The sequence below is a fragment of the Archocentrus centrarchus genome, chromosome 16, assembly GCF_007364275.1.
Source record: "Archocentrus centrarchus isolate MPI-CPG fArcCen1 chromosome 16, fArcCen1, whole genome shotgun sequence".
In the NCBI taxonomy this organism is placed as follows: domain Eukaryota; kingdom Metazoa; phylum Chordata; class Actinopteri; order Cichliformes; family Cichlidae; genus Archocentrus; species Archocentrus centrarchus.
Window position 1 is genome coordinate 12,104,955 of NC_044361.1, and position 144,179 is coordinate 12,249,133.

Genomic DNA, 144,179 nt, shown 5'->3' on the forward strand with positions numbered 1-144,179 from the left:
CGGACTTTCAAACTGGAAACCAGTAAAATCACCATTTAGTGCGAGTTTCACCACACAGCATGGTTATTAGTGACTTCATTTTTTATAGTATGTGCCATCTTCCACTCTGTGCCGCGCCTCTTTACATGACTACAGCGTATGCAGGCTAAGTGTTATTTACAGCCATCAGCTTAGGATTCAATAAACAGGCTGATAAAAGACTAATGCATGATGGTTTATCACGTTTAATCTTTGGAGTGAAACAGTGTGATGGCTTTAATATCCGGAGGCATCAGTCTGCTCACAGATTGGCATATATAATAGAGCCTGATAAACATTAGCAGTATTCATTAAGTAGCCATAAATCTCTTGGGGGTTGCGTCAGAAAGGGTGTCCGGTGTAAAAATCTGCCAAATCAAACATGTGGAGCTACTCACTGTGGGGGACAAAAGTAGCTTCTTCTATTAAGCAGCCATAAATGAACTGCCATAAAAAAATGTTTCCTTCCAATTTACTCCTCAAAGCCAATCCCTATCTTGTTAAAACTCAGGCTCTCACCTGGTTTGGACCCATGATTACTACTCTGAGCTAACAAAGACGTTAAGTGCGTGACATGCTTCATACTATGGCTTGTGAATACTACAATGATACAAAAGCACATAAAAGCATGTTGTCATTCAAGTTTTTGGTTTTTTTTCCCACTGTTGCCCAATATCTGTTGCCCAATTCTGTGTGTAGGTTCCATCCAGCCTTCATTAAGACTCGGCTGATCTATTTCATAATATCACAGTTTTTCTAGTATTTTATGAGCTTACATGAACAAGGCAGCAGGAAATCTTATGCTTGCCATCCATTACAGTTGAATTCATCTGAACCAGAGATCCCTTTCCTGCTGTTCTGCTCTCCCTGCTGCTGTTCTTTCTGCACTCTGAGTGCATGTGCTTGTTTTTTTCCAGTCTGTGTGTCTTTAAGAGGAGGAGCCTGACATTTATATTAGTATTTCTAAGCCAGGCTATGGGAGGGTATGGAAGAGAAGGGGTGGAGGGGTGTGTGTGTGTGTATGTGTGTGTGTGTGTGAGTGTGTGACGCTGGCCTGTGGAATGAAGTTTCGAGCTGTGGAGGGTTCACACACAGCTGAGAGACCAGAGGACAGCACGGACTGTCTCACACACATCCAAACACTCAGAGAGCTGACCTGAAAGGAAAGAAGAGGAGAAGAAGAAGGAAGAGGGTGCCGGGATGGCCATGTATGAACCTGCATATCTGCCTCCCAACGCTGAGGAGCAGGACTTCATCCAGGCTTATGAAAACGTCAGGGAAAAGTATAAAGGTGGGAGCGTGCGCTCATAATATAGTGATGACAGCTGCCACATGTGTATAAGTGATCATGAAAGATGTGTCTTTGTGTTTGTGCCTGTAATTCATCTATTTTTGGTATTATTGACTCAGCACAGGTGGATACATGTGCCTATTTGCATGTGCACCTTGCTGTGCTTTAAAAATGTGCCGGCTGCCGCGCAGAGCAGTAGTCTTGCATGCTGCAACTCTTGACTGCTGAGTGTTATATTGATTGCCACACATGTTGGCTGTCGCTTCTCCCCACTACCTCTATGTGTGTGTGTGTGTGTGTGTGTGTGTGTGTGTGTGTGTGCATTGCAAGAGTCCAGTGGAATTAGAGGAGTGCTTCTCTCCATGTGGCTAACAAACAGCCTGCTCCGCTCACCTCTGACCTGGATGACAGTAAGAGAAGGGTTTATTTTAAAATCTCAGCACTTTGCCCATTGTAGCCTGTATCCAGCATAACAGAGGGCATTAACAGGTGCCGCTAAGCAACAGTGAAATTCATTAGCGCCCCGCGGGAAGCTCTTGCCTTTCTTCTCAAGTTTTCATCTGATTTTTATCCCGTTATCTCCCCAAGTGTGCAGCGTGGCATGCCTTCTCTGGATTATCTCATGTGATGTACTTTATTTGCACATCTTAATGCAGCACAAAGGTTAATCAGACAAAGATGGAGATGAGGAGGATGGAGTTAGCTGTTGCGGATGAAGCGAAATCCATCCACACGAGAGTCATCTATCACAACAGCACATCTCCACAACCACTTTCACTTTCTCCACATCAGCTGTCATTAGCATCCTCCAGCCGCTTTCACTTCAAGAGTTGTCCTCAAGAGGTATCGCGCTTCTCCGCGGCTCATATGTCGGTATTCTTTCACTTTTCCTTCCACTAAATTCCCGCTGCGTGTTTCATCTGTTCTCTTCCAAAGGATCATCAGGAAGAGCGAGAGCTACTCTATAAATATTGCCCCAGTTTTTTTTCCCTCTGCCTTATCTGTTGTGAGAATCTGGCAGCTGTGCTCGTGCTGAATCACCATCGCTTATTTTCTGTGTATCAGCATGTTCTTTGTGTACACTTTCTATATCTTTTTTTTTTTTTTTAAATGCTGCCAAACTTGGCAATGTTAACAACTGTAAACCATCACCATATTGATTTTAAATGTCTGTGTAATTTACTGTAAACAAACAGAATGACTGCAGAATACTTCGGTGATGACCAAATACTTTGGCAATGGCACATCCCACTGGCCTTTCCAGCGGGAATTGGTTGTGTTTAGCCGGAAATTCAGACAGGTTGACTTGTGACACAAAACTGCTGGTATGCTGTTATCAAGTCTCAACGTTTCATGGGTTTCGGCAGCGGTGTTGCTGAAATACAGACTGTTTATTCAAAGCATAGTGAACATGCCTTCGGATAGGAGACGCGCAGCAACTTTTTAGCTGTTCACTGCACTGGAAACATAAACGTTGGAACAGATTTGCTGCATTTGTGCGTGGTTCTGTGTGCTTCAGGGTGTGCGTGTCAGATCTCTGTGCTCGTAATGCTGCTTCTGTACCGGGAGGTAACGGGAAGCAGAAGCTGGCTCTGTGGCAGGTGTTTATGTTCGAGACGTTCCTCTGCGCTCCTTCCTCGACAGCGTCTGTGCTCCTCAGAGGTCCTGCTCTCCTTATTAAGGCACGCTGATGACACAGCCAATGAGAAACTGTCTGACTTTCCCATCTCTCTTTTTTTTTAGTATTATGTTACACGTGGATATTTTTCTAATGTAACTAACATTTGCAACTTTAATATACATTGTGCAAAGCTTATTGAAGGTACTGTGAATGAAAAAGGCTACATGTCATCATCTCCTGCATGCAGCACGGTTTCACTGGTTGCATGTGTGTTTATACCTCACAGAGCTTAATTATGGTAAAGATTAGGTTTGTAAAGCAGCACCCAGCAGTTTTAAATTCTCTTTTTTTTCTCACATGCTTATTTGTATCATTGCAGAACACAACCACACTGTCCTAAATACCTGTCCCTGTCCATATTGTCTGCATACCGACCCCATTCTATGTTTAAACACAGAGCAGCTAACAGATTTATTTATTGCAAGGCCTACACAGAAGATATTGTGGATATTTGTTCTAGGGTGTCTCGTGTATCTCTAATAGCTGGTGCATAAAAAAACTACAAACTCTTGACTGGGTTAATATTATGTAAAACATTTACTCAACATAGAAAGCTGCCTCATGGTATCTTTAATATGCTGCTATGCAAATAAATCATTTGCCTTTGTAATCACTGATATATTTGAGATACAGCACACAGTTTTCCAGGTGTGGATGTGTGCCTACCTGGGTGCAGTTAGCCTGTTCTTTGCTGTTGCTGAGCTGCCCTGGTCTCTTCATTTGGCATAACTGGTATTGTAGGAAGAAGGAAGGGCCGCTAACATTGTGCTAACACACTACACAAAGATGGCAAACATTATATTTGCTGACCATTAATATGTTAGTGCTTTCATTGTGAGTATGGCTTTAGCATTTAACACAAAGGTTCTGCTGGGTGTCAGCCAGCTGATTTCTGTGTGTTGTGCAGCCATAAAAATGCAAATACCAGCAAGTCGGATTCATGGGGGTATATATTCATGGAATTAAACAAATTCTTAGAGTGTGGTGGTGTAAAAACTCTGCAGACTGTTGTAGGATCGTTACCTTACAATATAAAGCACCTTGAGGCGACTGTTGTGATTTGGTGCCATATAAATACAACTGAATTGAACTGTTGATAAGACATGGTAAATATAATTATACAAGACTGTCCCACAGATTGTGACACTGGTGGCAAAATGCAGCCAGAAATTTTTAGAACATGGCAAGAACATTAAATAAAAAATAAAACAATTTCCTGGATTCCTTGAAAACTGAAAATGCCCATCTACTCGACCTAGATACAGCATCACAGAGGATTACCTTGCTTCATGTACTTTTTTTTTTTTTTACCTGCAGTGTTTACAGTAAACCCCTATGCCACCCATTCGTCTGCCATTCTAGCTGCATGTGTGCCCACTGCTGTGGTTCCTCTGTCTTTACATGCCGCCACATCTATTTTTGCCCGATTGGTGGCCGTCTCTGTAAGTGAACGTCACGCTTCTGGAGCTCATCCAGAATATGATGCAGCTTATCTCTGCAACTGCTGCACCACCAGTGCCGCCACAGAACCTTCGAATCCTCTCTCATTTCTTGATGATACTATAAATGTCTCCAGTGGTACTAATTTACAGAGAGTAAGGACTAGAGCATAAATATCACTTTGGATTTGATATCAAGCATATTTTCCAAATGGGTTAAAATGCAATTATAGTCAATTAGTCAGTCTGATCTTTCTAATGTTACTCACTGCGGTCTCCTTGCCTTTTCTGAATTGTGGCTGGTTGGATGGTAAAGGCCTGACTGTCATCCCACTGTCCTCTAATGCAATTTGCGGCAGCAGCTGATGCCAGTGTTACTGGGCTGTCTGAGTGGGGGATTGCCCTGTGCAAGTCGGGTGGACTTCTGAGGGTGCGCAGCCATGGCTGGCATGCATTTTTGCCCCAGTGGGTGTCCTACAAGGCCCTGTGGGACTTAAAATAAACCCTAAATATAGTCGCGGCAATGTTCAGTCAGCCAATTAAACTGTTATTTTTGGCCAGCTTGATTATCTGCTATGGGTAATTTAAATTGCAGTTTCTTCTTGGCTGAAAAACATCACACAGTTGTGAATAATTAAGTAGAGTCTAGCTTTGATGTGCAGAGGAGAAACTACAGCGTCTGACAAGAATAGAATCTATAAAGATTGATCTTTATTTTCGCCATACGTGCCATGATGAATGACTTTCTGAGTGCAGACGTGAAGCGTATATCTTTATGAATGACTGCAGCAGATTCTGTTTCCAGTATGCGTGATGTGAGAAGCAGTGTGGGAAGTGGTTTGTCACACACATTTGTGATGAATGAACTCTTTAAAAAGCCAAGTGACAAGTTAGCATGTGTATGAGTGTTTAGGTGTGTGTCTGTTTAAAGCCACCGAGGATATGTTAGTTATTCTTATCTGGCACACATTCACTAATAACGTGTCAGATCTTAAAAATTGGAAATGACAGTTTTCGTTATATTTTCTCTGCGTGTGTTGGCTGGTTGCCGTGGGTTGAGTGCCCTTGAGAAAAGCACTTAACCTAAAACAACTAGATGTGGATATAGTTGCTTAGAGATTGTGTGAGGCCAAGTGTCTGTACTTCAAATCAGGTTTCTGGAACAGGGTGTTATAAACACATATAGCAGTGCCTGAATTTGTCTTGTTCAAATGTGTAGTTTTTCCACAGCTAACAGTGGTTCTTAAATATATTTGTGACTCATTTAGTGAACCTGTGCTGTGGTTATCACACATTTCTGCTTACCTCTGGTTCATGCTTGAGTCCACTCACTGATTTTTCTAGATTTATTTTCATTACAAGCCTGATTTGAACCAGCAGTAAAGAGCAGGACAAAGGTGAGAGTCATCACCTCCTCATATTTAGCTTGTTTTGTGGCTATTCAGCTGCTGGTTCTAAGTTTGCCACAAGAGTAGACAGTGCTATCTCTGTTTCTTTTATGGTGGATTTGCATCGCCTTCAACTGCCAGGTATTATCTCTGTACTGTGTTTGCAACCACACCAACTGCTCTATGAGACTGTACTAATGCCAAGTTCAGGTCACGTTGGTTGGCTTGGAAAGGTTGGAAAGATTCTTTTGTAATTGAGTTTGGCTGAGTGAGCGTTAGGGTTAGGGGCGAATTAAAAATACTATCCACTGACAGCAGCATCGTATGATTATCTGAAACTTCTTTTTTTGTTTTAGAGTTTATTAGAGTTGGATAAACAAGTAAAAACAGTTTAACTTAAATTGATTCAGCGTATGGTATAGGTGTTAGCATGCGAACCTGCCACCAGTGCTTTTGTTTAGAAGGTATAATGTTTAACATGTTTTAGTTTACTGAGGTAGCTTGTTAGCATTTGCTAATTAGCACTAAATACAAAGAGCAGCTCAAGCGAGGGCTAAAATTAGGCAAATGTATTACTTGAGGGTGTTTCAAAAGCGAGTCAGTGTGCGTACACACCAGTGTTAAACCCTGGTACGTAAATCAAGCTAGCTAGCAAGCTAGTTTGGGTTGATGGCAACTACCCAAACTATGCAGTAAAAATGCCAAAGTTGATATGCAGCTCCTCACACTAGTCTACAGCCTACTGATGACACCTCCATGGCTACATCCATTTTTTATAGAGTACTGTCGATGTGCAACCGCAGGTTAAGTATTTACTTATTTTTTGCATTTTGGATTAACTTTATGAAAACTTACTGGCTCCAATAACCAGTAGTTTTTAATTCATTCATTTATTCATTCATTCATTCATAGAGAGAGGCACAACTTTGCCATCCCTAAAGTTAGAATGCTACCTTCTACCACACATGAGACCACTTTTAGAAACTTAAAATATAAGTTATATGGTCTTTATTACTGCCAGTAACATCAAATGCGGGCAATTTATTTTCCTTCTCCCACTGCAGTGAGCTGTCGTTTCACTGGAATCCGCTCTGGCTGCCACTTCTACAAACACAAAGTGCTGAATTCTTATTGAGGTCAGCCATACACAGATGTTAGTGCCAGGTGAAACGCTTGTGGAAAATAGACTGTTGGTAGAAAATCTCTGGCTCTGGTATTTGTGTGTGTGTCTATTTACAAAAGTATGACATTTTAGGACTTTCCCCTAGTAGTAGTGCAGCCAAATGGTGCCCTTTTAGAGCTTTCAGTTGCCTACCATGCAAACCGAAAGGGAAAATCTAGGTCATGGAACTTCACTGTTACTGTATTTCCATCAAATACACGGGAACAGAGCGCCACACTCGGCGCATACAGGGTGTGTCCCCATTTAGCACGAGGGTCACAAAGGGCCTTCAGCTACACTGCTGTGAGAGCTGCTACATTTGTGTGGGTTGTTCCCTTTCTTTTTTTAGTTATATTTTTTCATATGTGTCAGCATCCTGTTGCTTGGGATAGATCAGCAGTGACACACAACTCACATCAGAGGTTACTTTGGGGCAGAGCTTGATAAGAAAAACTCTGATGGCATCCCTTTAGGGCCTTTTAAGGGGAGAGAGCAGGAAGCTTCAGAGGGATGTTCCCCCAATCTGTCGGCCTCCCTGTCAAACAGTCAACAATTTTGCAGAACAGAAGCCGCTGTTCTTTTCTGCCCGAATCTCTGGTCTTTTATGCTCGTTGGCATGCGAGTGGAGTAATGCAGAAAGGAGAAGAAATAAAGGAAAGTATGTTAACAACAGGCAGGGAGTGAGATTGGATGCTGATGTGTCCCCGACTCAGTATATGCATCCTGAAACACCTAAAACAATTTGCACAATGATACAGCGTCACAGAACCTGTTTATTAATTCTTTACAGGATGAGTGTTTTGCTTTGTGGAAGCAAAAAAGTCATTTAGAAAGCTGACCTCTGTTTCATGAACTCTTGGTCATATTTTTGTGAGTTTGGTGATCGCTCCGGTGAGTAATCCCAATGCTCGACTCACCCAGTCTGAAAGAGAAGTCAGACTGTTATGAAACATGAAGAGAACCACACAGCATTTACACAAACCTCTTGTTTAGCTACATTTAACTGTAAGAGAGATAAGATGATAATAGTAAAATTAACTCTATCTATTGATTTGGTTTTTACCTCCAAATCAACTGGTTTGGATAATCAGACTACACTGTAGGTTTGTTTTCACACTATCTGAACATCTGACCGCTTTTATTACTTGGGAAAGAAAAGGGAAATGTCTGGCAAAACTAGTAACCTTGTAGCTTGAAATGCTGCATCAGTTTTGTAAATTTTGTGTCTCTCCGCCTCTCTTGAATGCATGTTTACAGCCTGGTACAAAAGCCAGTTCTGGTTTCTATACTTTATCATCTTCTTGGCAGCTGTATGTTTGTTTTTATATAACTACTGTGGATGTACTTTGCTAACCAAACTGGGTAGTTTGAGTGCTCTACCATTTCATCCAAATATGGTCACTTCCTGCTTAAAATGAGAAAGGGCACCCTCCATAGTGCTAAACCAGAAGGATGAGGTCACATAGATATAAGTGGCTTAGGGCTCAGGTGGCAGAGCAGGTCATCTGTTAATTGGAAGGTCAGGGAATCAATCTCCGACTCCTCCGGTCTGCATGTCAAAGTTTCCTCGGGCAAGATACTGAACCCTGAGCTACCCACCGAGTCATCATCAGAGTGTGAGTGTGTGTGTGTGAATGTTTGACAAAGCCCTTAGATATAGAATCACAGTGCTGTAAAAAGCTCAGGTAGAGCTAAACAGCACTGTGTGAGTTACCAGTCCATTAAAAAGTGGTGCATTATTGGGATTCTTTGAGCAACAGGTGGGTGTTAACAAGTATGCTAGTTAGTTTAGCCATGGTGCTAAACTTGAAACTTTTAGACTTTGGATGACCTTTATCTTCTAGCTTCCCAAATTAAAATGATGCCTCTGGATAAATGCATCACACATATTTAGTTATAACCCACTTAGATTCCACCTTTCAAAGTCATTCTCCTCTCTGAACGTGTGACATGCTGAGTCAGACAGATGTGGATCTGCTCAGTGCTGCACAGCAGTACAGCAGACGGCGATTTTTGGCTTTTAACTGTCCTGATGATCCTATTTAATCTGACATCTTGTTTGCTTTCAGACGACGTGAGATCTGCTTAACCAGCAGATTGAATGACATCTGTCAGCTAAGTCTCTCTTCTCACACATTGGAGCGCCAGACCGCTCAGCTTTGCCGGGCTTGGACAGCTCAGACGCCTTACTGCTGCTCTTTTTAAACAAATAAGGAGTCCTGTGGTCTTCAAGCATTTATAGCTTCCCCATGATTTTTACAAGGGTTTTGAAACACATGGCTTTGTGGCTTGAGAGGGAAAAAGGGAGTGTGGAAAACACATTTGTGTGGAAAATACTAACGTTCTAACACCTGGGTTGTGTCTGACACAAAGGGACTTTGTCTCCGCGGCTTTATAATGCAGGGCAGGGCTGTGAGGCTTTATTAAGTCCAGTATTAGTCTGGGACTGTAGCTTCAAGGCTCCAATGAGCTGTGAAAAACTTAATGGGGAGAACAAAACATCCTGGAGTACTGTGCTGCAGCTTAGCACGAACAGTGTAGTGCAAGCATACCATTGCTGCACCATACTGTACACATAGTGTAGATGGGAAAATATTTTTAAAAGCAGTGCCACCACTTCCAGAACAGGGAGAACAATCTCTCCCCCTCATTTCCCAGCCCTCCCCCTCTGAAAAGAAAAAAAAAAGGGGGGGGGGGTGCGCGTGCACAATTGTGCATTTTGAGTGACAGATTGATCTTAAGCACAAGTGTTTTGGCAGCATTTTTCCCTTTCTTTAAGCGGTTGCATTGACCTTGCTGCTAGTTTTGTTGTCTTAATTTTGGGATATTGTGACTCAGAGTACAGTTATATTCACTGCAGGGCCTGAATCCACCTTGTTACTGAAAGTAGATAAAAACAGAACCGAAAGCTGACAGCATAAACAGAAACTGAAGTCCCGTCTGCTTCACCGTGGCTGGAATGAACAGAAATCTCTGTGTCCACTGTGAAGGAGCACTCTGTTGAGAGAAGACAAGAACTGTTTGATAGCCAGTGTAATGGTATTCACACTGAACACTGTCCAGATTCTTTTTGAGTAAGTGGAAATAACGCCACTTTTAATTTTTGGCAAGCAGACTTCAGGCTTATAATGTTCAAAGTGAGTAAGGGTAAAAAATACTCCTTTAGCGTATGATCTGATGCCTGGTAATTCATATTACCAGGTAATGATGCTTGTGAGCAAGCATTCATGAGTGTGTATTATTTTCCATCATTTCCTGACACTGAAAGGCAATGAGTTTATTGCTGGTCAGTGGTATTCAGAGCAACTGGAGCCGTGCGGTATGACAGTCGACGCACGGGCCGGGAATGTCACTGCAGGTCACCCCGCACAGCTGACAGTGAGGGGAATGTGCCCCACGTGCGCGCACACTGACATTGCACATTAGGTTTCTCGCTGATCTTTCCACATGCACATGCTCCCCCTTTGGGACTGCAAACATACCACAAGGAATAACTTGTTTCATTCTCCTCTGTTAGTGGATCACTTAATCTCTTCTGGTCTAAGACACCAAAGATGGAGGAGTAAAGCTCGTTAGCAGCACCGAATGCCTTCCACAGCCAGATTCTCTGAGGCTTTGACAGAATATGCAGTTAGTTTAAGAAAAACTACCCTAAATGGCAATCTCAACTCCTGTGTTTCACCAAAAGGGGCTACACAAAACTGGCCTTACATAAAAGGCATGATTTGCTTCATAGATAAAGATGCTTCTCAGATGATGAACTGCTGTAAAATTAAACAGGGCCTCTCGTGCTTTCGTGTGTCTGCTGACCACCGGGTCTCTAAGGGGTGTGTCGGCCCTCCCTTAGGTCAAACGCCAACCCTGGAAAAAAAACCAAAAAAACTGCCTCTTTGTTTTCTTATCTGAAAGTTCAAATCACTGGCAATTCTGGGCTTCCTGCAGGGTTATGGCTGCACTTTGACACAGCTTTGAAGCTCCAGTCGCTCCAGAGCAACTTGAAGTCTGGTCAAGGCTGTTTGTGAAATGTTTAGAAAGTGCATTTGAAACCAACTCTGTGTGCAGTCATTTTGCCTTATCTCTGGCTACATTGTTACAGCTGTTGACATTGATAAAAGAAGGAATCCAGCTGATGCCGTGACCTCCTGTGTACATTATTTATGTTTGGCCTTTACATTCATACGATGAGTGTGTGGCCAGGAGAGATCGCCATTTACACAATGTGACAGTATATTTACATAGCCAACTGACCTACTGTATATAATATACTTCAATTTGTGCTACAGTTAATATTGTACCAATAAACGTCTGCTAAACTGATTTCAAACTGTAGAGTATCACATTTTGGCAATGGGCCATTTGTAGTAGCCGTGATTTCAAAGGGAAGACGACGTGAAATAACCAAAAGTATTAAAGGTGTTTTTAAAAGGAATTACACTCCACACACCATCAGAACCGATGTCCTGTATTACCATACACCTCTGATAAATCAAGTTTGAGCACACTCTGCTACAATGTGATATACAGCTGTGTTTCCCTGCTGTCTTTTCCTCCAGTCACGAGACAGAAGTCTGCTAAATTATACTTATGGTAAAATGTTGTTAGTGGCCAAACTACATGATTCTCTGTGGCTTCCAATAGGAGGCAGTAGGCTGCTGGCATCAGTCATGGAATAGAGACAGACTCCCTGGTGTCAATTTTAGGAGAGCTGAAAAGGTCTCTGGAAGAATCGATTTAAATCCGTCAGACACGCAGGAAAAGTCCCACCGTCCATCCTGGGGGGAAGGAACATTACAGACAGTAGCCAGAGAGACGCCTCAAGCAGAAACTCCCTGTCATGTGTGGTGGAGACAGAAAAAGATGATGAGGCACTTAGAGAGTGTGGGAGAGGAGCAGGACAGGAAGCAGAAAGAGAAAGTGCTGAAAGACAAACCGGTGTTTATAAGCAGACATTAAGAGGCAGATAAAGTGGTGGGTGAGGAGGACTGGATTCTAGCTCTCACTTGGCACTGATCAGGCATGTGGTTGAGTTCACGCTCAGCAGCGATTTGTTTAGATGAAGCGACGTGTAAGGTGAGACCTGTTGTTGCGGCGGGCCTCAGGTTTTATTTTTGGCCTTCAAAACTGCTGTTTCTGCCAATTCACTGACATGATGCATGAGCCAATTTATACTCATATTGTTCTCAGAGAAACATACGTGTCATGTATTAATATCTTAGAGCTAGTTGCTTTTCTCCTTGTCCTGGCTGACTGTATCATGACTTTATAGAGTAAGCACAGCCCCTAGTGGATCATTGTTCTCATAACATGATGATCAAAAAGCAGATGAAGAGACTTTTAAGGAAATCCCAGAGGAATTAAAAAGCTCCGAGTAGATTCCCAGGACAGCAGGAACGGTAGCTGAAATGGACGAGGTTTATATTGCACTTCAGAGAAGAGGTCAGCGTGTGGATTCCAAAATCATGTTTTTAATCAAAGTTTGGATTCATCTCTCCTCTCTCAGTAGCTGATGGTTGAGTTTAAAGAAAGCTAAAATGACAACATGGCTCCAGTTCCAGCAAACTGAATTTGAGTGGAAGCCAGTGAGTCAGAGCGTGGGCAGGGGACCCTCGGGGACCCATTTTGTTCCGTGTCCACTGCTCAGACTTCTTCATATAAATGACTCCCTCTTTTCCTCCTTTCTGCAAATAGAATGTGAGTCGGAGTTGAAGTTCTCGTGTTCGCCTCGCTATAAATCATTTTTCCAAATCTTGAAAAGGGGAAAGTCATAGAGGGAGCTACCTCACACGGGTTGAAGGACAACATGAGACCCGATCTGTGGTCTTTAGCCTGCCGTGTTTCTTTAGGCTGTGTTGTCTCAATTCTTAGAATTCCTCAGCAGTCTTGTGTGTAGCAGTATGATAGGAAAATCATCCTCCCTGAAGAGATTTGCAGGCTGCCTGCTGTTTGCCTGTCAACATTAATGATAAAACGAGTCTCTTTTGCCCCTTGTTTACACATTCTTCAGCTTCATATACATCAGCTGTAAAATCACAGAGAATAATGATGAGATGGTTTCAAATAAAATGAAACTAAAATAAAACAAAATCTAAAACAAAATCTGCTGAAACCACACTGGCATGGCTGACAGGCTCTGTTTTGTCATGTTCAGTCCATTGGCTTAACTATTTTATCACAGACTAACACGCAGACAGTCTCTCTTAATGGGAAGTCCGGGCTCCTGCTGACTGCTGCCTTGTGCTCTAAGCCGGTACATTGGGCTGGAGGTCTGAGTGGCGGGGTGAGCTCAGACAGAAGGAATGTTTTGTCCGGACGTCCACAGCGAGGGCTACTGCTCTGATGTCGATGGAGCAGCAGAGCTGAGTGCCAGCGGGACTATGAAACACGCTGAGGTGAAGAGTATCAAAATCAGGGTTGGTAAAGTTGTGCAGAACAATAAGAGACCACGGAGGGGAAAACAAAAAAGTCAAACTGGTATCACTGGAAAATGGCTGTCCATTTGTTGCTTTGTAGCCACACTGTTGCACCTGCTTTTGTTGCCAAGGAACAAGTGTTTGCTTACCCTGATCAGCAGTGAAATTTCAGCTGCTCCACTACAGGGCAGGGAAGCTGTCTGTTGTGTTTAGTAGTTTATTCCTCAAGGAGCAAGCACTATATTCTCTACCTATTGGAAACAGTTTTTTTTTGTTTTTTTTTTAGGAGTGTGTTTACGCAATGCTTTCATAATTGCGTAGTATGATAAATCAAATCTAAACCTAATAGTTTAGCAGAAATATTGTCCTTTAGTGGCCATTCAGACTGACCTTTGTCTGTATGACATACTCAGACTACCTATGGAATGACCATAGAATGTGTAGCTGCCAGGAATGCCACCGGAGAAAAGAAGCAATATTTATGGAGCCTTCAGATGGGATCATCTTTGTCATGTTCACGAGGACAGTACATATGAACGACCCTGTCTTGTGATATTTGTGACCACAGAAATGGAGTCACATTATTAAGCTAGTGGGCTTTTTAAACCAATGATGGCAAACTGTAAAAGTAACGTGCTCCAGTAAATTTAATCTAAATGACTTTGACCATAAATCTGTATCTGCTAAAGTAACTGTGGCTGCAGCTGTACATTGAGCCAACTATTTTGTGTTGTGTGATCCGTTTAATTTCTGTTGTTAGGGTTCGGGCGGGTTGGGTTGGGTTTGGTGGCAGAGGTGATCCAGTGTAGCACCAATGACTTACTGTCATTTATACAGCTTTTTAAGACCACCGTGACCAGCCTGTGTGATGGGGTATGACTTAATGTTTGACCAGTATCAGAGTCTCAGCTGTTACTTTATCATAATCTGTTTAAAAGTAGGTGTATTATTAATTACTATAATCTTAAGCATTTTAGTGAAAGCTAACCCCTTTGATCTTTGTCTCCAGCTCTTCTGAAAAAGGCAGTAAAGCGAAGGAAAAGTATTGAGACAGCAGAAGTAATCTAGCAGGCATTCTTTGCAGTGATGAACTCATCGTGGATGGACAGATAAAGAAAACAAGCGACTGACTCTTAGTGAAAGGTTAAAGGAAGATTCTCTTAGCAGGTCTTGGCAAATAAACCTTAGCAATTTACAGGCTGCCCTGCGGCTAATAAATGCTTGTGCAACTTGGCAGGATACTGCAATAAGCTGGAGCTGCACTTAGAAACTGAACAGGAGCTCAGCCTGGACATTACAAAAGCCCTGCTCCTCATAGCTCTCATTCTTCCTCAGAACCAGTTATGAAACACTGCTAGGGGCTGAAAGATTCATCCCTGTGTAACCTTGAACAGCTGACGAGTAGGTGTTTGACATTGTATCCTGTATTTGTTGTAGTATGTAACCACATGAGCCGCTGCAGGCCTTTGGTTTGTTTTACATCTCTGTAAAATATTTGAAAAGGATACCATAGGAAACTATCTGCATTATCCAAATATCAGGAACAAAATGCTAAACAGGAATTTAAGACGCGTGTTAACCTCTGAGCAGCATGCAGCCTCCTGAGCTGAGTAACTGTTCTGTTTAGTTAAAGCCCAAAGCAGGTATTCCTTAGACAACAGTTTTTTTTTAAGATACAATATGACAAAATCTTCAGCCTGACCACAAACCGACTTCAGGCTCATTTTTAATCATACCGGTAACACACAAACACATATTGCTCATTTCCTGGTTGGTTTCCTGTATTCTTGTATTAACCAAGATTATGCTCTGGCTTAAAATACTGTAGCTAAGCTTACAGTAAATACAGGTGGCATGGCATGGAGGTGTAGACAACACTCTGAGAAATATGCATTCATGATATCATCTCTTGGATTTTTAAGACAAATATACAGATGCTATGAATAGTTGGTTAGCTTAGTTTAGCACAAAGCTTGTCTGGCTCTGTCCCTGACATCTTCATTGTAATGGCGAGATTTCAGGCTAAGAAAAAAAAACTGCAAGTATGCTCATCTGTTTAGAAAAACACATTTTAATTCTGGCTAGTGCATCCCTCTCTCTTTTTCTCCCGTTTGTTCTAAGCTGACTGGCCTGTGGCTGTGTCTGTCACCAAGATTTTGGAAAACCGAACAAGCCAAATAAAAAAGTTATTGGAGGCATGGAGCACGGGCAAAGCAAGAACCCACAAAATGTTGGTGGGAATACCAATCACGTTGTTTACAGTTCTTAAAGAGTGCATTGGCTTTGATGGAAGGTGTGATCTTAGCATATCCTAACCTGAAAAAGCATAAGTGGAAGAAAATGGATGGCTTGCTGGATGGATGGACGGAAACCAACTACATCAAGGTAACATTGCTTTCAACAAGTTTCCAGGTTTTCACAGCTGTTTCACAGCTTGTTTGCATTTACTCATTTGAGTGCAGATGTGGATTCATTTAGTCCCTAATGCTACAGTCACACTGGGGAAAACACTGGCACGAGACAACCAAAATTATTGCGACCATTTGCCATGAACTTGGGATCTTGTTATGTTTGAAATGGCTGCTTCAAAGACTGGGACCAGGTCTGCGACCACTTGGAGTCAGTTGCCGTCTTCAGATCGACTTTGGTGTGTCAAGTCGGCGATAAAACAGCGATAGGACGGAGTCAGTCTGCTATCAGTTTTCAATTGAATGGAGTCAAGTTGGCATTTACATGCAGTCTGTTTGTGATTGCCTGTAAATCCATAATACAGTGATTAGCTGTGATTTAAAAAAGCAAAAATAATAAATCTGTAGCTATCTGCACACACAGAAATTCACATTCACTACTTACATTCAGATTCCTGTCAGAACCTCACTGTTCTCACTCGGCATCTCATTGAGGGTTTACCCCACCTTTTGCTGTGTCAGCTGGAATATGCTATGACCCACCCACAACCATAGGTTGTATAAGCAGTTAAGAAAAAAGATGGATGGATGGAAAGATGATGACCTGTAAGTATCTGTAGGATCTTTTCTATAAAAGTCCTTGTAAACATCCTTTAGTCCCAATACCTGGCTTTCCTTAAAGGAGCATCCCATAGTCACAAGAGATGACTGTGGAAAGAGTTTGATAGGCACAAATCCGGAGGGTTACGGACATCAGCCAAAGCAAGCAGCCACAACACTTAATACACAAGAAACACTCAGCTGCGTCCTTCCGTAAATTCACAAAACATGCTTGCATGCGTCTTTTTTTTTCCTTGTAAGTCTAGTATAGAAACAAGACCTCCTTCAAGTGCCTCTAAGAGCTGCACACTCTTCAAAACACTCTGAAGAAACACACACACACTCGCATACATGCACATGATTGAATTCTCCTTGACAGTAAAGAACAGCAAGACTTCCATTTTCCCTGCTGCCAAAAATATGTCAGTCATTTCCTCCAGACGTCCTTTATTATGTACAAGAGGCCATACAAGAGCTGAATTGAATAATAGCACTGCAACAAGGCCACCCGCTGTCTGAGCTGAGACAGAGGCTAACTGATTATTAGTGGGTGGATTGATTTGCCATCATTTATTTTGTTTGATTTTTCTTTGGTACACTCCAATTCATTTCCTGTGGCTTTAACCACAGCCCGTTCTACTGGGTATCAGCAGGGCTTCTTTAGTGAGGCTTGATCAGTGGATGTTAAAGCTTACAATATAAGTCAGTGCAAAGGATACAGTTTATTGACTAAGGATAGCTGTGGATTTATTCGCATGAGGCCCTGATTATTTAATGACTGAGCCAAGTTACTCTCATCAGGGCCGTATACATTTGATTTGGAGCACATCACTGGGAGTATCTTTAGTTTTTTTTTTGCTCAGTTTGGCAGACTAGCAGCTGTTTGTACATGCTCATTTTATAAAGAACAGGCTTAAAGCAGTAACATCTTCAAGCACTTGGGCTATTTCATCTTCATTCCGTGTTTCAGAAAGCAGGATTATCCACAGTGTGCTCATTGGCTGATGACTTGTGGTTGACAGGTCCTTTGCCAGTCACCAGTGTGTGACTTCCAGGAGTTATGTCTATGATGCAGATAGCTAGGTTATAAAGCAAATCACACCACTTAATGGGGAAACTATCAATAGAGGATAAAACAGTTTTTTGTGGCGGGCTGTAAATATGCTTTTTGATGCTGTGAAGTTGTGTCGTTTTAAAGTGGGAGTCTGTAGGGATTGAGTCTTTTTTTTTAAGCCAGCCTTTTGTGGCACCTAAAGTAGCTGCAGTCTTTACCACTTCCTGCAATGGCCTCATTTCTTAGCTCCAGAGGCAACAACTATTTTTTAACGAGACTTTTATTTTTTAACTGCCCCCCTGGTGGTTTAAAAAAAAAAGTTAATTCAGTTTTAAATTTGAATCAGTCCCAATCATTTAAGTAGTGTTTTTTTTTTTTTTTAAGTTTCTGTTCCATGTTTCTTTGTTCTGCTAAAATTGCACTACTTGTAAAATATTTTCCCATCTGTTTCTGAAGAATATCCCTTTGCACTCTAGATAAAAATGTATTGCTAGAGGATTCCAGTCACAGAAAAACCCTTGTTTCAGCTGCTAGACATGTACTGTAATTAGCAGATTTAGAGCGAGAGTTGTTATATCCCCTCATGTGTTTGGGGATGGTTTAAATGAGCACTGGCTCAACTTGGGAATTACTGCAGGGATCTGGGCGTGGCGCTGGGATTCTCTTTCACTACATGGATGCAACACACACACACACACACACACATACAGTACACATGCTATGCATTCACTTGCTTCTACCCTCTGCTGTTTTTCTGTATCATCTGTACAAACTACTTCCTAATGTCAACCCTGTGGAGCAGGTAGATTGATAGATAGTCAACTCTGTGTCTTGATCGGCTGGTTTGTGGCAAAGCAGTTAATTCACTCAGTTATTGGCTGAGTTTGCAGTTCTGTGAGCGCCAAAAGTTTTAGGTGAAAGAGAAGGTAGAGGAAGAAAAGGAGGGGCCAAGGGAGGAGTTTTGCACTAACAGATGCCGGCACAGACAGGATGTGTGCGTGTGTGTGTGAATGAGTGTGTGTGTGTGCACATGGTGTATCACAGGAACCAAAACAGAGGAGAGTCCCGGTCAGTAGACCTGCAGTGGCAGACAGTGGAGGAAAGTGATCAAAGAAAGGCAGAAAAGACTCAGCGCTACTCAGACTTCAGACACAGGAATCTGCTCAGACACACCATCAGTCCTGTCATCATTTGAGGGGAAGGAGTCCAAGCTTTTGAATCAGCATCAACATTTACAGCATCTGTTATCATCACTCTTCACATGGAGGCCAAGAAAATGACAATGGACAACCCCAGGTCTATCCAAAATGAGATTATGTCTCTAAAAGGTATTTAATATTCTGTTTTTGATTTACAGAAAAAGTGCGTATTGACAGGCTAACATACCAGACAGCAAAGAATGAGGGTCACATTTTATTGTGTTAGTCTGTCTATAGGAAGGGAGGGGTGTCCGACACAGTCATTGTTTGAAAAGCAGTGAAGCTCAGGCTGTCACCCAGCATTTTTAACCAGCCCTTCACAATTATGTTTTAAACTGAAAAATACCATCTTTGTGGATGGACGTAGGAGAGGAGCTGTTCTTACCTGTATTTGGCTGTTTTAATCTGCCTGCCACTGTTTGTATTTGATTTGTAAAGTGGGTTTGTATTTGATAGATATACACTCGGACCTCATATTTGCCATGCAAACCTTCTATGCAAAGCTAGAGTATTCATCCCTCTTAGCTTATCTAAAATAAGTGGTGAAATTGTGCTTAATGATTACACAGACTGTACTTTTTGTACAGTAACTCTGTGAAAAGGTGAAGGGAAATACAGCACAGCTTTCTCAGACTGTTGCATAAACCAGGGAATGACAGGAATGTTGTCCACCTTTTCTTTTGCCACGCTTATCTCCTTTTTGCGACAGTATTTGCTTCCTTTCTGTGCAGTGAATGGTTACACTTAGATCATTTCAGTATGCAACCTGTCAGGTTTTACCTTCCAGAGTTATTCACACATGCTGCTCGTGGTTTCTGTTGATGAATGACACATGCAGTTAGCATAAACTATGATCAGCTGGATGCTCTTCTACCCTGGTAATAACAACATTGAAGGAGACAATGACCAAACGGATGAGAGAGAAGAGTTTCGTTAAGCGTAACCTGAAATACAAGTGCATTTCTTGTCAGTCTTTAAACAGTTCTCTATGTATGTAAATGTCTCATTAGACAGCTAATAGCAGACAGATACAGAGGGGGGAATAATTATTTGATCCCCTGCTGAACTAGTAAGTTTGCTCACTTCCAAACAAATGAACAGTCTCTAATTTTTATGGTAGTTTTATTTTAATGGAGAGAGACAGAATATCAACCAAACATCCAGAGAAAAAAACACATTATATAAAATTTACAAATTGATTTGCATGTTATTGAGTGAAATAAGTATTTGATGCCCAAGTAAAACATGACCTGACAACCCTTGCTGGTAAGCGCAGCTGTAAGACGTTTCTTGTGGTCATCTCAGGAGGGATTTTGGCCCACTGCTCTTTACAGAAACTCTCTAAATACTTTAGGTTTCTTGGCTGCTGCTTGGGAACTCGAAGCTTCAGTTCCCTTCACAGATTTTCCGTAGGCTTGAGGTCTGGAGACTGGCTGGACCGCTCCATGACCTTAATGTGCTTCTTCTTTAGCAGCTTCTTTGTTGCCTTGGCGGTATGTTTTGGGTCATTGTCATCCCAGAAGACACATCCATGACCCATCTTCGGCGTTCATGTTTTCCTGTGAAATGTCTTCAAGCAGGCAGGACCAGAGGATCACACATGATTGCACTAAGCAAAATTCTGAGCTCTCAGGTCTTGTATTTTAATCCCATAATACATCCTTTTGTAAATTACTGCTGTGCCACTGTCTGGCACTTTGGTTCTTTCTGTAGACGTCATGTGTGAGCCTTCACACAGCCACACTAATGGGGAAACTGTCTCACTGCAGTGCAAAGAAGTGCGTCCACTCATGCAGGCAGAGTACTTCAGTGTGCGACGTTCATTCATCAGACTTTTTAATCTGCAGCGCTAAGACACTTGGAACCGTAATGTCACAGTACTGCACAGAAAACAGGCCTGTTCATGCACAGTGTGCCACCAGGAGAGATCAGTGCAAATGAGGCTACTATTCCAAGAAGCTGTCATAGGTACAGGGTGTGATTAATGTGATCTCAGCAGTAGGCTTTCTCTCTCTCTCTCTGCATGTCTGTGTCTCTCCATCTCATTTCAAGATTGATTTCAGTCTTAGTTTGCACTTCCTGAGGGAGATCTGCAGCCATAAAAGCCCCGGTTTTACCTCATGACACATAACCACAGACAGCTAGTGCGTGCATAAGGATGAGAGCCAATACCATCACGCTGTCTCCTACTATGACAAATTTTGTTTCAAATCTTGGCTGTTTTATTTTGGGTTGTGTTGTATTTCTTTTGGGCTCAAATCTTGCAAGCACAGGTAATGAACTGAATTTCATAAAACTAGAACACTGTGCATTTAATGTGTGTGCAGTCGCACTGATCTTTTTTTTATAAACGGATATGAGGTACCATATGAATGGGTAGTAGCGTGACTTTACAGGGTTGCCAACTTTCAAGTATCAGATAGTATGAGACTGGGTGGGTGGCATGGTTAACCTCAGCAACTAAACATACTGTCATTGTTACCAGGAAACATATTACCCTGTTGATTTAGTTGCTAAAACACAAGCAAACGCATATGGAAATACAGTATATAACTAATAAATACCAGCCTAAAGGGGCACCCACACAGGAAGTGATTCGCTTGTTGTGCATTGCTTTGTAGCCATCCCTATCACACTCCAGGCTCTGGTTGCCTAGGCAACCCTCTGATGTATTTAGGACCCTGTCATATGTTGCTATCCTTCAGATATTCATCTAGAAGCTGAAAGTTGAACTCAGGACACCCAGTTCACATTACCGGCAGTCATTTCTCCCGTTCAGTGAAGCTGATTTTCTGTGGTCTCTGCTCGCTTTCTGTGGCAATGCAAATTTAATGTCACATTTTTCATCGTTGGCATTATATTTTATTCACACTTTCGCATCTCTAAAGATCACTAAGTTAATATACTAATGATTATAGATGTCATGATATTCGAGGTAAACATGCACGCTCACAAAAGAGTCACTGCTATGAATACTGGTTATAAATTTAGGTGGGGGAACCACCTTCCACACAGCTCATACAAGCTCATTACAAATACTTCCCTCTTGCTGTCTACTGTTACCTTCTCCTCTCCTTATCTTCTCTCACATGCATAATCTTTGCAGATCTTTGGGGATCTGCCCAACTCACAAGCCACCACCAATACTCAGTGAGGCCTTCCCCAGCCCACAGCTTCTGGCCTAGGCTGTTGCATCTTTATCAATAAATAGTTGTCATTTGTATTTGGAGTTGAAAGGTGTTTTAACCGATCACTTTTTTTTTCATAAAGTACTGGCATTGATCTTTCTTCTTATTTGTCATGAAGTCTGTTCAATAAAAATGTTGCACAATATTTTGAATTTGAGCACCATTTTCCTAAATGTCCGCTATGCTCAATCTGTGACAACACAATACAATAACAAAGCCATTTAAGTATACTTATGCGAGATCGGCCTTGTTGCTCATCAAAAGCACAATTATGGTCAGCAAGTTCACAGTCAAGTCAACTGAGAACTTGTAAAAAGTGAGAAATGGGGTAAGGTATTTACATCCTGCAACCTCCTGTCCTCTGCTGTCTGAAGGAAATACCTTTTGTAATGCAGGAAATGTTCCTGGAATTGTAAATCTGTTTGCTTGTCCATTTGAGGAGAAAAGCAGTTAAGTCCGTTTTTATTTCAAGCTTTGTCTGCCAGCCGGCCTAAACGCTAGGAGAGGCCTAGGACAGTCTTTCAGAGATGATTTTTTACTTTGTTCCTGCCTGAAGTGACTGACTGAGAACAATAGGAATAAGCTTATAGAGGGATTGAGCAGATCCCCTCATTCTGCCTGTTCTAAAAACAATATAGTCTTTACAGTGTCTGGATGGGCCATGCGTCACACTCTACACATACTAATCAGTCAGAGGAAATTCCCTGACCTGTTTGTGGTATTTTGGGAATTACTTCTCAAGAATAAAATGCTTTTATTTCTTTAATTTCCTATGTTTGTGCCCCTGACCCTTCTGACAGATTGCATCCGCATTTCTGAACTGCAGAGAATGCTTACGTACACTCATTTTCCTTCTGTCCTACTCTGCAGTTTCTCTGTTTTGATGAGACAAAAACAGTGGCATAAGGTGACATTCAGCGCTCTTCGTCATGTCTGATATGAGGTAAAAAGAACAGACAGAGCAGCACGGGTGGGTTTCCACATTATAGTGTAATAAGTGGTAAACGTGAGCGTTGGGAGGTTCTCCAGGCTTCCAAAGGTTGTTTACCTCAAACCTCTGAGAGCTGAGAGTTGTGTCTTTTGTCACCCCTCTGTGATATTTCTTTGGATGTTTCCATGGATGTCTCACTTTCCAAAACACGTTGCACAAAGATGCGTAACATTTTGTGGGCGCTGTAGATCCCAAGATATAATTTTCCTGTAACTGCATGTTGTAGCGTCAGCATTTACAGGTCTGGGTGGACAGTCTTTGAAGCGTTTCTCTGTGCTGCACGAGAACGACAGAGTGACAGATATAAACTGGCCGGTCGCTCTCTCACCAGTTTGCTGATTACTGAGAACAATGTTTGCATTCAGGATAGTTTCAGGCCTGTCATGAGAAAGGCGCCACAGCGCGGGGCAGTGATGAATATATTCTCATTTAACGGCAGAGTGAGATGTAGTACATCCTCTGCATATGTTTGCCTTGGAGTGAAGTGCATTATAGTGAATGCCTGTCTGATGCATACTCCCAGTTCTGGATCTTCGTGCTTATATGTGTGTTTCTCATGTGAACCGTGCCCTTACTTTTGCTAACACTGCAGTGTTACTTTCATCAGGTTCTGTTTCTTGCCGTATGAGATCCACTCCAGTGGCGAGTATTGCAAGTGAATGCTTTTATTACTGTATCATACAGCTGGGAAATGAAGACAACTGGGTGTTACTAGTCAGATTGTTCTTGTGGTTAGGATGTTGGATACCAGAGAAATGGGAAGACCTGATCGACTTTAAAAGGGGCCATATCCTTGATTATGGCAATACCATATCTATAACACTATCTATACCATTTCTGTGTTATTGGCATATGAATGGGGTAGTTCATAGTTCATTCTGTGTTAAGATGCAAATGTTACACAAAGTAGACCGGCATGTCCTGGTTTTCTCTGAGGTAAAATCACTATTTAATCTTCTGTCTTATGTCAACTTAACTCCAGTACAACTTCTTCTCCCTGTACCTGCATGGTCCTCTCTCTTAGAGTCTGACTAATACAGGATTTTTAATCTAATACTATTTGGTGATTTGAAAACTTGATATACAAATTTTTTTTTTTTGAGGTAGACAAAACATAATCAGAAGCATAATTACCAATAACATTGGTTATTGTTAGTTATTTATGAATCCTTACTAAGAATATGACGATGCAATTTAAAAATAATCTCATTTTATTGTCACAACAAGTTGTGGATTACTCATTTAAGCTCTGCCTGATCAGATCAGCTGATTGTTGTGTTTGTGGCTTTCCAAGCATATATTACCAACAGGAAAGTGCCCCCACAGCCCTAATAGAGATAAGCATTAAGAAAATGAATGTATGATACTAATACTCAGCAGTAGCCGATACCTAGCAACAGTGGTCTGATGAAGGGGAAGTGGAGGAACATCTGATGGTAGCTGTTCCAACTGGCAGCTGGAACTTTATATTAAAGGATCTGTTATTATTATCTTGGTACCTGATACTACAGCACACCTTCAAAGCCCTTCCACCTTTCCTACTTGTGCAGTTAGAACTTTTTAGCAGGAGTCTGCACGTTCCCCCCGTGTCTGCGTGGGTTCTTTGTGAGGCCCCGTTTACGTGACAACATTTCCTGTGGAAACGGTTTTCATGCATTCCAGCCTCCCCTTTACACGAGAATGGACAAAAACTATACTTTTTGGAAATGGCCTCCAGAGTGGAGCATTTCTGAAACACTCCAGCCTCCATCTCTCTGTAAACGGACGAAAACGATGCTTTTTGGAAGTGGGGCCTGAGTTCTCTGGCTTCCTCTCACAGTCCAAAGATATACAGTTAATGGGGTTAGGTTAATTGGTGATTGTAAATTGCCCATAGGTGTGAATGTCAGTCTATGGTTGTTTGTCTCTCTGTGTTAGCTCTGTCTCTACCAGTTTAGTTAGTGTTGGAACGACACAGTCTCCAGATACTATTTTGAAATTTGATGTTTGGCTTTCTTTTCTTGTTTTAGTAGCAATTGTTTTTATAGGTGCTGTTGTACAGGATCAGTGTCTCATTTCTGGGAACTGTCCTGAAAGAACTGAAGAAATTGAGCACACAAAGACGGGAAGTAAAAATTTTCAGGAAACTGTAGCTGCTTTGAAGCGGACTGTTGATATAATGTCAAATCTGTGATTTTTCCTTTTTTAAAAAAACAAAACAAAAAAAAAAGAACAAAAACTTGTGCTGCTGTGCTTCTTTGTGTTGAAACTGATATGTTTGCTTTTTAAGTATTACAGTAGCCTGGATAAAATCAATGTAATCTATCTTGGCTGCAATTCTTAAGTCAGGAATGATGATACTTTGACCACAGACAACTGGTGTTTGATCAGAGATCACAGCTAGCTGCCAAAAAAGGCAACAAACTGTTTGACAAGAGCTCCATGTCAGAGGAATGGAATGACACTCATGTTAATTAAAGCTCTGAAAAGGAAACAAAAAAAGAACACAGTTTAGGATTTCCAGCAATTTGCCAGAGAACTTCTGTAGTCCTCACAGACTCTGGACTTAATGAAATGAGTAGCAGCAAGGCCCTTGAACGTGAAGTGTGAAGATATTCCAGCTCAGGTGTTTTTTCCCATCTGCATCCATGCAATCAAACCCGCGTTTCATTTTTCCACAGCTGATAACGACACTGACAGCTAAACAGCAGCTTCTTAAACTGTTTGTATAGTACAGAAAGGAAATGACTCATTCGTTACTTGGCAATCAGGGTTTTGTTTATTTGAATTTTTGTGTCACCAAAAGATGTCTGATCATGAAATGACTCATATGACTGTTTCTGACCACAAAAGAATGACTCATCTGTTGGGACTGCATGTTAACTGGCTGCGCGATATCTATGTGAATCCTCCTAATATGATAATAAACCTCCTGTAAGATTATATCAGTGATTGAAGCTGGTAAAGGAAACGTTTAGCTTCACTGTGTTGACTGTCCTTTCAGAGCTTTAATTTTGCTTTTTGATAGTGAAATAAAGAAAAAAATGACATGTTTATTGTGACTTATAATTGAAAAGAATGAATGAATACATCCAGTGGAACGCAACTGCTAAAGTACAGTTAATTGAAACTATCCTTTAAAATTTGTGCAAACAAAACTAAACAGAATCTGTTCACAATAAATAATAACAGGACCTTTTTCTCTTTATCAGTGAAACCGTACTTTTGCCACGCTGTAAATCAGGAGTGGTTGCATGTTTCAAACGTTGAGACTGCACAGTAAGTGTTGCAATAAAACTGACAAGTAAATTACACTTGAATAAAGTTTGCTTCATCAACCACTGCTGATCTCTTTCCACATCTCCCCAGTCTCCAACATTAAGAACGAGCCACAACAATGCAGATGCAAAGACAGGCAGATTTATTATCGCCGCCTTCTTATTGTAATGGGAGGATTCAGTGGCCTGACCTTAAACGTTTATAATGTTTCAGTCTGAGCCAAAACGCTGCTTGACGTGGGAGGATAGTCTGATTAGGATCCAACTGTGGAGGTGATGGTTTCTGTGTGGTCTGTACTATGTGGTCTGTTTTAGAAAATGTAGCAGGACAGTTGCTTTTATTGTTGACCTGTAGCCCTTCCATCCTTTCCTCCCATTTTTCCTTTTAAACGCCATATGGGAATTATCAAATTCCTCGACTGTTTATTGTGTGTCAGGCTTTGTGTGGCGTGTTCCAGCTGTTGTCCCAGCCCTCAGTTCAGAAGCACAAGCAGTATTTTCAGACACGCTTTATGCTGTTTGCAAACCTGCACTTCTGACATCTGACACATCTGCACTGTTCGGAAAAGGCACACTGTGGATCCCATTTCACACCCATGCCCTCCGTGCCTTTGCACACAATTCAAGACATTCCTGTGACATAGTTAATCCCGCTCCCCTGCAAGGAAATGCATCATGGGTAGTTTCCCTTCTCTGTTGTTGAACTATTTTTAGTGATGGGCTTTTAGGGCTAGGGGAAAGACCTTATAGTATAGTTAGTGAGATCAACAGCTGTGATTTGACTTAGTGTCTCCCTCATGGTAAACAAATAGAAGCCAGTGGAATTTAGCTGCTCAATTATAGTGTGAGCTGCAGAGCAGAGGTAGAAATTAAATGTTATGTAAGGCTGTGAACTTAGGAAAAGAAACACTGAAACATTAAGCACAAGCAGCTCAGGTAAAAAAAGAACTTAATTTATCCAAGAATGCAACAAATACACTAATTAAGCAAATTTATGCCTGATATTTACAGAAAATTGATCTGAGAGACTTTGAATGCAGATTTACTCAGCAGTTTCACAACTACACTATATTGCCAAAAGTATTCACTCACCCATCCAAATCATTGAATTCAGGTGTTCATTACTTCCATGTCCACAGGTGTATAAACCAAGCACCTAGGCATGCAGACTGCTTCTACAAAAGAATGGGTCGCTCTCAGGAGCTCAGTGAAGTCCAGCGTGGTACCGTGATAGGATGCCACCTGTGCAACAAGTCCAGTCGTGAAATTTCCTCATTACTAAATATTCCACAGTCAACTGTTAGTGATATTATAAAAAAGTGGAAGCAATTGGGAATGAAAGCAACTCAGCCACAAAGTGGTATCACAGAGTGGGGTCAGTGGATGCTGAGGCTCATGGTGCACAGAGGTCACCAACTTCATTTGCTACAGACCTCCAAACTGCATGTGGTGTGTAGAGAGCTTCATGGAATGTGTTTCCATGGCTGAGCAGCTGCATCCAAGCCTTACATCACCAAGTGCAATGCAAAGCGTTGGATGGATTAGTGTAAAGCACGCCACCACTTGACTGTAGAGCAGTGGAGACGTGTTCTCTGGAGTGATGAATCACACTTCTCTGTCTGGCAATCTGATGGATGAGTCTGGGTTTGTCATTTGTCAGGAGAACGGTACTTGTCTGACTGCATTTTGCTGAGTGTAAAGTTTGGTGGAGGGGGGATTATGGTGTGGGGTTGTTTTTCAGGAGTTGGGTCGGCCCCTTAGTTCCAGTGAAAGGAACTCTTAATGCTTCAGCATACCAAGACATTTTGGACAAGTTCATGATCCCAACTTTGTGGGAGCAGTTTGGGGATGGTCCCTTTCTGTTCCAACATGACTGCACACCAGTGCACAAAGCAGGTCCATAAAGACATGGATGAGTGAGTTTGATGTGGAAGAACTTGACTGGCCTGCACAGAGTCCTGACCTCAACCTGATAGAACACCTTTGGGATGAATTAAAGCAGAGAGTGTGAGCCAGGCTTTCTCATCCAACATCAGTGTCTGACCTCACAAATGTGCTTCTGGAAGAATGATCAAAAATTCCCATAAACACTCCTAAACCTTGTGAAAAACCTTCCCAGAAGAGTTGAAGCTCTTATAGCTTATATTAAACCCTATGGATTAAGAATGGGATGCCTCTCAAAGTCATATGCGTGTAAAGGCAGGTGAGCGAATTCTTTTGGCAATATAGTATAGCTGTGTAGCTCCATTTTCTGTCAAATAATAGAGTATGACTTATCTCTAAAATGTTACAGAAGTTGTTCATGCCAAAGTGAAGGCCGAGGAATCAAATTTAAAGATAATGGAAAAAAAAGTGAGGCTTCTCTCCTCATTCTGCTGCTTGCTGTTTGACAAGAGTTCTTTATTATCCAAATATCATCATCTTCTTATCAAAAATAACAATCATTTAAAAACCAAACATTCCAGTAACTTACAGCCAAAATTTCTTTTTTCTTTTCTTTGGCATTCATTCACATTTCTCCCCCTGGGCCTTCTTGATATCTTGAGTTTTGGTTAATGTGTGTGAGTCTGTGCTGTAATTCAGTGTTAATCATTAACCCTTTGGCTCCGAACACCTGCTTCACATGCAGGCTTTAACTGTAGATGCAGCTGCATCCATTTATTGGTATTTACACTGCATGCAGGATATAATTCATCATACATGTTGGACTTGTAGCAGCTTTGATGCTTCCACCTGTGCTAACGCCGTTATGAACCTTGATAAATTTTCGAAGACCTAGTTAAATGGCCCACTTGCTTACATATTCTATAAATAACGTTGACTTTCTTTCACCTCACGGACATCAAACCCCCTACTTTTACAGAATGCATATGCAGTACTCTCATGTCTCTGATTGTTCTGTGCTCAGTGTCTTTTTGTTTAGAAAAACTTGCTGTTTTTGTTCAGTTGTCAACCAGCATTTTTGTGTCTGCAAGTCAGCAGTTTAATAGACCTTTTACACCCTGTCCCAATGCATGCCTTTTATCCCACTCAAAGCTGCATGAAATGATTATATTTAACCCTCATGAATACTCTAATGTGAGGGTAAATGTTGAATTAAACATTTGTTCTGTGAATCCAGCGGGAACACAGAGCAGCAGTGCCTGATTTCATTTAATTGAACTCATATTCTGTTGTCTTTCAGCTTTAAGCCCTTGTTTGCCTTTGTTGCTGCTCTGAAACTTCAGCTCTTTGTCAAACACTTTAGCACCATATACACTCATGCATGCGCGCGCTCACACACACACACACACACACACACACACACACACACACACACACACACACACACACACACACACACACACACACACACACACACACACAGAGGTATTATTATGGAGGGCGGCTCTGACCTGTGAGGAGGAGGAGGAGGAGGAGGAGGAGGAGGAGGAGGAGGCTGGGGGGGATTCACATTCTGTTGATCTACGCAGCATGACGTGTTTGACAGAGAACATAGGTAGCAAGAGAAAGTCAAAGATCCAGAGACACACTGAGATCGAAAAGGAGTGAAGGAGATAGCCGTTGGGGAAAGTTGCGCTAGTAACCCGTGAGGTTCCAAAGTTCGTCTTGAACACTTCTGCATCATGGAGTCCTTCTCCTCGAGCAAAGGTAGGCAAACGCGGTGAACAAACATGCAGCTGAAAGGAAAGAAAGGACACAGGTAACAAAGCCAAGAGGTAAAGTGATACAGGTGCAGGGCCGGCGTGTAGAGAATTTCAGTGGGTTGGACTGCACATGGGTGAAACTATGCAACAACAGAAAATGTGTAACAGGTGTGTGTCTACAAAGGCATTTGTCATTGTACAGGAAGAAGTGGGATCAACTAATATTTCCTTGTTAGCTTAACATAAATATGTGCTTTAATTGAATTAATTAGGCTTAAATTTTTACTTTCTGTTATTATTTGCTTATTTTGTGTCATAAATGTACTGTAACACTCAGTACATATTTACACTCATGTTAAAAATGTCTTTCTACTCTTGGCTCTGGATGGGGGTCTGTGAGAGTGTTTATCTTAAATATAGTCACATCAGGCACACTCTGTGGCTGAGAGCACAGAAGATCCTAAAACATGAGTTTCAGTTCTTTTGTTGGGTTTTCACCGGGTTTATACAGGTAGGATGACCGAACGTGTTCAGTCGTCTGTGTTTGGCACTGGATCAGTGTGTCATCCATATGGTGTAGCCTATTTTGTTTTCTTGTCTCCGCTTGCAGGGAACATGCTTTGAAGCCTGTAATGAGTGTGTGTCGTATCATGCTGGGTTGAAAAAGTGGATTGCAGAGGCTGCAGCAACTCTGTACAGGCCGACTGAGTTGTAATAGCATCGCCCGTATGAGATCTGCCAATAGGATGCACGCAAGGGTATCAGCTGAGTCCACCTCGCTGAGTGGGGCATTGAGATGAACTGTTCAGATGGGGTTACTAACTGAACTTGTCTCCCTGGCCTGCCACAACCAATGCTGGACCACACAATTTATTTTCTATGCTCCAAACATCTTTTTGCTCTCTGCAATTTTTTTTGTTTTTAAAGGTATACAAACATGCTGGTTGCATTTAGTTCAAAACCAGAAGGACTTTAAAAGACACGCTGACATGTTTGGGCTGAATTTAGTGTTGTGAGACATGTATAAATGATGCACTTCCACTTGTACAAAGAGAGGCGTTTCAGTAGTAACCTCTGATCTTGTAACAGTACATTGAAGATGTATTAAGCTTTTGGAGTGCAGCAAATGGATGCTGACCGTGGCCTTGTGCTCCTGCACAGATTTACTGCCTTGTCTTCACTAGCAGCTCCCTAATTTGCTAGTTCATGTCCCTGTGTCAGCAGCCTGAGCAGTATTTTACCCTCCATGTGTGTGTGCAGTGCTGAGTGTGATGTTGCTGTGCTGCTGACTCTCAGTCGAGAACCCACAAAGGAGGGATTTTTCTCGCACTCAAAGACCTTTTTTGCTGTCACACTCTCAGGGATTACTGAGTAAAAATGTTCCCACTGAGCTTCCATCAGGCTGCAGCATGATTCAAAGACCTCCCACAGAGTGTGAAGAAGTGGTGCACTATGTTTGTGTTTCTGAATGTTTGGCTGGAGATGGTTTGCCTGTTTGGTAGTGCGTAGTTTTGCCAACACTGCAGTAAAAGCCTGTGGCAGGTTTCTTTGGTTGTATTCACTGGTGGGAATGGGTGTTGGGGTGTTGTTTTGGGGCAGGGGTTGGCTGCAGTCGCTTTCAGCTAGTGGGCAATGGAATATTATTGCACTAAGCTATGGGCCCTCAAGGGTACACATCACTGTATAATCGCACTGAAACTTGTTACCTTAAAGGTTCAGTCCAGCGTCTTTGTGGGGTGTTTTAGTTGCTATAGATTTATTTAGCCTGTGAAAGCATCATGTAGAACTTCCCTAAGTCAGAGAAGATGAGAGTGATGCACTACTGCACTACTGTCATTGAGTACATCATCAGGTTTTCTATAAGCTGGTTAGTAAGATAATGAGGAAGACCTTGTGACAAACTATTGAGCAAATAAATATAGTTTAAGCCAGTTTTTTTGAGCTTAGGAGTAAGAAATAGGTTGATGTAGGGTCCTGTGCTCCTCGAGGTGAACTGCAGAGGTGTCCAGTTTTATTAGCACATAATACCAGTTTAGTCAGAGAGCTTACTTTGAAAATGATCTATTAAAGCAACAGAGTATAGTTAGATGTTGTCATCTAGGCCCCAAACTCATCACTCGCTGCAAACATGCCACATGGGGAGTAATGAGTAAATGTCTCCCTGGAGCCTACAGGTGGATCATGGGGCAGTGGAGGCTTGGAAAGCCAAGGCCGCAGTCCAGGGACACACTGACATGTCTAAGGCAGAGATGGGAAAATTTAGCAGCTTAAATAGAACACCAAATTGTAGGGTGTTTTTGACACATGATGTTAGGCATGATGACTGTTTAATTAGCTTGCAGATGTCGATCCACTCAAATGAATTTGCTGGGATCTAAGAACACTGTGACCTCTCTGAGCCAAAAGTCAAGTGAATTCATGAACAGCATCCAGACAGTCACATAGGTTGAATTCAGATGTTAAATGGACCAGAAGTGGACTGCCAAATATTTGAGAAGGAGTGAAATTATTTGACTTTGTTTGAAGTAAGATTGTGCTGTGTGTCCTTGAGAACATAAAAGAAGGTCCATAGATTTTTGGACAAAGACACAAATTTTTATAATGATAAATTATCTGCTTAATTTGTAATGAAATAACAAGGGAACAGGAATATGTTTTGTTTTGATTTAAAATTCATTGTGGTGGTGCACATTGGCAAAAGTACAAAACTTGGCGTCATCTAAGCTGTCCCAGCAGACCCGCAAACCTCCCTCTCCCCAGCCAACTCCTCCAGCTCTTCTGAGGGAACTCCGAGGCATTCCCAAGCCAGCTGAGAGATACAATCTCTCCAGCATGTCCTGGGTCTCCCTGGGACCTCCTCCTGGCAGGACATGCCCAAAACACCTCACCTATCGAGGCACCCAGGAGGCATCCTAATCAGGCCTACGATATTTTTCCTGAAATTAGTTATTTTTATTTTTATTTTTTTAAATGCAGCTTTCTCATCAGCAGACAGGAAATGTGACCAGAGGATGCCCTAGAGGAAAGTCCGCCTGCTCTTGCAGGATGCTTCCTTTCATATCCTGTTGGTCACTTCACATAACTTCCTGTAAATGGATTTCCTGCCATAAACCATAATTGAGAAATTTGAATGAAAGAGTCTTGTTTCTTAGTGTGTGAAGCCTCAACGTAAAGACATAAACATTTCAAAAGTGCAGCAGAGTATGAAATGTGAATCCATAAAATCTTAAAACTTGCCATTAAAACTTTACTGTCCTTCGCCATAACACGACAACTTTTCACATCATGTCAAGCATTTACTGCAAACATTCGCCATAAACAGTTACGGTCAGCTGCTGAAAGCCATACCATAAGTTAGACAGGTCCTATTTTAGAGCGAGTTAGTTCCCGAATCATCAGTGTCAAAGGGTGATGATTTAACACCCTGCTGGCTGCCCATGTGAAACACTAGGAGGGTGGCAGGTTGGTATTTGGTGCTTGTATAATGCTGTTATAGGCTGCAGTGATGCTGCTGAAAGAGAATGTCCCACTCAGTAGCTGAGCGATGTGGGTGGTAAAGGTTGGGTGGGAGCAGAGTGGAATGACATCAGTATAAAGGTCAGCTGTAGAGGTCGAGTCTTTGATCTGAAATGGTCATGTCGCTGAGATCTGGAATGTTTTTAAGCAGAGAGCATTAGGCTGTATTTCCTGTGATATTTTCTGGAATATTTTTTAAAACAAAGTTCTACATGACTTTATGAACTACAAAGACAGGAAAGTACTCTGATTCTTTACTTATTAAAAGGGAAAAATACTACAAAGTGAAAGTCCTGCATAAAAGGCAAAAATAATTCATCTGCACGGCCCTTTTTCTACTCTTATTTATTCACAAGTATGTAAACATAATGTGTTTTCTCAGCACCTTCACCACTCGCCTTTGTTCTGTCTGTCCAGTAGATGGTGCTATCATCCAGTAAACCTGAGTTAGCTACACATTTCCAGTCAGTGCTCTTTATTGATTCTCTGAAATGGACTGCATGGGTTCAAGATGTTCTCTTTCTTTTATGAAAAAGTGAAAGAAAGATCTTGCTTGCGTAACAGTTGAAGCATGAGGATATAATTCAGATCTTTGTCAAACTGACTTTTAAACCAGAATGTTCCAGCGAATGGGACCGGTTTGTTTGAAGTGTCGGAGCACCACATTTGCTCTTGGCATGCGCGGCTAATGCAACACACATGACAAACCAATTCTTCTCCATCGTCTTTTTAACAGTCCTGACTGAAGTTTGCCTTGTGTTTTTATCAGTGAGGCCAAAAAAAAAAATACTATGGCTTGTATCTTGCACATTTAACATTGCTGTCTGTCTCTCTCTGTTTTTCAGGTGAGTCCCCCTCCCCTTCTTCTGTAGTGTCACTGTTGACTGAGGACAGTGTGGAACATCTGGAGCTATGAACCAATAAGTACTCTGATTACTTCACTCCAATTGTAGAAATAGAGTGCATTAAAGCACAGGAAATGCATGGAGCTTGATCTGATTGAAAGAACTGTCCTATTTTCTCCTAACTCGTAAATAAAAGCTTCATGTTTTGTGTGCTTAGTAGAGAGTTGGAATTCAGTTGGATACACAATCATCATGTGCTTATATTATGAGTTTAATAATTTACTCTGAGCTCTTACTCTGATCTTATGACAGATGCTGTTTTATCTTAAATGAGTCATGACTCTATGAATCACGAGGGTTGGGTCATTTTCCTCTGAAGTGTACCTGCAGTGTTTCCCACAAGGTGTGATGAAACCCACTGAGGGGGTTGTAACACCTGGGTGTAACCTGGCCCCTGATGTTTATAGTAGCAGCTCAGAGTGTTTTATGGATGAGCTGCATGTATTCCTTACTGAAAGGTCATATTTATGGAAAGCCCACCGCCTGCTTCGGTATTGTAAACAGTCTTTAAGGAAAACTTGGAACTGCCGTAGTGCAAAGTGCTCGATAAAAGCAGAACCTTCAGACGCTGATGAAATGAATGTGTGGATGTGTGATTGAAGGCCTGGGTGGAGGCAAACAATGCTTGTTCAGTTACTCGTGACATTACTCACAAAGCAAAAATGCCAAATACGTGTGTGTGTGTGTGTGTGTGTGCATGTGTGTGTGTGCTCAGCCATTGTCAAGACAATAGCAAACTTGTGCACACTCTTCTGTGGTAATGTTTGGTAAGGGATATCATTGCATTAGTACAGATATGATCCTCCTGTAGTTAACGGTGGCCTCCAGTGCACATTGGTTCGCATTTCCTTACTTGACGGTGGATTATCACTCTGGCCACACCTCACATTAAACTCCTGGGTTTCTTACAAAGCCAGGTAGATGATTGTTAAAGGTGATCCACCTGGTTTGCATTTCCCTTGCTTCTGTTAGCTTCATTCGATACTCTGGTATATCTGGTTACCCTGCAGCACATTTAGTTCAGTAAAGCAGTACTTACTAGCTAGCTTGACTTTGACCTCAAGATCGCACTTTAAATGCAGTGTTGTGTACAATGCTGTGAACTGCTATTTGTGTTCAAGTTGCGTAAGTGGTCCCACGTGTTTTTAGAAGTGCATTCATTGATTGATTAGCCACAGAAAACCCTTTAAAAGCTCATAGAGAAGTTTTGTTGCAAAGCCTGTATCAGGAGGGAGGGCAGCATAAATGTTAAGCAGCTCTTACAGTTGTCAGGGGAGTAACCTGATAGGCTGTTGGCTGTAGTTACTCTGCTGTTTGGTTCCCATGTGGGCCATACACCTTCAAGGACAAACTATTAGGATACTTTTTTGCCTGTAATTGCTATATAAATATATATATATAAAAAATGTATTTTATTTTTTTAATCACAGTTTTCTCAAGCATAAATGTGCCAGTGTTGGTAAACGAGCCCATTGTTGGAACAGCCCCTGCTCACTGGGTTTTATTACAGACTGGAGACGGGAAGCTTGCCTATTGTTTGGACTGTTATTCTGTCTTTAAAGGCAGGAGGTTTAGTTTTAGGTGTCACAATGGAAAACAGGATGCAGAGCCACTGCAGGCCTGCAGATGAAAACAAGCATGAAGCCATCTCCTGCAGGAGTGGAGACATCTGAATCGTGGGGTGGGGTGATTTGGCTCATGAAAAGCATATATACAGACATACTGGCTGATTACTAAAATTGGTTTCGCCACTGACAGCCAATCAAATATGAGCCTAGAATTTCACTATCAGTGTGTCCCTGGTTTCCACTGTATTGTACTTTAAACATGTGACTGGCTGATATGTTATTAATCCTGCAGCTGTGTAGTGCTGGGCGTGGTGCTTTATATCTCCTGTGGTTTGTTTTATACTCTAGCCATTCTTACTGAGAATGCTGTGTGAAATAAAACAAGAACCACAGGCCTAGGGGAATAATATAAAGTAATCAGTTGGCATGTCTTACTGCACCCATAATGTGGAGCTCAGTACCTGCACATTAAATACTTTCTTTTTAGTAGTGCTGCTTTGTTACAGGCACAGTGCCTTGTTTCTATGTGACATTAAAGTGTCTGGATATGAATTACTTCTTGTCCTCACATTGTTGCATGAGAGAACATGTTGGATAGTTTATTACTCCGGATAATTATACTCTACTGCCATAATGCCAGACAACCGGAGCATTCCTAAGATTATTCACTGGAAAAGAAAACAAGGAAAACACTTGCACAACCAGTAAAATGTTCATCATCTGTTGTGTTGTCTTTCCTTTCAAATTCATTTTTCTTATCTTAGCCTTTATCTTCGACTTCAGATCTGTTATGCTGCTGGGGCTGTTCCCTGTCCTAATATCTCAGCACTGGAATGACAGGATTTCAGGAAGTAAAGAGAAATCCTGCTTTCTGCTGTCGTATAACCTGAAAAACTAATCAGATTTCACAAGCCTGCTTTGAGTCTCAATAGTCTTGCAAACAAACAAAACCAAAGTCATATATATATATATATATATATATATATATATATATATATATATATATATATATATATATATATATATATATATAATATAATATTTCGTCTTTCAGAAATGCCTTTAAAAGAACAGCAGCTGGAATCTGAAATGCCACACTGACCCTTAGTGCCACCTCTGCCGTGATTCTGTCCTACATTAAAAAGCCCTCTTGTGGGTGTTCAGCACAGTGAAAGCCAGTTTATGAAAGTTACTGGGATAATGATGGTAGTGAGACACCACTGTCTGTAACTGGACTCTAAAGCTGTGGCAGAATGGGCCCTTTCTTTGCACACGGACTAGATTTACTGCAAGTCTTTCTTTTGTGAAAGACAGGCTCATGCAGTCATTTTTTTTTCTCAGTGCCCTAAGGGAAGAAAGAATGCAACTGATTCATTCTCCCCAGATGGTGTGTGTGTGTGTGTGTGTGTGTGTGTGTGTGTGTGTGTGTGTGTGTGTGTGTGTGTGTGTGTGTGTGTGTGTGTGTGTGTGTGTGTGAGCATATGTATGCATGCATGAGGAGTCACCTGTATTGTGTTTGCCTGTGTTTTTTTGGATTCTGATGGTCAGGATGCCGGTCTAAAAATAAAGCTCAGCCTCTTCAGGTTACAATGCAAATCTGCCCACTGTGGCGGAGTCGGGAAGGCCAGAGTCCGGATCCTGTGACAGGTTTTGTTGTTTGACAGTTGGTTGCCCGTGGCAGCAGCAGCAGCAAGTCCATGTGCCCTGGGACCTCAGCCGTGGACAGCACATGGTATTTGCCTAACCTGTGGGCTGTGTTGCTACAGCAACCAGAGCTTGCGTGGCCACTCCTATATGTGGTTAGCAGATGCTGACTCATGAATCAAAAATGTTTTTTTGTCTTTGTTAAAACTGTAACTTTGTTTGGATTATGTTTTCTTAGATATGCCTCCTGTTGTTGTTCTGTTGTCTTTCATGTCATGAATGAGTTATAGAGGCTGTCTGTGTCTCAGATGGTACAAACAGACTGGTTCCTGCTGGCTGGCAGTGCCAGCCCAGGCACTCCCTACAGCCATTTTATACTCACACTTACCAGCCCGGAGCTCCATTTTGTGAGGGCCAGTTTCTATTCAAACACAGTTTCAAACTATTGGTACTTATTGCTGGGTGTTATGACCACAAATATGTATCAGAATATATATATTGTAAAATTGATGTTATTTTTGTGTTAGCAGGTGTTTTAATGTAAATAAGTGAAAGTAATTAAAAAGAAAGTAAAATAAAACACAGCAAAATCAATAAACGCACAGTCCACTTGTTAACAAAAAATAAGTGTTTGGCACATGGTCAGTCTTTGTCAGGCTGTCTGCTCTTTGGGTAGGTGTAATGCCACATTAGTGCTTTCACAGCAGAGTTCTGAAGTTTGGATTTGAAAGAAGCTCCACTTGAATTTGTTCTCGCAGACTTTGTGTTACCAGTTACTTTGTGGTTGGTGAAGAATCGTTACCTTGCCTCACTCGGTTCAGTGTTGTGTGTGGAGGAGTCCACGATCAGGGAAAATTTGCAGCACAGAAGCAGCACAAGCAGAAGTGAAGCAAAATGTGTCTTTTTTTTTTTAAATAAACTGAGAGACCTCCAAACAGCAGACAGAGTTTCCCTCTTGGTCACAAGTTATTTTAGTGCATCTCTGCTCTCTGTTCTTCATGCTCTGTATCTGTCTTTGCTGTTCTTTAATAAAAGGGAAGGAGGAGCCACTCAGCTCTTAACACCTTCTTATGCTACCGGACTAGCGAACATTACCCCGCATGTTGTTCAGATGTGTCATTTTGTAAATGTATAATTTTGAGTGTTACAAATTTTCTGTGTCTTGCAAATTCTGTGTGGTATGATGTTTGCCTAGTTTTAGGTATGTTACAAAAATTTTCATTCTTTTCAGTTACATCTGAAACCTGTGCAGATAGAGCATGGAAAAAGAATACATTTTGATCCAAAAACCACAGCAATAGCACAAACAATAAAGAAGTTACACCCGATTAACTACTCCATTAGAATGTATTTCACCATTATAATCAATGGAAAACTGTGATTTTAAAAGTGCATTACACGTAGAAAAGTTAGCATTTTTTTCTGACTTGAAATCAATATTTGAATGAAATTTTCAGGAAAGAGAGGCAGATGTATGGCAAACAGAAAATGTAAGAGCTGAGAAAACAGCTTTATAACAAACAGAATAGTTAAATTTTGTCTGAACTGACTTCTGGGTGTTATTAAACTACTTTCTGATCAAGAAAACTTGATGAAACTAACAGTTTCAAGTTGAAACATAAAATTACGCGTCCATACAGTATACCTTAAATTAATGTCCATATGTGCCATCGGTGTTTCTGACATGTTAACTTCGGCGAGGTTTTTGAAAAACAATCGTTTAATACCAAAGGCTTGAAAGAATGGAAAAAAATCGAAAAAAGAGGCTGTCCAGGGGGAGTCCTCCTACATTATAGCAAAAAAAATCTCGGAAAATAAACACCTTCATTTGATCTGAAACCCGCTTTTTGGCAGACCGCTTCAGCGTATTATCCAAGGCTACAAACAGGTTAGCTCGGACTACGTTGCTACTAGTTGGCAGGTGTATTTTTGGTTTAATAATTATCTTTTTCTTAGCCAGTATTATTTAGTCAATCAGTTTAAACCCTGCATTTTGCCTGTTCACTGATACAGTTAGCCAATAAAGTAAACATGTAAACTTAGAATTACTGGAGGGAATTCTGATTGTGGATCCTGTTGTATCCATTTTAGCTTTACTGTGTAAATTTTACTTTACACATTCACCTACCAAGCAAAAAGTCCCCTGTTCGAGACCGGGAGGAGACAAATCCTTGGGGGTTTGCATCAGGAAGAGCATCTAGCGTAAAAATCTGCCAAATCAAATATGCAAAGCTACCCGCTGTGGTGACCTGTAAGGGAGCAGCTGAAAGTAGCTTCTTTGTGTAAATTTTGTGTACACTCAGTAAAAGATAGAAATAATTCCTGTGAATGCTTCTTTAGACCTGCATTTTGAAGCCTAGACCGGATTTATGGACATTGCCATTTTGTCTTCTTTTTTGATGTGGCCATATTTGGATAAGAGGGTGGAGTGCTAAATCATCAGCTAATTTTAGCTAGCTTGGTGTTTCTATACTGCATGGTTGCACCAAATGGGCATAGATACCTGCTAATTAGTGCTAAGCAACTTACAAATTAAACCAGAATTGCTTTCATTCAAACTGGAGCACATACTTCTTGGATGTTCTGGTATAATTTGAACCAAACAGCAAGTCGTGTTGTTTGTCAGAGCTCCTGTTCTGTGACTTGAATTTGCATAAATCTCTGCCTATGCAAACTGTAAGCCCATCTTAAAAGCTGGTTATGATAAAAATCACAAATGCAGTAGTTTTCATGATCTGTATACTGGAAAGTAAAAATGCATTTAGTATGAGACTGGAGCGTTTTTAACATGGGAGTCTGTGACTGACAAATTATTTCCATTAAAAAATTAATACTGTGGGCTATATGCATATTGGCAAAAAATGTTTTTTGTTTTTTTTTTTTTGGAGGCGTCAGTGTGTGAACTAATGGTCCTTTGCTGAAATCATGTGCTTGTACCCTTTAGGACAATTGGAAACATGCCAGAACTGATAAAAAAAACCTTTACTGCTAGCTGTTCATCTCCCATCTCTTGAAATATGCTACATCAGTTGGTTGTTTGCATGCTGACAGCCTTTCTCCTTGATTGCTATCAACTGGTTGCTGTTTTAAGATTAACACATTTCTTTTTAACAGCTTACAAAAGGCTTAATTGCTTGTTGTAAACCAGAGTAAGTATGCAAGGGGTAAAGTCAGAGTTGTTGTTGGGTGTATTTTGGATGCCTTGGTGGTGCCTTTTACAGACTGACTTTTAGTTCTTTATTCTATCTCTGCCTAGTTCTGTTGTCTATCCTTTTTTCCCCTTCTGTGTACTCTTCATCTTAATGTCTGGGACTGTAATTTGCTTGCTTTCTTGAACAAGGCATCCAGTGTTGGTCCCTCAACAAGCTGATAATGGAATAAAGCGTGGGCGCCTACAGATGTATGGGACGTGTTGGAGGGTATCCGGGGCAGCAGAGAGGATGTGTCCAGTTTGGCAAGCCCCTCAGATTTATGGTGTAGATGTTACTCTGCATTTATGGGACAGAGATGAAAAGATTTCCTTGTTCCTTTTTTTTTTTCTTCTCACAAACACCCTCCCTGCCCTGAAAGTACCCCTCCGCTCCCATTCCTTCTCTTTCTTAGCCCCATATTGCATGCTATGTCGGTCAGCTGGCCAGGCAGTAGGTCTCTATGTGAAAAGAAGGGAGTAGCAGTGTGGATTTGAGTGTGTCACAAAAGCAGAAAGGTGTTTTGTTGCAGCCTCTGAGGCCTTTGTATAATATGTCAGATCAAAGCAGCATGGAGATAGGAGATCCTCTTGGAGATCGGTTCTGGCTCAGCCCGAGAAAAGGTAAGTGGTCATAATACAGTACTGGAGACTGAGTACAAAGGCAGCAAGTTAATGATTCTCTGCATTGGTTAGCATTAGGCTTATGTCATGAAGAGGTGTGGCTAAGTAAAGAAGACACATTTTATCATATCGTGGAATCTGAGGAGATAAATTGGAAGTTCCCACCTAATTTGTACAGCAACATTTAAACCTTTCTAGCTCCTAAACGGTATAATACATCCCCTGCATGCTGAGTCTGATCCCTGGCTGCTGTTTAGCTGAGCTGGCATACGCCTCTCACCAGAGAGAGAGAACAAGAGAGCAGAGAGCTGGTTCAAATTTTCTGTCCCGATCTCACGGCTGGAACTTGTTTACAGCACAAAGAATTTTTGTAATCGCTGGCTGTTTGCAGAATTTAACACCAGAGACTGATTTCAATTACATTATTGCGTCAGAAAGGGGAGAAACATGCTTTACTTTTAGTGCAGATTTCAGTGTTGGATACTAGATGGAAAATGTGAAAGTGATGAATGTGTCTTCTCCATCAGTTGTAGGGAATAGCACAGTCTGCCACATTACTGCTTCTGCTTTCGGTCTGTTCTGATTTACCCCATCATGGGCGGGCTACTGTCCAAATCTGAGAGGCTGCCAGGGACATTGTAAGGTTGGGCACATTAGGAACCCTCCACTAAGATGTGACAAAAAGCTTGTTAGAGTGACAGTAAGTATGGATGAAAGGGACTTGGCAAACTTTTTGGGTGCCCCCCTGCTCATTTTTGGCTGGTGAGGAGGCCGAGAGGAGACATAATCTGTGACTTAATTTCTTTCCACTCTGGAAAAGGAAAAGTCCGTGTGATCCGTGACTGGTGGAGTCTAAGACCCAAGCAACGCCTGTCATTTTTCTTACCTCAGACACTCATCACTTTATAGATTTTTCCATGTGCGTTTACGTGCATATTGGCAAGACCTGGCTTTTCTTACTTTTTTTTTTTTTAAAGTGATGTCATTGCAGTTTTTATTAGTAAAGCTTTTTTTTTATTTTTAATTTACTGATTTTTTCTTTTAGTTTGTAAGTTAATCATGCTTTAATTTAAAAAAAAAAAAGGTTGTCTTACTATACAGTTGTTTTTAACAGGCCAGAGATTTTGTAAGTCAAGGAAAGTTTAGTGCAGTTCTCATAGTATCTTGATTTATTTCAGAACTTTGTTATTCTTGCCCCACAGCTCTGTGCAGGAAAGCGAGCGTTTTTCCTCCTCCAACTTTGATTTCTCTGTTCTTTTTAGTTCAGTTATCCAGGAACAGTTGATTATTTAGTTTTGCAGCAGAGTAAGGAATGCCAAAGACACATCTCTCGTTTCATGCTCACCAACCCCTAACACAAAGTGCTTCTTTGTTTGCAGCCATTCTGTGGTTTACCGACTTCTGTGGTTTTGTGTTTGTTGGTTCTGTTTAAAGTATAAAGAGTTTGGGGTTTTTCTTTTAGCCATCCCTCCAACTATATCTGGCCCCTCTGGCATTGCATGGGAGGCACAGTCCTTTTCGAGTCCTCGATCTCAGTTACGCTCAGAGTTGCGCTCAGAGATGCCAGCCACCCGCCACCACCAGGGGTTAATCCTTCCAGCCTCTCTCTCCTTGCATTTCAAAGGCTAGTTTAGCACTAATTGAAACTGTTGTTCAGGCTGACCCATACAGAAACCAGTCAAGGTTGTCGTGAGGGTTATATTAAGACTACATGTGTCAGCTTCTTACAGTAGTAAAAACACATTTATATATATTTAGAGCTTTATCTTTAGGTACAGGAGTGGTTATTATGAGTGCATATGGGGAAAAAACTACAGCAAACTAGATTTCCCTTGTGTAACACAATTAACACATATACCTGCTAATTAGTTCTAACAGACTAACAGAATACTAGAATTTCCTGTGTTTTCATCACAACTGGAGCACAGACTTCTTAGATGGGCTGTATCAACACAGCAGGTCACATTATTTTTCAGATAAGAAAGGTAAAATCACCACACAGATACATAGCTACAGCTAAAAGTTTTTATGAAATCAACCCTGATATGAAGGGAGAAGCTATCCTTAGCGGCTAAAACAGTTTTTACCAGACTGTAAAAATCTTAGTTTTGACATGGAGGTCTTTGTGGATTGGCTCACTCTTTGAGCCAGCACATTAACTTTAGTTTTCTAAATATAACATTTTCCCAATGACAGCTCTAGCGTAATGAATTTTAGCAGGTATATGTTAAACGATCACTATTTTAGTTTAGCGGGTGAGCAAGCTAACATTTACCAGTTAGAGCTAAATACAGACTATGCCTACACTTAGGAATGCTGTCAGTCATAAACTATGTACTCAACCTTTTAGTGACATTAGAAGAATATTTAAGGGACCAAACATCCCATCATGTAAATGTCTTTAGAGCCCTCAGCTTAACTCACTGTAAGACTAGAGGAAAAGACAATCCATCAAAAGCATCGAGAGATTTCTGTTTGGGACAAAATTTTCTTATTTTTAATGAATTACAGTAGAAATTGCCTAAGTCGAAGTCACACAAAACTGATTTTTGCTCTAGACGAATGGCTTCTGCAGGTCCCGATTTTTCCACGTCAATTCTGATAAAAATCATCACCTAAATCAGATCATACAAGTCGGGTCTTGGATGAAAAATCTGATGCCATTATAATGCATTTACAACTAAAGGTCATTGCATAAATCGGATGAGTTTAGCCCTGAAGCCCTCCTCAACTCCCGCCACACCCAATTCCAATATCTACGGTCCATGCAAACTCCGTACATCGGCTCGTTCATGCACAGCTACATACACTAACAACACCTGGAGATCGCTCGGGTGTCTATACAGTCTGGATTGGCCGCACTAGGCGAATCAGTTCATTTCACCGAAGACAATTATGGCAAGTGCGGGAGTCAAGCAAAAGCTACAAACTCGCACTTTCGACCAAAAATATGAGATTATAAAATTTGCAGAAGCAAATCCAGGGATGAAGCAGAAAGAAACTGTCTGATATTTTGGAAAAAAAAAAATCCCAAATCATTGAGACTGTGGAAAATAAAGAAAACGTTGCAGCCAAAGTTGGATTGTTAAAGAGAATCAAAAAGATTTCCTATGCCGACATTGATATGGCATTGTTACTTTGGTTTAAGCAAGTTTCCATTTTGCCAGAGCCTCGAATTGACAGATTTTTTTTTCTGTCTCATGTGTAAGCCGGATTTTATCCGACTTACACGTAAGACATTTTTTACAAGTCTGATAAAATTCCATGGGCCATTTGAATCTAACTTAGGCAATTTCTACTGCACTTTAGAAGGTAGCTAAGGTTGTCTATCTGACAGTCCATGATGAACTAGTTCTTCCTTGGGGTCTTGGAGCAATATTAACAGAGGTGGAACGGACTGGGCCAGCATCCTCCTATTTAAGTCAGGAGGTGGCTCAAAAAGGAACAAAATCAGACAGCAATTAATGATGTGTATACAAACAACAGCAAAAATTTGACATGCCATCCTTCCCTTTCTGTAGCTGGATGGCGCCCTGTCCCCTCCTCATTGCCAGTGGCCAAGGCCAAAGCACTCCCTTCCACCAACTGATCTATCACTCATTTGATGGGGTGATGATCCTGGTAGTGATCACTTTTCCTTCTCTCTTGTTTCTCACTGTTAAGATGCAGGTCCCTGGTCAAACACCGTGGGATGTAAAATAGGTGCATCTGCACATACATGCATGCATGCATACATATAAATGCACGCTCACCTATTCTTTCTTTGTCCTGTTTTGTATTGTATGTTTTGTTCTCCTCACTTGTCCTTGTCTATGTTTACTGTTGTGCTATTATAAAAAATAATTCAGCTAAGGCCAAGTTCATAAATTCGTTTACTCTGATTACTTGGAAAGCCTATAAATATACTTGTGACAGCCGTAAACCTCCATATAAAGCTGTTCACAACTACCTCTAATTTTAGCAGATTCCTAGGTCGGGTGTTTGGGCTCTAACATGCATCAGCTATGTCAGGGGGCACAGCTGTCTCAGACTATGGAGACACTTGCTTAACCATACACAGCTAAGAGGCAAGCTCCTCAAATAAAAATAGGCTTACCATCTGGATAAAAATGGGCTCTCGTGCATCGCGTCACAACTACAAAGGTGCAAGTCATGACTTAGGGTAGACTAATTTTTACTTTTTCAGCTGGTAACACGGTCAGCTTGAATGCTTCAGTGCATTCTCATTAACAGTTCACAGTATTTTAGACTTGTGGTTTTATAGCCAGGTGTGGACTTTACTCTAAATCTTGATAACATGATAGTTGTATATACTCAGTTTGCAATGTAGCATTTTACATGAAACAGAATGTGCATTTATTAGGAGGATCAATCAATTTATCATATTAAGATATTTTTCTTTTGTAGTTTAAACAGTGTTTTGACCTTACCTACTTCGAGTAATGAATGTGCTTACATCAGTGGGTAAGAAAGGCCTCACTGACCTTTGCTTTCCATGGAAGAGGCTTGAGTAGCCTGGTTCTGATATGAGGATGGAGGACACCTGTAAAGCCCTTCACATTGGGCCATGTGCCAGGCACCATCAGCTGGTGGTGACAAGTCTATTCTGGGACTGGTGGAGGCAGCAGAAGTAGACCCCTAACCAGGAAACTCTTTGGATACTCTTTCTCAAAGTCCTGTTTCTCTGTTTCAGTCAATCACATTGTCCTTCCATCTGTGGCTGGCCTGTTCTTGCTCTGTCTGTTTGTAGTCTGAATAATATTAGGTTGCATTAGTTCTACTGTATATTGCCATGCCATTCTCATCTGGCAGTGCTTCCTATCAGGAAAATCGCCAATGCCACATCAAACCTGCAAACAGCTATTGCAACCAGCAACTCACTGTTAAAACCAGCAGCAGCAGCAGCACACCCTGGTGATACAGTATTTCTTTTGAAGCATGCCAGTCTAATATTTGGATGGCTGAAGGGACCGGGCTTCAAGCCAGAATAAGGGTCACTGTCAGAAGCTTGAAGTTCACTGAACACTTTGTGCATAAACAGTGCATGAAATCACAGTGATATGCAACACAGAGGGCAAGGCACCATACATACCGATGTCAGTTCACCCTGATGCTTGCATTTTAATATGGAGTGTGTAAGAATTACTCTATTTAATTAAAAAGAAACCAAAGACAGCATATCATATATTAATTAATTTGTTTTTTTTGAACAAGTAGGAATTTGGGGAGTGATGAGAACAGTTGTTTAGAGACGTTTAGAGAACAAATTCTTCCTTGTTGTAGGATTTTATCTGTTCAGCTCTTTTAATTTTTTATTTTTATCAGTCAGTTTCAATTTTATGGAACTTTTTGAATAAATGGAGAATAATTTGGCATTGTCTTGGTGATATTAGCAATTATATATAATTATATTTTATTTATTAATTTTTTAACATGACTTAGGCCTATGAGACTGGTCAGTGACCCCTCCCTGCAACCTCCAAACTCTAGGAAAAACCCCCAACTGGTTGATGCTGGAGGTTGATGAGTTTTGCTGAGTGAAATTGATTGCAAAGAAGTTGCTGCATCTAATAAATGCACTTTTGATTGCTTTGGGGGTGGCTGTGACTCAGGTAGAGTGGGTCATCTGCTAATTGGAAGGTTGGTGGTTTGATCCCTAGCTGCCCCAGCCTGCATGTCAAAGTAATCTTTGGGCAAGATACTGAACCCCATGTTGCTCTCTGCTGTGTTTATTGGAATGTGAATGTTAGATAGAAAACACAGATGTAGAAAAAAGTGCTTGTGTGAATGGGTGACTGAAGACATGTTGTATAAAGCGTTTTGAGTTCTCAGGTAGAGTAGAAAAGCACTGTACAAGAATCAGTCCATTTATCATTTAGCATCTGGTTGCTAGCAGGTTGCCACAGTTTATCATTGCTTCCATGGAAGGTACTGATTTGTCTGCACACACTCACTATTTACTCTCCAAGCTGTAGTGAAACTTGAAAGAACTGCAAGCAAACTTGAAACAGAGAACGTTCTCCTTCAGAGTTAAAGGTGTGCCTTACCAGTGCAAGCAACATATTTTAAAAGGTGCAACTTTTACTTTGAAGGAGAGCGCACTTTGTTTTCGGTTTGCATCAAAGTTTTCGGTTTGACTACTGCTCAGCAAGTAGTTTGCAAGTGTTTGCAGACAAGTTGGTCTCTTCCATGCAAACTACGGTGACTGCGACCTAATGTGGCTTAGATGCTCACTCATGCCGAAGCTTGAGGATTCACACATGCACATACACCACTTCTGTTTCCCCGTCAGGCAGACTGCAGCTTGCCACTGAGAGAATGTTTGTTTCATAATACAGAGGAATGCCTTCCTTGTACACTGAACCTGAAAATTCCCTTTGTTCCTTAAATAAAAGCTCCTCCCTGCCTTATGAATCACTGACTAGTACTAAACTTAACACCATCCCTTAACAAGGAATGCATAAGAGCATATATGCTGTTGGTGGCCTAAGGCATCACCTCCTTGTCTGAGACGGATGTCAAAACTGACAGCTGCGTAAAACCTGTTTGAAAGGAATTGTTGGTAATTAGTAGATTATTAACAGGATTAGTGAGTTTTATAATAGGTCTACCTGTCGTTCTACAGGGCTGACAATTCTCCATTTAATATATCAGTATCTGATATTTGCCTGTACTGTAAGTGTAGGTATACTGTATACTGTATTAAAAAATATTATTTTGCCATGAGATTTTGTTTTCACTGTCTTGATTGCTCATCAGAGTTTGATGATGTGCTAACAGCTTGTTTTGACAATGATGAGATAAAGGTGTCTTTGCAAATAGCGGGCTAATAAACGGTACAGTAGTCCAGCTGCTTAGCCGACAGATTTACGGCCAGCTTCTCCACTGCAGCCGTGAAAGCGGATATGTGGCTTGCTCAGAACAGGCTTACTTCATTTGACTGTTGCCATGGGAAAAAAATGAAAACAGTTTTCTGCCAGTGTTTGTATGTGTAATAGTGTGTGTGGTTTCAAACATCAGGGGGAATGCGTCATTTCATCGCTGCCCATTCACCACCACTATAATTTCATAACTAGCTCACTGTCTGCAGCGCAGACAAACGAACACGTGCTCCTCTGCTTTAAGTGACAATTGTCAGGTTTCCTTCCAGTTTGGCTTTCGCTGAACACCGGTCACGGGGGAACGCTCTCTCTGACACTAAGAGACGAACAGGAGACAGATGTACAGAAGGGAGAAGTGATCTCTGGATAGAAAACTGGTATCAAGTTCCTGGGAGTGGTGAAAAGGTTAGCTATAATGCACAGTTCTTTATATAGTTGTACAAGACAGATTCTTCCTTCATGGCCCGAATATTAACCATCTGAAGTAACAGTACAACTTTAGGCTGCTTTACAGCCTGTTGCATCACTTTACTGAGCTGCAAAGGAAACACTGATTAGTCCATGTATCCTTCTTTTCTTGTCGGCTTGGAGATCCCCAAAACAAACACAGATAAGGATAGAATTAAACTTAATGTTAGGTTTGCTATTATTATATAGGCACGAGCGATATGAGACAACCAGTAACAGTTCCGTCTTTTCATATCTTATCTATGTGCAGTCTGACCAAAATACATTATCATGATTTATGTATTTTCTCTTTAAATGTCACCTGATATATTCTAAGACTGTGTCATATGAGATCTGAAAACCGTGCTGTGTGTAGAGTAAAAGCTCTTCAGTGACACCTGATCTTGAAATGTGTAAAGCTAGACACCTTGAGCTTTATAACTTACATGGGGTGGATTGGATGGATGCCAGCTGGCTGTTTTTTTTTTTTTCTTTCTGATAATGACTGAACAGAACAGTGCAGTCACTGATGCAGTGTGCATCGCATGCCAGAGGGTGTGTGTCACCCAGTCATAGTATGTGTTCAGAGGTGAGCATATGAGTACATTATAGGAGTCATTTGCTTTTGAGTGTAGGTGGGACTCTTCGCAGAAGTCATAGAGCTGTCGGACGTGCTCACTCCACAGGCGCGTTTATCCATTCATTTGACTTTTGCTTGAATTTTATTTCAGTCAGTTTATTGCAGACACTTTTTTTCCTTCTAGCTTCCTGCTGTATTTACTCTAGTGAGATTTTTTTTTCCATGACAGTTTTTTCCTAAGAGAAAGAGAGGGAAGGTAGGAGGAGCCGGACTGAGAAGTGTGCCTTGCGCGCTCTCTCTCTCACTCTCTCTCTCTCACACACACACACACACTGCCTCTCTTCCATTCTGTCATTGCCATTTCGGCAGAACGGAGACTGCTCATTCCCAGCCACCCTGAATGTAGGGGGGAGACATTAAACTTATTAACAGAGGAATATTTATTTTCTTCACTACAACCAAAGGACCGACAGGAGCAAGGAGAAGAGACAGTAAGAAAAATCATTACAAGGATTTCTTCTTTCATTCTTTCCTTAATGAATTAAGCAACACGTGCCAGCTGGTTTTGGCACTTGATTCGTTCACACAACACAGTGTGAGACGCTCCTCTTTGTTTGATGTTGTCCATTTTAGTTTCAATTTGAGAGAGTTTACTGATACAAACCACAATGGTTGCTGGAATGCTGATGCCCCTGCACGACCTAAGGGCCATCTATGAGGTCCTGTTTCGAGATGGTGTCATGGTGGCTAAGAAGGACAAGAGGCCGCAGATCAAACACCCAGAGGTGCAAAGTGTAAGCAACCTTCAAGTAATTCGTGCCATGGGGTCTCTTAAGTCCAGGGGATATGTGAAGGAAACATTTGCTTGGAGACATTTCTACTGGTACGTGACCAATGATGGCATTGTTTACCTGCGTGACTACCTCCACCTGCCCACCGAGATTGTTCCTGCCTCTCTGCAAAGGATTAGGAAGCCAGCCGCCACTCTGGCCATTGCTCACCGAGCTGCACGGGTCCAATCTGTAGAAGGTCCAACATCTTATGTTCCTAAGCCAGGACGCAGGGGTGAAGCAGAAAATCCAGAGGCAGTAGCGGAACGTCAAGGCTACCGCCATAAGATGATGGGTCCAGGAGAAAGAGAGAATTACTCTGATAGGACCCCTAGGTTCAGAGGGCGTCCACTGACTGCAGAACCAGTCAGAGAAAAAGCCTTATGGGAAGCAGAGGACCGGCCTCAGCATGTTTTCAAGAAGAGCACTGGCTTCAGAAGTGAAACAGCAATGATGGAGGATTACAGGGTGAGAAGAGTCACTCACCAGGAGTTTGATGTCAACGGTGAGAAGCCAATAACATCATCACAAAGGAGGAGAGTGTTGGAGGTCGAAAAAGAGAAGCCAACGAGTTCTGCTCCTTCCCAGACAGCAGCTTTGAAACAGGATGCATCACAGAGCGTTCTGATATCCTCCAAAACCGCCCTACCATTAGCTGTGACTGCTGTCGCTGCGGCTACAGGTGCTGCAGCATCAAAGATTCCAGCTAAGCCCTCTGCTCCCAAAACAAATGAGGAAGTGAAGTTTAAGGAGAGGATTATTACTGAGGAGAGAGCTTCTGTGAAGTCTGCTGAAATGATTACAAGCAAATCAGCTATCACAGTGCTTCCTGAATTCAATGCCAAAGAAGAGAAAATGATAAAGGTGGCTGTGGATCCAGTTGAATCCACAGATGTCAGTGCTCCAGCTAAAACTGCCAATGATCAAGTAAAGCCCCAACAAGTCTCTTCAAAAGGCTCTGCTCTGGTTACTGACATTGCCGCTGCTACCCCTGTCATCACAAAACCTGCTAATAAAGCTGTCAAAGAAGGGAAGTGCAAGATAAAGGAGGAATCAGTTAAGCCCACACAGGTGAAGGCCCCAGTTTCAGCTGAATCTAAAATCTTACATGATACGAAAGAAAAAACTACAAATGCAGCTGTCACTAAAGAGACCACTAAACCCAAACCTCACAGCACCACAAGCAAACCAGAGGGCGCCACTAATGCAGCAGAGGTTAAAGAGGCCCAGGAATCTATCCCTGCTAAAGCAACTTTGGAGAATCTCTCAGCCCAGTCCAAAACTGATGAAGTGCCCCTAAAAGTTACTACGATACTCAAATCCTCAACTGTTGAAGTTAAATCTACCATTACCACAACAACTCTCGCAGCACCTCTGGCCAATGCTGAAGACGTACAGCCTGTCACAGCAAAAGCTACAGAGATGACTGCAGAAGAGAAGAAAACTGATGCTAAGGTGATTCCACTTGTCAAAAAAGAAGCCCCTAAAGCTGCCTTGCGGGACCCCACAATAAAAGTACAAGAAGAAACTGATTCATCTCAGCCTCCTCAACATGTTGTCATCACAGAGGTGGTTAAAGAAACCAAACAAGTGGCTGAGGGAGGCTCAAAATCAAAAAGAAAGAAAAAGAAATCTCCAGGTGAGGCCTCTAAGAGTGCCAATACTGAGGGATCACCTGACCCAAAGATGGAGAAGGACAAAGACACTAAAGAGAAGTCCCAAGAGGAAGTGGCAGAAAATAACACTGAACCTGCAGCAGTTATTTCACCGGAGCCTTTAACTGTGTCTACCTGTTTAAAGGGAGCAGAGAAAAATGAGGCTAAATTACATACTGACGGGGAGAAAATAGAAGATGTCCCTAAACAAACAAAGGCTTTTTCAGAAGAAGCCTCACTGCCATTAGGGCAGATTCCTGCAGTGCCTCTAGTGGATGCACAAGTAAAAGAGAAGGTTGAGGAAAGCAGTGTCAGCAAGCACATACAGGGACCATTATCCCCCAAGGGGGTGTTAAATGTTATGTTGCCCCATATGGAGCCAGTGAAATCTGAGGAAATGACTGTCACCAAAGTGGAAACCGTGACGGTGCAGAAAATAAGTGGAGTGGAGCTTGTGCAAGCGAGCCCTAAACCCAAGGAGGAAAACCCTGCCCCCCCGTCAGAATCTCAGAAACCCACACTTGAGACTAAATCCCTCATAAATACAGAGAAAGCTACAGAGGAACCTTCAAAGGGAAAGAAAAAAGGAAAAGGTAGAAAGCAGGCTAAAGCACCCGAGTCAGAGACTATAAACATAAAACCTGTCCTTTCGCCTAAAGCAGAAACATTCCCATCAACTGATATTACACCCCTGCCCAAGGCTACAGTTAAAGACAGCCCTGACACGGCCTCTGGACTGACAGAAACTAACATTTCTCTAAAGATGACTCTTGAAAGAATGTGCAATGAGGAAATCAGGCAGGCAGCAGCTGTGCTCTCTGAGGCCCCAGCAGACAAAAGGGAGGTGGAGCCAGCACTGCTCTTTGCAGAAAAAATCAAGCGGGAGGCTCCAAAACCAGAAACATCCTCCAGTGCGAGCAAAGCACCCGCAGCCGGAGAATTAGCGTCAGCAGCACCAGCAGTAACAGCGGAGCCAGCTGCAGCGCAGGCACAGGCCAGCCCACTCGCCGAGCAAGAGGAGCCTCCCAAAGTTGCACAACATTCGGCCGCTAAGGCAGCAGAGTGCAGCACAGAGGAAAGGCTCTCTGTTTCTGAGGCCTTAAAGAAGGAGGGAGAGAAGAAGAGGGACTTGGTAGAGGACACACCCTCCGCTACTGCCATACCTGTGACCCATCCTGCCCAGCCTCACCTGCACGACACCTGTGAGTCCGAAACATCTGACATAGACGAGGCCGCCATGAAGAGGAAAATTGTAGTAGTAGAAGAGATAGTTGAGGTGAAACAGGTTATTAGTCCTGAGACAGCTGGACAGCAGTCACCACCACCTCCACCTGTGCAGCCAGAGGAGGAAGAAGAGGAACTGGACCTGGATGTTCTGGAAGAAATCGCTATAGAGCGGGCAATCTTGGCGCAGGCAGTAAGGGACAAGGTTCAAGGAGCGTCACCAGAGGCAGACTGGGACCACTCACTGGGGGAGCCAGAGGAGAAGACATGGCCTAACTTCATTGAAGGTTTGTTTGAATGCCTGCCAGTTAACCTACTTCTTTCTATCTTCCAATGTCTCTGTGATGCAATCACTCTTGCATCTAGATTCCCACCTTTCTTTGAAGCATGGGAGGGCTGAGGGTACTCGATGACAGCACTGTTGGTGCTTTGCACTTATACACCATGTACTTACAGCATTTTTTATTCTCTGAATAACATGATCATTCTGTAATTGTCTACAACTTCCCTTCCAAAGTATTATTTGGGGTGATTTGATTATAGTTTATGGCTTAAAATTACGTTACCAAGCTCAGAATATATTTTGTGATGTGGTGCAGAGGGAGCCACTTTTCAGTTTGAGTGAAACAGTGAGGAGATTTTTAAGATGTGGTTGTGATTGAATTATCTTTGTGTTAAAATAGATATTGTATCTCTAGCATGATCCCTGCGTAGTGTCTTATTGCCACTTGACACAGGTTCCCTTTTTTTGCAGCAATAAATACTAACAAAAATAATTTGCCTCTAATCTTTCAAGCTTTTACATGCATCAGTAGCACTTAAGAAACAAATCAAATGCCAAGAAAATTCCCACTTTTTGGGGTGGGGAATTTTGATGTTGTTGCATAATAGGCAAAATTAGTCTCTACAGACTGTTTGAGTGGTAACAGTTATCTCTGGAGCCATCTCTGAGTGTTTGCCAGGAGGATTATGAAGATCTGCAGCCATTCCAACAAGGTGGGGCTGTTTGATGAAATTCAGCCTCGCCTGTTCCCTGCAGAGACAGTTAAGCATTAGTTAAAGCCAAAATACGGGAGGTGTGGTGCTTTGGGGAGCATTAGCCCTCTTTCCTCCAGTAAAGCTGTGTTCTTGGCTCTGGTTTGTGTGCTAAAGTTGTTTTCTTGATTCTCACATTAGTCTGTCTTGAAGGAAAGAGAGGCATGCCCTTTGCATTCCATTATGCAAAGGGCATTAACAGGGGAGTTATGTGGGTAATGTCAACACATCACTGTATGCCATCCTCCTTTGCTGGTTTTGAGGAATAAAAGCTCCACAAAAAACCAAAAAAACCCAAAAAGGTGCCACATGATGCTGTGGTTAGCTTTTGCTGAAGTGAAACTCATGTTAGTCATGTTAAATCGTGATGGCGATACAGCATGTTCATGTGACTCCAATGTTTTGGATGATATGTAATGTTTCACAACTTCCACAAGCGGAGTAAGTTGCTACTTTAACCGTCATGTGCAGCTTTGTATCTCTAAGAGAGTGTATAGAATAAACTCGTCTGGGGCGTTGTCTGTTGAGGGTGTGAGCAACATGCAGATAGTCAGGAAGTTGGAATAGCTTGCTCACAGTTCCCTGGGTGTGTTTGTTTGGATCCACACGTGACACACGTTCTGGATTCAATTAGCAGCCTGGCTCCTCGATTCGCTCTGCGTTATTCATCAGGAAAATAAGTTAGATGAAAACTCTGTGACACCCATACACAAGCACAACCACATGTAGAGCTCATTATAAGCAGAACTCTGCTGCTCTACAGTGCAGTGTGGCATCAAGGTGAAGCTTGTCTTGTACTTGCAGTGCTGATAATCACAGTGGTGAGTGATCACAAAGATTTTAATTTGACTTTTAATTCGGAGGTCTTTCTAATCTGTGACGTTTTCACACGCCAGACACAGCAGTGCACTGCTGACATCTGCTGTCCATTAACAACCATTTTCCCCTGTCACACAGACCTAACAATACAGCTCCACTCAGAAGTCTTTGAAAGTAACTCATGTTTATCGTGCAATGAGAAAGCCACGGTTTTATTTTTTTGTTGTCAAGCTCTGATGGTGCACCTTCTGTACAACTCATACACGAGTGTGTCCAAACTTTTGGCTGGTACTGTATGTGTAGTGGTTTCCAGGAACACTGATTTTACTACCTTTTTCCTTATAGTGTGGTATTCTTGGTATGTTGCTTTATCAAATGTCAGTGGGCTCAGCTCACATCTGACTTTTTTTTTTTTTTTTTGCAGTTAGGTGTGCAAACTTTTGTCCTGCTCCAGTTTCGGTTTCCAGCTTGCTTTGCATCAGTGATGCAGAAACTAGGAAGAAAGAAAATATTTCACGAAATGTGACTTGTGCCACAAAAATGTTGCTTTCAAAACAGGGACTTTGAACTGGTTTAAATTTCATAGTAACAGTTTACATTGCATGTAGCCCTTTTCTTTTCTTTTGGATGGAAGGAGTGAAATGACCTTAAGCTAAAGCTGTGCAGTAAAAATTCTTTTCTATGTACTGTACATGCCATTTAAACCCGTGCTTCACGTGGCACTATGCACAATTTGGATAAATCACATCACAGATGTGCCACTGAGGGTCTTCCATGTTTTCATCTCTGAAATCGTGCCTGGTGCATAGTTGCGTGATTGGACAAATGAACAGCTACAGTGTGCTGCAGCTCTGTGCCTCTCATTATGGTGGCACTTCATTTTAATGTAGTGACTCATCCGGGTGATTTGCAAATTTTGGAGCTTGGTTCACGAGCATGACCTTTCTGGAAAAAAGAGAGGAAAAAAAAAAAAACTAGGGAAAAAATGAGAGACAAACTCATAACTCATGGCGTCTATCAGTAGACTGTGTTCTGAGTTGGCAACTTAATCTCCCGCTGCTGTTTGGGCTGCTTGGCCCACGGTGCTGTTTCTCTCAAAACAAAGTAAATGACCTTAGCTGGTGTGCCCTATCTTTAACTGCTGACTCTGCGTATGGAACCCCTTCTGATAGTTTGTTTGGAGTGTCAGAACATATTGGTGTACATGTCATAAATTTTTAGAGACGCGGGCAGAACCAAGCTAACATTTTGCCAACTAAGGGATGTTTAAACAGCAGTACTTTAAACCGAAATGAAACTTGAGATGAATTCTTCTTGGGTTAAGTGTAATTTTGTAAAATTGTGGCACAAGTATAGAACGGGAGTCAGAACAAGTGAATATTTATGACACTGATTTACAAAGTGAAACTTAATCTTCTTCCAGCAGCTGGTTGTGCGTTTGAGTTGCTACTTTGAACTGCCGCACTGACGTGCACAGAGGGCTTGATATCGGATTTAATGGTCAGTTGGAACAGGAGGCTGGATAGTGATGCACGGTCAGGGGTCTGTTGTAGTAATGTAACAGTTAACTCACACGAGGCCAAACTGTGGAAACAGGATTGATAACATGTGGAATATATTGAGGGTTCGACCAAGAGGGTTATGATGTTAGTCATTTCCCAGGGTGCATGCTGGACCTTTTTATAGGAACTGACTAATGTGACTTCAGTTTTGTGAGTGGGATGGAAGTTTGAGATTCATTTTAGCCTCGTTTGAAAGTTCATGAAGCCTTCATTTTTTTTTCAGTATTTTCTCAACTGCTTCGTTAACATTAAAGTGTGTGTGGGGGGTGGGGTGGGGGTTTACAAGAATGAATGTCTGCCCTACACAATATGGCTGAAAAGTGAGACAAGCAGTATTTCCCCCAGGGCATATGCTTTGAATACCTTTCAGCCATGTGTTCTAACGTGATTAATGTGTCTGTGTGTGTAAAATGCCTGTTGAGCTCAGGAGTTCCTGATTGCTGCGCGTAAGGATGTTGATGGAGGAATTCCCTGCGATCCTGGCTAAACCTCCTCAGTGGTTTCTCAGTAGAGCTGCTTTCATTTCGCTGTAAGATCTCCATATATAATGTCAACATTTCATGACAGAACGCAGTCCTCACACTGCTCTCCAGACAGGGCTGCTTTAAGCATTGCAGAGAAATGGAGCCAGTTGTCAGCGCTACAATTGTCCGAGCCATGTGTATATAATAGAACTTACTATATTTAGAGAATGTTGTGCATTGATATGATCCCAAAGCAATAAGGGGATGAATGCTGAGTGCACCAGCCTCGCCCTCTAAACTGTCCATCACTAAACTGCATTTTACTGCATCATATCCAGTTTAATCCATCTCATTTACTTCCCCTTCCAGTTGCAGTATTTTAGTGTGTTTAAATTCAGCTTGTATTCTGCCCTATCAGTGTATCAGCCAGTCTATGGTGTTTCACTGCTTCCCATGGTACTTTCGTGATGAGTACTTTTGTATGTGCTGACAGTATCAGCTCTAAATGATTTGATTCCGCTATGCCCAAGAGAGCTCTCACATGTGATCTGTTTTCTGGGTGAGAGGTGTGACTTAATATGACAGAAAAAAGCTGCCGCCATCATCCTCAAAGAGGGAAGCAGGAAGAGCGAGAGGGAGGGAGGAAAGGAGGGAGGGTTTGCTTGTTGGACAGCCAAATGTCCCGCCAGAGCGCTTCCATCAGTTTCTAAGTGTGAGCACCGTGTGATCATCTGGCTCTGGTGGATATTTATAACCCCCAGTCAGCTCCAGCCTTCTCTACCCCCTGGCCACCCACCCCTCTCACCCCTCTGAACCCCTCACCCCTACCCCCTTTCCCCAGGCTTGGTGTGACGTCCCTCCTCCCCTGGCCAAAGGAGAGCAGGCTGACGGATTCAAGCAGCAGGGACAGCTTGTCAAAATTCAAGACCAGGGAGAAACAAGGCAGTCAGGGCAAACAAACAGGAGCCTCTCTCGTTCTCCTCGTTCTCCCTCTGTCCAGCTTGTTGTTTTTTTCCTCTTCACCCTTGTCTTCCTCTTCTGAACCGTCTTTTAGATGAAGATCATACCTGGTAGGTCACACAATCGGGCTTGCTGTGTCATGTCTTTGTGTCTAACAGTTTGCTTGGCTGATGACTGTTGTCTGGATTTTGGCAAACATCTTGTGTGAAGTCTTGTTGTGTTCCCAGTGTTTGCGCACACTCACACTAACATGACAGAGGCGCACACATTCGCATTTCACAAACAGCAACCTTCAGCCACTGCAGCATGGGTTGTGTTCCATATTTAAAGTTGTTCACAGTGTGACTCAGTTATCTTGGCTGCCTTCTGTATATTTTTTTTAATTTGATGGTACGTAAGTGGAGGAGGGTGAGGACAAGAATTAGGGGGGGGTTGCTTTACCCCCCACCCCTACCATTACCTCTTGTGACATCTGATGGATGTCAACAATCAGCAGTGACTTATACAGATTATATGTGATTATTTCAAAATGCTGTAAAATTAGCTCTGTGCAATTAATAGAATTTTTTTTTATTTCAATTAAAACATGATAATCCAGATGGTGCAACTGATGTGCCACATTTATTTTTTACTTACATTATAATTACATTTTGAAAGAAACCCACAAAATTATTGTGTTAAATAAAAATGATCTCACTGTGCCAAACTGTGGCGTTGTTTTTTTATGTCTTGTCAAACAAAAAACTTCACAGGCTCATCGTGTCCTGTTTGTCGATAAGACTTTTGAAGGATGTTGCAGTAACAGAGCCCTTTTCCTTCAGATAAACAAAAATATCCTAACGAAATAATGATTATACTCTCTTTATTGGGTTTTCTCCAGAAATTACTTATTAGCTAAGAATGCAGGCAGCATGCCCATCCTTGGTGATGAACAGGAAGCAGTTTTGTGGTATTTGTTGTAATGATTCACAGAGGTGCATCAGGTAATCAGAGAAATCAGGATTTGGTTTCTTTTCATCTTGCTTGCAAATTGTAGATTAAGTATAAAGCTAGATTACTACAAGACCTTCTGGTCCTCTGATTTTGTGCACTTTTTCTAATGTGACAGCTTTTGACTTGAGCTGTATGCAGAGCTTCTTAAAGGAGTGAAAACAGCTGAACTATCAGGAGGAGAAGAACTTTCAGTAACAGCTTCAGGGAGGGGGAAATCCTGCAGTTTAAAATGTCCCTGCCACGCCTCTGCCATCCCACCCCCTTCCCATCCCTCCCAGTGAAGGCCCACCTGTCACAAGGCTCATCTCTTCATCCCCTCTACGTTATCTCTGTCCAAATTAATGCTCACAAAGCCACCCAGGACCCACTGGGTCCCCTGGCTGGTCATTTTGAGTCGCCCTAATTGTATTCAAGGCAGGATGCAAGCTATTGAAACTTTCAGGGTAAAGCAGCTAGATATCAGAAAATCTGTTTGCTGCATGTCTTCCTCTCTGTATCTGACTAGAGATTATATCATTAAATGTTCATTTTGATACTTCTGTTGCTCTGTTGCCTTAGCGATACTGATCCGAAGAGGTGACATTACTAACGCTAAGGCTCTCGTACACGCAACTTCACATGTAGCATGTTTTCCCTCTGTATAAGTCATGTGCAGCCTTGAAACCTGTCATACGTGACAGGTCAAAGGTGCCACCAGGCCTTAATGTGCTAGTTTTATGCTGCCATATATCCCAGATGGCATGGCAGTCAAAATGGGACACACTCACCCATTTGAATATGAATGGGTGAGTGTGTCCAACCTCTGTATGTCTCTGTCTGGTTTTGCGTGCGGATGTGTGTTCTTGCTGAAGTTTGTGTTTCTTTCATAAGTCTTAGTGGTTCAGTACACCTGCTTGATTTGAGGCACTGCCAGTCCCCGAACTAGCTGGCAGCTTTTGAAGCAGATAGCTTTACAAAAGAGATGAATTGCTGTATGCATGAATCAACACTTTGATGAGTTCATCTTTGATTTATCCTGGATAAATGTAACTTTTGTGCGCAGAGTAGAGCCAACAGATGGTGTACTCCTATACTAAATAATATTTCGTTTGATCCAGTGGCTTTGCATGAGTCATTGTTGACACAAAACCCAAAAAAAGTACTCAATTGAATTTTAAGCCATCGTCTGACTATTAGTCTGTCCAACACTGTTCCAAGCCTCGGTTTTTCCACACGCAAGAAGTGCTAATTGGCAAATATTAGCATGCTAACACACTAAACTTGGAGCATAAACCAGAAAGATTGCACTGAATAAGTTGAATTTAGCAGCAGACCCTCGTTTCTCCTAATTGCGCACTAGAACTGATGATTGTTTCCTAAGTGTCATGTCTCATTGGTTAAAGTTAAAGAGTGTGAGTGTTGGTGTTATCAATCTAAGATAGTGCTCAAAGGAAGGTGCTTGTTGTGAAATGACTGTAATAGGAAAATTGGTTGAGATGCACCAACCCAGGGCATAAAGAGTCCTTTCCCATGGCTAAAATGGCGCTTTAGGGAACAACAAAGATTACACTGACCTACATATTACTTTACACAAAGTGTAATATTTCTTTTAAAAATTTGCCTCAGTATACTAAGGACAGGATGACTAATATAATATTTGATGTCCAGTTGCTTTAGCTAATTCAGTGCCCTAACATTTACTCTACGATGTCCTTTCTGCTAATGTTTTATGGCCTTTGATCCTGAAGCGTTAATGCAGCTGCTCTTCCTGCTGTTCTGTTCTCTTCAGTCCAGACCTGTCATGGGGCTTTTTGGTCTTAGCTGTCCTGTTGTCACTGGCGCCCATGCTGCATGTTGACAGCTCTGTCCTCTGTCCATTCACTAGCTCCTTGGTGTGAACTATCACTTATTAACGGAGTGAGAGCAGGTCTGAGTACTGTTATATGCTGTTGACTATGATTGGGTGTGCATGCAGAGGTGGAAATGTGGATACTGGCATTCTACTCCATTGATGACCAGTATGGAATGTGGTTGCCTGAAAGATCATGAGGAGGGGGGACGTGGCTGAGTTAAACTGTAAATGTTCTGTGTGACTCACTCTGCATTCTCCTCCTGAGCTTTAACCTTTCATTTGTGTTTGTTCACCCCTCACACAGACTGCCAAAATCAGCATGGATATACTGCTAAAGGATATACTTTATGTATCTCAATCGTCAGGTGCTACAGAATGACTCAATGTTCACACTGGGTGATGAGTGCTGTGGAACCAGACTATTAATGAGACATTAAATTGCTTTGCATAAACGATCGGTTGAGAATTTTCATGCATAACAGGTTGAACATGTGTCTCTTTTAGCTAAAGAAAGCTCTCACTACAGTTCTCTTCTGTAGGAGTCCAGAAGTGTAACATCGTCTTTTGACACGCAAGGGCAAGGCAGTGTCATTTAAGGGCATGAATGATATTTAATTGCCAAGCAAATGCTACTTTAGAGCTACATGTGGGGGGCCCTCACAGAGTTGTGTGGGCTGTGGCGGTTGAAATCTGGTTGTGGCTTTGGCCTGGTTCATGGAAAAGCCAGCATTCTTCCTGGAAACAGCCAGGAGTTCCATTCTATTGCAATCCACTCACTCCTCACCATATACTACACCAGTCTCTGTGTGTGTGTGTGTGTGTGTGTGTGTGTGTGTGTGTGTGTGTGTGTGTGTGTGTGTGTGTGTGTGTGTGTGTGTTTTCCAGGTCCCATGAGTGTATATTAAAAAGTCTAAATGGCCTTCACCACTGTGGTTGGCACTAGTAAACCAGTGGGCATGAGTCATAAAATAAACAGTACGCTTTCCTCTTAGGGGCTCATGGAAGCCGGTTTGGCTACAGTCCTCATATCCTCTGAGAATAATGAACAAACTCTGATGGGACACAGAATTATATGAAACTCATATAGAACTGATTTATTTATGAGCTGCATGGAGATCATAGAAACACATCCAGTTCTGTGACCCCCCCCCCCCCCCCCCCCCCCCCCCCCCCCCCCTCCCCATTAAAGGGGACTGTGGTCATCATCTCTAACACACAGTTTTAGCTTTGAGCACAGAAGCTCCACCCATAAATCTTTTGCTTGAGAGGGGCAGCCAATCGAAAGAAAGCACCTTAAGGGACAGTGAAGGGAGTTAAAACAGCTTGTTTCAGACATTCTAGCAAGTTGTTATTATTAACAACAGCGCTTTTATTTGATGTCAAAACAGTCATGTTTCATGTAAAAAGAAACCAAGGAGGTAAACTGAAACTGCTCCGCAGTAATGATTCTGGTCAGTGTCCTATGTGATAAGATCCATTCTTGGTCAGAGGTATGGTTCTGGGTCAGAGGTTAATGATCTGTAAGAAGAGAATCCCGCATGTTTAGCTAAGTTTGCCTTTTACATGTGACTTTGGAACAGCTGGGATGCTCCTAGTCCTAAATTGCCAGATCCTAAAGTAAACTGGTGATGGCGGGGGCATGTGTCAGACCATATTTACCATATTCACTGTATTTAGTTTTAAGATGCATAGCTAAGAATTTGTTAAGCCTGAATATTTTCTGCTTGGCTCTAGACAGAACTGAAGGCATTACAATGCTAATGGTAACATGATAGGATATAATATTAATCTTTGCTGTATTAAAACTGCAGTGAAGCGAAACAGTAGTCGCACAAACCAATGTGCCTGCAGGTGCACCTTTCTCTTTAATGCTTAGACAAACTGAAAACTGACTCTGGATGATGAGGCTTTGATAAATAAATGACTGAAGGGCAACAAAGCACAGTCTTGGTTCCAGTTTTACATTCTGTAAGAGTTCTCACTGGACGGGTATGTTTACCCAGATGAATAAAGGAAGAGGACAATCATACTATGAAAATTATGCTGAATTACCTGTCTATTGTCTTTCACTTTTGTCTCTAAATAAGTGGAGGCAGGGCAGAGCACTGGGTTGTGCCCTACCCCCCTTAAAGAAACCTCTTTCTGTTTGAAAGTTGTTCCCGTTTCCGCTCTTCACGCCAGATGGCAAAGCTTGCCTGAAACACAAAAGGCTGTCTGTGTGCATACCCATTAGGATCAGGATGGATGGGATGTATAACCTTGAGCGAGGGAATTATCTGCATGAGATGAGCTCACACGAAGAACGAACCAGATACCTGTACAGTAAGATGTGTTGTGTAGGTGAGTGTTGAGACTTGACTTTGTTGGGGAGGAGTTTGGTCAGATTGTTTTCATTGTGTTGAGTGTCACATGGATGTTCTTAGACAGTCCTGCTCTGAGAGACTGAAGAAGTAAAAGGGCAAATGTATGATGGATATATGATTTCCAAATGGTGATTTTTAACGCAGTTGTATGCTTGTAAACAGGTTTAATTAGAGACTCTTTGCAGCTTTTTTTTAATATATAGCAATATTCCCCCAATTAAACACTCACTGCATGCTCTAATATATTTGTGTTATAATGGAAAAACCACCATAACTGCTGAAAGTGCCTCTCTGTAGTAAAGCAGGGAGCTGTAACAACAGATTTTAATCTAAGATGTCTCTATAGAAAGTGATAACTCATATACAACATACATGTAGCATACACATTATTAACTCTTCTAGAATAGTTGATCAGCATGTATCATATGGGGTTAAACTACTTTCCTTTCTTTTGTTACATTCCCTTTTCTCATAAAAGCAAATAATTTTGTTGCCGCTGTGTAATGTGATGTTGAGCTTATCATATTTCTGTTGCTTCACCTCTTTTTTTTTTTTTTTTTTTTTTTTTTTAACAGAGCTCTGGGGATTGTAATTTCTGGGAACTGATGGTTTAATTTCTGTAGTAAAAGGCTTTCCCTTTCTTGCTTGATAGGATTTCAGTTTTCTTTGCCATGTTCATATTTCATCAAGGCCCAACTGTTTTTCATGGGTAACATGTCTGGACTGTGCACAGGCCAGTGGAGCATGTAGACCGTTTTACCACATTTGAAGACTTGTGTTGTTTGACATTAACTTGAAATGGAAGATGTTGTCTGGATGGCAGCATGAGTTGCTCCAAAACCTGTATTGTTAAATGTTAACGATGCCTTCAAAGGTGTCTCAAGTTACCCATGCCATGTGCATTATTGAACCCTGGCACCATAACTGATGCTGGGTTTTCAACTGTGCAAGGATAGTAAGCTGGATGGCCCTGGGAAGTCTGTGGTTTTCCCCATTTTACCTCAATCCATCTTAAAGGAGCTGAATCCCAGAGAAGACTTTTTTTCTTTGTGAGATAGTTTTAAGTTGAATTTGTGGATTCAGCCATGAACCGTGTTCACCAATCAGCCAATCACATGTCAGCAACTGAATGAATTTAGAAATGCAGACATGGTCAAGACAGCCTTCTGAAGTTCAAACTTAGTCAGAATGGGGAGGAAAGGTGATTTAAGTAATGCCTTGTTGATGCTGGAGGAGAATGTCCAGACTGTTTCAACTGCTTTTATATGAAGGGGATGGTAACTCAAATAAACACTTGTTACCACCAAGGTATGCAAGCACATCTCTGAACTCACAACATGTCGAACCTTGAAGCAGATGGGCTACGGCAGCAGAAGACCAGGTGCCACTCCTTCAGCTAAGAACAGGAAACTGAGGCTACACTTTTCACAGCCTCACCAAAATTGAAGATCGGAAAAATGTTTCCTTGTTTGATGAGTCTCAATTTCTGCTGTCACATTTGGATAGTAGGGTTAGAATTTGGCATAAACAACATGAAAGCATGGATCCATCCTGCCTTGTATCAGTGGTTCAGGCTGCTGCTGGTTGTGTAATGTGTGCGGGATTTCTTGGCACACTTTGGGCCCTTTAGTACCAACTGAGCAGCATTTAAATGTAACAGCCTTCTTGAGTGTTGTTACTGTCCACCTCTATCCCTTTATGACCACAGTGACCACCGATGGCTGCTTCCAGCAGTGACACTATGTCACAGAGCTCAGATCAGCTCAAGCTGGTTTCTTAAGCATGACAGTGAGGTCACTTCACTCAAATAGCTTCCACAATCACCTGATTTCCATCTAGCAGAGCACCTTTGGGATGTGGTGGAACGAGAGATTCATATCATGGAAGTGCCTCCATCAGATCAGCAGCGACTGTGTGATGCTATCATGTCAAAACTGATCAAAATCTCTGAGGAATGTTTCCAGCACTTGTTGAATCTTCCCCACAAAGAATGGAGGTTGATTTGAAGGCAACCCAGTACCAGCAAGGTGTACCTAATAAAGTGTCCTGTGAGTGTATGTTGTCATAGATAATGAAATCTTTGCAGTTTCTTTACTACTTAAAGACGCAGCCTCTCTGGGGTGCTCTTTTTATACCCAGTCATGTTACAGACCTGTTGTGAAGTGATTATTTATTTATTTAACTCCAGTCTTTGGTTGCTCCTGTCCCAACCTTTTCTTTCTTTTCTTTCTTTCTTTCTTTCTTTCTTGGTATCAAATACAAAAATGATCACACATTTTTCTAAACACAAGTTGTGTTTGTAACATTTTATTTAAATAAATGGTTCAAACTATTAGATCATCAAATGTTCTTTCTGTTTACATTTAACACAGCACCCCCAACGTTTTCAGATAGTTGATAGGATAGGATAGTGTGCTATTGTCTATTTTTTGCACCTTTTTTTCAAGCTCCAGAGACTACAATGGCCTGGATGACTGAGAATCTACACAAACTTGTAATTGTAGAGCCTACCTAGAAAGAAGTTGGGTGTGGTTGTACTCTGGCGCTATCTAGTGGTCAGAATATTTCACCACCCTCTGCCGGTGGAGGACAAAGGCCTTGTGTGAGGAGAGGGTGGTGTTTTCCTTTCCTCAGATAGTCCGTTATGGGAAACCCCTCTGTCTCTGTGCCTAAAAACACAACCATGAGTAAGAGTCAGTAATGGTTACCACTGCAGAACATGGTGCTGTATGTTTGTGGATGTTGCCATAGAAACGTCTCAAGTTCCCTTTTTCCCCCCACATTTACAGAAAAGTGTTGAGGGTGAGATGGCAGATGGAAATACCACATGTGATACTGATGGATTAATAGAAACTAAAAATAACTTACACTATGTGCTTGAGATTAAGACAGAATATATTTTGTAGTGCAGAGCAGGTGCGTTTGCCACTGATTTTTAAATCGGGTCATAAACTTTTACGTTAATAACAACTTTAAAAAAAAAAAAAACTCTTTAAAGTCTTTTTTAAGGGCAGAATGCCAAACACTGCTATTAACAGTTCCTAATTTCTGATAATTTGCTGATTTTTTTTTTTTTTTCTTCATTAAAAACACACTACTCTGCACACAAAAAAAGGGAAAAGATCAGTAAATGTTCTTTGATTTACACTTAATTTGATGTTTTTAAATTGTTTTCCAGCTTTCAATCCAATTAATTCAAACAAAGCCGTTCACCCTTCTGTGTTATTTCACTTACATTTGACTAATTTAGCCGACACGCTTTTACACGCCCTTGTTCACATGTGCATTTTCTGCCAAGTTACGGCACTGTGTCCTGCAGAGGGAGGCACATGCTGTTTTAAATGTTAGCCGCTGTGTGCCCGTCAGGCTAACTGAGTTATTTCTCCATCACCCAAATTCCACGTTAGCAACTAACATAACCCCAGATGTGGGGCTTTCCACAGAGGCCCCTGACGCTCAGCACCGAGCTATTTTAAACCTCAGCTGCTGCGACTAATCCAAAGGCTTGTTGAGTCTGAGTTAAACTGGGTTTGCAGTATCATCACTAGAGCTACATCACCTAAAGTCTGCTGTCGGGCTGAAGATCCATGTTGGTGATAACAACAACAAAAAAACCGCTCTTGTGTCATCTGGATGAGTTTTTAACAGAAATGTATTGTTTGAATATTTTTTAAATCATTTGATCCATCAGCATCAACTCTGATATCTACCTGAATAAAGATTCAAAATGTAGAAATCCTAAAAGGTAGCGGATTAGAACTACAGCACTGCATTAATCACACGTAATGGCCAATTTAACACATTTATAACTAATAGCGTAACTTCTGTGCTCTCCTTGGTTCCGCTCGACTGCAAAACAGCTCATACCCTTCTTTATCATTACTGAACAACCTGTGCCATAATCCTGGGTGTGTTTAGGCTGCTCCTAGTTTTATCGCCATTCCTTTTAAAAAAAAGGTGTGGCGACCACATATCGCTATAAACATGGGAGAGAAAGATAGAAAGGCATGTAACCTGAACTGAGGGAGCGAATCCTGTTTCGCAGCTTTTTCATTCTCAGCAAAGAGGACTGCTGTGCGTCCTCCCTCTGGCTAAACCGTTGTATTTTCCCTGCAGATCAGCACTTAGAAAAACCATAATGACACATTCCTAGAATTCCTTTGTCCTCTAATTTGTTTTGCTCTGTCGCTCCCAAGTGCTTAAATAAAGGTTGTTGTAGTTTTAAGTGGTGGAAGGCTCAACCGTGTCAAGAATATGAGTATCAACTAAAGGCATATAGACCCAATATTACTGACCTGTTGAATCAAGTTAGAGTTGAACCATTTTCACAATTAGAAGCTGTATTACTGGTGACAAACGTAAGACTCAACAGCCGTGCTAGTGGCTCTTTCTCATTCAGGTATCTCAGCATGTGTGATGATAAACTTGTTTGTATAGCACTTTTTTAGCCATAGTTAGAGCTTAACAAAAAACAACTAGGAATCATATGAAAACATACATTTAGCCACAAGGGTGCTTTGAGCCAAATGCACACAATAGCTTCAGGCACAGACCATGCAGGTATAACATGTACAGCTAATGCATGTATTAGCACTACATGCAAGAGCACTGTGGGAAGGAGACTGTTATCCTTGTCAAGTCCATCATCAATCTTCACCATATCATTGAGAGAGAGAAAAAAAAAAACTCCCCATATTTTCACCATACACTCTCCGCTCTTATAAAAAGCCCAACTGTTCCATCTGGTTTTGATGAAACCAGATGAAGGAGCAGTAATAAGCATGTTGAGACGTTAATGATATGCCTCCTTTTTAAGAGGAACGCTCTTATGACTAAGATGTTCCACACTTTCGCCCGTTTCCTTTCGAGTCTCCCATGCTATAGTGTTTCCAGTGTGGGTCAGAACTGGAGCTCAAGTAGGTGCTGGTATGTGTTTCCCCGCCAGATTGTCACTGAGGTCTGTTACCATCTGCTATTGCCTCTGCACCTCTGATAAACTGGAAAGCCATTTCTTTTTTTTTTTTTTTAATCAGATCTTGTACAGGCGTTTTTAAAACTTTGAGTATTTTTTTACAGCACATTCTGCATTTGATAGGATTCCTTTCCTCTTTCAGATTTAATTACCTGCCCGCATACCGCACCTTAATTCTGCAGCTTGCCTAGACAATGTATTAAACTAGAAAGGTGTGTCTCCAAATTTGCTAGCGTGTCTCAAATGAGTCAGGGCATTACACACACACACACACACACACACACACACTGACATGTTAAGTGCCTTCATGTTCACACAGGCCATGTTGAATGCACTGCACTGTGGAAGGGGAGGGAAAAAAGTACTTTTAGATGCCTGATAAAGTGATGTCAGTCATGGTGGAGAAAATGGGATATATACCCACCCTGAGGCTACAGAGAGGCAGGATTTAGCAGAGGGTAAGACACACCCTGGCCTCTAGCTCAGCTGTCAGCACATACTACAACCACACTATAGGGGACTGTTATGAAAGCAGGCTTTAAACCTTCTGATAAAATGATAAATGTGGGACTTTAGACACAGAGCTGGAACTATGTGATGAGGGCAACTGCATAGTGAGCATATGTTGCTTTTAAAATAAGAAATAATAAAATCTTAAGTAATAAGTCTCATTTTGTTACTTCAGTCTAACCTCATAGTTTATAGTGCCACCAGTTTATATATATATTGCTGTGTGAATGGCTCCTTTGGCTCTATCTTCAGGCTGCATTCTGCAGATTGCTTCCCAGTAACTGCAACAGGAGCTAAAGCAGAGTGGCATTAATGGGAGTTTGGTTAGTGAGAATGCCAAATATAATACATTTCTGTCTATTATTTGCTTTTTAAGTAATTGAATCATGGTTTTTTTTCTTTTTCTAAAGTAACAATCTTTCAAAAAAAAAAGGAAAAGGGGAAGAAAGAGGCCAGATGTTTTTTGCTTGCTTTATTTGATTTGCCGTTCCAAAAAACTCTTAGTTGCCTGGCAGATTCATGTGGTTTATACAGGAGGAAGTGATGCGTCTGTTGTTCCTTAATTTGTTTGGATTAAATACTGCAGAGCAGGAAATGTGTAGTTAAGTTGAGAAATGAAGGTGACTTTGGCTGAATAGCCAAAAAAAGAAGAGTTCTGGCTGCGGCGACTCAAACCTTTCCATTCATGAGATAGGAAGGGGAAAGATATGTTGTTTGAGTGTGACATACTGCACTTCATGCTCTACATGGAGACTTAAATAAACAAAAGGATGTGTTTTTCCATCACGAGTACTCAAAAAAAAAAAAATTACATGCACAGGCGCATTTAAACATAGAGTCATAAGCTGTTCTATCTCTCAGTAAATCAGTGATGTTCAGGGTGGGGTTTATGACAGCATTTCCCAAAACGATCTCATTGCCCATCTCATCTCTTTCTACACCAGTGAGTGACTCCTAATGTGAAAAGAATGAGGAATGCTGGGCATAAGAAGTAATTAACCGGAGATGTGTATGCTTCTGTGTGTGTGTGTGTGTGTGTGTGTGTGTGTGTGTGTGTGTGTGTGAGAGAGACTGAGAAAACTCCTTCTTTTTACCTTTTTTAGGATCTTGTTGGACATCTCAATAATTTCAATATCCAAATTAATGTAAAACATAAAAAAGTCACGAGCACCATTTTTTTTTATGACTCTTTATTGCGTTCTCTGACTCAGCTGGTGTGTGTGTCTGTTGTTGCGCAAGCTGGGTGAATAAGTGATAGTGCATGCAGGTTGCCACACCTCGCCCCTTACCAGCCTCTCCACCTTCTTCTTCTTCTTCTTTGCCTCACATTGCAAGAGGTAGGCGTGTGTTTAGAGCCCCACCCACTCACACACACAAACCCCACTGGTGTGTAGAGTCCTCTACAGACTAGGGCCACCACTAATACACAGTTGCACATCACACATAAGGACAGGCCCAGACATCATAGCCCACAGGCATCATTCGCGGGAACAGAGTGAGCAGCAGAAAAGAGGAAAAAAGGGAGTGAAAAAAAAACATAGGGAAGAAAGAGAAGGGAGAGCCGAACCCAGTGAAGGAGTGAAGAGGTTAAGACAGGAAAAGAAGAAGAGAGAAATCATAGGTTTGTGAAGCGCTGAGTGGATTGTGGCTGTAGGACTTCTTACTCTGGGATCAACTGTAGTGCTGGAGGGACAGATAAAAGTGAAAAAAAAGAGCAAACGTTCCTATTGAGGGGGAAGACCACCGAGGATATTTTATCATTAGGATTATTATTTTGTGCGCTGACACGCGGTGACAATGACCTCTCAGCAACAGAGGTACAGGAACTTCTCCTCTGACAGCTTTGGCAGAGAGAGGACACCTTCAGACGATGGCTACTACCAAGGGATGCTGAAGGCCATGGACGGCAGGAAAGGTACCAGTATGGTGGCAGTTAATGGAAACTAGCTTTATCGCAAGTCTTGATCTGTTTGTTTCCACATGTGTGAAGAGCCGCTGGGCACGAATTAAGTGGTTTTCCAGGAAGGGGTGAGGGGTGTTTTTAATTTCCCAAATGGGCAGAGTCCAGGTTGCAGACCTTTGTCTGCAAGAGCCTGAAAATGATTATGTGAAAGTGAATGTTGTTTTTTTTTTTTTTTTTTTGTTTCATTCATAGGAGATGATGATCTTTTAATTTGCTGCTGATTGTTTGCGTTTATTGTAGTCATGGGCATGCATCATGAGGTGCATATTATTTTTCATCCAGCTATTCTGGCTGTCCAGTATTTCCCCCAGCAGAGTAGCTTAAAGGAAGATACTCCCCTTTCCTAATGCGTCTGCAGCTTCCTCATTTCACACTGGGCAGCAAAGCCCATTGACAACTTTTCTTGTGTGGCAGGCTTGATGTGTTTTGGGGAGAAGTGAATCACTTGAGCTACAGTCTGTTTCTCTTCAGTTGTAGCCAAAATGAATGAGGTGTCACATAATGCATCATGCAGCTTTTTCCTTTTCTCATTCACATTGTTCTGCATTCCTGTGAAAATGGATATTTTTAGTCTCAGCTGTTTCTACAGAATCAAGTCTTAGTAAAAGATTTGCTTTGCCATCCACAGGTCCTCATAAAACCTATACAAACCTTAAAACTTACGTTTTTTACTCAAGTAAAAATATCATTTCAATCAGATCCAAACACAAAATGCCACTGTATTTTACATTTATTTTCTACAATGTATCAAAATAAAAGCATTTATTATGCAGGCATTATTATAACTGTTTTACTGAGTATTTACTGCTTAAGTTTTAAAATCTACTATTACCTGTAAATTTAAAATAAAGGTAAAATATTTCCCTCTGAAATGTAGTGAAGTTAAAGCATTAAGTAAGCTTCACATCCCATTAATCATACTTGAGTTACAGCAGATTTTTTCCACTATAATCATATTCAGTTCTGGACCATAGACTTCACTCCTGATGGAAGCACGTTTGTGTGTGGTGACGTGTGGTGATTTGACTTTCACCTTCATTTGAAAAGTGCACATGAAAAGTGTTGCAATTTAGTTGAAAACAGTGCAATCAGGATGCAGTCAGTGGCGGCTCGAGGTGCGACCCGTTGCATTTCCTGTTTGCGTGAATTTTTGCATCTTTGAGAGGAAGTAGAACCGTGGAGGTCACACAGTTACATAAACTGTCTTCATTGGTCTAGATGAAAAATTGGGAGGTTTAAAGGTCTGGTGGTCTTAGTATGTTATTTCCATGGCAACCCAGTTCCATAACAGAGTTGTCCAGGAGTCATAGTTAACACTCCCTCTGGAGAGGAACAAACAAAAAAAAAAAAGTAGCCTCTGGGCACCTGTGCTGTGTTCGCACTGAATCACTGCCCTTTGCTTTTCTTTGCCGGGCGTGTCAACATATGTAGACAGTTTGGTCACTCCCTTTAAAACTGATAAGATGGCGACTTGGTGGCGCGTCTGTGGGGCATTCTGGCATAAGCTGAAGGGAAGGTGGGTGAAGCACGTCTGAATATTGAGTAAACCACAACTTTTAGATCATGTGAGGTCACATGAGAGAAAACTCCACTGTATCCATAATAAATGTTGCAGTTGACACGCCTTCTGTGTGTGTGTGTGTGTGTGTGTGTGTGTGTGTGTGTGTGTGTTTTTTTTTTTTTGTTTGTTTGTTTTTTTTTAACCTGAACTCCACAGCACTAGGAGGGAGTATGAAGGTTTGTTATGTTAGTGGGTGGATCCCACGCCTAGATCTTGTTCTTTCTTGTCGGATAATAGCGCTCTAATAGTTATGCCATGTCTTGTGGTTATCACGCCTAAGGATCTTCACACTTTAACGTTTCACCTCTGCAGCCTCGATCCTTTCATTTTTGTTTCCGTCTTAAGAGCTCCGGTGGTGTCATAGAGTGAGACATGACCTTGCAAACCCGTGTTCGAGACAACAGAAGTGCATCTGCAGACAGTGAATGGGTTCCCTGACTCAGATGCAGGCTTGAACAGGAGCACAAGAGGCATTTTCCACCCAGTGATAAAGTGCGTTTGTTCTATAGAGATATAACAAGTCTTAGGGATTTCCGCTTTAGCTTGCTGTTAGGAATACACTGTAGAAACATATTAATCATGCACCTCTTGCACACTTTTCCTTCTCTTACAAATCTGATGTTTAACCGCGGTCGCTCTGTGTTGCAGATGAACGAGATCGAGTCCAGAAAAAGACCTTCACAAAATGGGTGAACAAGCACTTGATAAAGGTAAGGACCTCTTCTGGATTGTTCTGTGTTACACTTTTTCTGTGTTCACACGTACACACCATCCATAATATGACTAAGGTATGGGGGGGGGTGATGTCACAGGAGAGTGTCAACAATTTTCACTTTTGTTCAGACACGTGTATGTGTGTTTTCTTTCACAATGACCATAGGTGGATATCAAAGAGTAAACTTCCCTCTTTGTGCTCCAAGTGTCAAACTGCAGATGTTTGTACAGTGAGCGGCAGGAGGCTGCGTCAAGCGTTGAATAAATATTGCAGCTCATATATTCTGACGTTATGTCCACGTACTATGATCATCATATCCATCAATCCATCCATCCATTTTCATAACTGCTTATCCAATTCAGGGTGGAGCCTATCCCAGCTGTCATAGGGCGAATGGCGTGGTACACCCTAAACATTTTGTCGCAGGGCTAACGGAGAGAGACAGACCCCCATTTACACTCATTCACCAAGTAACCTAACACGCATGTCCTTCGACTGTGAGAGGAAGCACGAGTACCTGCAGACAGGCACAGGGAGAACATCCAAACTCCACATGGAGGAGCCCCAGCTGGCTTGTGGATTTGAACCCAGAACCTTATTGGTGTAAGGAGATAGTGGCTTACATGTAATTACTATTTTAAATAGTTGGCCTCAGTTTGTATTTATGATGCAAGAATTATGCTGTGTGATGGGTTATTGACTCACTACTCCTGTAGGTTTATTTTACATAGCATTTTTACAATATATTTACATAGACAGCATACTTTTGATTAGTAGTGGATTTTCGTTGTTAGCATCTCTGCAGAAATCATTACCAACACCCGGCCCTCTCACTTATAAAAACATACATTAGCTAGACAGTCCTTGTTTCGCACTCAGTCACTAGCAGGGCACCGTGATGGAGAGGCTTACCAGAAGTCCCGTCTGTCATCAGTTGAGAATGTGTGTAAGCCATCCATCAGCACTCCTCCAGTCTCACCTGTCTCATTTACTATTCTCAATCTATGGCCTGAAGGCTCACATAAACAGGTCAGAATGCGAGTTAAGTCAAACGAGCTATACTCCTCACTCTGGAGCTCCTCATTAGGAGTGATCGATTAGCCCCCGTAACACAATATCCCTCTCCCAGGGTACTAAAAATATTCCTGCTTATGCCACTTTTCTTCCACAAAACTCCCATTGGCAGCGCTACATTTACAGCCATTAAGTGCTTCACTTCAGAGACATTTTTTTTTTTTTTTAATGGCGCAAGAGAGGGGAAAAAAGAGCACAAAGAGAGTGTTATCCCTTCCATGAATGTGCAGCGCTAAGGTTTCTATTACCACTGTATGAGAACCTAGTTCAGTTACTCCCTCTTGTTTCTCATAAGTGTCCGCTGTGAATATTCAAGCGTGAGTCACAGACATCTGGACTCACTTAGCTCCCTCTGAAGAGGCAAAATCTGGTCTGGGCCCAGAGCCTGAGGTTGGTTAGGCCAACGGTAGCGCATGTGCTGCACAGACTGCTGGATCCAGGCGGCTGTACCTGCATCTGTGCACGCCTTAAACCGAAAGGCTTGCACTGATGCATGGCGAGTTACATAAGTGCTCGCATCAATATTATTGCTACGGTTGTACCCACATACTGCAACACTGCATGACTTTAAGACTTTCACTTGTCTGTTGCCTATTTGTATCTTAGCAGCAAAAAAAGAGCATTATTGCCACCCGCAGCCCTCTGTAGAGAACCTCACAGAAGCAAAAGGCGCATGTTAGGCAGGGAAAGTGTTAAACTATGTTTGAATCTGCTGGACTGCTCTGCTGAGGTTAAACTGCTGTTAAACTGATTTAATGGCTTAATGGTTGGCTTGACAGGGGCAGACTGGAGGCTGGGTGCAACTGTGAAGAGCTGTAAAGGGCCACTGAAGGTTACACCCTCCCCCATCCTGCTCAGTAAATCTCTTCTTCTTGCGTAAGACAAGAGTGAAACATCAAACCAGCTATGGGATAAACATCTGTTTTCTAGTAGATACCTACAAATTGCTTGTGATGTTGCAATTGTTGCATATTAAGGTTGCACTGTATGGATGGCTATCAGATGAAGGATAAAGAAAATTAGAGGAACTCCACAAGATGACGTAAAACCTGAGTCATGTTAAGCATGTTGTTTCCAGACAGTGGATCACACGGACAGTTGGAGGGACCGGTTTAAGGCACTGTCGGCCATGTGCAATGACTTTGTCCTTAAAAGCGGATCCTTTCCACTCTTGAGTGTGCAGCTTGCCTAGTAACCTTTCAGCAGCAGTACAAAGTAACTGAGGAGTGGCGACAGATGACTGTGCTAGATTCAGCTAGATAGAGGGCGTTGAGCTATTTGCAAATCACAGCATGCATTACTTGACAAAGGAAGACTGGCTCATCATCATTTAGCTGTGTAAATAGGTGCTAATCTGACTGAAGAGAGCTTTATGTGCAATTCAGTAAGACAGTTTCAAAGGGTGCAGACTTCACATTGGACCCTATCCTATAAAGTAGGAAGGGCTTTTATTGTGCAAACAGTGAACCCTAGTGGCAGCAGTGTTGGTTCCCTTCACTTAATTTTGCTCCAGGGTGTACTTCTCTTCATCTTCTCTCTGTAGGCAGGGAGGAGCATATCACAGGCTGGATGCACGGCTGGTCGGAAGGTGCTGAAATTCTTGCCAAGATAAATCAGTCACTGTTGTAACTTGCAAGGGAAAATATGCCTTCATTCCATTTTAGGGCTGAGGCCTCAGTTTCCCACATGGAAAACACACACCCAGTAGACTACTATGTTTACAGACTTAAAAAAAAAAAAAAAAAAAGTGGATTAATAATTGTGTTTTTCATCAGTCTGTCATCATGTTTATCATTAAACCCTCTAAAGTCCCACTATCATTTCATTTCATTTCTGTTCTCATTCTTTCTCATTCTCTCGTTTCCATTCTTACCTTTTCTTCATCCATCTCTTCTCCATCGCCAGCATTGGAAGGTAGAGGTAGGTGCTGGCAGTAAATGTGTAAATATGTGTCAGCATCTTACTGCATGGAGGCTGCTCCACCCCTCATGTGTTATTTTATTTTATTATTTTTTTTTACTGTCCAGGCTTGAGCTCCCTGGCACCATCATATCTTTCCCTCATCACTTTTGCTTTCCCTCACTTGCTTTGTTATTGTCTGGTTGCAACTGCACCATGCATCTCTTAGATAAACAATGAATTCATTTAACTGAAATCCAAAGAATTTAATCATTTTTTTTTTAACCCTTAATGATCCATCTTTTTGTTTAGAGTCCTGTCCATCGTGTCTCAGGGTGACAGCTGCCTGCAGTCAGGATCGGCTGCTCATGGCTATGCTTTCCTGACGTGTGCAGAATAGTGCTAGTTTAGAGAAAGCTCAAAGCACTGTAGAAAAATTGCAGTACATGACACTGAAAATGTTTTAAACCAAACTTTTGGCCATTAACTTTTTGCAGTAAAATTGTAAACTGCACCATCTCCGGTGGGATAGGTTATTCCAAGTGATCGTATCTTGAATCCTTTTGACGTATCCTCTGCTTTCCTTTTTTTTTTCCCCGTGGCAGGCACAGCGTCATGTGACAGACCTGTATGAAGACCTTCGAGATGGACATAACCTGATCTCGCTGTTGGAGGTCCTCTCTGGGGAAACACTGGTGAGTACGGTCCTCACGTTTAGAGTTTTGTCAAAGTGACAAATATGCTTTAACAGTTCTTTATAATCCACACCTAAACCTAATCCTGACTGACTATACAAGGATGACTTTAATTAGTTTGAACCGGAATGCCATCCCTGTGGCAACAAATTGTAAAATAATGCAGCCAAGTTGTCAGTCAAGGGCTTCACCTGATCTGAGCTTTGCTAAACAAAGACCTCTTATTGACCCGTGCACCTTTTAAATCTGCAGTCTCCTCCTTTCTATATCATTAGCCATGTTTTTTTTTTATCTGATTCTTACTTTGCTCTCTGTAATGCTTACTTACTTCATATCCTGGGATTCAAATCTGTACGAAAGCTTTTCTGCTGCTGCCCTTCATCAGCTTCAGCTCTGCTCATCGTCGGAATGCCTCCATAGCAGTAGCACATTGCCACCACTTTTGGACTGTGTGTGTGTGTGTGCGTTTGTGAACTGTGCTCCTATCTGATCGACGTGTCTCCTTTTCTACTCCTCCTTCTCCCGTTTGCCTTCCTCTAACCTTCCGCTGTGTGTGCTGATCTTTGCCGTCTGGCCTTCGCCTCCTCTCCTTTGCACTGCTCTTGCTGGGGCTAGCCGAGGGAGAGAGACATGGCGAGGAGCGTTCGGTTGGTGAGTGGGTTTGCAGCACTTCCTCGGTTATTTGGCTGTGCATGGTATCCACAGACGTCAAGCCATGATTTTTAATTTTTTTTTTTTTTGCTGGCCCTTTTTTTGGTTTGTTTCTTTTGCTGACAGCCTTGCTTTAATCATGTAGCCGCTGTGAACATATACAAGAAACATTTAGTTTGGATTCTGCTTGTTGGAGAACTTTTCCTCCTCTGCCATTGTAGTTGAAATTGTACATAGTTTTTGATTTTAGATTTTGTCTTTTTGTTAAACATGTTTTATGTTTAATTTTCATTTTTACATCATTCATTCCTTTATTTTTATTGGTTGCTATCCTCCCTCCTGTCTAAAGGTAGTACCACGGAGTACTGAGTGTCTGTAATATAACTAAATACATCTTAATCTCTTCTTCATCCTCTGCAGCCTAGAGAGAAAGGCCGCATGAGATTCCACAAACTTCAGAATGTACAGATAGCACTGGACTTCCTCAGACACCGGCAGGTATGCTACATATAATGATAAAAACCCGACCACAAATATGAATCATTAGAAGATGACTTATATCTGCTGTAATCATGTGAGTAATATGAATGTTTTGCTTTCTCAGGTCAAGCTGGTTAACATCAGAAATGATGACATAGCTGATGGGAACCCCAAGTTGACCCTCGGGTTAATATGGACCATCATCCTCCACTTCCAGGTGTCCTTTTCAGTCAGTGTTGTGTTTCATTATATTATTGGTGTCTGCCCTCTGTCTCTGGGATTTGAACCTCTCGGCTGCGGCTTCCCATCTCCTTGGAGCCAATCAGAGTGGACTCTGCTCTTCAAAACATCTCTCAAAAGGACATTTTTTAATCAATCCTTCTAATTCTAATCATATTCCTAGAAGTATTCTATTATGAAACACTCAAGTATTTAGTGTTCTGCAGCAAATATGAACTGTTTCATCAGGGTGTGTTAGTGTGAGTCACTCTCCCGCTGACTCCCAAGGGGAGGGTGTGTCAGGTTGGAGTGTACAGCTTTGATGGCATCCTACACTCCCAATCACATACTCTCCAGGCCTTTTTCCTGCCTTTCCTGTGTATGCCAAAAGCTGCCAGGCAGAAATCCCTGGGCAAGAGCCTAATAGTCATGGCCGCACCCTCACCCATATAAGTGGTTGAGGTTTTGATTGCAGAAAGCTGAAGCTAAGCAGAGGGGGGGAATAAAAGGTGAAAGTGGTATGGTTTGATTATGCCATTCTGGTAATGATAATACTGGGCCCTCTAGATACACACTGTGTTCCCACAGTCATTATACTTTTATACAATAGAGGAAAAACAGACAGCTGGGCTGTGGTTGCTGATGAGTCATAAAGACTCCAGACTTCTTCACACAAATCTGATCTGATTATCCTAAATGAACTTAATCACAAAGGAAAGAAGATTGTGTACGCTTGGAAGAAAAAAGTATTTGGAGGATCATTTTAATTGCAGATGTAACTGTCAGTCTTAGGATGAGTTTTAGTAATAAAGCAATGATGCATTTGGGCTTTACACTTTTTAACTGAATTGATTATTCAAAGTATTATTACAGAACAGAGCTATGAGAAGAGAAGCATCTGAGTGCAGCATGCTCATTTACACTCCATCTGCCCTGAGTCACTGCTATGACTCATCTTTCCTACCACCAAAACCCCCAAATGAAACTTTATCTGGATGCCACAGCGGTGTTTTCCAACACTACACCAGGCAAAACTCAACTAAATCCCATGAAACACATTTGGTGCCCAACTGTGAGAGATACTAAGTCCAGAATTGACTTAAGGTGAAATGACTGAGGTGTTCACACTGTGGTGTTGAGTCATTCTGTTTAAACTGGACCTATTGTGATTATTTTCAGTTCTGTGTTTTGTTTTTTTCTTGGATTTTACTAAAGTTTCTTTTAAGCCAGCTTTCTTCTGATTGGCTGCCTCTCAAAATCAAAATAAAAGCATAATAGGTCCACTTTAAACTGCATCTTTTGGGTTTCCACTAATGATGGATTTCTTCCACATTCCTTGCATTATCCACAAATCCTCTCTGTCTTCCATGAGCGTTAACATTCATTTGGTATAAAATTGTCTCAGATCTCAGATATTCAGGTCAACGGCCAGTCAGAAGACATGACAGCCAAGGAGAAGCTGCTGCTCTGGTCCCAGAGGATGACAGAGGGCTACCAGGGCATCCGCTGTGACAACTTCACCACCAGCTGGAGGGACGGCAAACTCTTCAATGCTGTCATACACAAGCACTAGTGAGTGTGCTCAGTTTCTTGTTGGAAAATAATCCCAAAGTCAATGCCAACAAATATGATGATGTTATATAGTACAGAATAAGAAGCCTGCAGCATTTCCCTGTACTGATAGGCGCTCATCGAGGTCTTTCCCATGACTTAGCTTGTCTTGACACACCATCCGTAAGTTTTATTCAATATGGAGCGTACTAGTGCAGGAGTGAGACCTTGGAATGCTTTCAGATGTCAAATTACACTTTATAGTTCCAGTTTAAGCCTCCTTTGTAATTAAATTCTACCCTCAGTATTCACAAGAGAGATCTTCTCTTTTGTTTTTGAGACACGCTAAGCATGATGTGGCTGTTTAAGGGTATTATGGCTGATTTATTTTAACTGACTGACAATAAGCCACATCATATAGCTCCTTCAATACTGAGCCTCAATATACTGCACATATCTGCAAGTTGATTTGCTACGTATGCACTCAAGTTTACAGTTGCACTATTGTTGCCATGATCTGTTAAAATGCCTCTCATAGATACTTTTCTAGGTACTACACCTGACACCACACATGCTCATGTTGCTTCAATAAAATGTGTCTTCATGTGTCTCCATGAAGATTCAAAGCCTTTAGGCTTAGAATACCACTGGTGGGTGTTGGCTCTGAGTAATTCTGTACCTACTTTGGTTGTGTATTAAGATGATAATTCCCATATTAAAAGCAGTTTGCTTGTTAAATTGTTGGGAACCTAGCTTTGAAAAGCTAAATCAGAAACTTTTTTTTGTTGAACCCTAAATATGCTACATCCCGCAAAGCTGTTGTGGGTCTTCATAGTAGAATTAGTGGTGCTTTGTGTGTTATCCTGGGAAATGAATGCGCATGCATTTCTCAGGAAATCTGTGAATGAAGTGAACTATTTTGTTGGTTCTATGACAGCGGTATTCATACAAAGTCCAGAGTGCAAACGGGAGAAAAGCTGCATTGCTTAAGAGAAAGGTGCATTTCTTTAGAGCCATTATTATTTGAAAGAAAATAGATGCTTGCAGGGGCAGGTTTTCTTAAACTTCAGCTTGTACCTGCACTGTTTTTTTTTTTCTTTTGTAGGAGGCTGCTGAGGCCGGCTTATTGCTGCCTTTCATGAAGGTCAGGGGAGTGGTGTGTGGGCGTAACTGTAGCACTCTGTGTCTGCTACATGAAAAGTGCAATGTTACTTGGTGCTGAGGCATAAGTCAGAGTAATCGAGCGTAGAATCTGGCACACTCAAGATTGTTCCGGTTTCGTGTACATGTGTGGTGTTTTCCAACGTGGATTTGCAAAGCCACGGCTGAATTTACGTTTCATGCTGAAAAACTTGGTCAAGGAGCCGGAATCCCTGTAGAAGGATTAAGCAGATCCTTGGAAGATGATGGACATCTGAGACAATGGCAGAATGGATTTACACGCAATTTTAAGCCTTAAAGATTTGCTCAAATGAATGCCCCGGTCAGCTACAATCAGTACAGCTTTCGGACCTGCGTATAGGTATTAAAATGCTCAGTGTAAGAAAGAAGTCAAAAAAGAAGAAGGGAAGCCTGGGCTTCATCGGTAGCTCGTCAGGCAATTTCAGCCATGTGGACAACAGGGTGGTCATGTTGTGTGAGGATATCCCATCGGAGGGATCTTCCTGGGACTCAGGGCGGGGTTCTCATAGCTCAGGGGCCCCCTCAAGCAGCGAAGAATTGGGTCATGGATGGAGGTCCCAAAGCTTTTGTGTAAAAGAAGATCAGAGCATGAGCAGCCCACCCAGACCAACGAAACAATACTGCGTTCGAGAAATCCGTCACGTGGAGTCTTCTCCTGTGCACAGACACAACGGAGGCCATACCACTCTAACCATGAGAGATATGTATGAATCTGTACATACTGTATTTACTTGCTTGTATTTATGGATTTGGAAATATTTTTAAAACTCCTATTATGATTGAAAGCTTTGTAATGGTGATGTATGCATGCATGATAGATAAGGCTCTGCACTCTGGAGATTTGAACTTTTGCCTCTTCTGGGAGTCAAGCTGCGGCTCGTTGCCAGCCTAACTTGTGTCAGCTTTGACTATGTGAGCTGCCCTGTAAATTACATTCCACCTATAGATGCTCTGACATCTGCCAGCAAGCGTCAAACACCCAGAGGAGAAAAAGGCAGGTGCTCATGCAGCTCTGTCAGCAAGTGAACGGGTGGGCTCGTCTACAGCATTCACCCACTGGCAGAAGGTATAAAAGGTCCTGCTGCTAATAAACTGCATTGGGGGGGGCATAGCGTTTAAGCAAACATGCCTGCAGAGACTGCATTAATTCTGCAGTTCATGAGTGACATATATGTTACTATCATTTTCCTATGAGTGACATTTGTGGTGTTATTTATATGTGTGGCAAGCTGTCCCTTTCAAATGCAGCTTTGAATTGTTTGAAGACAATATCCTACTTACCCACTGAGGAGTGGCAATGATCACATCTGGTGCTATTGGGAGGCCTTAAGTTATTTAATGACACTAAAGGCAGTAACAAAGTGTATCACTAGAATCAAACGTCTCATGGTATTTCTGAACATTTGACTGGCCCTGTGGGTAATCAGTTGCGTTTTTCTGTTCCATAGTCCCCGACTCGTCGACATGGGCAAAGTGTATCGACAGACCAACCTGGAGAACCTAGAACAAGCCTTCAATGTGGCTGAGAGAGATTTGGGTGTGACACGCCTACTGGACCCTGAAGGTAAAAGTGGTCAAAAATCGGTTTAAACAGACACAGAAAATCTGTTCTTGAGACTGATAACAGCTGAAATATTCCTCCTCCTTATCGACTGCTGGCGGCAATGACACGTAACATAAATTTACCGTATCCTTTCAGATGTTGACGTCCCGCACCCAGATGAGAAATCCATCATCACTTACGTGTCATCCTTGTATGATGCCATGCCCCGCACTGACGCACACGATGGCATGAGAACCAGTGTAAGCAGAACGTGGAGAAACTAATTTGATCTGATGGAGTACTTGATCAGATTTAATCAGAACTGAAGGAGCTTGTGACTGTGCCTAAAATTAGCTTTTGTTTTTTCCTATCCTGTGAATGGGTCAAAGACAAATTGAAGTCTTGTGAAAGTAAGTGTCACAGAAAATGAATAACCTGTGGTGCTTACAGCTACCGAGACAGAGAGGATCTGAGTATTTATTGTCTGTTTATGGAAAAACATGTTGGTTCCACAAACGTACAAAATCCTTTACAAGATTCAAAGTCCTAATTTTAAAGTTGAGCTATCTGAATGTGACTAATGAACACACCTGAGAGCTTTTTTTTTTTTTTTATTCATATTAATCTCCTTTCAGGCGTGGGTATGAGCACATGTACATGTAATCTGAAAAAAAAAACATGTCTGTCTCCACCATTGTCTCACTTCTCCCACCTTCCCCCTTCACCAGCCCCCACTTTAACAACCTCTCGTCTCCGCTTCTTTGTCTACTCGTATAAGACCTGGATTGTTGCTGCCTAATTGAGTTTAGGGTGGTGTGTAAGTGAACTAAAATGGAGATGCAGGAGAAGAAGAGCCCTCCTGTTTCTTGTTGTTAAACTCCCAGCTATCTTTTTTTTTTGCTGCACTGGCTGCAGGAGCTGGAGCTGCGCTGGCAGGAGTACTACGAGCTGGTGACTATTCTGCTCCAGTGGATCCGCCACCATGTCACCATCTTCGAAGAGAGGAAGTTTCCTGCCAGCTACGAGGAGATAGAGGTGAGCTGAGATGCTAATGATGAGCAGTTATTATGTCTCCAGGCCAGGGATTTTTGTTAGAAGCTTGTTTGCAGTTGAGCAATATTGAAATACACACAAAAAAGTTCTCATCACGTTCTTAAAAAAAAACAATTAAAACACAGGGCCTGTGTTAGAAATTAGATTATTTTTGCAGCTAGCCATTATTGGATCAAAGAACATGCTTACATAATATCCGGCTGTGGGCAGATAGTCAACTACAGTATATTCACAAGCATTGCTGTACTGAAGGTGGGGCAGTGCTGGAGCTGAGAAAAGATAGCCACAAGGCAGATAATACTTGAGTTAATCCTCAGGAGGCTCACCACTCCCTGTCAGTACTCCCTTTACAAAAGCATAGCGTGACTTTAGTATTTTTCTACATTTCTTTGAAGGTAAATCATTAGTAGAATATCTTTATTTTTTTTTAAAAAACATTTAACCAAATTATTTTGGCACTTTGGAGCAGTAAAATTAAGTGTCTCTTTATGGGGCCAAATCCATTTACGCTGGTCGTGGTGATGGGTGAATATTGTTTTCAGAGGATGTATCACCCCAGTGTGTGCTGGTCAAAAAGGATGTGTTACTGTAATATATTCATAGTACTGAGAATTTTTCAGAATCCTGGGATTTCACACAGAGAAGTCAGATTTTGGAAAAAAAAAAAAACAAAAAACAAAACATTAGGAACTTGCAGACATTTGAATGAATAAAGGAAAATCAAATTTAGCAATAAAAAAATTCCTTTGTGCTTTTTTGTTTTTCTCCTTAGCTTCTCTGGCGCCAGTTCTTGAAGTTCAAAGAGACAGAGCTGCCAGTGAAAGAGGGTGACAAGAGCCGCTCCAAACACATCTACCAGTCCTTTGAGGCAAGCTCTCTTTGTATCATTTAATCTAATATGCTGCATTTTATTCTCTTCTTTCAGTAATGTCATACCAACGCATAGCAACTAAGTACTTTCTGCTTCCACATACAGAGTGCTGTGCAAGCTGGTCAGGTCAAGGTCCCTCCAGGCTACCATCCCATCGATGTGGAGAAAGAATGGGGTCGACTCCACGTGGCCATCCTTGAGAGAGAACGGCTGCTCAGAATAGAGTTTGAGAGGTTGGAATTTATAAAATATACGATTATTGTGATCAAGTTTGATGATAGTTGTCAGCCTTGCAAAGGAGAATGCACAAATATACCAAGTTATAAATACAATACTTACGTGAAGAATGGAAACAAAAACATGAATGATTTTAGCTTTTTATGGTACCTCTGCTTTGGGAGTACTAGGCTAAGCTATGCTTAAATCCTGGTAGAGGACCTGACCGCTCTCATAGCCTGAGCTAACATCATGATATTTTCAACTGGAACAGAAATAAGATCATAGACTAATAAACAGAATCTATTTAATACACAAAGACACAAACAAGATGTATCTAATTTTATCAAAGGCTTTTCATGACAGCTGAGAAATGGCGAGCCTGGCTTTAGCTTTATTGAATTAAGCAGTTATGCTCACGAGGGAATGGCAATGACAATAATATTGTCTTTTACATGTCATTATCTATTAAAATGTGAATAATTAAATAAATAACTACACTTATTTTACCCTCTCAGGTTTATATTTACCCAAATTATTTAGCACATTTTCCCTCTAATGCTTGAAGGTATCCAAAACAAAGAGCATTTTTCTGGTTTTGTGGGTTGGTCTATAATGAGATAAGAGTTGTGCTGCCCATAACTGGACACACATAAAGACATAATTAGGTATAAGAAAATTGTGCATTTTTATGTACTTAGAGCCATGTTGTGTCATGCCTGGGACAAAATGGGATGGTTTCATGTCACAAGACAGACCCGTCATGTTGCAGTCTCGCAGCCTTGTTTATGTCGTTTTCTGGGATGTGGAATGACTGAATGGACAGACCGGACTTCTTTGTCCTCCTCTGAGCACGTATATGGCAGAGTAAAGGGTGTGTGAGAACCAAGAAGAGCCAACTTTTTCATAGCTTGAATTAAAATCTGTTGAGAAGAAATGCGATATGGCTTTTGTGACCGACCCTCACAAACTGGAATATTTACTGCGACTCAGGGTCCCGTAAGTGTTGCAAAGGCTTTGTTGTGAGCTTTGGCTTGTGTTGCGTGATAGGTGTTTAGTTATCAAATAGCAGGGGAGGACAGTTTCTCTTTGTTCCCTTGATTTAATTTGATTGTATTGATCTTGTCCAGACTTGAGAGGCTACAGAGGATTTATGGTAAAGTCCAGAAGGACTCAGGAATGTGTGACGATCAGCTCGCCCGCCTGGAGACCCTGCTGCAGACGGTGAGTCCTCAAACTGACAGGAAATCCAGAAACTACTGAGTGATTTAGTGTACAAAAGTAAAGAAAAGTCACAGAAATGTGTTCATCCTGATGTGTGTGACTAACTTGAAACATAAGGCTAAGATTAACACTTTAGTATCGTTTTTCCTCCAGGACATTCGTCTGCTGAACGCAGGGAAACCGGCTCAGCACACAGCAGAAGTGGAGAGGGAGCTGGACAAGGCAGACAACATGATTCGCCTGCTCTTCAATGATGTGCAGGTACTCAAGGATGGGCGCCACCCTCAGGCTGAACAGATTTACCGCAGGTGGGTGCTATGCGGATGCTGAATTCAACTGAACTATCAAAGTAGGATGCTGAAATGCAAGGGCATTGTCAGATAACACCTTTTTGTATGTGTGTGTGTGATTTATTTCTTTTTTTAATTGACAGAGTTTACCGCCTCCATGAGCGCCTGGTGAACTTGCGCACCGATTACAACCTTCGTCTGAAGTCTGCTGTAACTACTGCCCAGATCCCGATGACCCAGACCGTCCAGCAGACCACCGTCAAGGCACGGCCTGAGTTGGATGACGTGACCCTGCGTTACGTCCAAGACCTCTTGGCCTGGGTGGAGGAGAACCAGTGTCGCATTGATAATGCAGAGTGGGGATCTGATCTGCCCTCTGTGGAGTCCCAGCTGGGCAGCCACAGAGGTTTGCATCAGACCGTGGAGGACTTCAAGTCCAAAATTGAACGGGCCAAGGCTGATGAGGTAGTGATTCCATCTGACCATTGAAAAGTCCACACACACTTTTAATAGAAATTAAAGTAATTTAAGTAGATAAATGGTTCCCTGTTGCTTAATAGTGTTTTGCATTTTTCATATACAACAGAGCCAATTATCTCCTGTCAGCAAGGGCACATACAGAGAATACCTGGGAAAACTGGACCTTCAGTATGGCAAACTACTGGTAATTACTCATAAATAATCATATCTCAGATTTTATGTATTCTACACAAAAAGGTTATGGATATTTGGATACACAATTCTTAATCAGCTGTAAATATTTACTTTTTTTTCCCTCAGAACTCTTCCAAGTCCCGCCTAAGGAATTTGGATTCACTACATGCCTTCGTCAGTGCTGCCACTAAAGAACTGATGTGGTTAAATGACAAAGAAGAGGAAGAAGTCAACTTTGACTGGAGTGACAGGAACACTAACATGACAGCTAAGAAAGACAATTACTCGGTGCGTTTAAGAAGTAGAACCAGGCCAAAACTTTGACATACAAAAAAGAAAAAAATCTCCTCTAATTTAGCCATGTAGATTCACTGACAGATGTTCAGTAAATAAGCAGATCATTAACTCCATCCTTTCAATTCTTCAGGGTCTCATGCGAGAGCTGGAGCTGAGGGAGAAGAAGGTCAATGACATCCAGGCCATGGGAGACCAACTTGTCAGGAACGGACATCCTGGCAAGAAGACAGTTGAGGTAATTACAGCAGTAAATCCAACAGTAAGCTGTCTGCATTCAGAATACAGACTTAATGTTCTCAAGCTATTGCACTGTCATCATGTCTTCTTGATCTCTACCAGGCCTTCACAGCTGCCCTGCAGACTCAGTGGAGCTGGATCCTCCAGCTGTGCTGCTGTATAGAGGCTCATCTCAAAGAAAACACAGCCTACTACCAGGTATGGAACACGGACATTAATGAATATAAATCTCAGTGATAATCATCCCCTCGTATTCATAGATTCAGAAATATTCTGTGCCTCGTGTGATCTCCTCTGTAGTTCTTTGCTGACGTCAAAGAGGCTCAAGACCAGATGAAGAAAATGCAAGAGAACATGAAAAAGAAATACAGCTGTGATCGCTCTACAACAGCCACACGCCTGGAGGATCTGCTGCAGGATGCTGTGGTGCGTACATGTTCACACACATTGTACCACACATACAGCATTAAAAAAAAAAAAAAAGTATCAAGGGGTTTTTCTTCTTTTATTGTAATATCGTTCACATTTCTTTTCAACAGGAGGAGAAAGAACAGCTGAATGAATTCAAGACTCTGGTGACCGGCCTGAACAAGAGATCCAGGTCCATCATCCAGCTGAAACCACGAAACCCCACCACCTCCATCAAAGGCAAACTGCCCATTCAGGCTGTCTGTGACTTCAAGCAGCAGGAGGTTAGATTAATCTCGCTTGTAGAGATTCATAATCATTCACCAGTGTGATCATAATTGTGACAGATCCCGAGTATGCCTTTTTTAATGTCCTATGTCCTAATATGTTCTTTTTTCAGATCACTGTCCATAAAGGAGACGAGTGTGCGCTCCTCAACAACTCTCAGCCCTTCAAGTGGAAGGTCCTGAACCGTTCTGGACACGAGGCGATGGTGCCTTCTGTCTGCTTCATTGTACCTCCAGTCAACAAGGAGGCTGTGGACAGTGTGTCCAGGTGAGAATACAAAATCAGTCCCCTGTGTGACAGCGATAGAGTTCTGCATCTTGCCTTTAATAAATCAAATCTCAGAAACCTGATGCTTGATCATGTCAGCGTTTGTTTCCTAATTCTCCCATAATTTGCATTTTTTTTCTGCTGCAGTTTGGATGCAGGTCATCAGCAGATGGTGTCCATGTGGCAGATGCTCCATATAGATATGAAGAGTCTGCTGTCATGGCAGTACCTGATGAGAGACTACACACAGATACGCTCCTGGAACATCACAACGGTTAGTACTTATAACCCACACCACCACACACACGCTCACATAAAATTTAAAAAAAATATATATATGAATAAAAAACAAGGATCTCGCCCCTGAAATGTGTAGAGCTGGCAAACTAGGGGACTTTATTGTGTTTAACTGCATTTTTGGAAATATAAATTTCATTACCACAAGGTAATTAGTTGTCACTGGAATGTGTGTACCAAGCTTAGCTTAGAATAAACAACAAAAGGGGCCTTGTTTGTGCTTTAACAATAATGTAGAACTTACTAAACAAGTCCCATCTCCTAATTTCTTCTCTTTAACTCTACTGTGTGCAGTTAAAGACCATGAAGCCAGAAGAGTACCGGCTGATCATGAGGAATCTGGAGCTTCACTACCAGGACTTCATGCGTGACAGCCAGGACTCGCAGCTCTTCGGCCCTGATGACCGCATGCAGATCGAGAGCGAATACACCAAGTCCACCCAGCATTTCGACAATCTGCTTCGCTCCATGGAGAAAGGTGAGATCTGTTCTCCAAACAACAAACTGGTTTAATGAGTCTCAGTTTTACCACGGTTACAGTATGTAACTGTCAATTCACTTTTCAGGATTAATGGTTATTAGACTCAAAGGTGAGTGACTTAAAGCAAGCCAAAGCTATAGCTCACCAAACTAATAGGTGTACACGCCTTTGAGCCTTTGATGGAATGTCGTAAACACATGGTTGTGTTTAGTCATGTGTGACTGCATGTCGCTTTGGGTCCCGAGAAGCATTTTTTTGTGGCACCTCTGCACCAAGTGGAACATGTGCTCTGATTTTAGGTACTCCTGTAGAAAATGCATATGTAGTGTATGCTATAGATGCAGCTAGAGCTGCGTGTGTTTTAGACATTATATAAATGAAGAACTGCATGGAAGGTGTGACACAGTTGATAGAAAACATTAAAATGTAACACTGGGCAGCATTAATTGTTCATAAACATGACATCTTAGCATGTGTCATGCTATAATATGCCCAATACTTTTTTTTGTCTATTCCTGCTGTTCTAAACTAACAAAAATATCGTCACACAGGTCAGCAGAACGAGACTCTGTGTAAAAATTACATCTCTGAGCTGAAGGACCTGCGTCTGCGTATAGAGGACTGTGAGGCTCGGACTGTGGCTCGCATTCGCAAACCTGTGGAAAAAGAGCCCCTCAAAGAGTGCATTCAGAAGACCACGGAGCAGAAGGTACCCAACTAAAATTTAAATGTGTTCTCTGCAGAAATGCAATTAGGCATCAAATCAAAGAAAAATGAGCTATGCTGTGGGTAAAAAATAACAAATTAAAAAAAAAAAACTGAGGTATGATGAGAAACAAAAGTAGCTAACTGAACCAGAAGCCATGCAGCAGGGTGGAGGGGAGGGATGCATGAATGAACTGCAATCCTTGTAGGTTTGAAGTGTGGAAACACAGCAGAGAATTGAAATTGCTTTAAGCTCTTAAAGGCTTATATGCAATTCAATGAGAGCTGGTACACATCCAACAGCTGTACAGTTCTGCTAGTAGGTGAAGTTCACCTTCAGCAAAAAAACAAAACAAAAAAAAACAAAAAAACTTTGTTTTTTAGTTGGTTTCATTAAAACAAGCCATAAAGTCGTTAACGATAGCAGAAAACCTAGAAGGGAAACTTCTCCCTTGTGCCACTGGTACCCCCAAGACTTAAAACTTGATCGGTGCCTTTGGCTAATTCAGATCAAAGAGAACTCCAGCTTCAGTTCATTTAAATTTCAAATGTTCTTTTTCTTTCTGCTCTGCATAGTAGGCTGGCTTGGATTTGTTTGGATTTTTTTGTTCTTCACACTTGTCTTCTCTGTTGTATAGAAAGACCAGGGAGAGCTTGACAGCCTTAAGAAGGACCTTGATAAGGTGTCTGTAAAGACACAAGAAGTCTTGGCCTCCCCTCAGTCCTCTGCCTCAGCGCCTGTGCTGCGCTCAGAGCTTGACCTCACTGTACAGAAGATGGATCATGCCCACATGCTCTCCTCTGTTTATCTTGAGAAGTAAGTCCCCAACAACTAATTGCAAAAGAGAAGATGCATCATTTGCTAATGCACTTTAATTTCCTTAATGAATTAAATGTTCTTCATCTCAGGTTAAAGACTGTGGAAATGGTCATTCGCAACACACAAGGTGCTGAGGGAGTTCTCAAGCAGTATGAGGACTGTCTGCGTGAAGTTCACACTGTGCCAAGTGATATCAAGGAAGTAGAGGCTTACAGAGCAAAGCTTAAGGTAAACAGCGTTTTTACTGATATTTTACACGTTACAAGGAATTATTCCCAAATGCTTCTATGTAAGTTAAAGAAACAGAAGTCATACTTTAACAGTAGGTTAGCCTTATTTTGGTGGATTTGCTCACTGTTTACTGGTGTTTTTTGTATGAAACTTGCAGAAAATGCGCACTGAAGCTGAAGGCGAACAGCCAGTGTTCGATTCCCTGGAAGAAGAGATGAAGAAGGCCTCTACCGCAAGTGACAAAATGGCTCGCGTGCACAGCGAGCGTGACGTAGAGCTCGACCACTTCCGCCCGCAGCTGTCCGGTCTCCAGGACCGTTGGAAGGCTGTGTTCACCCAGATTGACCTTCGCCAGAGAGAGCTGGAGCAGCTCGGCCGACAGCTTGGTTACTATCGCGAGAGCTATGATTGGCTAATCAGCTGGATTGCTGACGCTAAGCAAAGGCAGGAGAAGATCCAGGCTGTGCCAATCACTGACAGCAAAACACTAAAGGAGCAACTTGCCCAGGAGAAGGTAAATTCAACACTTTGATATTAATGGCATCATTGTATTTGTTTTCATGGGAAACTACAGCGCTTAACTTTTATTTGGACCATTTTTTTTTTTATTTCAAAACAGAAATTGCTGGAGGAGATTGAACAGAACAAAGACAAAGTCGATGAATGTCAAAAATATGCAAAAGCATACATTGATACCATCAAGGTGAGTCTGAAATAACACTTTTTTTTTATGTTTTATTTTGGTGAATACTGCAGTTTTGAACATTTACAGAAACAATCTGTAATCTTTTTTTCTTTTTTTTATGCCAATAGGACTATGAACTCCAGCTGGTTGCCTACAAAGCTCAGGTGGAACCTCTTGTCTCTCCCCTGAAGAAAACCAAACTGGATTCAGCTTCTGACAACATTATTCAGGAGGTGAGTTTATGAAAACCAGTACTGGAAATCATCTCTATAAAAAAGTGAATATTTTTGAATTAAAGGATAACCATTAACCACTGTCCCAAAGAAAAAAAAATATTCCTGAAGCTGGGACATTTCTAAATGTTAGCTATTTTTTTTTCTTTCTCCTTCATCAGTATGTAACACTGAGGACCCGGTACAGCGAGCTGATGACTCTGACTAGTCAGTACATCAAGTTCATCACCGACACACAGCGCCGCTTGGAGGATGAGGAGGTGCGTGACACCTGGCTGAGGATCCCTAACAAACTAAATTCTAACATTAACCTAACAAACCAATCAAACAGACAGCTAACCAACATAGAAGAGAACCCGCCGGTCACCGAACTACACGCATGCACGCAAGCACGCACTTTTCTTTGTGTGTCTTATGCGCACATACCCAAGCACATATATACACTGTATTTAATGTACAGGTGACAAATAGTTCCTTTACACTGGTTATGCAATGAAGCACTGGCCTGCTGTAGCTGACCTTCTATCTAGTGGAAACACTGATTTCTTGGAGCATATATTACATGCATTCAGTAAGGGTAATTGCTTTAGTAGGGATTTAAAGAAGATTTAAATGTATTAAAGGTAATCCCTGCAAACATAAACAATGCATAAGGTTTGAGTTTGCTTCCACTCACGTGACTGCAGTATCAAAGTAGAGGAGTGAACCTAGAATGCATTAGGTTCTCCATTTCCATCCATTCTGTGTGCCGTGTCATTTATAGATTTAGAATAAGGGGTTCTTTCTTTCACTCTTTTCAAGCTTCCTTTTCTTCCTCGACCCACTGATCATGTTATCTCCTCGGGTTAAACCCAAATTTGTGACTCTAAGGTGCAGCCTGGTTATCATGGTCTTCAGCACTCTTTCTTTTTCTAAAGTAACACAACTTTAAAGTGTTACATTATTTTCTAACCCAGATGTTTTGTTTGTTTCTTTGCCTCTCTTAACTGCTTGCCAGTGCTTTGCCATGATGAATGCTTAACCTGTGCATTAAAGAGGTAAATTATTCAGTGTTTCAGGTACCTCCCTACTGCATTCCCTCCATCATCCTAACATCTCTGTCAAACTCCATTTTGACTTTCCGTTGCATAGTTATTTTCACTCCATTCTTCATATAAATGCTGCAGCCATTCACACTGTCCCAAAGTCTCTAATATCCTTACTAACAGTTCAATCCGTAAATTTACAGCTTTTCCTAAACTTATTACAACCATAAGCGGGCTTTCTAACGTACAGTACACTGGGTTAGCTTGAGCCTGTTTTCATTGACTTTGCCTTTCCTTTCTCCATTTTGTCACAAATAGTGATTTAAAGAACCCCCAGTGCATGGGATGAGACAGTGAAAGAATGGTGTGAATATTCTAACATGAAACAATTTCAGCAAACATTACTTCATTTTTCTCACAGAAAATTTCAAATGCAGAAAACATGTGACACAGAAGCCCACCATAAATGACATCTGCATTGAAGTTTCAGTAGTGATTCTGTAGTTAAGTGTGAGGAAATACACATTACTGTAGATTGTACTATTTTATAGCACTACTTATATAACAATATAATAGAATAATACAGTTTGACATAGTTACTTTTTCAGCTACAGTTGCATGCCATGTTTTTCTTGCTGTGTTGTGAAGTGATATTTTGTTTCCATGCATTAATAGATCCATTTCCATCTGAATCATTTTAATTGCATCGTGAATTTAACATCACTTTGATGAATGTGCATCTAATTTGCAACTACTGAATGACCTTTAACTAAGCTAATTTTAACATTAACATTGCCTGGGTAATATAGTACATTAAGTTGCTTATTGCAGTGTGTGTTTTTGGCTGTGATTACAATTTTAATACACACTGCTTTGAGCTGGTTAATGTAATGTATTATCTTTAACCTGTCATGCTTGATTATAATCCTTTCTTTACATTTGCTTCCACTAATGCAGAAAGCTGCAGAGAAACTCAAAGCGGAAGAGCGGAAAAAAATGGCCGAGATGCAGGCAGAGTTAGACAAACAGAAGCAGTTAGCTGAAGCTCACGCAAAGGCTATTGCCAAAGCTGAGAAAGAGGCTCGAGAGCTGAAGCTCAAAATGCAGGAAGAAGTAAGCAAGAGAGAAATTGCTGCTGTAGATGCAGAGAAGCAAAAGTCCAACATCCAGCTGGAACTGCAGGAGCTCAAAAATCTCTCGGAGCAGCAAATCAAGGACAAAAGTCACCAGGTAGATGAAGCGCTTCAAAGCCGGTCTAAGATCGAGGAGGAAATCCGCCTCATCAGAATCCAACTTGAGACAACGGAAAGACAAAAGTCTACTGCAGAATCTGAGCTCAAACAACTTCGCGATAGAGCAGCTGAAGCGGAAAAACTCAGAAAGGCTGCCCAAGATGAGGCTGAGAAGCTCCGTAAACAAGTAAGTGAAGAGACCCAGAAGAAGCGCCTGGCTGAGGAGGAACTCAAGCGCAAATCTGAGGCAGAGAAGGAAGCTGCTAAACAAAAACAAAAAGCTTTGGAGGACCTTGAAAAACTCAGGATGCAGGCCGAGGAGGCTGAAAGACAAGTAAAGCAAGCAGAGATTGAAAAGGAAAAACAAATCAAGGTTGCTCATGCGGCTGCACAGAAAAGTGCTGCTGCTGAACTCCAGAGCAAACACTTGTCTTTCGCAGAAAAGACCTCAAAGTTGGAAGAATCACTCAAGCAGGAACATGGCGCTGTCCTTCAGCTGCAACAGGAAGCGGCACGCCTCAAGAAACAACAGGAAGATGCAGAAAATGCCAGAGAAGAGGCAGAAAAAGAGCTTGAGAAATGGAGGCAGAAAGCTAACGAGGCCCTTCGTCTGAGACTCCAGGCCGAAGAAGAAGCTCACAAAAAGACCCTTGCCCAAGAAGATGCTGAAAAACAAAGGGATGAGGCAGAGCGTGAAACTAAAAAGAGAGCCAAAGCCGAGGAGTCAGCCCTGAAGCAGAAAGAAATGGCTGAAGAAGAACTTGAGAGGCAGAGGAAGGTAGCTGAGAGCACAGCTCAGCAGAAACTCACTGCCGAGCAGGAGCTCATTCGACTTAGGGCAGACTTTGACAATGCAGAACAGCAGAGATCCCTCCTTGAAGACGAACTTTACCGCCTGAAGAATGAAGTTGCTGCAGCTCAGCAACAAAGGAAACAGCTAGAAGATGAACTGGCCAAAGTTAGAAGTGAAATGGATGTACTCGTTCAGCTGAAGACTAAGGCAGAAAAGGAATCTATGTCCAATACAGAGAAGAGCAAACAACTTCTTGAGGCAGAAGCCGCCAAGATGAGGGACCTTGCTGAGGAGGCAAGCAGGCTTAGAGGCATTGCAGAGGAGGCCAAGCATCAGAGGCAGATTGCTGAGGAAGAGGCAGCTCGTCAGAGAGCAGAGGCTGAGAGAATTCTCAAAGAGAAGCTGGCTGCAATCAGTGAGGCCACTCGCTTAAAAACAGAGGCTGAAATTGCCCTGAAAGAGAAGGAGGCTGAAAACGAGAGACTTCGGAGGCAAGCGGAGGATGAGGTTTACCAGAGGAAAGCTCTTGAAGACCAGGCCAACCAGCACAAGCAAGACATTGAGGAAAAGATTGTGCAACTCAAAAAATCCTCTGAGGCAGAAATGGAAAGACAAAAAGCCATAGTGGATGACACGCTCAAACAGAGGCGAATTGTTGAAGAAGAAATACGAATTCTTAAACTCAACTTTGAAAAGGCTTCATCTGGAAAACTTGATCTGGAGCTGGAACTGAACAAATTGAAAAACATTGCAGATGAAACTCAACAAAGCAAGATCAGAGCAGAACAAGAAGCAGAGAAAATGAGGAGACTTGCCCTTGAGGAGGAGAATAAAAGGAGGGAAGCAGAGGAAAAGGTTAAGAAGATCGCTGCCGCAGAGGAAGAGGCAGCCAGACAGCGTAAGGCAGCCCTAGAAGAGCTTGAACGTCTGAAGAAAAAAGCAGAAGAAGCCAGAAAGCAGAAAGATGACGCTGACAAAGAAGCAGAAAAACAGATTGTCGCAGCCCAACAAGCAGCCCAGAAATGCAGTGCAGCAGAGGGGCAAGTTCAAAGTGTCCTTGCCCAGCAGAAGGAAGACAGCATCATGCAGAAGAAACTTAAGGAAGAGTATGAGAAAGCCAAGAAGCTTGCCAAAGAGGCAGAGGAGGCTAAGGAGAAGGCAGAAAGAGAGGCAGCTCTTCTTCGTCACCAAGCAGAGGAGGCAGAGAGACAAAAAGCGGCTGCAGAGGAAGAAGCTGCAAACCAAGCCAAAGCTCAGGAAGACGCCGAGCGACTAAGGAAGGAGGCTGAATTTGAAGCTGCCAAACGAGCCCAAGCTGAGGCTGCAGCACTCAAGCAGAAGCAGCAAGCTGATGCTGAAATGGCAAAGCATAAAAAACTGGCTGAGCAAACACTAAAACAGAAGTTCCAAGTGGAGCAAGAGCTCACAAAGGTTAAGCTTAAGCTCGATGAAACTGATAAACAAAAATCTGTCCTGGATGAAGAGCTGCAGCGTCTGAAAGATGAGGTTGATGATGCTGTCAAACAAAGGGCCCAGGTGGAGGAGGAGCTGTTCAAAGTCAAGATTCAGATGGAGGAACTGCTCAAACTGAAAAATAGAATTGAGGAGGAAAATCAGCGTCTAATTAAGAAAGACAAAGATAACACACAAAAGTTCCTTGCTGAAGAGGCTGAGAATATGAAAAAGCTTGCAGAGGACGCTGCTAGACTTAGTGTAGAAGCCCAAGAGGCTGCACGCTTGAGACAGATTGCAGAAGACGACCTTAATCAGCAACGAGTACTTGCAGAGAAAATGCTCAAAGAGAAAATGCAAGCAATTCAAGAAGCATCCAGGCTCAGAATTGAGGCAGACATGCTTCAGAAGCAGAAAGACTTGGCTCAGGAGCAGGCACAAAAGCTGCTGGAGGATAAACAACTGATGCAGCAGCGCCTGGAGGAGGAAACAGAGGAATATCATAAGTCACTGGAAGCAGAGAGGAAACGGCAATTGGAGATCATAGCTGAAGCTGAAAAACTCAGACTTCAGGTTTCTCAGCTCAGCGAAGCTCAGGCCAAAGCTGAAGAAGAGGCTAAAAAATTCAAGAAACAAGCTGATACAGTGGCTGCCCGTCTTCATGAGACTGAAATTGCTACCAAAGAAAAAATAACTGTAGTGGAAAGACTGGAAGTTGAGAGACTAAATACCAGCAAAGAGGCTGATGATTTACGCAAAGCTATCGCAGACCTAGAGAACGAGAAGGCTAGACTGAAAAAGGAGGCTGAAGAACTTCAAAATAAGTCTAAAGAGGTATTGTGTCAAAAATGGCATAACAGAGAAGCTTATGTCATTGTTAACTCTATCAAAAAGCTAACTCACTTTCAATTTTCCTCGATTCCTTTCTCTGATTACACTAATCATGAAACCATATTTTTCACTGAGTATGATTTAATTTTTTTTTACAGTGCACTGTGCTCATGCAGAATACATCCTGAATGTCCACTCATATCATGGAATGCTTCATTTTCCTTTCAGTTTCCAAACTCACATATAGCTCAGCTCATAACAAAATGAAAACCACATTATTAGAAATCAGTTTCAAAATCAGATGAAGTGTTCAGCAATTTTTGCAACTCGGTGACACAGAAAAGATTTGCCCGAACTCTAGAGAAATAATAATTAATTTTCAAATCTTAGATTATACTTTGGCTCATTTGCGATTAGGAAAAAAGGCACCTTCGTCCATTTGTCATAGGGTAGTATTCATTGTGAATGCTGTGTTGAGAGATGCAAACATCCATAAAGTATTTGTGCTATGGTCTCCACCATAATAGATATAAGGCCTTATAGGGTGGTCATAATACCAGTGATTTCTTCAGTGATTATTGTGGCCAAGAAAAAAACCTAAAAATAATAATAATATTGCAATCTCTGTAGAAAATTTGGAAAAAAAATCATTCAGTAATTAATTAAACTTAAAATACAAATTCCTTGAGGTCTATAACCATGACTGTACAAAGAATTTATATTATGTGTCTCATTGCACTTATTACATTTAATGTGACACCTCTCATGTCCAGCAAGCACAAACAACAATTGGCTGAGATGTAACTGCATATGATTGCTTCATAATGCAGAATAAATATGCCAAAGACATTTCTCATATCCAGTGTGAATTTTTTTTTAAGTAGTCACTGAGAAACTGATGTTATTTCAGAATTACATGTAATTTTTTTTCAGGTATATTATATCACTTTACATTGCACACTTGTGCACTTGTATAATATTTTTTAAAGCAGTAGAAATTTGTGCATTATTACATGCTCCACACCATCACTCATAGTGAACGTTCTTATTTGAAGGAGATTTAGAGACTATAATGAAACTGTCAGAGGCTGTTGCTCAGGACACTCAATTAAACCAACTGAATTACAGGCTGTAGTTGCAAATAAGAATTTGTTTGCCTGGTTAAATAAAGGTTTTAATTTAAAAAAAACAAACAAACAAAAAAAAATTTTCAATTCACCACAACAGGTTTCAGCTGGGCTAGCATGATTATTCACCTGCTAGAGTCATAATTACTGAAATGGCCCGTTTACGCTCATGTAGATTTTGTGTTGAAAAAGATTTAGTATGATGCCCTTAATCATTAAATGTGATTAACAGCTTTTCTGATCAATCTGATCTTAGATTAGATCAAAACAGGTGCTCTGAGCAGTAGTGTAACCGTTCAAAGCTGAAAACCAATCCAAATTAATGCTGCACAAGTCTGAGTGCCTTTAACTGTATATCAGACATGAGATTCAGGTTATGCTCTTTTCTCTAATGTGACAGCCAATTCAAATACACTCTTCTGATACTTTATTAGATAATTGTTAGTTAAATAGTTTAATTGTTTTCTGAACTAAACAATTAAAAAATAAATTTCCATAATCTTGTAAAAATGGTAACTAAAAATATATAAAAGAGGACATCTGTCTAAAAAAAAAAAAAAAAATTGAAAAAAATAAAAAAAGAACAGAAACACGCATATTATACTGCAATTTAGTATTTTGGTCCATAAGCATAAGCAGAGTGCATTGTGTAAATTTGTTACAAATTTAATAAACAAAATTTTTTTTTAAAAATGCAGCGTTCGATGTCACAACTATAAACAAATTGTAACTTATCTCTTTCTCTTTTTCTTCTGTCAGATGGCTGATGCACAGCAGAAACAAATTGAGCACGAGAAGATAGTCCTCCAGCAGACATTCATGACAGAAAAGGAGATGCTCTTAAAGAAAGAGAAACTAATTGAAGATGAGAAAAAGAAGCTGGAGAGCCAGTTTGAAGAGGAAGTGAAAAAGGCCAAGGCTCTCAAAGATGAGCAGGAACGCCAGAGGCAGCAGATGGAGGAGGAGAAAAAGAAACTCCAGGCTACCATGGATGCAGCCCTCAGTAAACAGAAAGAGGCTGAGGAAGAGATGCTTAAAAAGCAAAAAGAAATGCAAGACCTGGAGAGGCAGAGACTAGAGCAGGAAAGGATTCTGGCAGAAGAGAACCAGAAACTACGTGATAAGTTACAGCAGCTTGAGGGTGCCCAAAAAGACCAGCACACAAGAGAAATTGATATTCAGACTGATAAAGTCAAAGAGCTTATACATGTAACAACAATTGAGAAAACAAGGACAGTTTACAATGGTCAAAATGCAGGTGACGTGGTAGATGGTATGGACAAGAAGTCAGATCTGTTGGCTTTTGACGGCATCCGTGATAAAGTACCTGCAAGCAGACTTCATGACCTTGGTCTACTGCCAAAGAAGGACTATGATAAACTGAAAAATGGCGAAACCACTGTTCAAGAGCTAGGCAAGACTGAAAATCTAAAAAATATTCTCAAAGGAAAGAATCCCATTTCTGGTGTGTTGACACCCTCTAATCAAAAAATGTCAATCTATCAAGCATCAAAAGAGAAGAAGATTACCCCTGGCACAGCCATGATCCTTCTTGAAGCACAAGCAGCCACAGGTTACATGTTAGACCCCATTAAGAACCAGAAACTTTCTGTTAATGAGGCTGTCAAAGAAGGATTGATTGGCCCAGAACTGCACAACAAAATGCTTTTAGCTGAGAGGGCTGTGGTTGGCTACAAAGATCCATACACTGGTGGAAAGATCTCTGTCTTTGAAGCCATGAAAAAGGGGCTAATAGAACATGATCATGCAATCAGAGTCCTTGAGGCTCAGCTTGCCACTGGTGGTATCATTGACCCCATCAACAGTCACCGTGTACCCAATGAAACAGCCTATAAACAAGGGCACTATGACACAGAAATGAATAAGATTATGGAGAAACCTACCGATGACACAAAGGGATATTTTGACCCCAGCACTCAGGAACCTTTGACATATTCTGAGTTAATGACAAGATGCACTACTGACCCTGAGACCAGTCTCTTACTCCTGCCAATCACAGACAAAGCTGCTCAGTGCTCTAGTATATATACAGAGGAAGAGACCAAGGATGTGTTCAGTAAAACAACTGTGTCTGTGCCATTTGGTAGATTCAAGGGAAAGACTGTCACCATCTGGGAGATAATCAACTCAGAATACTTCACTGAAGACCAGAAGAAGGACCTTCTCCGTCAGTACAAGACGGGCAAAATCACAATTGAAAAGATCATTAAGATTGTGATCACTGTCACTGAGGAAAAAGAGAAGAAAAATGAAATTACCTTTGATGGTCTGAGAGCACCTGTTCCTGCTACCGAGCTCCTGGAATCCAAAATCCTTGATAAAGATCTGTACAACAAATTAAACAATGGCAAAATGACTGTCAATGAGGTGTCTGAAATGGAGCCTGTCCACAAAGCACTGAAGGGTACAAACTGCATTGCAGGTGTAGTCATTGACTCATCTAAGGAGACAATGTCCTTCTACCAAGCCATGAAGAAGGACATGATGAGGCCTGGGCCTGTCTTGAACATGCTCGAAGCCCAAGCAGGAACAGGCTATGTGGTTGACCCAGTTCATAATCAGAAGTATACTGTTGATGAAGCTGTCAAAGCGGGTGTTGTTGGTCCCGAGCTGCATGAAAAGCTTCTGTCTGCAGAAAGAGCTGTTACAGGTTACAGAGATCCATACACTGGAAAGACTGTATCTCTGTTCCAAGCAATGAAAAAAGATCTCATACCTAAAGCACAAGGACTCCGCTTACTCGATGCCCAAGTGACCACTGGTGGCATCATAGATCCAGTAAAGAGCCATCGTATTCCTCATGATGTGGCTTGCAAGAGAAACTATTTTGATGATGAAATGAAACAGGCTCTGAGTAATCCTACTGATGAAACTAAATGCTTCTTTGATCCCAACACAAAAGAGAATGTCACATACTCACAGCTCTTTGAAAGATGTGTCACTGACAAGAAAACTGGTCTGCAGCTCCTGCCTCTTTCTGATGAAGCAATCAGTGCTAAGGAAGAACCAGCATACACTGAAAGCCAGACCAAAGAGGCTATGACTCAGGCTACTGTGGAACTTAACTCTGGACCATTTAAGGGCAGGAAAATTACTCTCTGGGAAATTATCAACTCTGAATACCTTACTGAGGAACAGAGACTTGACCTGCTCAGACAGTTTAGGTCAGGAAAAATTACAATTGAAAAGATAATTAAGATTATTATCACAATTGTAGATGAGAAAGAAGCCAAGAAACAAGAAGAGTCCAGCTTCAAGGGACTCAGAGCTCCCATCCCAGCAGACTCTCTGTATGAATCCAAAGTCATTGACAAACCAACCTTTGACCTGCTTCAACAAGGCAAAACGACGCCTAAACAAGTCAGTCAAAATCCCAATGTCAATAAATACCTCCAGGGCTCTAGTAGCATTGCTGGAATATACCTGGAACCAACAAATGAGAAAATCAGCATTTATCAAGCTATGAAGAAAAAGCTTCTCCGCCATAACACTGGTCTTTCACTCCTTGAGGCTCAGGCTGCAACTGGGTTCATTGTAGATCCTGTGAGAAACCAATGCCTGTCAGTAGATGAGGCAGTAAAGTCAGGACTTGTTGGTCCAGAGCTACATGAAAAACTCCTCGCTGCAGAAAAAGCTGTCACTGGCTATAAAGATCCATTCACGGGCAACAAAATCTGCCTATTTGAAGCAATGCAAAAAGATCTCATTTTAAAAGAACATGCAATGCCCCTGTTGGAAGCCCAGATGGTCAGTGGAGGAATCATTGACCCTGTAAAAAGTCACCGCGTCCCCATTGATGTTGCATATCAGAAGAACATTTTCAGTAAAGATATTGCCAAGACCCTCTCTGAACCATGTGATGAAAACAAAGTTTTCTCTGACCCAGAAACTGATGAGCAGATAACCTACAGACAACTTAAAGATAAATGCCAAAGAGATGGAGACACAGGCCTGTACATACTCCCACTCTCCAAGCCACAGTCTCCAACTGTTGTAGAGAAGACTTACCTCTACACGGAGGAACAAACACAGAGTGATCTGTCCAACACTCAAATTGACATTCCAATTGAGGGCCTTGCTGATAAACCCATGAACCTCTGGGATATCATGAACTCCAATTTGCTTCCAGAGCAAGAGAGACAGAAGCTTCTGGCTGAGTATCGCTCTGGTAAAATCACTAAAGAGCGGATGATCATCATCATCATTGAGATCATGGAGCAAAGAGAGATCATCAGAAATGATAGTCCACTGTCATATAAGACTATAAGGAGAATGATAACTATTGAGGAGCTCTACAATGCCCGCATCATCGATTTGGAAACATACAACCTTCTTAAACAGGGCAAGAGAGATATCCGTGACATAATGGAGATGACAAGTGTAAAACAGTATCTCTATGGCACAGGCTGTGTTGCTGGGGTCACAACAGACTCAAGCTCCAAACTAAGCATATACCAAGCAGTAAAGAGAGGTTTTATTAAACCAGAAATAGGCCTGAGCCTCTTAGAAGCCCAAGCTGCTACAGGATTCATTGTTGATCCACTGAAGAATGAGACACTCACTGTTGATGAAGCTGTTCGTAAGGGTGTTGTTGGCCCTGAGATCCATGACAAACTTCTTTCGGCTGAAAGAGCTGTCACAGGATACAAAGATCCCTACAGTGGGAAAATCATATCACTTTTCCAGGCCATGAAAAAGGATCTTGTTCCAGAGGATTATGCACTCAAAATGTTGGAGGCACAAACTGCCACTGGCGGCATCATTGACCCTGAATTCCAGTTCCACCTGCCCACAGATACAGCAATGCAAAGAGGTTATATCAACAAGGAAACCAATGAGAAACTGACTGATGATGTAAAGGGATTCACTGACCCAGTCACTGATGAGAAACTGTCATATGCACGGCTGATTAAGCGATGCAAGTTGGATGGTGGATTGCGCCTGCTTTCATTGGGAGACAAGCGGCTGACATTCCCGGGTCTGAGAAAACAGATCACAATGGAGGAGTTGATTCGCTCACAAATCATTGACCAGCAGACTGCCACTGATCTTAATGAAGGTGTTGTTTCAGTAGAGGAGATTAGCAAAAGGCTATCAAGGTACCTCCAGGGCACAAGCTGTATTGCTGGTGTATTTTTGGAGACCTCAAAGGAACGCCTATCAATTTACCAGGCTATGAAAAAGAACATGATTAGGCCAGGCACTGCATTCGAACTCCTCGAGGCCCAGGCGGCCACAGGGTATGTTATTGATCCGATCAAAAACCTCAAACTGACTGTCAGTGAAGCAGTAAAGATGGGAATAGTGGGCCCAGAATTCAGAGACAAACTCCTCTCTGCTGAGCGTGCAGTAACAGGATATCGAGATCCTTATTCAGGCAAGACAATCTCTTTGTTCCAGGCCATGAAAAAAGGGCTCATCCTAAAAGATCATGGTATCCGTCTCCTGGAAGCTCAGATTGCCACTGGTGGAATCATTGACCCAGAGGAAAGTCACCGTCTGCCAGTTGAGGTGGCTTACAATCGTGGCTTCTTTGATGAAGAAATGAATGAGATACTGTCAGATCCATCTGATGATACCAAAGGCTTCTTTGATCCCAACACTGAGGAGAACCTAACCTACCTCCAGCTGATGGAGAGGTGTATCACTGATCCTGACACTGGCCTGGTGCTCCTGCTGCTGAAAGAAAAGAAGCGGGAAAGGCAGACCTCTTCCAAATCCTCAGTACGTAAACGCAGAGTTGTGATTGTAGATCCAGAGACTGGCAAAGAAATGACTGTGTATGAAGCCTACCGGAAGGGGCTCATTGACCATCAGACCTACCTGGAGCTTGCTGAGCAGGAGTGTGAATGGGAAGAAATCACTATGACGACTTCTGATGGTACTGTAAAGTCCATCATTATTGACAGGAAGTCAGGAAGACAGTATGATGTTGATGACGCTATTGCACGAGGCTTTATTGACCAGAATGCTCTTGATACATACCGTGCTGGAAACCTGTCCATCACAGAGTTTGCTGACATGCTTTCTGGAAACATGGGAGGCTTCCGTTCACGCTCATCCTCATTTGGTTCTACCACTGGTTCCACTTACTCCTCTCCAATGAGCCCCATACCATCCATTAAACCACCTGCAGTCATATGGAATGACCCAACAGAGGAGACTGGCCCTATAGCAGGAATATTAGACATAGACACACTGGAGAAGGTGTCTATCACTGAGGCAATACACAGAAACCTAGTAGACAACATCACAGGTCAAAGACTGTTGGAGGCCCAAGCATGCACAGGTGGAATAATTGACCCCACAAGTGGAGAGAGACACTCAATCGCTGACGCGACAGAAAAAGGCCTTGTGGACAAAATCATGGTTGATCGTCTCAATCTGGCTCAAAAAGCGTTCAATGGATTTGAAGACCCCAGAACTAAAGTGAAGATGTCTGCCTCCCAGGCCCTAAAAAAGGGCTGGTTGTATTATGAGGCTGGTCAGCGTTTCCTTGAGGTTCAGTATCTAACTGGTGGACTTATTGAGCCTGAGGTTGAGGGCAGGGTGTCAATAGATGAATCCATTAGGAAGGGCACAATCGATGCTCGCACTGCCCAGAAACTGAGGGATGTCGGTGCTTATTCGAAGTATCTAACATGTCCAAAAACCAAACTGAAGATCTCCTTCAAAGATGCCATGGACAGAAGCATGGTTGAGGAAGGCTCTGGCTTAAGGCTTCTGGAAGCCTCTTCACAGTCTAGCAAAGGCCTCTACAGTCCCTACAATGCTAGCGGCTCTGGATCTGCTTATGGCTCCCGGACTGGCTCAAGAACCGGATCCCGATCAGGCTCCAGGAGAGGCAGCTTTGACGCTGGCTCAGGCTTCAGCATGAACTTCTCGTCTTCCTCCTTTACATCTTCTTCTAGCTACAGCCGCAGATTCTAGATTACATAGTTGTGTTCATTATAATTTGTGACTAAGAACCAGCAGTACTAATGCACTTTACAGCTGCATTTCTAACGGGAAATAAGAAAGTAACAAAGAAAATATAATTTATTTATTCTTCCTTGCATGTGGTCACGGCAAGAATTGCCTAGGTTATTATATTTTTTCATCTAACATCTGTCTAAACATGTTAGTGCTTCAGATGTAGACATAACCAAGCATTGCCAGACATATAAAATATTAATTTCTTCTATTACAGATTACAAAGTGAGTTTATATTTTTCAAAGTAAAGCATGCCTTTTCTGCTGTTTGAGTTTATAGTTTTTATATTACACCATTCAAAAGATGTATACTTTATACTTTCTGAAACTAATATATACTTCACGCATATCAAACAGAAATATTTTTGGAATATTTCATGTTTCTTTAGAAATTCAAGAATTTTTGTTTGCTTTTTTATCTTTTTCAACCGTACTAGTAATGAGATACCGAATGTTAACATAATTCTAATGTTTTTAACTAAAATATTTGGATGCCTTTAAAATTTCTGAATGTTTGTATAAAGTATGCACAGAGTATGTGTTAGTTTTTGGGGTTTTTTTGTGTGTGTTATATGTAGTCTGGGTAACTGCATACTGTACCCAGTAAACTGCAGCACAGAATACATCTGCGAGACACTACAAAATGAGACATAAGAATGCAACAAGTTTCAGAATTAAGTTTATGTACACTGTTCTGAAATCAGTTTCATATCTGTCATTAATTTGCTTTTATGCCCATTTATATTCAGTGTGCTTTTTCATCTTTTGAGTTAACTGCACCATTGTTCTACACATTGCTCATAACCACCATCAATCAAGTGCTCCCACTAAATCCCAAGATGATGTCAGACTCGATCCTGCTCCCCCTCACAGGCCTGCTCCTGTTATTTTGATTCTTGTAAGTTGAAATTATTATTTATACTTATTTTTTTTTTTGTTCTGTTGTCCATTTTCTTCAGTTTACGTTGCTCACAGCTAACAGCCTGTCTCACACACTACCTGTGGTATCATTTCATTAAACTTTCTCTGTTCAAAACTCATTATTGTTGTTTTTTACTATCCCCTTGTTTTTCACAGCTGCCTCAGTCACTCAGAATCCAACATCTGGACATATATACTCAGCTGGCTGGTGCATACGATCTCCTAAAGGATGGATCTGTGAGTCCATGTCAGCTTCATGGTGTAACACAGGTACAGTGCATACCTGCTTCAAAAACAATATACTTTACATTATTTTAAAAGACTTACATTTGTTTTGTCAAGATTTGTTTTACAGTATTCATTTCATTGCTGTTTTGTTTTTTTTCTTTCTCGCTGCATTGGTTGGTTTATTTTGGTTATGTTTCATAGTTATTTTCTTTTGTTTCTAGATACCATTGAGTATGTCCTTTCTTCCATTGTACATCACTGTTGAAGAAAGCTGAGGCTGAGTCAACATCATCTTGGGATGCCTTTCTAGGAACACTTTATTCATTACCTTTTGCCATGTATTTATTACTTGAATGCTAATACTGATATTTATGTTGTCATGTCCTGGTATCTTTAGAGAGAACCCAAAGAGAATACATACCATTATGTGTACATTTCATTTAAATTGGGATTAGTTATCAGGATACAACATTATCTTCAACTGGCTTACTTTCTGAGTATTGTTCTTTTTTTTTTTTTTGTTGTTATTAATGACGACATATCCAGTTCAACTAAAGTGCCTATGAGAAATATTTGATTCAGCACCACATTGCATGACTGTATGTGTAATGTCCAGTTAATTCCTTTCTTTTGCCATTTTTGCTGCATATTTCCTTTGCCAACTCAAAGACAGCACAAAGCATTATTGTGCTTATGGTTATTTTCTCAAATTAACTATTTCTGTTATGCATCTTTAAAGCGTTTGACTGCTGTAAATCTTTTTGTTTCCATGATGTTTTTGATATTATGAATTTGTCTTGCATGTTTTACTAACTTTATAAGGGATATTGGGGGAAAATGTCCTTGTAAAATAAAAACACTTTCAGTTGTAAGTGTGCTTATTTCAATTTTAGCAATATATAAAACAATATCACAACTAACTGGTTGGGTTTTCTTATTGGGGCAGATGTTGCTTGAACGATGACAAAGATTCTCTTGTGTGTGAACTTAACACTATGTTGTAAATAAACACGCTCTGAAGAGGCATTCTTGTCATTCGTACATCAGTACCCATTCATTTAAAGTTCTTTTAGAGTATTTTTCACTGAACCAAGTACCTTGCCGCTGATATGATAATGGACCACTGGGGGGAGTAGAAATAAATAGCAATTAACCACACGAGGGCAGTGTTAGACAGACCCACCCCCTGCTCCAAGGAAGCAGGTCGGTCAGGTGAAATACAGCGCCACAGGTCCAACACCTGCTCTCCTCACAGCTCATGTTTATGTATATTCAATTAATCACATCAATGAGCTTCTATAATCAGGCCTTTCAAGACTAGTGACTCCTCATAAATCAGGGTGGAAAGACCCTGAAATGGGATTTCTGAATTTAGGGTATGCATGTATGTTAATACCCAAAATCCTTCACACTAGATGCATACATATTCTCCTCTGTCTGCCAACACTAGCCAGTGGGTTTGATGGAAGAGCCTGCCAGTAGAAGCACCGAGGCATTCACCACCCTGAATTCTTCACTCAGCTCCCTTGACTACTCTGAATTGACCCCTTCCCTCCCAGCTCTCCCTGCATTTGATGACAGGGAGGTAAGTGCTTAGAGAGAAATAAAACACAGTATACTGTAAAATAATGAATTATTCCATGAACAGTGTCAGGGAAAACAGATGGAAATGCTATAAGAGAATGCAACGGGGATAATTTTGTATATTATTCCTGCTGATTTTTTGCAGGATAAAGGATCCTCTTTCTTTGGATCACCAGAAGCTACATCACAGGATCAGAGATATGGGTATGCACCTGTAAAATATTTTTAGAAGTAAAAATAAAAAAATAAAATACTTTGGTTCATAACAGATATGATGTAAGTACATTAACAAAAATAGCAAAGGAATGAATGCCTGCTGGACTGAAAGTTGCCACCAACAGCCTGTGACACCAGTCATTTGTATCGGCTTTGTGGACCAGTGCATCTCCATTTGCCAACACAAAGACAGGGTCTTGAATTGTGTAGTAAGCACAAAGTGTAAAACATCTAATTGGAACATAGTGAAAGAAGAAAGCTAAAGTTCCAGACCAGCAGATAGAGAGAACACATGCCTCCCTAATGAGATATTTTAAGGTCCTGAGCCAAGCAGTCCTGGTTGTATTCCTGTGCTGCTGTCGTGACCATAACAGTAACACTTAAGAAGCAATAAAATGATAAGCCACAAACACCAGTGTATTGTATCACTATCAGGGTATAGCAAAATGAATATACAGATAAATGAGGTACAAACTGATCTCACAAAATGTATGCAGGATCCATATTGGCATGGGCAAAAAAAGACAGGCCATCAATTCACACACATGAGTAAAAGTAGTCACGCAACCCAAAAAATTGATCTGGAAGATGTATAAATCAATATTTAAGGATTACTGATTAATAGATGACTCTAAATTACAGTCAAAGCAGTATTTGACTGTAAAATCCAATCAGTACAACTTTTTCTATCGCTCTCCTCTGTTTCAGCAGGGAAATGGAGGACATGAGCCAATGGCAGTCTGAGTTCAGGGGTCAAATCAGAGCACTGAGAATGTGGCTCAAGAGCATGGAGATGAGGCTACCTCCTCTGGACGCCAGGGTCAGTTTGCTTTACTGTGTCTGCCTGCCTGCTGTTGTCTGCATTCTTAGTTTCACCATATATCATGTGCTAGTCAAAAAAAGCACCTCTCCATGTGTGTATAAAGTGTTTATGTCCCAAGGAGTCAAATACTGCTGTTCTGCAGATGCTACTGGTGTCTCAGATAGTGAAGCAAATGGGTTCACTTCTGGGAGCTCTGTGTTAAGCACCAGAAACTGTGTTTTAGGAAAAGACTGTGGTTTGGGTTAACATTTGTGCCTTAACAAACAGCATTTAAATGTGATGTCAAGAGACCCTTTACAAGCATAAAGGTAGTTACAGATCTTAAGGACACTTTGTATGTAATTTTCAGATGTCAGTGACAAAAGAGCCGTATTTGATACCCAGGGAGGGACAACAGATTGGTTTCATATGAGCCTCTACTTTTTTCATTATTAAGAGGCATTTGGCACTTTGGTATCAGAAAAAAACAGTGTACTTAATTATTTGATCTTATTGCTCTAACTCCATAGCATTAAACTCTAAAGCACCTGTGAGCTTCCTGTCAAGCAGATCTTCATGAGCAAAATCCATCTGTCCTGCCTCTGCTTCCTTGTCTCTCTCCCTGTCTCCTTGTGTATTCCATTTTCAATCCCACAGGAAAACAACTGAACAATGCTGCTTTATAATCAGGTCACAAGATTACCAACAACAAAAAAAAGTCCTCCATTCCACTTCCATTTGCAATACCGTTTGAGCTGCACTAATATCTCTATGCTAACATGATTACTATGACGATGCTGTTGTTTAGCAATTATGTTTACCGGGGGGTACCATAATTATTTAGCACATTAGCACGCACACAAACAGGAAATCCAAGGCTTTGAAGAGCTTTTATTTCATTGCTTAATTTCTGTTGAAATCAAGTTAATTAATTAATTTATTCATGGATTATTCAGTTAATAAATGAATAAATATTTTGCCATGTGTTGCGTTAGTGGTGGTTGTGTGAGTAGGGAGAAAACTGAAGACTTCAAATGAAAACAGTTGTGTCCACACTTATTTATACAAATACTGTAGTGTCCCTGCTTAAGACCAACTCAAGACTCCATGTGCACGAATATGATTCTAAACTTTTGTTTTGCGTATTGTTTATGACTGTCAATTGTGTTGTCACACAATGTTGTACCCACTCCCTCATTATTATCTATAAATCTCCTGTAATCTCACCCTGTCTTTATATCTTCTACTTGAACTGCCCAATTTCCTAATGGAGATTAGGCCAGTTTTAACAACACTATAGTAGTTCCTGTAAATAATGTGGAGACTAAGAGAGCAAAGAAATCAAAGGAAATTAAACTAGTGACTCATGCAAGTCACTACACTGAGACTTTTGAGTGTCATGAAAGAGAGGAGCAGGAGTGTGGACGTTTGTCCAAATATTCAGAGGGACGCTGAGGTGGTCCTCAGCCACTCCTGCAGAGAGACTTCTTTAGGCCACAGGAGGACAGAGGGGCTGGCGATTCAGGCCCCATTGTGCCTGGCCTGGACAGCCAGGCTAGAGAAGTGCTTGGCACTGGAGGCCCTCTGCACACATGAGCGAACACACTGAAAAGACATCAGATTCAGATGGAAGGAAGAGGCAAGGGGGCAGGAAAAAAAAGAAAGAAAAGCAAGATCTTTACGGTAAGAGCATTCAGATCTGACTAAGTGGGCATTTACTGAACACAATTAGACTTCGTCATACTACCAAAATTTTTTTTTTACCAATATTTATAATTCGACTTGTCGCCACTGAAGCCAGTTATTGTCTTACTAGTTGGGTTATTGGTGATTGAGAAAATTGCAAGATAATGATACATGATTAAAAAAAAAAATTTAAAAAAAGAATCAAATCTTAGCAAATGCAGTTTTACAGCACAATCAGTGGAAAGTCACAGATCATATTATGATTTCATTTTGTTCTTCAAACATTCTTGCTTTAGTCAGACGTTTTGTCAGCTACTTTGTGTTGCCTTGACGTTTCTTATCAGTCTGATTGGCCATAAAGTTTGTTGTGTTTCCATCAATTGTTAGTTGCCAGTTGTATTACCACACTTTTATACTGTTTTCTATCTGTGAAAAACCATCTACAGCTAAACTCTAAATGTGAATCTAAATTTGCTGATTTACTATTGCTGCTTGTCTCACAGGATTTTGTGCTTTATTGGCACTGAAAGAATTAATTCAGCTTTGAATAAAGGAACATTTTCATTGCGGTTACCCTAATGTGCAGTAACTGAAAGCTATTCTTGTAACCTTAACATATTATGACTCTGTGGGGTACAAGTAAGGCAAGGTAATAATTTATGTGAATATTCTTAGTGAGGGGTGGCTGCACCTTTTCAATGATCTGTGAATCAGATACACAAAAGGATTAAGGAATGTTTGATGTTTTTATTGGTTTTTAGTCATGCCATGTTTTTCATAGTCCTGACTGAATGCACAAAGCATTAATTGACTGAAAAGGCAAAGAAAAAAAAATAAACCTGTATATATATATATATATATATATATATATATATATATATATATATATATATATATATATATATATTTTTTTTTTTTTTATTTATTTATTTATTTATTTTTTTTTTCCATTCTTTTGACATTTTACATTTTGTGTCTGAAAGAGGCTACTGTTTCTCTGGGGACCCACGTCAAAGATGCGCAGGCATGTCTTATCACATAGCTTGAATGCTGTGGCAAGCTTTAGTCTGACCCCCAGTGAGAATGTGTGAAATAAGGGGGTGTCTTTTATCTCTACCATTCCTTTATCATACTGCATCCGACCACAGACCTTTGTCATGGTAATGCTGTTAGTCTGCTGCACTGCTGGTTCCAGTCTGGGCCTGAGGGACTCGTTAGTTAGCTGCATGAATAAGGACATCCCTTGGCAGCCCCCCCCCCCCCCCCCCCCACCACCCGTACAGACCCTTCCACGAAACACAGGAGAGAGTTACACACCTGCTCCTTAATACAAAACAAGCTTATTCTGTTTTCCCATGAAATCTCAGTTACACATTAAGCCTTAAATTGGAGACTGTTGGTTATAATCATATTAATAAACAATGGAAATGGAATTTGTGCATCTATTTCTAATGGACCAGAGAAACCTGAACATAGGTAATGGTAGTATTTAGCAGTCCTAATAGGTTATTTGCTAAACTTACAGCAATACCTAATACAACCAGAAATATGCAAGCTTAAAAAAATACTTTTAAATGGCAGCTTATTACAACACCCTTAAACTAAAATTGTTTTTTTTCCCTTATTTTGTCTGCTCCTGTTTGGGATCACCACAGCAGATCATCTGTTTCCATGTTCTTCTGTCCTCTACCTCTTCTTCTGTATTGCAGACTGCCTGCATGTCCTCTCTTACTACATCCACAAACCCCCTACTTGGCCTTGCTCTTTTCCTCTTACCTGGCAGCTCGGTTTTCAAATGTAGAACCCAACTCAATCACACTTCTTTTACTTTGTCCCAGGAGGGTTTAATCTGAACTGGATGCTCATTGCTAATCCCCTCCATACTTGACACTTGTCAACAAAAATCTTTGCTCCCTCCAGCTCTGCCTCCTGCCAGTGGCAAAATCTCCAATCCATCCAGCAGAATGTCACAGACCAGTCAAAATGACATCTCTTTGACAATAAAGGTTAAGGTCAAAAGTTCTTCTCTCTACCCTGCCCCCCAAATGCTGATGAGGTTCATCTGGATAAAGATATGCTGTGTTTTAAAGGCCTCTGGTTTCCTCTTGGATTTTGGCAGAGGCTGCATTGCAGCTAAGCCTCATGCAGACAGCTTCTAAACAGATTTAGGAAGAATCGTGAAAGATCACAGCCTATTATCCACTCTGCTCTGTTGCTGACAGCCAGCAAGCAGTAACCTTCCTTTGACGCTGTCATAACCTTTAGGAAAGATGAGACTCGTTTTCATTCTTGTGACTTGCAGTGGGGGAAATAAGTATTTGATACACTGCCGATTTTGCAAGTTTTCCCACCTACAAAGAATGGAGAGGTCTGTAATTTTTTTTTATCATAGGTACACTTCAACTGTGAGAGACAGAATTTAAAAATAAAATCCAGAAAATCACATTGTGGGATTTTTAAATAATCAACTTGCATTTTATTTATAATTATTTGATACAGTAGAAAAACATAACTTAACATTTGGTACAGAAACCTTTGTTTGCAATTACAGAGGTCAGAGGTTTCCTGTAGTTCTTGACAAAGTTTGCACACACTGCAGCAGGGATTTTGGCCCACTCCTCCATACAGATCTTCTCCAGATCTTTCAGGTTTTGGGGCTGTTGCTGGGCAACACTGAGTTTCAGCTCCCTCCAAAGATTTTCTATTGACTTCAGGTCTGGATACTGGCTAGGCCACTCCAGGACCTTGAAATGCTTCTTACGGAGCCACTCCTTAGTTGCCCTGGCTGTATTTCGGGTCATTGTCATGCTGGAGGACCCAGTCATGACCCATCTTCAATGCTGTTACTGAGGGAAGTAGGTTGTTGGCCAAAATCTTGCAATACATGACCCCATCCATCCTCCCTTCAATACAGTGCAGTTGTCCTGTTCTGTTTGCAGAAAAGCACCCCCAAAGTATGATGTTTCCACCCCCATGCGTCACGGTTGGGACTGTGTTCTTGGGGTTGTACTCATCCTTCTTCGGTCACTAGAAAAAGAGAGCATATTTCTCCCATATTGGGTTCTCTTCATTGGCTCCCTGTTAAATCTAGAATAGAATTTAAAATTCTTCTCCTCACATACACGGTCTTGAATAATCAGGCCTCATCTTATCTCAAAGACCTCATAGTACCGTATTACCCCAATAGAGCACTTCACTCTCAGACTACTGGCTTACTTGTGGTTCCTAGGATACTTAAGAGTAGAATGGGAGGCAGAGCCTTCAGCTTTCAGGCCCCTCTTCTGTGGAACCAGCTCCCAGTTTGGATTCAGGAGGCAGACACCCTCTCTATTTTTAAGATCAGGCTTGAAACTTTCCTTTAGGATAAAGCGATAAACCGGTCGCGGCAGATGACTGCCCCTCCCTGAGCCTGGTTCTGCTGGAGGTTTCTTCCTATTAAAAGGGAGTATTTTCTTCCCAATGTTGCCAAGTGTTTACTCATAGGGGGTTGTTTTGACTGCTGGGTTTTCTCTGTAATTATTGTAGGGTCTTTACAGTGCCTTGAGGTGACTGTTAGTTGTATTTTGGTGCTATATAAATAAAACTGAATTGAATTAAATTCTTCCTCCAAACATGGCGAGTGGAGTTGATACCAAAAAGCTCTATTTTGGTCTCATCTGACCACATGACCTTCTCCCATGCCTCCTCTGAATCATCCAGATGGTCACTGGCGATCTTCAAACAGGCCTGGCCATTTGCTGATGTGAGCAGGGGGACCTTGCGTGCCCTGCGGGATTTTAATCCATGACGGCATAGTGTGTTACTAATGGTCATCTTGGAGACTGTGGTCCCAGTTCTCTTCAGGTCATTGACCAGGTCCCCCGTCTAGTTCTGAGCTGATTCCTGACCTTTCTCAGAATCATCCTTACCCCATGAGGTGAGATTTTGGAGCCCCAGACCGAGGAAGACTGACAGTCATCTTGTGTTTCATCCAGTTTCTAATAATTGCACCAACAGTTATTACCTTCTCACCAAGCTGCTTGCCTATTGTCCTGTAGCCCATCCCAGCCTTGTGCAAGTCTACAATTTTGTCCCTGGTGTCCTTAGACAGCTCTTTGGCCTTGGGCATGGTGGAGAGTTTGGAGTGTGATTGATTGAGTGTTTGGACAGGTGTCTTTTATACAAGTAACAAGTTCAAACAGGTGCAGTTAATGCAGGTAATTAGTACAGAATAGGAGGGCTTCTTAAAGAAAAACTAACAGGTCCGTGAGAGCCGGAATTCTTGTAGGTGATCAAATACCGTTTTCATGCAATAAAATGCAAATTAATTATTTATAAATCATACAGTGGGATTTTCTGGATTCTTTAAAATTCTGTCTCTCACAGTTGATGTGTACCTATGATAAAAATTACAGACCTCTGCATTCTTTGTAGGTGGGTAAACTTGCAAAACCAGCAGTGTATCAAATACTTATTTCCCCCTCTGTATGTGTGTAAGACAAATGAATAATGAGTTACGCTCAGATGGTCATAAAGTAAATTTTCTATTCTGACTGAAGATGGGATTAAATCTTATATCGAAAAGAATCTTATGTTCTTGCTGTTTCAAGCATGTCAAATTAATTTCCATCTCAGGTAATCTTGTTAATAACAGACTGTTTTGTCAACAGCAGTATGGGGCCTCTCCTTTGACTGCCCATGCTTTCCTCTTCTCAGTATAAAAGGCAGACTTATGGCTGTAAATTTTCTCTTCCTGGCAGCAACTGAATCAGTTGCTGCTGCTGCTGCTGCTGATGTGGTTGAACTCCTCTATCCCCAAGCGGCTAAATCCTCTTCTCACCCATGAGTGTGATTTCCAGTATCCAGGCAGCCCAGCAGGGCCCGAGCAACCCAGTAGGAAAACCCATCAGCTTTTCATCCACTTTTCTTGGAAGAACCTCTTTGGTGATAAATGACAGTGTGCATGCTGAATAGTGCTTCTGGTTTGACCCTCAAAAGGGACCTTCTCTTTTTTCATTTCTTGTGAAGAGGGCTAATTACCATGTTCTGTAGAGGAGCCATTGAGGTCTTATTTAATTTGAAGGCAGCAGAGAGGTTGAGATAGGGGAGGAGGGGGAAAACAAGCCTGTAAAATTAATCTTTTCTCTCGTGTCCTTTGGCACATGGGATCTGTGATTAAATTTAGGCTCCCACTGGACACTAATTTGAAATCACATTAATTTGGACTTTATTCTATTTCCAAACCTGCGTCCACTCCATTATCACATACATTTTGGGATACTGGGTGCTGCAGAAAGAAAAATGAGCTGATTTAACTACAGTTTCACAATACCAGCTTATTGCATCACTACATAGCTCAAAGTGCCAGGTGCTCTTTAACCATGCTAGCCTTCTTTTTGAGAACTATTTGAAGCTCTATGTGCACCTACTGTGAAATGGAGAGCAGAGATTTTGGCTAAGTATTTAATTAGTACTGAGGGGGCGGGAGGATGCTGAAAGCTGGGATCAGGTGTCATGGATTTACAACAATGTCTTCCTGGCAAAGTAGTGCCCCTTTACTGCCAGCTCCTTTCATAAAAAAGAAAGGGGGGGCGGGGAATGCGGGACTTACTTTCTCATTAAGCAGCTAAAGACAAAAGCTCTCAAAGTGACCTAAAGAAACAGCCATCAGTGAATTTGTGCATCTTTTACAGCTAAGGGGTTGCCTAAATGTCTTCATGGTATATGACTGCTTTCTGTATTACTGTATATTTCCAGGGTTGTGTGATCCAGAAAGTCTTTTGTGCGATATAAAAGACAAGACTGGGAACCTCCTGAATCTGCACTGGAGTGTTCAGAGGTTAAATAACTTGACCTCACAGGGGTCATTCTATTCAATTAAGCCACTCTCTCAGTGGCCACAGTGACAGGCACGTTCAGTTTTTTCCCCTATAACATTGTCTTTTTCTTTTTCTTTCTTTCTTTTGTTTTTAAACAGCAGTTGCATAAATTAAAGCTGTAGAAGGCTGGGGGTCAGAAGTGGGGCAGTGTTGTAGGGGCTGAGGATCACTGAAAACCTGAAACATCTCAAAGCAGATTTAACAGACAGAGGGAAGTCTTGAGTGCTGTTGAGCACAACACAACAAGGACTATTTAACCAGAATATCACTTGGAAAGATTTTATACAAAAATATAGCCATATTAACTGTCACAAAATGGAGAGACAGAATACTCCAGTTAGTCATAGCTGAGTCTCACCATATCCACCTTTAATAGACCCAATGGAGCAATTTCACATTACATGTTTTAGTGGCACTTTTAGCTGCTCCCTTATTTTCCCAAGGGGTCACCACAGTGGATGGAGTGGATGCTTGATTTACCACAGATTTTACACCAGATGCCCCTCCTCATGCAACCCTCCCATTTATCTGGACTTGGGACCAGCATTAGGAGTACACTAGCTTGTCACTGCCAGAGGCTGGGTATATCTGTCTCTATAATGTCTCCTCCCAGTCTTGAACCAGTATGTTTAAGTAATGCTATCAAACAACTTATATAATGGCAACTATTGGTCAGTCCACACAGATATCTACAACAACCAAATGCATACAGTTTTGTAAAGATATTTGTGGTCCTTATTCATATGGATGAATCCTTATGGTGATGCTCAGACTTTTACTGTAGGCCCAGATGACATTCAGGTCTTTGGTTTTGATGAGGATATTTTGACAACTTGTCTTTGAGTCTGAATTAGCCTAAATAGCATGAACAAAGTCTGAGCAAAAACATGAATATTTCCAACAGCTATGTTTCGTAAGTTATTACAGTTGTTAGCATGTTAATATGATAACATTTAGCACATACTAACATTATTTAGACCACTAGTGTGACTGTAGACCAGTTTTGTTTTCTTGTGTTTAGGCTAAAGTGAAAGTACGTTATCAAAAATGGTAATCTTGGGCCAAACAATGTGTTTCATTCTGAAAGGGGAAAAAACTTAACAGTAACATCAAGTTACTGCACATTATAGTCGACTCATGACTCTTTGTTAATGGAGTTACATTGTCGCTGTGTGACACAAACTGAATAAATCAGTACACTGTGCACATCCTGAGGAAACTAAGTTTATACTGACAGGTCTAAAGCCAGCTGTCAGTAGGCACTTTACACAAGAGCAAATTATATTGATTTTATGATATTTTGTGAGGTGATATATATATGTACCTGTCCAGTTGAATTCCCATCAATATTCCTACTACTGTTAAGCTACTGCACTTCATGGTAGCACTGGCTGAGAAATAAAATGCAAAAAAATAAATATGTAGAAAGGATCTAAATGTGAATTTCAATCAGATATCAGTTGAAAAAACAATTGTTAAGCTGTCCTATCAAATTACAAAAGTCTTTGAGGATTAGGCTGAGCGGCAGGTACCTACATGTATGTGTGAGTGGATGTTTAATGGCGAGACAGAGTGAAAAAGAGTGTGTGGGTGTGTGCTGTACATGCATGTGTGCATGTGGAGAATTAGTCAGTTGTTTGATTATTTGGTTGGCTGGAGAAAGACAGAAGGAAAAAGGATAAAGAGGGCGGAGCTTGGCCTGTATAGGTTGTTTCCAAGGTACTCACCTAAATGCATTCGTCTCTTGGTTTATATAGTGCACTTGTACATCATCACTAGAGATTTTTCTAGTGTTACTTTTAGCATAGGTCATATTTGAATCAATGCAAGAAATTTATTAAAAACATAACATTTAATCACTTCACACTGGGCATATGCTTTTGTACTCATGTTGGCACACATAGTGCTTGGTAAATTGCATTTCTAAGGCAAATATTGTGACTTCTTTAAATGGGGCATGATAGAATTTCACTATAGGGGTCCTTCCTTGCTTTCCCATGCCAGAAGCATAGAAAAGACTGCATTATCTTCCCATTTCTCTCTATTTTGTGTTTGCTTCCAGCCGCTTTGTTTACAGGGTTGAGTTGCAGTGGCTGGAAGTGAGTTGAAAAGTAATCTGAGATGTTTTACAGTAATTAGTTGTCTTTGTTGCTGCTGTGGAGACTGCTGCACTGCCTCAGAATGGGGAATCGGGGACTGCAAGGGGGTTGGGGTGAATGCGTAAGTGGGTGGATGGCAGGGTGGGTGTGGGTCCCTTCTTTTGTAGCCTGCACTACTCTCCCTCACCATCGAGAGAGGGAATGGGCTGAGGCAGCTGTCACTTACCATGTGAATGTTTCAAGGGCGGCCCAGGGGTCTTTAGAAAACTCTCCCCTTTTTTGCCCCCCCACCTCATTTTTCAAGAAGAAGCACCATGGAGTTTCTGAGCCACAGTCAGACTCAGGGGAGGGGCTTTGTTGGATGAGAAGGGGGAGAGAGTGGAAGAAAAAACAAGTCTGGGGAAGGTAAAGGGGGCACTTTGCCGCCAGGCTGCCCGGTACAGGAGCAACCTGAGCAGCAGCAGCATTGGTGAGAATAGCACTGCCATGTCGTTATATGGAACTGGCACAATCTGACCTCAATGTGAAAACTGCTCTTGGCTGGGAACTGTGGGAGTTCAACTGAGCCGTTGGAATACATTGTCTCCATTTGGGTGTACTATCCCATCGGTGGCGTTAACAAGGAAAGAATTCCTCTATCGCAGCTCCCACAACAAAGAAGAAAGGGAGAGGAGCAGAGCTGGTGGGAGGAGAAGTGAAGTGAAGGGAGGGGAGGGGAAGGGTGCACTGTGAGGGGAGAGGAGGGCATTGTTTGCCTGTGACTGTGGGCAACGGAAAAGCATGAGTTATCAGGACATGTGTGAGTGTGTTTAGAAAGTGTGTTTGTATGCATGCAAGTGTGAATGAGTGGACTTGATTGAGTGTGAGCTGGAGGGAGTATGTATGTGTATGTGTTTGAGGAGCCTTCAGTTTGGGATGTTGGAGGTGGGAGGCCATTCAAAGGATGCTCAAACAAAGCTGGATTTTTTCTCTCTCTCTCTTTTTGAACGGTGATTGAGGAGTAGCTGGATTCCTTTACTCATGCTGTTGGGCTCAACTATGCTTCAGGGTAAGTGTAATTCACTTAAGCTTCTAACCGCCAAAACTGCCACTAAGTCAGACTGGTTTTGGACTTTGCTGGTCAGTGATTAAACCAAGAAGCCGTAACAGTGAGTGAGTTCCAACGGAAGGATTTTCTGCATTTACTCAGTTCAACAGGCATTGAAATATCCCAAAGCAGCAGTGTAAATAGATCATTCAGATGTAAGTATACATGTATTGTATTTAGTTCATCTATTTTTTTCTTTGTAAGCAGTCTCTCAATTCCTTGTATGTAGATACGGCCCTTTTTGCTACAGCTACAACTAGCGCATTGTATTTTATACAGTAGCATTGTTATGCACATTTAGACGACCTTGAACAATATCCACCCTAAAATGTTATGAGTCTCATGGGTGAATGCACAGCTGCCATCCTTGATTAGGGACCACTACAATGATTACTACTTCAGGACCTCCCTTAACAGAAACCAGCACACCACAGTGACACAACACTGTGAGGGTCTACAGTTCTGATTGATGATTATTGTTCTGCTACTAATTACCAGTCCACCCATATAGAGCTTCCTAAACCATATCAATCCAGAAATAACACACAAAAACATACCATACAAAGATCTTCTGTATGGTATTCTAGATTCTCATAATGCATACACATATATACATAACTCAGATATGAAACACTAGAAACAAATTAGACATGAAATGAATATTAATAATTTTGATGTTCATGTTTCTTTTGCCATATCAGTTGGAGTCCCTATACTATAATCATAATCCAATTCATCAGGAAATGGACTGTTGTCATGTATCATAAATCACAGCTGAGAGCAGAGAGAGGGCCATTTGAATTAAGGGCCATTTTAAAGGTGGTTAAGTGATGGGATGGTTAGGTCAATATCAGTTAAATAGTAGAGTGGTTCTCTGGTTCCCTTGCTCCCTTTCAACTATCATTATACAAAAAGGTGAGTGGTGTAGATCAGATCCAGGAATGCTGAGAAGGAATTCTTTCATGAAACATTGTAGGTTATTATACATCTTCCTTATAAAATGAATGATTCTCCCCTCCTATTGTTTTCCTCACTCTATATCAGGTCTGAGGAGCCCTATCCAGGCAACATAATGAGAAAATGAATTTGTAAGCATATGTATTTCAAATAGAATATCCTTTTTACTGTAGCATGTGATGAAAGTACTCTACTCAGCATATCCTCACACAGTGTGCTGTGAGATCACTGTAAAAGCAGCCGTGTAATTTAGTAAATGACCACACATGTGGTGCGGTAACCAGACACGGCACACCCTCTCCCCTGAATTGTTAACCCAAGTGGACACAGCCACAGACACTCTCTCCCTTCCTCGAGAGACCGCTGGGCAGTGATCTGGGCTAACTGGGTAATCATTGATCTTGAGGCTGGGGCTTTGTCTGGGCACCACTCTCTGATCTGACTGTGTACTCCCCTGTGGTCCTTTGACTGTATCATCTGCTCAGCAGAAACATGCAGGATGTAGGTAATTACTAGTCTAATGCACATGGAGGCATCATATCAAAATAGGTCATATTTAGACTCCCATTCACTTAAACACTGTCATATCTCATGTTACTATAACGATAGTAGCATATATATATATATATGTCTGTATGTACCCTAGCTCCTTAATAGGTGGGCTGATCTATATCTATTTTTTTCATGTGTTGCGTTCAGCAGATGTCGCCCGTATGTAACTTAACGGTCACCAAAATTTGTATCTGTGATGGAATTTTGTCACCACTAAATACAGAATGAAGTCTTTGAAAAAGCACTGTGGGCCTGGCAACAGTCAACACTACAACACAGGGTGGATTTTTATTAGTAATTATAATTGTAGCACATTTACAAATATTCACCCAGATAAGAGCTGATTCAAATTTGTTTTTCATATTCACAGTAGAGCAATATGAAGTTCTCCTTAGCTGCAGACTTCCTTTGTCTAACTTGTGACAAAGATAACAAAGCTGCACCTTCAGCAAAGTAGAGTATGGCTGTGATATACAGACTAACTGTATCTATATTGAACTGTACTGTATATCCACATTTTCTACATTCTCAGTAGTTTGAAGAGCCAGCATCCCAATTTCCTTTTTGCTGACCCATAGAGACCCCCCACAGATCTTTAGTCACCAAGCATGAACTGAAGTGACCTGTAATAATTCTGACTGGATCAGTCCAATCATGACTCAGAGGGAGGACCTAACCTCAACAGCACCCGTCCCTGTGCTGTCCTGATGAGCTCACCTCAGCTCCAATAGACCAAGATAATTACATTCACCTTTAACCCCTCTGTTGAAACAATGAAGACACTAAGCTGAGGGACAAGCAGGCTGAGGTTGTAATAAGAGAAAGTCAAGTGTCCTGCAGGCTTCAGTTGGTGACCTTTATGGAATAGTATTTGCTTGTATACAGTGTATACTGTAAGGCATGCTACTGATTGGTATCTTTTTTCCTAAAAAAAAACAAACAAAAAAAAACCTCCCCCACTACTCCCATGCCACTTCATATTCCTGCACCTCCTCTTGTTGACACCCTCTAGAAAGGCGATGTCTGTGGGTTTATGGCTGTCATATTTGATCAGATCCTTAACGGCTTTCCCAGGACTGGTCCAGGCTGAGTTACAGAAAGCGCTGGCTGATTGCCACTGCTTTTTCTGTGCCAGGCTCAACAGTGGGATCCTCGACAAGCCTGTCACATTGATTTCTAAGCCCAGAATATTTCGGTTGGTGATGCGACATAGAGGGAGTGTGTGTTTGCATGTGTGTATGGGAAACCTAGACAAAGGGTGGGGAATATCCTGGCCAAGTATCTCCGATGAATTTTTCTATAATCCTCCAGTGCCAAGAAAAGGGCAACATTGGCACAGAAATGTAGCAAATGAAGAATATGAGAAACTGGTTTACTTGTTTCTAAGCAGTTTTCTGGACATGTAAGCTATGGCAAGGAGTAACTAGTGACTTTAAAACAGGGAAGCTATGCTTTTAAAGGAAGAACAACAGTGGTATTATTTTGTTAATTCACATGAGCAATTATTCATTGCATGATGACACCCTTGTTTTATTTTAGGTAGCTGAAGGAACTCCTGCATGCATGGCCGCTGGCCCTTACCTCAACTATTACCTCACTAGCCACTGGGCTGAAGATTATGGGTAACCTCATCAGCCGGCCCAGCTGCCTGGGCCAGAAGTCCAAGCATGTCAGGTCAGATGAGGACTATCTGAAGGAGTGCTACCAACGAAAAAAAGAGTGGCAGCCCACAGAGCAACATGGGGAGGGCAAAAAGGAAGAGCTCAAAGACAAAACCAAGGATGATGTGAGCAAGGAAAGAGAGATAGAGAGTTACAAGGAACCCCAGGAAATTGATCTTAAAAGGGAGCAGGGTGCTCAAACTCCTATTTCAGATAAACCCCTTCGCAGTTCTCCTGCCTCAACAATCAGGAGTACCAGCACTCTAGAAAATGCTTGGCACAGCAGCCCTTCTCCAATCAAAACTTCTCGAAATGGGACTCTGACAAGGAGGACAGTGCCTCCAGAGTTCGCCAGATCACCTCTGGCTCACCCAGAAAAAACTGCTGCAGAGAGGCAGGCCAGCTTCCAGAGGAGAGACTCCAGAGAAGGAAGCCCCTGGTCCTGGAAGACTGTGGCATCACGTGAGGTCACAGAAGTAACAGAGGTGACAGAGACCATTGTAACAGAAATTGTGGAAGTGACCGAGTATCCGCCTGGAGATAAAGGAGGGAACCCCATTGTCACCAGAACCGTTAGAGTCCTGAATGGTGTCGCAGAGGAGCTTGCAGAGGTTGAAAAAAACATGACTTTCAAATATGACAAGTTGTATTTGGTTTTCATTTCACTCTTTTCATTAATCATTCTACCCTAAAATTCTCTCTGTTTCCAAAAGCAAAATTTTTGCCTTTTATGGTCTCTATCTCATGGTGGTGGATCTTGTTATAACAGCGTTTTTATGAATTAATATGAATTAACACAACACTAGGACTATCTTTACTTTGCAGCTCCAAAGTTCAAGCTCAGACCAAGATTCCAGCCTGGATAAATGGAGGGTAGGTTTTACCCATATCACGTTTCTGTGGTAGTGAAGCTGATCATATTTCTAGTGAAACTGTTTGCCTAGTTTTTATTTATTCATACTTAAGATACTGATATGTTGTGGTCTTTCTCAAGGGAACAAGATCTGCTTTGGCACTAAAGGATGTTTCTACAGATTCTGAAACATTTCTCCAAAACCTGGAAGCTTTGCTCACTTGGGTCAGTGAAATAGAGGAGCTCACAGCAAGTCAGAAGCCCCCATCATCAGAGGTGAAAGTGGTGAAAGCACAGCTCCAAGAACAAAAGGTTTGTTATCTTCATCATCACATCACCTAGTTTCATGTTCCAAAAATTCTCTCGGGTTCTATAGCGGGCAGAATATGAAAGATTTACCTATAGGAAGCTGTCCCAATTCCCCAGAAAATGCTCTAAAGCTTTCTTTTTAAGATAAATTTCCTCTATTCAGTAGTGAATGGGTGGTGTTCATCACCACAATGAGCTTCAGTAACTCTTTGTGTACACGTCCTGAGGGTATAAAAAAGCATGGAAGTTTCTCACCTTTCAGCAGCACTCACACCTATTGTGAGCTCTTTGAAATCTGCCTGGTCATTGATAATCTAAGTTTGTGAAACAGGACTTTCCCCTCACTGACTGCCACAAAGGCAGGAAGAAAAACAAAACCAAAAAACAAGAATGGGGCTTTAATAAATATTAAGTTTTGGTGCAAGCTTTGTCACTTCTCAGAAATATGACCTAAAATACCCAGAATAGGTTTTCTGTATAGCAGTATCTGAAGCGTTTTCAATTCCACCAAGTATGTCTTTACCTGAGATGCCCAGCTGTTTCACAGCTCTTGCAGCGCCTCCTAAAAGACCGACGGCGTAGTATGGACTGCATGATGTCAGAAGGCCCTCAGCTGGTGGAGGCCCACGCAGGAGAAGAAGGGGAGCAGGCAAAGGTCAGACTATCCACTCTTAATCAGAAGTGGGAGGCCTTACAGCAGGAAGCAGAACAAAGGTGAACCACCGGCAATGCCACACTTTGTTTTGGTAGGGCTTAATGCATGAGACAAATACTGTATTACTCACTGATTATGGGGGCTTTTGTAGGAGGGCAAGTCTGGAGCTCATCCTGCCCAGGGCCCAGCTCTTCCAGGAAGGAGTGGACAGCTTGCAGCAATGGCTCATATCAGTGGAGCAGACCCTAGCTGAACTACGAAATGCAGAAAGAGTAATGCTGCATCTCACAGAGGCTTCAGACCGGGCCAAGGTTAGAAATTTAAAACAAATGGTTCAACACCATGAAAGGTGCATTACACTGATTAAACAGATGGATACATTTTTAACACATTCTTCTTCTTCTTTTAGGCTGTTGTTGAAGAAATTCAACTCAAAACTGCTGAACTAGGGAAAATCCAGAAGTCAGGTCATGATCTAATGGAAGCATTATCAGGTAATTTTTACTGAAAATTATACATGTTTGAATCAGTTACCAGGGCTGGAAGGATTAAAAGAAGATCTGCCCATGTCTGTCACTGAACTCAGCTTGTTTGATGATTGCTTTGAGAGGTTCAATAATCAAAACTGTTACCTGAATATATACCTTCAAATTAACCACCACTTATTCAAACAACTTTAAACACAGCACTGCACTTCCTCGCATCTTGAGCAGTACACCTGCCTAATGTGATGCTGGTCTAATGAGTGGTTGTTCTCATGAATGGCTACCGTATGAATTTGGATTTATTTTTTCTTTCAGAGGAAGAAGCCCAGCAGGTACAGGAGAAGATGGATGCTTTGTGTATCCGTTGCTCTGTGCTGAGTCTGAGCAGTCTGGACGTTCTGCAGAGACTGGAACAAGCTCTTGAGGCCTCCAGTCGTTGTACCTCCAGCCAAGAGGACCTCCACCTGTGGCTAGGTCGCATTGAGAGGGAGCTCTTGGGGGCAGCAGGGGCACAGGCACATGCTGGAGATGCAGTACTATGTGTAGCTGAGAGACAAAGGGTAATTTTTACACATGAAGAGCTTTTCAGGGTGCATACAGGACCACCTGATGGCCATATATAAGTGGAAGTGCACAGCAAATACAGTTGTGAAAAATTTCACAGGACTCTGTAAAGTACTGCGAAAAACTAAGTACACCCCATGATTCAATAGCTTGTAAAGCCACCTTAAGCAGCAATAAAGTTTTCTATGACTTTATCAGTCTCTCACATCGTTGTGGCGCTGGGGTTGGCAATTAATATTCTCAAGGGGAAACTGGGACTGTTGTAGAGGGCCATATAACGCAACAGTCCCACTTTCTCACGTGGCCCCTTGACCCACTCTTCTTTAGTGTTGCTGCAATTCATTGAGATTTGTGGGCATTTGTTTATGCACAGCTCACTTAAGGTCCAACAAGAACAAGAATTTTAATTGGGTTGAAGTCTGGACTTGGACTGGGCCACTGCAGCACCTCGATTCTTTTCTTTTTCAGCCATTCTGCTCTAGATTTATTGCTGTGCTTGGGATCATTGTCCTGTTGGACGATCAAATTTTGGCCAAGCTTTAGCTGTCAGACAGATTAAGGCACCTGGCTGCTTCTTACCCTCTTAATTCTTATGGAAGCAGTAAGGATGTACTTAGTTTTTCACAGGTCTGCATAGTGTCCTGTAAAAATGTTCTTTTTCACTTGCCTGTAGGTGAAAGTGGTTTTAAGCAGCAATGAGAAAGTATATATAAAAAAAAAATTAGGTGAGAATCTATAATAATAGATTGGCAAACATCACAGTTTGTTTCCCAGACAAAAACGACAGAAAATATTTAGTAATAAATCAGGCTACTTTAGCTGGGGACTGCAGGTGTCACTATTGGCTTGCTAATCTAGTCCAACGGACTGTCAACAAAATTCATTTTTTACCACGACCCCACCGTGAGTTACATTAAAACTTACACAACAAATTAATGTAATTTATTCAAATGCCCAAGTTATGCTAAACTACATGAATGCAAAAGTATTTTTTAAAAGGTGGCTTTTAATGTACACTTTATTCTCAAAATCTAAAAATTTAGCTAGCTAGGTAGCGTGCTAGATTTTGTTAACTTTTCATTACCTAAATTTTTAGTTGGTTAGGCAAGCTGGTAAGTTAGCTATTAAAAAAATAAAGAATATTTGTTCCACTGAACTATGCTAGCAAGGTAGATATAAAAGTTACGCTATAGCTAAGGGTGTTCAGGCTATGCTAACAAATACTATCTCATCTGACTTCAATGTAAGTAAAGGCATCAGAGCAGATTTATATTAATTTCATTTAGTTAGGTGGACATATTTACCAGATACCTCAGAGGACCTTCATGTGGCACCTGCCTTTGCTGTAAAATCTAACACATATAAGAAGCTATAACTCCAAGCCCTAATTAAGCCTGGGCCTAATTAATGGAATTAGTTTCACCTGGCTTCTTCCTGCTGCAACATAAAATGTGATCAGCTGACATTTTAATCATGCTGACAAATACAGAATATCAAATAAGCTTCACACAGTACCTTCCAAGCATTCTTCTCTAGAGTATGTTTCCAGTTTACACACTGGTAAATATTTATATATTTATATTTATTAAAATGGGAATCATATATTTTTTAAATAATTTCTATACAGTATATTCTTTAATAGTTTTTGTCTTTTATTTTATTAGTTGAAAGAATTTGAATATTGCTACATGTGGTTTTTGCTCTAAGCTGTTGGTAAACTTCAGAACATATTTATTTATATCTGAATGACAATTGATTTATTTATGTCATAATATTGTGTATTTTTTTATCAGTTGGAACAGGCAGTGGTAAAAGAGATGGCTTGGTTCAAAGATACAGCAGCCAAGCTTGAGAAGCTGAAAACCATTGATCTCGATCCAGAGCTCATAGCAGAACAGCTCTATGAGCAAAAGGTCAGGATACACACAAATAAACTATGTTATATACAATAAAGTTTAATAAATCCATCAAAATTAATGGCTTGGTAACTGATTTTAACTACATATAATATCTCCTGAACAGATTTTAGCAGTTGAGATTCTACAACACCGGTTCAATATTGAAAAGATGGTTAAAATCACCGAAATCTTGATGACATACACCGATGAAGGGGAAACTGGCGACCTCAGGGTATACTCTCAACTAAAATTTATCACTTGATTTTATCAATAAAGCAACCAAATACACTACTGAGTGCTTTGAATGTATTTTTTTCCCCACTCTTACATCTCCTTGCAGACACCAATAGAGGCCTTACAAGAACAATGCAACACCACCTCAGCTACCAATTCCCATGTGGTCCTGCAGCTTGAGCATGCTCAGTCACTCCTCCTTCAATTCTCTGAGGGCTTTGTCGAGGTTTCACCATGGCTTGACGAAACTCAGACCCTGATTGGCCAGCTTTCCCTTACCACAATTAGCTATGAGGCATTTCGGGAACAACAGGACCTTTTACAGGTAGAAGAAACCTGCTTTCCCATATTAGAATGCCAGTTTTTCTCTTCTTTCATCATCCCTTTTTGTCCTGGTGAACAATGAAGTCCTTTCATACTTTGCAGCCACTGCCACTTTTTTCTCTGGGTAAATGTGCTGATCTGTTCAAACACAGTTCATTAATGTAATCTGCTTTTCTGTTTTGTCAGATTTGTCAACCTTCCTCTTCTCATTTTAGCAGTTAAAAGCAAATACTTTCTGGAGTATAATCTGCTCTTCACATAGTTGTTAAACTTAAACTTTTTTCTTTCTTGAACTTAGGGTCTGAGGGAATCTATAGCAGAACATAGACCTCTGATTGCACGTTTATGCTCTCTGGCAAAACGCTTGTCAGAACTAAACCCCCTTGAGGGGGCCCAATTCTGTCACAAGGCTACAGAGGCTGAGGAGCAGCATAGAGCTATTAGAGACCGGGTCAGGGAGACTGCCAATTTATTGGAGGAATCCTTCCCTCGATTCACTCAGGTAATAATTCTTGTTTGAAAATTTCACCAGTTTGCCCTATACTAGTTTGCAACTTCACGTTTTCTTATTCCTCTAGCTGAGTGAGAGAATGACTCTTATCAGAGAGAGTCTTAACCGCCTGCTCAGTCGCATACAGACACCTACCTTACTTCAAGGTCTCACGCCAAGAATCCAGGAGCAGCTGCAGGATAACAAGCAAACCCTGGCTGAATTGTCCAAACTCGAGTTGGGCCTCAGCAGTGTCAAAACACAGGCAGACGAACTGCTGGCTAACACTCGGGCTGCCGGGGATGGATCCATCGGCACAGGTGACCATATTCTCAGATTTTTCTTATTGTGGGGAAAGGGGCAGATTCTAAAGAATTTCCTTGCTATATCCTTGTGATCCCAGCAATTCAAGAGCGAGTGTCCAGCCTGTCCCTGCTTTGGGATGAGACGCATAATCAAGCTAAGGAGAGGGAAACCTGGCTGCTCAAGCTCTTGGACCTTGCCATAAAATACTGGAGTGACGTCAGCGATGTCACAACTGCTCTTAATGATGCTCAGCAAGCTGTTTTGGATCTTAATGCTAGTCAAACAGACTCAGAAACAATACGTCAGAGCCTTGAAACCATGCAGGTTTGTCTGAATACTTTAAAAAGAAGCATGCATAAGGAACCCATATTGTTAGAAAGCAACTTTTTAACTGTTTACATCTTTTCAACTTATAGACTCTCAGGGAGGATATAGACAGTTTGCAGGGAGATCTGGACAGCCTTGGCGTTCTGGGAATGGATCTGATGTCAGCATGCGGAGATACAGACAAACCAGATGTCACAAAGAGCCTAGATGAAGTATGAAATCTATCTGACAGTATTTTTTTTTTTTCAACTGATTGAAGTGTGTTCACTAACATAAAACCATATGTTTTTGCTGTCTTAAAGCTCTATTGCATGTGGAACAACTTAAGCAAACTGTGGAATGAATGCCACAAAAAGCTGGAGGAGTCCTTGCAGATGGCACTGTATTATCAAGATACCATGCAGGTATGTGTCCAAGTGCTATGCATACCATATATGCAGTGTGCCTACGTGTATAACATACATTTCATTATCACAGCTATATCAAATAGTATACTTTGGTTAAATCTCCCAGGCACAAACAGCGCTCTGGTGTCCTGTTAAACACACAGCTAGTCTTATTCTGTTGCAATAGTAAAATTCAGATTCCCTTTAACTTTAGTTATTGTATAAGTGAATGAAACACTGTATGCTTTATTTCAAAATATAAATGACTTGGATGAAGTTGATAGACAATATCATCAAACCTGTATAAATCATACCACTTTTCTAACAGGGTTTGTTTGAGTGGTTAAAATCAGCTGAGTTGAGGTCTACAGAGGAGTTCACAGTAGGAACTGACTTGGAATCAGTCAAGGAGCAGCTATGTGACCTTAAGGTGAGGTCGTACACCACAGTACCCTAGAATCTGAAATGAAATTAATTCAAAACAGCACCTTTGCCTATTAAAAGTAACATATTATCATAGTATAACATATCAAAAACGGTTGTGTTATCTTATGTTAACCCTTGTTTTAGGAATTGAAGCGGGAACTTTACCAAAAGAAGATTGAGATAGAAAGTCTGAGCCATCGGTTTGTGTGCCGGCTGTCTCCAGGCTCAGAGCGCCCAGGCTCCATCTCACCACTGTGTGACTTCAGACAGCGCTGGGACAGTATGGAGTCAGAGACTGTCAACAGACAGGTAAGAAGGTGGAAGCAGGTGGAGTGATGTAATGTTAATGTTAACTTTGCTATTATCTGTTATATCTACCACAACTGCAAAAGAGATTTTACTGAAAGAAAAGTGAGCTAGCCTGACTGCAAAACGGTAATATATAAAAATCAGTTTCCAGTCAGTGCCGTCACCTTAAGGTATACTATCCACTCACTATGTTTGCAGCATCAGTTAGAGTGTGCTCTGCTGGGTCTGGGTCAGTTCCAAAATACACTGGATGAGCTGCACACATGGATTTCCAGAACCACTGAACAACTGCAGGGCAGCCAGCCAATCAGCATCGACCTGCAGGCCTGTGAAATAGAACTGGCTAAACACAAGGTTGGTGGTGGCCTTAATAAATACAAATGTACTGTGACTACCTAACTAAACTAGCTAAATTTCAAACAAGCCCTTCAGTAGAGCTACGCAGTCATAGGTAACAATGAAAACTTTGTGTATGTATCTTGTTTAATGTATATTTTACACACCTCTAGAATCATCTGATAGCAGTAAATGTATCTGCCAGAAATAACTGAGACCAGAAAACACTTTACCCAGAAATTTACAAGCAATACATTATAGTCATACTGCACATATGTGCAAATCCCTAACCTTTTACTTCTGCCTTCTCCAAGGTGTTGCGGAATGATGTTATGTCTCATGCTCGCACAATGGAGTCCCTCAACAAGGCAGGCAGGGGGCTGCTGGAGGTTGGGTCTGCAGACAGTCCGCATGGCCTGCAGTCTCGGTTGGAGCATCTCAGTGAGAGCTGGGAGTTTGTCCGCTGTGAGACTGAACGCAGGCAGCTGGAATTAGAGAACAGACTGAGTCAGGTGAAGAAAGAAACATTATTACATTGTAGCAGAATTTATTATTTTTTTTTATTGTAAAATGTGATCTGATTTATGGCTTTTTATCACAAAGGAAATCATTTAAAGAAAAGCTGAAAGGTTTGGTGCCAAATGTTCATGCATGATATATGTATGTTGTGCTCCTACAGGTGCAAGATGTTACAATGGAGATTCAGGATCTTTTGCAGTGGTTGGAGACTACGGAGCTGAGGCTGTCCTCTTCTAAAACCATGTGGGGCATGCCGGATTCTGCAAGTGAAAGGCTCAATGCACACTTGGTGAGGTTGATTGGCTTTTAACATTCAAAATATAAACTGTAATCAAGAAAAGCAACATTTATTTGCTAGTGAAGATATTCGTTATAATTTTTTTTTTGACTTGTGACAGGAGTTGTGCAATGAGATGGAGTCAAAGCTCCATTCCTACACAGATGTGAAGAATGCCATTCACAGGATGCTGGAGAGCAGCAGTGTTGTCCGCGGATCGAGCACCGAGCACAGCTTATCGATTCTTGAACAGAAATGGGCATCTGTTTGCAGCAAAGTCCAGGAGCGAAAGGTCATTTAGCTTATCACAGTCAACGTGCTGCCTCGTTGAGATTTGTTGTCATTTCCGACGTATTTTTATTATTTGAATACAAGCACATTATTACGGTACATCAGAGTGTATGGCTCTTTCCACAGGCAAAGCTCACAGAGGGACTTAATCTGGCCAAGGAGTTTCACAGTAGTGTCCAGGAGCTTCTCACTAAAATGACCAAGTGTGAAGAATCTATTAGGATTCTTCCAGCTCCCAGCTTTGTTCTGGACACAGTTTGTACACAACTGCAAGATCACAGAGTAGGTTTTCTTGTATTTTTATTTCTATTTGTGTCCAATCCAGAGATTTGCACACTAAAATAAACATTTGCTTTTGTTTTATAAAATGCTTTTATCTACACAGACACTGGTGAATGAAGTTAATAGTTATGGGGAGAAGAAGACCACAGTGGAGAACGCAGGCTGTAGACTAACGGAGCTCAGCAGAAAGGAAGACTGTGATGTCATTCATAACCTAATCATGACCGTCCAGGATCGATACAAAAAGCTACAGCAGCGGACTTCAGACCGAGGCCGGATGCTGGAGGATGTTAAAAAGAATGTCAAGCAGGTATATTTCACATCTAATATATAGAGATAACCTTTTCTTATGCTTAAACATGTAGTTAATTTGCCACCCACGGAGAGCTGTGTATAAAAATCTGGCTTTGGATCTCACACTTCAGTTTAATGAATCTTGGCGCCTCCTGGAGGACTGGATGACAGAGGTTGAACAGACATTAGACACACATAAAGAGATTGCAGTGTCCCATGAAGAGATTAAGCAACAACTGACAGAACAAAAGGTACATTACAAACATGGTTATATGCTGTAGAAGTACCTTTGCTGTTCACTTCTGTGTCATTCATGTACTGATTACTCTTGTAATTAGGAGTTCCAGAAACTACTGAGATCAAAGAGGCCCATGTACGACGCAACCCTGAAGAGTGGTCGCAGCCTACATGAACGAGCTCAAACCTGCCATGATAGGCAGCATCTGGAGAACTTAATGGCTGAGCTCAAAGATACGTGGGACACCATCAGCGGCAAATCCATGGAGAGGTGGGAACACACGCAACTGAATTTCTATCAACTAATAAGCCAAACATTCGGGTTTTTGTGGAGTAATGACAAAAAAAAAAAAAATTACAAAGTGTTGTTTATTTTTTTCTGTTAGGCAGCATAAGCTGGAGGAAGCACTGCTTTTCTCAGGAAGATTCACTGATGCTCTGCAGGCATTGAATGACTGGCTGTATAGAGCAGAACCCCAGCTAGCTGAAGACGTTCCTGTTGGTGGAGACAAAGACATGGTCAACAGTCTCATAGACAAACATAAGGTACAGTGATTATGCAAATGAATGAGATAATACAGCTCAGTAAAAATGTATTTTATACCTCTGCCATATCTGCAATAGAGACACAGGATTCATTCTAATCTGTGTTTTCATTCTAGTTTTAGTGTTACTTAACATAAATGTCAACCTCATTTTCATATTAGACGCACAACAGTTATATAACACATTTATTATTCACTGTTAAGTGCTACATGTTGCACACTGACTTTGTATTGCATATTGATGTATCTCTTTCTTCACAGTCCTGCCTCCTGACTTAAATAAAATAAGTTTTCAGCAATATTTTTTTGCTTTCTCTCAGGCCTTCCAGAAGGAGTTGGGAAAGCGAGCTGGCTGCATTAGGACCCTGAAGCGCTCTGTGAGAGATCTGACCAGGAGCAGCACGGCTGATGCTCACTGGCTGCAGGAGCAGATGGATGAACTGGAAGGCCGCTGGGAAGCTGTGTGCAGACTGTCAGTCAGCAAGCAGGACAGGCTGGAGGCTGCACTTCAGCAGGTGCTGCTCACAAATAGTAAAGGGTCCAAGCTGTCCCGTATGCACAGCAGCTGTTTTAAAGTAGAAGCTGGAATTTTGACATTTGACATTCGTGATATGACTGTCTAACTTAATCTTCAAGACATTACCTTTTGTGCTGATACTGACAGTTTCCACACAAAAACTGACAAGTAGTTTCTTTCAGTTTTGTCAAAAGCCAAGAAAAACTCATGATGTGAAATGCTAACAAGGAGCTAACGTCCCCCTCGTTCTTCTTAGGCTGAAAAGTTCGATGGCCTTGTTCACGCTTTCATGGAGCGGCTCACTGAGGCAGAGAGGATACTAAAATATGGGGTCATACCAGAGGAGGAGGAAGGTCTGCTTAGCTTCCGCAAACAACATGAGGTCAGTTTAAAATGATGCTTTGTCACTCCCAATAGAGAAATGATTTGCTTATCAGCTTCCAGGGAGGGCAGAGGACAGGGTCTGCTACAGAAGAAGTTAGTGCAGATAAGGGTTTAGTGTTTGGCTGAAGGTCATTTAAACAAAGCTATGCTTGAGCCCAGCTGCAAGGACGACTACCTTGAACATCAAGAAATTCATCCAAGTCTTTTCTCTGCCCCCCTGTAGGAGTCACTGTCTGCCTTGCAGACTCAGGCAGTGGAGTTGGAGAACATCCAGAGTCTGGGTGAGGAGATTCTTGCCACTTGTCACCCAGATTCCATAATCACCCTAAAATCATGGATCAGTGTCACTAAGACACGCTATGAGGAGGTGAGTGCCGAATTAATTAATTAACACAAGGTTAAATTTTCCTTGAATGTAATAAAAAAAAAAAATAAAAATTCATTGTTTAGTTAACTGTTGCTCTCAGTCACCAAAATGCCTGGAACACTGGAAGACAGTTTATCAATGTATAAACAGTGAGCTGTGTAATTTCCTCCCTCAGGTTCAGACCTGGGCCCAGCAGCAGGGCCAGAAGATCCAAGCCAGCCTGACGGCGCTGGAGGCAGAGAGAGAGGAAGTCCAAAGACTGTTGGACTGGATCTCATCAGCAGAGGAAGCCCTCAGCCTCAGAGATCAAGAGCCTCTGCCTGAGGCCACTGAGCAGAACCAAAAACTCATTGAGCAACACACAGTATGATTTCTTTCTTTACTTAGCACGTTTACAGTGCAAAACTCTCAGCTTTACAGCATGCTTACTGTACTGTGCAATCTCAGTTATGGACTCCTCTCTGCAGGTATTCATGGAGGAGTTAAATAAAAAGTTCCCAGAGGTAGAACACGCCACTAAATCCTGCAAACACAAGACCATTTCTAAACAGCAGGTCTCCCCAAGCAAACGGCCACTCACGAGTAAGCTACCATGACACAGCATAGTTTACACTGTTTGAATATATACACAAGGGGTTAAGGGTTGAGTAGCTCACTGCTAATGATTTGTAAAGCACATGCAGTATTGTTTGACTGAGCTGAATGATGGCTTTCTTTATCCAGAGAGAAGGAGCACTATGAAGTTGCAGCCTGTTATGCCAGTCCCTCTGGAGCACCTTGACCCCCAGACCCCACAGCTCAGTCAGCTGGTCAGTGAGTGGCAGAAACTTTGGCTCCTGGCTGTGGCGAGACAAAACCGCTTGGAACAGCACCAGCAAATGCTCAAAGAGGTTATTGTGCCTTTTGAATTGTCACTGTAATAATGTGAAAAGATTTATAGGTGTCCAAAACAGTCGAAAAGTATTTGAAATTATTATTAGGCATGAAAGTATGTCATGCAAAGACTAAAAAGGTTGTGATATTTTACTTTTCCCCACAGATGGAAGAATTTGCAAACTTCGACTTTAACATTTGGCGAAAGCGCTACATACAGTGGATTAGTCATTTGAAGTCTCGGATCTTAGATGTGTTTCGCAGCATCGACCGGGACCAGGATGGACGGATCAGCCAGAAAGAGTTCATCGATTATGTCCTCGCTTCTAGTAAGACCTTCTTACCAATAATCAGTTCACTGCTGATGCTGATGCATCACCCATTTAATATTATAATGCTTTAAGTTTTCACATTAAGATCTGCACGGCTGCTTTTCAAGACAAAATGCTATGCAATATCTGTGTGGTTATGTCTACTCCTTCGGTAGAGTTCCCCACCAACTCTCTAGAGATGAATGCAGTGGCAAACATCTTTGACATGAACAATGACGGCTTCATCGACTACTATGAGTTTGTGAGTGCGCTCCATCCTAGCAGAGATCCCTACAGAAAAACACTGGACGCCGATCAGATCAATGAAGAGGCAAGAAGAGTGTGTGCAAAAAGAAACATAAGAAAAATTGAACCTGATGTATTCCTTATCATGTTTTTGGCACATGCTGTCATTATCTTGCCTTCATTAGGTGAGCCGACAGGTAGCTCAGTGTAACTGTCCCAAGAGGTTCCAAGTGGAGCAAATAAGCGCCAACAGATACAGGGTGAGTCGATTGCATAGTCACCAATTCAAAAAACATTTAGCTTCATATTTAAATCCTTTGACACACAGGAAATTAATGTCTAACGAGTCTGGTTTGTTTGGAATAAACATAAAAGACACAACATGCTCTAACGCAGCCATGCATGCTTCAGGAAATTGAAAAATATTCTCAATGTCTGTTTCTTTGCGTGTTTAGCTGTGAATTATTTTATGTTTGCTGCAGTTTGGAGATTCACAACAACTGAGGATGGTTCGAATCCTGCGTAGCACATTGATGGTCCGAGTCGGAGGAGGCTGGACTGCTCTCGATGAGTTCCTGGTTAAGAATGACCCCTGCAGAGGTCTGTAATACTGACTATTTCCTGCAAACACCCTTCTTTCAATGACAAGTTTTTATCAGCCAAAATATTATCCCCAAAAGGACCAGACATCTATTAACATTGTTTTCTCAACTAAATCTAATTGGCCAATCATAGACATGCAACTTTTTACATTACATTTGAATTACATCTTATTTGGCTGTGAAATGTTTTCAACTGTTTTAATAATAAATAAACTTACTAGCCTTCTGTTTCTCATGGGGTTATATTTTATTGTTTGTTGCATGGTAGGTTTATTAGGACAAACCTCTGCACATTCAAAACGTATTGTTTCCACCTGGAAGGGCAGCATAGTACTGTAGTGGTTAGCACTGCTGCCTCATAGCAAGCACATTCCAGGTTTGAATCTGCTGGAGTTTGCAAAAGTTTTGAGGAGGCAGAGTGTATATTCACTTTTCAACCAATTCACAGCATTGTTAAATTGGTAAAGCGGTGGTTTATGAAAAAGATGACGCAAGACAAAGTATTTTTTTCTGTTTTGAGTCGCAGATAATCTGCACCATGTGAATGCTCGTGTTCTGTTAGTTGAGTCTTACTGACAACTTTAGTCTTATTAATATACTGCTCAAAAAAAATTTAAAGAACACTTTTTAATCAGAGTGTAGCATCAAGTCAGTTAAATTTCTGGGATATTGATCTGGTCAGTTAAGTAGCAGAGAGGGTTGTTAATCAGTTTCAGCTGCTTTGGTGTTAATGAAATTAACAACAGGTGTATAACAAAGTGCTGACCCTAGATCAGTCTTTTTAATGGCACCAGAACCCAGCTGATGAGGGAGCCGCGCAGCGTTATGTGTGCTGCAACATTGACGGGAGGAGAAGAAGAGTGGCTGGAGAGTGCTAACATCCTGATCGCTATTTTTTTGGACCTGTGTGATTTAACCACACACACCCACCCATAGAGATATATACTCCACATTATCCCAGTGTATCATTCCATCAATCCCACAATAAATCTTCAGTGACAAAAGCTCTGGACTGTTCATTCTAATCGATGCCCCTCAGTGGCCACATCTACAGCTGAACTCAGTCAGTTAGTGACTGTCTCATAGAACAAGGTGCACTATAGGGACAACAATGAGACAACATCCAAAACAGGAATGGTTTTGCAGGTGGAGGCCACTGATATTTTTCCCCCTCCTCATCTTTTCTGACTGTTTTTTCATTAGTTTGGTATTTGGCTAGGGTCAGTGTCACTACTGGTGGCACGAGGTAATACCTGGACCCTACAGAGGTTGCACAGGTAGTCCAACTCCTCCAGGATGGCACATCAATACTTGTCATTGCCAGAAGGTTTGCTGTGTATCCCAGCACAGTCTCAAGACCATGGAGGAGATTCCAGGAGACAGGTAGTTACTCTAGGAGAGCTGGACAGGGCCATAGAAGGTCCTTAACCCATCTGCAGGACCGGTATCTGCTCCTTTGTGTAAGGAGAAACAGGATGAGCACTGCCAGAGATACTGAATGACCTCCAGCAGGTTGCTGGTGTGAATGTCTCTGACCAAAAATCAGAAAGAGATTTCATGAGGGTGGCCTGAGGGCCAAACGTCCTTTAGAGGACTCTGTGTTCACTGCCCGGCACAGTGGAGCCCGACTAGCATTTGCCATAGAATATCAGAATTGGCAGGTCCACCACTGGTGTCCTGTGCTTTTCACACATGAGAGCAAGTTCACTCTGAGCACATGTGACAGATGTGAAAGGGTCTGGAGAAGCCATGCTGCCCGTAACATCGTCCAGCATGACCAGTTTGGTGGTGGGTCAGTGATGGTCTCCACACATCCATGGAGGGACACACAGACCTCTACAGGCTAAGCAACGGCACCCTGACTGCCATGAGGCATCGGGATGAAATCCTTGGAATCACTATCACACCCTATGCTGGTGCAGTGGGTCCTGGGTTCCCCCTGGTGCACGACAATGCCCGGCCTAATGTGGTGAGAGTATGCAGGCAATTCCTGGAGGATGAAGGAATTGATACCATTGACTGGCCCCCACACTAGCCTGACCTAAATCCAACAGAACAGCTCTGGGGCATTATGTTTCAGTCTGTCTTTGAATGGATCAGTTTCACTTCCTTCAAACAATGTGGCATCCTTTTGTTCCTAACATATTACCCAATCCATATCAGTTTATATATCCAGCATGATTTTTTTTTTTCCCATTGAGATCTGATGGGTTTTCAAAGTGTTCCTTTAATTTTTTGAGCAGTGTATGTACATGTTGGCTGACTATAATAATAGGTGTGTCTATAATTAATGACAAGTTTTACCATTTTCTGTAACGTTCCCCTGCTGGGTCACCAACAGTAAAAGGTCGGACCAACCTGAAGATAAAAGAGAAGTACTTGTCCCCTGCTGGAAGCACCTCTAAGGGTCTGACTGTCAGCCGGTCCAATTCAAGCCTCAGCCTGTACAGCAGTGCCTCTGCCCCCACCAGCCCAATGACACGCAAGGTAAGCTTTAAGTTGCAGGAAAAGCAACATTTTATCTTTCTTATATTGAATAATAAGCAAATTTCTTTATTAACAATAAACAAAGGCGAGAAAAAAATTGCAGCCCCTGCTGGGATTTCCATTATGTACTTTCAGGGGAGCGTGTGTAACTGTTTTATGATTTTGTTCCACTGTTCTAACTTTGAACTCAACGACAGTAGCAACCTAAAAAGTGTTGTGGGGATGTCTTTTTAAAATCCCAAATTGACTACTACATGCAGCATTTTTGTAACTAATTTGTAACTATTTTGTCAATAAGTGACAAATTAGTTATTTGTCACTAATTGGTTCAGCATATCTGGCTTTAGGCATTACTTCGCAGGAGTTTCTCGGGTGACCGCTGCATCCGCCCCAGAAGCTCCATAGCTGCTTTGGGGTCTGACCTACAGTTTGTCACAACAGGGGAGGATAACTCTCCGTCACCACCAGGTCAGTTTTTTTTTTGAAATAAATATGCTTTGTCATGCATCCAGCAGTTACACTTGTAGAACTTGAGAAGTTGTGTTAACCCAATTTCTTCTGTTTTCATTCTTTTGCACCATCTAGAAGAGGCGGAGAGGTTGCCCACATGATTTTCTCTCCCTTTGAGCACCCTAAGTATGCTGCAGCACTCAACCCAAACACAGCCTTGAGGCCCCAGAAGAGTGACAAGCAAAAGTAAGGTGCTAGAAGGGGCCGGAAAACAATGCAATGGTTCACATTTGATCAGCTGAAAATGAAGGAAAAGTACAGGAACGGTCACCAGAGGGGATCCTGAAGGGCATGCAGCTTTGAGAAATCTGCGTGAGAAGAATGTCTCAGTGGGGACAGTGAGGGGTCAGCCCAGATACAAAACAGAGATTTTTTTTTTTTTGGTCCCCTTTTGCATTTCATACATTAGTATCTGATTGCGTAGGGAGTACGAATTTCTGCATGGATACTGCATGACAGCCAGAGCCTTGCTTTAATCAGAATTGCTTTGCTTTTCCAAGCTTGTTAAAGATGCGCTAAGTTGGACAGTGCCAGAACATGTCAGTAATGCTATGTTGCTAATTCAAAGTGACATAGAACTCACATATGATGGCATGTGAAGGTGCTGTGCTGTCTAACTGTGCCATCAATGTCCAAAAAGTACTCATATACCAAAACCATATCTATGTAAAGGGTACAGTATGCCGTCCTTCAGCTTTGTGATATTTTTGTTTTTATGTCATTCCATGAAGAAGATATTGTTGGCAGGGCCACATGTTTTTTGTCTTTTACTTTTTTGGACACTGTGCTTTCAAATGTAATTTTATTCTTTATTGTAAGGATGTTCTAAACACTGGAGATTGCATAATGAACGATGCACTGACAGGTATGACAGGTCATTGCTGAATTGTAGAGATTATTTTCTCAGGACTGGTTTTGTCTTTGGATGTATGTATTTCTATGGAACATTACTGTGAACATGTAGGTGTGCTTTTTCTTCATAACACTGTACTTAGAAATGTTTGTTTAGCACATTATTATTATTATTATTATTATTTTTTATAAATATGCACTTTTCTGTGTCCAACTACTGTAGATATATTATGCTAAGCAAGAAGATGTCATAAGTAAGATTTAAACAAGCTATAATTTTAGTTTGGGGTTCATAAAAAATAACTTTGACAGTTTTATCTCATGAGAATGCAGTGGTTGTATTTTTAATCTTTCTTTTAGTTTCCATGCTTTTCTGGCATTTTAAGAAAAACAGTTTTCTGCCATTCAATATCCACTGAGTTCAGAAATTCTTAAATTTGTTAACTTCATTATTCACGTTCCAAAGATGTTAAGGAAACATGCAACACTAGTTTCCTCAAAAGTAACTTATGAGCCTGGACATACCAGTATGCATTGTTTCAGCAATAAACAGTAAATTATGTTTATCTTGACAAATAAGCAACTGCAAATCCACCATCATCCACTGGCAGTGTCGCACTGTGCAAGATTTTTACTCTGTGGCTTCATCATAGACCAGTTACCGCTATGTTTGTAAGTGTCCCTTTGATATTAGAGCCACCTGAGGTTGAACACAGTAGCTTATGTACTTAATGGCATTTGGTCTATGCAGTTGTTAAGTGGATTTTTTAAAAGTCAAAAATGTTTTACGTGATGGAGTACATTTTCTCTTTGCTTCGTGTTTGAAGACGGTCAATAATTTCCTGTACTGTAAAAATACAGCAGCCAGATTTCACTTCTATTGCTATGCACCCTTATCTTTCTGTACTGTAAATGTTTCTATACTCAGCACTCATGCTGAAGTCTAATTTAGGCAAACTTTAGATGAATGTCACTAATAATTTTACATCCACTTGTATAAAAGAATAAACCTTTTGTATAAAAATAAGAGATAGTTTGCTGTTGTTATTAATGCACTATATGGCTATGGACTAAGGATGCCACATCGTTTGAAATAATTTATCAACCTACACAGGGCTGAATTCAAAGACAATGATGCTGCAGGCTGGTCCCTTTTGCTGAAATTTCATTGCAGCCTGTTTCACTGTAGTGCTCAGTAGTTTGTATGGCATGACATTGGGGCATGCACCTAATGAGATGACAGATGGTGTCCTGGGGGATCTCTACTCAGAGCTGGACTAGGGCATCACTGAGCTCCTAGACAGTCTGAGGTGCAACCTGGCGACGTTGGATGGACTGAAACATAATGTCCCAGAGGTGTTCTCTTGGATTTAGGTCAGTTCCTTCATCCTGTAGAGGAACTGTCTGTAGAGGTTTGTCTTTCCCTCCATGAATATTCCTCTCCAGAGCATCACTGAACCTGCCAATTCTGATATTCTATGGTAAATGCCAATCAGGCTCCATGGGCAGGGCAGTGAGCACAGGGTCCACTAGAGGATGTCAGGCCCTCAGGGCACCTTCATAAAGTCCCTTTCTGATTGTTTGGTCAGAGACATTCGCACACGTGTCTGCTGGAGGTCATTTTGTAGCTTTGGCAGTGCTCATCCTGTTCCTCCTTGCACAAAGGAGCAGATACCGGTCCTGCTCTATAAGCCTCTTGAGACCCAGAAGAAACTTTTATATTTAGACTTTTTTTTTTTTTTTTTAAGTCTTCTGTCCCTCATAGCGGACATCAGGTCTTGTCTGATTACAGAATGATTTGATGTAATGTCATGATACTGTTCCTGTCATGGTCCTGGGCCATCTGCCCAGCGTTTTGTGTTTAGTTCTGTTTTCACTAAGTTTTGTTATTTCCTAGTTTGTTTTGGTTTTCATTGTTCATCCCAGTTCTGGCTTTGTTATCATTTGTGGTTTTCTTGTTCCCTTTGTCTCTGTCTCCCCTGCGTCTGTGTTCCTGTGCCTGTTTTGTCCTTTTGTCTTGACCCTGACCTTCTGTGTTTTATTCCCAGTGTTGTGACTAGTCTGCATTTCTGTCCCATGTCTGAGTCTCTTTGTCTGTTTCCCTGTGCCGGGGTCCCCGTTTAGTTTTCTGTGTGCCAGTTCCCTGTGTGTCAAGTCTGCATATACCTTGTTTAGTTACTTCCTGTATTATTTTGACAGTCTTGTGTTACCTGTGCTTTGTTTAGTTTTGCTTCCCCTGTTATTAGTTTCATTTGCTTCACCTGTTGTGCCCTGCTGTTTCCTCTTGCCCTAATTACTTGATGTGTATTTAAGCCCTCAGTTTTCTTCTGTTCGTTGCCGTGTTGTCATCGCTGCTCCCAATACTATGTGTCTCCCTGGTCCCAGCTATCCTCCTCTGTTTAGTTCTGGCTCCCGTCCAGTCCTAGTTTAGGTTCATTGTTGTCTTTTGTTTCCATACTCAAATAAACCACTTTAAGTTCACCCTCTGCCTGAGCCCTGCATTTTGGGTCTAACCTGTCCAGCCACACAGCCCGACATGACAGTTTCCATTTTTTGTGGATTTCTGATAAAAATGTATTCTTATTTAGTGAATATTAAAACAGATGACAGAAACACATCCGATTACTAAAACATAATTTTAACAAATAACTTCTCATAGCCTAGCTTTTTTAGTAAAATCCATTCTGCACACCTAATACTGACCTAAACCTGGGTTGTCAGGTCATGTCACCCATGACACTAACAGTGATCAAGAAGGGTATGACAGAGGGCTGAGAGAGGCAGACAGGATTTTACTCATAAATGTGTAAATCGTGTCCATCATGGATAAGAAGTATTGTGTAAGCTTGACCTCTGAAGTTGTGGGATTTGGTTTTTCAACATTACTAATATTCAATAGCTTTAAAGGTATTATGACAAATTTGTTTGCCAGCAGTTGCCTATTCACACAAGCAACCATTAAAGACATATATAAGCTTTTATTTAGTCCATTTGCTTACTTTTTTTTTAATGCTAGGAAGACAGTGCATTTATCAGAAATCAAACCGAGTCAGAAAAAATCCAATGTTGTGGCGAGTAGAAGGAAACTTAAAACTTGGGTAATATTTCTCTGTGGTATCATCTATATCTTTTACTATTTCACATTACACATGACCATTTAATCTAATATTATTAAATAGATAATTTATCACTTTCTCCATAACAAAATGAATAGTATGGAGAAGGTAAAGATTACTGGCAAAATTACCTAATTATTTCCTTTTAAATTCTAAAACCCTTTTTGTTTAATTAGCATTAAATGTAATCTGTCATATTACATATCGAGGTAGACAGTCTGACAAAGACATATTATAAAGAAACATATTAGGCTAAAAGAATGCGTCAGTCACTGAAACAACAGAATGAGGTTGAAGGTCAGGGGTTCGTGATAACTCCTCAGTGGGAGAAATGTAATCTGTTGATTCGCAGCGAAGCTGCCCTCCTGTTGAAGTCTAACAAGTGACTCTTTTAGACTCAGTTGGACAGTACATGCAGTCCCAAAAACACAGATATATTTATTTAAACATGAGGCCCCGGCTGTTTTGAAAGAGAAAGCAGGGTTTTGTACTTCTACACAAATATTCATTATGAATCCAGGTCACAGAGGTGCCCTCTAGCCTACTTAAATCCTGAGTGCTGTTTTTGTTTTCTGTTTTTATTATTTTTCAGAACAACTTATGTCCTGTGACTGGACATTGATCTTCAGCTCAGGATAACAAACACAATTTTAACATGAGGCAACATTTCTTTAAATTAGCAGACCTGGAGGGTTGTGACAAAAATCAAATAAATGCTTTGGATGTTTCACTTCCTTTATGTCCTTCTAAGACCCAGAAAAAAAACTCTTTCTATTCTTTTTTTTCCCTTATAAGAGGCATCACTCTTATTTCTTACGTTGATAGACTGCCTAATCTAGGACTCAGTATATCCGAATCCATGCCATAGATATGAACATATGGGCATCGATACTTGTGTGTGAATTCAATTGAAAAGGCTCTCACTTCCTCTTCTGTATATTGTAATGAAAAAGCTTCAGAGCTGTTATGGCAGTTGAGAAACCAAATCCCACAGCTTCAGGGCCCTAGCTTACACAATACTTCCTACCCAAAATGCATGATGGTGCCATCATTTTGTCCCAGCTTAGGCTCCTCAAAAGGTGGTATATCCACCTCTGAGCTTTCACCTTCCTGCTTCCTGCTACCCTGACAGCAATAAGTCAAACTTCCCTTCTACAATTCTGAATATTCCAGAGGGAATTATTTTTTTGTTCTTATCAGAGACATGAAGATCATTTGTTACTTTGATCAACTGCCTAAACTTGAAGAATCAGTCTTGACTTATTGAACCTATCTGGATCCAAGGGTATCCGAGTCATGCCATGATATATGATGAAGAATGTTTTCAGTTTTAAGGGTGCTTTCAGAGACCCCCCTGTGATTTTTGTGCT

At 41.4% G+C, this 144,179-nt stretch overlaps 2 protein-coding genes across 5 annotated transcripts; both read left to right on the forward strand.

Moving 5' to 3' along the window:
* Positions 1 to 1,144: 1,144 nt before the first annotated feature.
* LOC115794142 (plectin-like) lies at positions 1,145 to 106,721 on the forward strand. 4 transcript variants are annotated; one of them, XM_030749460.1, is made up of 34 exons: positions 1,145 to 1,309; positions 72,476 to 72,537; positions 76,121 to 76,210; positions 77,282 to 77,359; positions 77,466 to 77,558; positions 78,966 to 79,132; positions 81,742 to 81,857; positions 81,993 to 82,096; positions 82,752 to 82,871; positions 83,662 to 83,757; positions 83,866 to 83,993; positions 85,107 to 85,200; positions 85,354 to 85,508; positions 85,634 to 85,955; positions 86,077 to 86,154; positions 86,271 to 86,432; positions 86,572 to 86,676; positions 86,781 to 86,876; positions 86,979 to 87,104; positions 87,218 to 87,370; positions 87,487 to 87,641; positions 87,789 to 87,915; positions 88,233 to 88,416; positions 88,971 to 89,128; positions 89,763 to 89,941; positions 90,034 to 90,172; positions 90,333 to 90,689; positions 90,795 to 90,878; positions 90,989 to 91,093; positions 91,255 to 91,353; positions 93,076 to 96,429; positions 98,313 to 105,444; positions 105,624 to 105,737; positions 105,917 to 106,721. In XM_030749460.1, the coding sequence occupies exons 1-32, from the start codon at positions 1,219 to 1,221 to the stop codon at positions 104,502 to 104,504; spliced, it is 13,569 nt and encodes a 4,522-aa protein (XP_030605320.1). In that variant the 5' UTR covers positions 1,145 to 1,218; the 3' UTR covers positions 104,505 to 105,444; positions 105,624 to 105,737; positions 105,917 to 106,721. The 4 variants fall into 4 exon arrangements, with proteins under 4 accessions (XP_030605320.1, XP_030605318.1, XP_030605321.1 ...); XM_030749458.1 differs by lacking the exon at positions 1,145 to 1,309 and adding an exon at positions 49,481 to 53,081; XM_030749459.1 differs by lacking the exon at positions 1,145 to 1,309 and adding an exon at positions 69,733 to 70,218.
* Positions 106,722 to 118,707: 11,986 nt separating this feature from the next.
* On the forward strand, positions 118,708 to 140,720 carry macf1b (microtubule actin crosslinking factor 1b). Its single transcript, XM_030749463.1, has 40 exons — positions 118,708 to 118,988; positions 122,076 to 122,808; positions 123,023 to 123,070; positions 123,192 to 123,362; positions 123,907 to 124,073; positions 124,166 to 124,325; positions 124,424 to 124,508; positions 124,815 to 125,059; positions 126,857 to 126,976; positions 127,086 to 127,193; positions 127,302 to 127,520; positions 127,818 to 128,021; positions 128,098 to 128,329; positions 128,413 to 128,639; positions 128,732 to 128,854; positions 128,945 to 129,046; positions 129,357 to 129,458; positions 129,599 to 129,763; positions 129,962 to 130,117; positions 130,414 to 130,611; positions 130,779 to 130,907; positions 131,017 to 131,187; positions 131,313 to 131,468; positions 131,572 to 131,778; positions 131,894 to 132,013; positions 132,101 to 132,270; positions 132,386 to 132,545; positions 132,865 to 133,059; positions 133,318 to 133,443; positions 133,669 to 133,812; positions 133,988 to 134,176; positions 134,280 to 134,394; positions 134,536 to 134,702; positions 134,852 to 135,014; positions 135,173 to 135,327; positions 135,428 to 135,502; positions 135,725 to 135,842; positions 138,186 to 138,331; positions 138,679 to 138,799; positions 138,917 to 140,720. The coding sequence occupies exons 2-40, from the start codon at positions 122,155 to 122,157 to the stop codon at positions 138,940 to 138,942; spliced, it is 6,339 nt and encodes a 2,112-aa protein (XP_030605323.1). The 5' UTR covers positions 118,708 to 118,988; positions 122,076 to 122,154; the 3' UTR covers positions 138,943 to 140,720.
* Positions 140,721 to 144,179: the final 3,459 nt, after the last annotated feature.

Coding starts and splice junctions, on each gene's coding strand:
- macf1b (XM_030749463.1), top strand. CDS start 122,155: ATGGGTAACCTCATCAGCCGGCCCAGCTGCCTGGGCCAGAAGTCCAAG. Junction 131,779..131,893: donor TTAAAAAGAATGTCAAGCAG/GTATATTTCACA, acceptor CTCACACTTCAG/TTTAATGAATCTTGGCGCCT. Junction 134,177..134,279: donor AACTCATTGAGCAACACACA/GTATGATTTCTT, acceptor TCCTCTCTGCAG/GTATTCATGGAGGAGTTAAA.
- LOC115794142 (XM_030749458.1), top strand. CDS start 49,754: ATGGTTGCTGGAATGCTGATGCCCCTGCACGACCTAAGGGCCATCTAT. Junction 79,133..81,741: donor GCTGTCATACACAAGCACTA/GTGAGTGTGCTC, acceptor TCTGTTCCATAG/TCCCCGACTCGTCGACATGG. Junction 96,430..98,312: donor TTCAAAATAAGTCTAAAGAG/GTATTGTGTCAA, acceptor TTCTTCTGTCAG/ATGGCTGATGCACAGCAGAA.